Consider the following 134,018-nt stretch of genomic DNA (forward strand, 5'->3'; position numbering starts at 1 on the left):
TACTGTGTCATTGGGGTACACGCGGATTGGGACTGCATCATTGGGTAAACGCGGATTGGGACTGCGTCATTGGGGTACATGCGGATTGGGACTGCGTCATTGGGGTACACGCAGTTTGGGACTGCATTATTGGGGTACACGCGGATTGGGACTGCATCATTGGGGTACATGCAGATTGGGACTGCATCATTGGGGTACACGCAGATTGGGACTGCGTCATTGGGGTACATGCGGATTGGGACTGCGTCATTGGGGTACATGCGGATTGGGACTGCATCATTGGGGTACACGCGGATTGGGACTGCATCATTGGGGTAAACGCGGAGTGGGACTGTATCATTGGAGTACACGTGGATTGGGACTGCATCATTGGGGTACACACAGTTTGGGACTGCATTATTGGGGTACACGCGGATTGGGACTGCATCATTGGGGTACAGGCGGATTCGGACTGCATCATTGGGGTACACGCGGATTTGGACTGCATCATTGGGGTACATGCGGATTGGGACTGCATCATTGGGGTACACGCAGATTGGGACTGTATTATTGGTGTACATGCGGATTGGGACTGCATCATTGGGGTACACGCAGTTTGGGACTGCATTATTGGGGTACATGCGGATTGGGACTGCATCATTTTTTTTTTTTTTTTTTTCATTTTCAGTACAGGCTACTTAGCCCCATGTAATGAGCGTGTTTTCATCTATTTATTCTCTTGGATGCTGTGCATGTGCTTTTATATATGTTGATATTCTCTCTATTACACCAATAAGCCTCAGCATCTTTTGCGCCTATACCCACAGCGAGTGGTCTTGCATGGGTGTTGTGTGGCACATAGCGCAAGCGTTGGTACCTTCTCCATTTTTCTGTGCAGCAATCACCATGTCGGTCAGTTTCATGTTACTGGCATATGACATCCATGTCTATGCGCACAAGCATAAGCTGCTTTCCTTTTTTTTTTTTTTTCCCCATCAATGTTACAAAATTGGGTCATGCTTTGTTTACTTAGTGGGAACTGTGTACATTAATTTTTGCATGTACATTGGCTACTTGGTATGTGCAGAATAATTGTAGCATGTACTGTGATACTTAGGCAGTGCCATGCAGTGTCCATGCGCAGATACTTCCCCCTTGGGTTTGCGCAGCAATGGCTAGACGCTTTATATCTGAGTTTTCGGTGTGCATCGCCTCTATGTATGCCCACTAGCTATGTGATCAAACTTTATTGCTTCATTCAGGATTTTAACACAAACAAGATGGCCGCGACCATGCTGTATTGCATGCATGTGCTCCTTGAGATCTCTCCACACAGGTGAATACCTTTAGTACCATTAGGGATATGTATATATGTTACCACATGGGATGCCTCACACTACATGATATCTTTTCCCTGAGGAAGCCGCTACTCAGGCGGCGATACGTGTGGGAGCCTATCCCACATTCTGCTTCCCCACTTCACAAGATCTTTCTCTATGGCTTTGGACTGTGGGTATGACAAGTTTTTTTTTATTGTCATGGGATTGAGGTTTTGGGCTCTTGCATTGTCTAGTTCCCCCTCTCCCTCCCCCTCCCGCAGGTCCTATGCGTACTATTACTGAGACACTTCATATATTAACATCTCTTATGTTTTTCTACGGTCTCATTCATCACCATTTTTGTTGTACGCCTTTTTTCATCAGTTACATTTTTTCTTTTTGCCATATGACTAAAGTTTCTATATTATTGAAGTATCCTGCACGCATATTATGTGCCTTATTATAGGGATGTATGCCATTGCAATATTAACATCTTTACACCCATTTCATGGAGTGGTCATTTATCCTTGCATTATTTTCGCTTGTGCAGTCAGATTCTTGTGATAACATTATTGTGGGAAGCACATGTTTTGTGGGCTGTCATTTTCCTCATTCTAGGATAATATATATATATATATATATATATATATATATATATATATATATATATATATATATTAGTTTTCTTGCATGTTTGCATTTTTTTAAGTGTTTTTAATGGTTTTTGTGTGTGTACTTATGTGCAGTCTTGAGTTTTTTGCCAATTTAATAATAAAAACTATTTTTGATACTGGATTATATATGGAGGTGTTCCTGTCTCTGTGGGCATGATCTTTTTCTTGCTCTTTCTTCATGCATCACTGGGGTACACGCGGAGTGGGACTGTATCATTGGGGTACACGTGGATTGGGACTGCATCATTGGGGTACACACAGATTGGGACTGAATCATTGGGGTACACGCGGAGTGGGACTGCATCATTGGGGTACACGCGGATTGGGAACTGTATGAATAGGGTTTTGTAACAGTGAGTCAATAGGTGCTGTTGGATTTTACAGGATATAAAGGAAAATGGCAGGAATGGTAATATACATTCTTCAAAAAGTAAAAGTTATGGAAATCACAGGTTAAACTAGTTACTGATAAAGAAAATGAAATAACATTTTCAAAACATCTCCATTTATGTCAAGTACAAGCGACACTTGTAGAAAACGCACAGTTGCACACCTTGGCTTGGTATCTCAATGCTTGCCTTAGGAATGTTCTGCTAAACTGAATGCACTTGGGCAGGTAGATCATCAAGTGTCACTGCTGGCCGTTACCTTTTCAATTGCCAAATCATGACATCCCAGATGTGCTCAATGGGAGACCGCTCCGTAGATGCTACAGGCCATGCAGTCTGCTCACAGCACCAACAACATGCGGCCTGGGGTTGTGTTGAATAAGTTTCCTGAGACTCTTTGGAGAAATGGCCGTACTACCTACCGTTCCACGACCAAATCAATGTAATACCGTTACTGTTAGTGAGTAGGGGATCGGACTACTGTACATTAGGCAAGACCACAATAATCCCAGTGTGACATTCCCTCATGAAGGCCTCTTTTGGTGGCGATGACCCATTGCTGAAGTAGATAGACCTCCATTCCAGCCTCCATTGTCATTTTGCTGCTGTTATGCCAATAGAGCACCCGTAGCTGGATGTCTGGCTTATAGCCCAATATCACGCAAACACTTTCTGAGAATTTGTGTGGACTTTGACACCTTAGGGCTCATACTCACTTGCGTGAAATACGGCCAAGTCTCGCAGCCGTGCGGCCGCACAGCAATACATGGAGCTGCACGCTCCGCTCCCAAGTGCCGGCGACAGAGCCGGGTGTTGCCATGAGAGACTTGGCCGTATTTTACGCAAGTGAGTATGAGCCCTTAGGCTTGATATGTCGCAGAAGACCATTTTTCATTATGGAAAAACCAGGCCACATGGTGCTACTGTGAGCAATAAACATGCTACCATTTATTATGTTTGCTTATATAGCGCCATCATATTCCATAGTGCTTTACAGATATTATCATTACTGTCCCCAATTGGGGCTTACAATCTAAGTTTCCTATCAGCATGTCTCTGGAATGTGGGAGGAAACTGGATTACCCACAGGAAACCCACGCAAACACGGGGAGAACATACAAACTTGTTTCAGATGTTGTCCTTGGTGGTATTTGAACCCAGGACCCCAGCGCTGCAATGCTAACCACTGAGCCACTGTGCTGCCCCACGTTACCGTGGCTTGCAGCATCTCTGGACCTGTCTCCAAGCACATCTGGGACATCATTGGCCAGCAGTTGCAAAGGGAGCTGCCAGCATTGAATCTTGATGATTTGCATGCCAAGCCCATTCAGTGTTGCAGAACATTCCTCAGACAACCATTAATATCCTCATTGATAACATGCCATGTTGTGTAAGTGTGTGTATTTCTGAGCAACTTGTTCATACTCGATACTGAGTAAATAGAGATGTTTTGAAAATTTAGTTTCTATTATTTTATCATTAACTTGTCAATCGATCCTGTAATTTCCATAATTCCATGACTTTTTCATCTTTGTGTTGCAGTTTTCAATTTTGAGTGGATGTGATCACCGTTCATGGACTATAGTAGGCGACTAGGTTGGTGCATCAGCTGCTCGTGGTATATACATTACTGAGCAAAACTTTTAGGCAGGTGTGGTAAAATGCTGTACCCTCCAAAATGGTGTTGTAGTTCAGAATATTTATAAATCCAAAATTTCTCTTGCTCTTATTCTTGTTTTATTATAATATACCCTGAGATCATGTTCAATTAACTTCTGGGAACAACTCTCCATTGGTTTCCAGTTGGTTGTTATTCATCCTGCGGAGATCCAGCCCTCCGTCCCTGCCACTGGTCTCGGCTTTAACAGGCTGCAGCGCTGATGTCACGAGTTCAGTGTCTGTTGTTTCTCTTTTCCATGTCCTTTTTTCCTACGTAATAAGGGTCATTGAACTTCCCCTTTAACTGAACATCTGTGCAAAATAAATACAGCAAAATTATAATACTAATATCATTCTGTTTCAAGAAAAAAATATTTGAAAAAGCTGGTAATTATTTTAAATAATTATTTCTAACTAGATGGTGGCCCGATTCTAACGCATCGGGTATTCTAGAATATGCATGTCCATGTAGTATATTGCCCAGCCCACGTAGTATATTGCCCAGCCCACGTAGTATATTGCCCAGCCCACGTAGTATATTGCCCAGCCCACGTAGTATATTGCCCAGCCCACGTAGTATATTGCCCAGCCCACGTAGTATTTTGCCCAGCCCACGTAGTATATTGCCCAGCCCACGTAGTATACAGCACAGAGCCACGTAGTATATTGCCCAGCCACGTATGTCACAGGTTAAAAAATAAACATATACTCACCTTCCGAGGGCCAGTTGTAGTTCGGTCACATGACCGTGACGTCATTGCAGGTCCTTCTCGCGCAGGACCTGTGAGGACGTCGCGGTCACATGACCGTGACGTCATGGCAGGTCCTTCTCGCGCAGGACCTGTGAGAACGTCGCGGTCACATGACCGTGACGTCATGGCAGGTCCTTCTCGCGCAGGCGCGCAGGACCTGTGATGACGTCGCAGTCACATGACCGTGACGTCATGGCATGTCCTTCTCGCGCAGGGCCTGTGATGATGTCGCGGCCACATGACCGTGACGTCATGGCAGGTCCTTCTCCCATACCATCCTTGGCACCGGAACCTGCCGCTTGCATGGAGCAGTCACCGGAGCGTCACGAAAGGTGAGTATATAATGATTTTTTTTTTTTTTAATTTAACATTAAATGTTTTGCTATTGACGCTGCATAGGCAGCGTCAATAGTAAAAACTTGGTCACACAGGGTTAATAGCGGCGGTAACGGAGTGAGTTACCCGCGGCATAACGCGGTCCGTTACCGCTGGCATTAACCCTGTGTGAGCGGTGACTGCGGGGAGTATGGAGCGGGCGCCGGGCGCTGACTGCGGGGGATGGACTAATCGGACTGTGGCCATCGCTGATTGGTCGCGGCAGCCATGACAGGCAGCTGGCTAGACCAATCAGCGACTTGGATTCCATGACAGACAGAGGCCGCGACCAATGAATATCCGTGACAGACAGAAGGACAGACAGACGGAAGTGACCCTTAGACAATTATATAGTAGATACTTATAAGCCGTCAGTATAAAGTAGCACCAGCGGCGGCCGCAATCCGAAGAAGGTCCCGGTGTAAGGACAGTATATGGGCCTTATACAGTCCAGTAGCTGATCCCAATGCAGCCCTTTATGTGACTGAAGGTGCTTACTGCTTTGGCGGTGGAAGTGCGCCCCTTACCTATCGGGCCCCTGTGCAGCTGCGCAGTCTGCACCATATCGTATGTACGTCCCGGAGTAGCACTGACAGCTAGAACTCGAGCAGATACGTGTTTTTCGGCACATGTTATTGTATTATTATTAATACCATAGTTATTTTTTCTGCTAAATTGATACATTGTTTTGGGCTCTATTATTTTGATGCTAAGTTACTTTGTAGAAACTGACTGGTGTTCTTTTCTGTTCCCGTACTTTGGTACGGCAGTGAAAGCTTTGTGGGCACCTTGTGTATTATCGTTCTCCTGCAATGGTAGTTAGGTACCACTGCTGTATGGTACCTGGGAATCTTGGTGGTCCTAGTGTAGGACACTACATGGTGGCACTTTCTTAGAGATGTGGCTAGTGTGTGGTCATTGCAGCCTGAGAGAAATCCCAGTTGCGTTTTTTTGATGCGTTTTTTTTTTCACGCAAGGTTAAAACGTTTTGCTTTGTTTTTGCTGCCGTTTTATTGCTGCGTTTTTGTCAGGATACATTTGTCTCTTGTGCATGCCGATAACGTTGAGTGCATAAAAAAAAATCTAATTCAACTTCACCACTCCAGGGCAAAGGGGAAGAGCGAGGCTAAGTGCCAGAATTGGAGCATCATATGGATTGTGCCTTTTCTGGGGCAGCTGAGAGCTGATGTTTTTAGTCTGGGAGGGGGCCAAAATCTATGGCCCCTTCCTAGACAATTAATGTCAGCCCGCAGCTGTCTACCTACCTTTGCTGGGTATTACATATAGGGGGACCCTACATCATTTTTTTTGGGGTCCCCCATTTTAATAACTAGGAGAGGCTAAGTATACAGCTGTGAAATGATATTAATAGCCTGGGAAGCTCCCCTTCCCAGCCTATAATCATCTGCCCCCAGCTGTCCGCTTTCCTTCTACTGGTTAATAAAATGTTGGGAGATCCAATGCCATTTTTTTCAGAAAATAATTTGGTAAGTAATAAAATACATGTACGGTAAGCTACACAAGTACTGTACTAATTATATATGTCACTGACGTCTTTCTATTCTATGTGTATATATCTATTCTATTCTGCTGGGTAACGCTGTCTGCTGACTGCACTCGCATGGTCAGAGTGTCGTGTGATTTTTTTTTTTTTTTTTTTTTTTTTTTTTCTCACACATTGGCGAGTCTTGTCTGGGATACGATGACAATCGCAGCATGCTACGATTTTTTTTCTCAGTCTTATTTCAGCTGAGAACAAAAATTGCAGATGAGCAGAGAATCATAGATTAACATTGGTCAGAGTGCCATCTGATTTTTGTATTGGATTGTACTAGTCCTTTACTAGCCCTGTACTAGTCGGTTGTGTGACCCTTCCTTATTGTTTAGTTATTGTGAATGTTATTGTGTATTGCGGTGTCAGTTTGCATTCATATTTCCTGTTCTTTCTTGTTTTGTCATCTTTGTCCGGTTTAAATAAAGTTGTTGGGGAAAAAAAGGCGTCTGCAGCGTGTGGTTCACACCCCCAGCTCTCTGGCAGAAGGATTCCAGCTGCTGTTGGAGTGGACTGTCACCTCCTGGGCTCTGCTGCTGTCCCTGCTGCTGTCGGCTTAGCAAGGAGATGAGCTTCTTGTTGTGAGTGTCACCATGTCACCCTCTGCATTGTCCCCCGGGCCGTGTGTCACTGTCCTCCTGTCTGCACGATCCATCACGTTCTCTCAATTGTCGCAGAGCGATCTGTCCATTGTCACCGGAGTTCAGTGTCTGCCCCTCTGTTTTATGTCCTTTGTCTGTAAGGACTCGGACTTGAATCCGTTTCCACCGGTACACTGTGCCAGGCGTTTCCTAGCGGCGCGTTGGCTTGGGCATTATAGATGGTGGTTTTGTATTTTCCTGTGTAGATGTCATATCCATTAATAATAGCCAGAAGGATCCTATTAGTAAACTTTTCAGCACATCTGGGCCTTGTGCTTCCTTCAGTAGAGCATTCTCCGGTTATCGTAACATATAAGAGAGACCAGATGTGCTTTCTTGTAATCGTAAAGTCCAGGTTTGGTGGTGGTTTAAAGAAATATATTTTGCGGAAATCTATCATGAAAATGTGTTGGCTATCCTAATACGTGAAACTGAAAGGATGCCTGAATGTTTAATCAGTGTGTCCATGATTAATGGAGAAGGACCCCTGTCCCGTATGGAAGAAAAGTGCCAGCTCTAGGTTAATGTTTGGTGGTGTCTACTGTCCCACTAGCCCGGTGACCCACTAGTCTAGCCGTTACTAATAGAGGTTATCCAGTGTAGAGAACCCAGTTGCACATGTACTATTTGGGCATGCTGAGTTATCAGAAAAAGGGTCCTATGTCCAAGATTGTCCTAACTTCTTGGCCAGACTGCATTCTGATTTTAAGAAGCATCACTTTTTCTGGAGGAACTAACCTGTCCTACGTTACAGAGACAACCAATTAATTGAATAAGCACTGCCATAAACGTATAGTACATGCAGATACCACCCACAGGTCTTGCTATCTCTTGAGAACAAGGCTCTGATGCCCTCCGATGCCAGTGGAGAGGTGGTCGGAATTCCCATTCATTTGTATTGAAAAGCTCTCTGATGAAAAGAGCGAGCAGCAAGGCCCTGTTCTCAGGCTCGGACTGGCCCATAGGGGAACAGGGGAATCCCCCGTGGGCCCCTGTGCAGACACGGGCCCCTAACCCCAATATATGGGTAGTACATGTCATAATTCACATGATTTACTCTGTGCAGAAAAAAGCAGCATCCATCATTAATTAACCAAACTGCCCAGTTTATTATTATAGAGAGATATAGGTAAATTTGTGAACAAGGGTAGTGTAATATTTGTATGCAGGTGAAACGTGCCCCCCCCCCTCCCCCAAAGTCATTGTTACTGGTGGTCCCTTGTCACCCCTCTATTCTATACAATTTTATCATATCCTCTGGATATCTCATAGATATGCAGGATGGCACTGCAGGGTAGCTGGCAGTTGGTATAACTGTACATGTGGTGGAAATGCTGTCTATTTTTGGCGATGAGTTGACCGTGGAAAATCTGCAGTGGATTATAATACCAACTACGTGGACAAGATTTATTTCTAGTTTAGGTATGACATAATACATTTAAATACTACTACTAATAAATGGGTAAAATTGCAAAGTTCTTGTAAAAGCAAGCAACTTTTCAATACACCTCATATTAAAAATTCTCAATTCTCTTGTAGTTTACAACTCATTGCAGAAGTTTCCAGATAACTCTGCAGCCTATCAGAGGTAGCCAGTTTTTTAGGCATGGAGCGCGCGCATGCTAGCTGGTTGGTCACTACACTTCACCAGTGCTGCAGAGGTAACGTTGCCTCTGCAAGCAGCAATGGAGAGAGGACAGGTCAGGCAAGTGGGCTCAGCAATACCAGCAGCCCAGTCAGTCATCAAGAGCACACCGCTCTCCGGCAATCGGGGTCCTGAAAGAACCCTTTCACATATCGTAAGTATATAACATAAGGTAGAAATAAGTAGAAGAAACATGACTAAGTAAGTGACAGCTTGATATAAAAGAAGAAGAGACAGCAGGGGAGGATAAACGATTTTCATATCTCGGTTTAAAACAATTTTTTAGGTTCATTTTGAAGGTTTCAGAGATGTGAGAGAGTCTGATCGGCTGAATTAGTAAGGTTCAAGAGGTAGAAAAGCCAAATACAGGTTCTGACTCGGATTGTGTATGCATAGGCTTTTCCCACAATCAGGAATTCATGGGTTGACATTATTCATATCAGATAGGTTTGTCTTCTGAATTTCCTATATACAGGAAGACTCTTAGTTCTCTATGAGAAAACCGCTGCCAGATCCCTCTGGCAGCTGTTTATCTCAGGGAAGAACAAAAGAATCTGCAGTTGAAAACCCAGCAGTCTAAATTCTTCTCTCCCCCAACATCATCTGTCAGGGAGGAATCAGAGGCCTCCATGCACATTAGGCTGTCGGCCGATCCCGGCGATATCAGCAGTTTTGGCCAACGTTATTCTGACGTGTATGGGGGCCTTTTAGGTTATATCTTCTAAGGAAAATAGCACAACGTCTTTGTATTAATTCACATCTGAAAAAAGACTCTCCTGCCACTGTTCTTGTGTAATATAATCTCCAAAGGAAAGGCAGAGAGCTCTCCTAGCATTGAGACTCTGACCACTGACAGACCTGAAGAAGGGCACAAATGAAATGTTTGACTACATTTTCCATTATGGCAGAGAGTTTAATATATTTCTGAAATTCCAAAATCAATCTTATAAAATCAAATAGTGAAATTATTCGTCCAGTCAATTCTGCAAATTGAGAATGTGACTGGGTCCGTGTGCCACTACATCATTGATGGCTGCAGGATGTCTGAGCCATCGTATGCATTATTCTTCTATGTATAACAGATGGGAGTAGTGCATGCCGCCATCACGGTCCATGAAAATCACATTGACGAGCATTTGTCAGTGTGTTGTCTGTGTGCAGTCCGTCATGCACATATTCATCTGACCGAAAATACGCTCATCTAAATGTCGCCTTATGTACTACACAGCATTTATGTTTATCATATTCTAAAATAGATTCGATTTCAGTGCTTACTATATTTGTCTTTTTTTCATGTATTGAAAAAACTGTTCTTCAGTATGGACAGGTGCAGCAAGTTTCCCTGTAAAATTCATCTTATGGAGGTCATTAAAGGGAATCTGTTACCAGGTTTTTGCTACCTCATCTGAGTGCAGCATGATGAAGGCAAAGAGACCTGAATCCAATGATGTATCACTTAGTTTACTGAGTGCAGTAGTTGTGACACAAAGTTTTTAGATTTAGCATGAAACAGAGCTGAGAAGGCTGCCCCCGCCCACAACAGGCTCTCTGTAAGTAGATATAGGCAGTGAGCAGCTTATTTCAGGAGGGGGCAGAGCCGGACTTGCAAGCTAGTCACAGCAATGATAATAACAAGGTGATAAAACCTTCACTGTAAATAAATAACAGCACACAGCTTGATATGTGACACATCATTGAGTTCTGTGTCTCAGTCACTACCTCATGCTGTCCTCAGAATACATGGCAAAAACCTGCTGACAGATTTCCGTTTTAAGATATAAATGTATTAAGATATCCTGCAGGCCATTCATATCTTTTTTTAGCTTCAGACATGTGGTTGGTGACATCTTTTCCATGTCCCAAGTTACAGAAGGTCACTGGCACCCTGTGTAATCTGTGACATTAATGCCCTATACAAGTATGGCCTGAATAGCCTGAAGAGAAAAGCAAAACTGTCTATTCATTAGAATAAGGTCCCCCCCATAAAATCTGAAATAAGAATCAACGGCTGACAGGCCCATATTCATTGTGGGGTCTAAAGCTTATGTCGTAAGTAAGAATGGCACATATATGCTACAAATAGGAGCCAATGGAATCGCAGTTTGTATTCCATGGCGGCTGGATGGGATCTTTGCACAATGCCTCCTACCTGCCGGCATTCCCGTGCCATCTTGGCGCGAAGTCATGGCAAAGCGATATACACATTTATGTATTTATATGTCTGCATATACAGTGATACTGGAGCCCACTGTTCAGTTACATACAATATTACCTTAATCTAATTCACAAACTCGCCTATGCTTTTATATAATAAACGTGGTAGTTTGTTAAAGGGGTTATCCAGGACTCTTTTTATTTACTTATACTATCGTAACCAAGACACAGGTAGTTGCTAACTATCTGCCTGTTGTGCTCGGCGCTGATCTTTTCCGACATAGAGCGGTTGCTCTGCCCTGTTGATGGGGTGTGACTGCCGATGGAACATGCTGATTGACAGCCAGCTCCCCGTTGCCTATCTGCGGGGAGCCAGTTGTCATTCAGCATGATGGCAGTCACACCCCGTCAACAGAGCAAACTGGAAGAGATGAATGATTATTTGAAGCAGCAGAATCGCCAGCAGGAGCGGTCAGTGACCACCCTGAGCTGGGGCCAGGCAGGTAGTTAGTAATTACCAACCTTTTACTTTTTAGGCCCATAGAAAAAAAAATGAAATAATCCTCAACAACCCCTTTAAATGAATGATGAGATGTCTTTAAATACTGGACTAAGCGTACTGCTCCTGTGGGTGCCACTCCTGCCGCGGGGTCCACTAATACAGGTCAGTCTGAGCCTGTGTCTATGTATATTGTCTACTACACCTGCAGCATGTTCATATTGTGTCTCGCATATTCCTGAGGACAGTTCGTGGTAGTCACACAAGTGCATTTATTTCTGTAAAGTGACAATAGTGGCGATTTAGGATAATTCTGTATGCTGGTGAAAAGGCGTACATCAGCTATACCGCGACATCAACATGTTTCACATTCACAGGACAGTCCAGATCGGAGAGGGCGGTATATTCTGCGTTTTACAAATATGACTATTGAATTACTAATATTTTCTGATGTGAATATTTTTGTAGAATTTATGGGGTAATAGATACTGATAATTTGACAAACACAGTCACACTTACCAAAACTCAGGTGTAATGGAATGCAGTGGTCTACGTTGCACTGCATTCTGGGACAGTTTTTTTTCTTTTCGTTAACTATGCATTGCTTGGAGTAAAGCCTGTACCCCTCAGAATCCAGCTTTAACCAATAACCAGTTTTGTGTAGATGTACTAACTCCTTCACAACCTTGAGATTTTCAGTTTTTTTGCACTTTTGTTTTTTGTTCCCCTTCTCAGAGCCATATTTTTTTGTTATTTTATCATCCCTATAGCCGTGTGAGGGCTTTTTTTTGCGGGACGAGTTGTACTTTCGAATGACAGCATTGATTTGACCAAATAGTGTACTGGAAAATGGGGAAAAAAATTGCAAGTGCAGCGAAATTGCTAAAAAAAAGTGCAATTCCACGATTGTTTTTTTATTTTCTTCTTATTTACCATGTTCATTAAATGCTAAAACTGACCTGCCAATATGATTCCCCTGGTCAGTATGAGTTTGCAGATACCAAACATATGTACAGTAGGTTCTTTTTTATTTGAGTGGTGAAAAAAAAGTCTGTAATTTGTAAATTTTTAAAAATTTGTAAAAAAATTGGTGCCTTTTTCTGAGACCCGGCCACAAAAAAAAAAGGTAATTTTGATGTTTGTTTTTTTTCTCGTTACGCTGTTTACTTATCGGATTAATTTAATTTATATTTTGATCAGACATTTCTGAACACAGCAATACCAAATATGTGTGATTTAAACTTTTGTGTTTTATTTTTTTAATAAAGTGTAAAAGTTTTTTTTTATACTTTTTACTGGCTTTAATAGTCCTCTAAGGAGACTTGAAGCTGCGATCATCTGATCACCTGCTCTACACATAGCACTATGTATAGGAAAAATCACGATCTCCTATGAATGCCAGCCACGAGGCGGCATTCATAGGACATTCGCAATGACAGGCATTTCACAATGACAATACTTTTTACTTTTATTTAATAGTCTCCTTAGGAGACTTGAAGCTACGATAGTGTGATCGCCAGTGCTATACATAGCCGCCGGCGTTCTCAGGAGTATTGTAATGACAGGCACGGGGGTCTTCTGCAGACCCCCAGCAGTCACGACAACCCATTGCCCCGCTATCAGGTGACAGGGGTGCCGATTGCTGAGACTTATGATGCGCTTCTGCCCAGCGTGTGTTAAATGGATCCAGACCCCTCTGTTAGAGGCATATGACAGCTGATCAGATCAGCTGTCATGTGCCGGAAAAGATGCAGTTTCAGTGTCAGAGCCCGCATCAAAGGCAGGGACACGACCTTTGACGTACCTGTACGTCAAATGTTGTTAAAAGGTTAATAGAAAAAATGAGCATTAACTCACTATGAAACTTGGGGCCAGTGCAAGATATGTAATGCAATATGTTTAGAAAAATTAGGCAGCTTAATTTAATTACCGTACATCTACACTAAACATTGAAATTACAACACTACGAAGAAAAATTCTTGGTATTAGGTAAATCAGAAAATCAATAGACATTAATGATAGGAAAATGATGAAAAAACAGAACCAAAATGATCAAAACATCTTGATATATTCATTAACCCCTTCATGACCTTGGGATTTTTCGTTTTTCCGTGTTCGTTTTTCACTCCCCTCCTTCCCAGAGCCATAACTTTTTTATTTTTCCGTCAATTTGGCCATGTGAGGGCTTATTTTTTGCGGGACGAGTTGTACTTTTGAACGACATCATTGGTTTTAGCATGTCATGTACTAGAAAACGGGAAAAAAATTCCAAGTGCGGTGAAATTGCAAAAAAAGTGCAATCCCACACTTGTTTTTTGTTTGGCTTTTTTGCTAGGTTCACTAAATGCTAAAACTGACCTGCCATTATGATTCTCCAGGTCAGAACGAGTTCATAGACACCTAACATGACTAGGTTATTTTTTATCTAAGTGGTGAAAAAAAATTCCAAACTTTGCTAAAAAAAAATAAATAAAAAATTGCGCCATTTTCCGATACTCGTAGCGTCTCCATTTTTCGTGATCTGGGGTCGGTTGAGGGCTTATTTTTTGCGTGCCGAGATGACGTTTTAAATGATAGCATTTTGGTGCAGATACGTTCTTTTGATCGCCCGTTATTGCATTTTAATGTAATGTCGCAGCAACCTAAAAAACGTAATTCTGGCGTTTCGAATTTTTTTCTCGCTACGCCGTTTAGCGATCAGGTTAATGCCTTTTTTTAATTGATAGATCGGGCGATTCTGAGCGCGGTGATACCAAATATGTGTAGATTTGATTTTTTTATTGATCTATTTTGATTGGGGCGAAAGGGGGGTGATTTAAACTTTTATATTTTTTTTTATTTTTTTCGCATTTTTTTTAACTTTTTTTTTTACTTTTGCCATGCTTCAATAGCCTCCATGGGAGGCTAGAAGCAGGCACAACGCGATCGGCTCTGCTACATAGCAGCGATCTGCTGATCGCTGCTATGTAGCAGAAATGGAGGTGTGCTGTGAGCGCCGACCACAGGGTGGCGCTCACAGCCACTGGTGATCAAGGACCTCTATGGTTACAATGGAGACGCATCTCCGACCCCCGATCATGTGACGGGGGTCGGCGATGACGTCATTTCCGGCCGCCCGGCCGGATGCGGTAGTTAAATGCCGCTGTCTGCGTTTGACAGCGGCATTTAACTAGTTAATAGGTGCGGGCAGATCGCGATTCTGCTCGCGCCTAATACGGGCACATGTCAGCTGTTCAAAAGAGCTGACATGTCCCGGCTTTGATGCGGGCTCACCGCGGAGCCCTGTATCAAAGCAGGGGATCTGACCTCGGACGTACTATCCCGTTCGAGGTCAGATAGGGGTTAACAGGTCTGAGCACCACATACAGATTTACATACACTTACACGCCTTGTCATGCTATCAATTAGATTATTAATAGTTGTCTGAGGGATGTTCTGCCACACTTGATCCACTGCTGGCAGCTTCCTTTGTAATTGCCAACCAATGACGTCCCATTTAGGCTACGCATGGTGCTCACAGTAGCCCAATCAACATGTGGCTTGGTTTTGTTATGTTGATAAATGGCTCTTGTGACAATTTTACGCTACCTCATGAAGGAATCTTCATGGCGTTGCCTGTGTAGTCTCTAAACCAATTTCCAGCTATCATTATGTCCAGGTCAAGTCATCACTGAATAGACTTCCTTTCAAACCTGCATTGCCATCATGCTCTGCACCACAATAGGCTTCGAGAGTGATGGACTGAGGTCAATACAACACCTGTAGCTCGACGTCTAGCACCCAGTCTAAGTTCCTGCAAGCGTTTTCTGATGGTTGGTGTAGATACTGATTAGAGATAGTCGAACCTGAACAGAAATGTTCGGCATCAATACCAAACACCTACTGTTTGGGCACGGACTTCACCAGGAAGTCTGTGTTACTATTCTTGTTCAGCCCCCATGAATACCAGGTGTATTGGTTATGGGTATGACAGCGTGGTAAACACTGCTTCTGATCAGCAGGAATATAATCAACGCCAGTCACAACTACTGCTCCCATCAGCTGACGCCTGCTGCAGCTAACAACAGTGAGAGCAAGAGCTACTAATGGGAGTATTAATCAGTCAGCACCCGTGCTGTAAATAAATAATTTTTAAAAAATGGCGTGGGTTCCCCTGTATATTTGATAACCAGCCAGGCAAAACTCACAGCTGGGGGCTGCAACCCTCAGCTGTCAGCTTCAGCAAGGCTGGTTATGAAGAATTGAAGGTTCCCCACTCTAATTTTTTTAATTATTTAAATAATTATGAAAAAACAGCGTAGGGTCACCCCATTTTTAACAACCAGCCAATCTAAAGTAGACAGCTGGGGGCTGGTATTCCCGGCTGGTAAGGGGCCATGGATATTGTCACCCTTGGCCCCTCCAACCTGAAAATAGCAGCCCACAGCCACACACAAAAGGCGCATTTAATAGATACGCCAATCCTGTCGATTTGTCCAGCTCTTCCCACTTGCCCTGTAGCGGTGGCAAGTGGGGTTCATATTTGTGGGGTTGATGTCACCTTTGTATTATCCGGTGACATCAAGCTCAGGGCGTAGTAATGGAGAGGTGTTTATAAGACACCTATCCATTACTAATCCTATAGTTGTATGGTAAATAAAGACACAGCCAGAATAAAGTCCTTTCTTTTAAATAAAACACTTCCATTTTTATTTCAAAATAACAAACATGGTTATACTCACCTAAGGCATAATTCCACTAAATCGTTCATCTTCTGTAATAGAACAAAAATGAAAAAACAACAATATCCCTCACCAATCCTTTGTTATGTCCCAAGCCATAATCCATGTCTGGGGAATAAATAGTTTTCAACCTGGACGGTGCCAAGATGCCACCGTCCAGGCTGAGAACCACTGGGGAATGAGCTGCTGTTAGCGTAGCATCAGTGACCAGCGGTGACATCATCGAGGTTTCTGCCAGTCACTGAGGCTGCGTTCCCAGCGGGGCCAATAAACTGCGTTGACATAGATGAGATCTCCGCTAGCATAGTGAGAACACTTGTTTTGGTCCTACAATTATCGTGTGTGGCGGTGTAATTTTACAGTAGCCAGACTCCTCTAGTCTTCATTGCAGGTAAAATAATAGCCGGACATTACATTGATATGGTGAAGTAAGCAGTGGTATGGCCATTTCTCCAAAGTGTTTCAAGAGCCCACCACAACACCAAGCCACATGTTGCTCATAATACTATGAGCAGCTTCTGTTGCCTAAACGTGCTACCGTGGCCAATAGTATCCCTGGACTTGTCTCCTATCATGCACATCTGAGACGTAATTGCTTGACAATAGCAAAAGGAGCTGCCAGCAGCAGATCATGATGGTTTGAGTGCCCAGGTGATTTCAGCATGGCAGAACATTCCTCAGACAATCACTAATGGTCTAATTGATAGCAGCCAAGGGGAGTGAGTGTGTGTATTTCTCCACGTGGTGCTCATATACAACACTGAACAAATTGAGATTTTTAAAATTTGGTTTCCATTTTTTCATCATTTTCACATCATTAACATGTGCATTGACCCTGTGATTTCAATATATGCACAACTTTCCTTCTTGTAGTCACAATTTCAATGTTAAAGGGAACCTATCACCCCCAAAATTGCAGGTGAGGTAAGCCCACTGGCATCAGGGGCTTATCTACAGCATTCTGAAATGCTGTAGATAAGCTCCCGATGTATCCTAAAAGATGAGAAAAAGACGTTAGATTATACTCACCCAGGGGTGGTACCACTTTGGTCCGGGTCCGGCGCCTCTCATCTTCATCAGCCGCGATTTTGGGGGTGACAGGTTCCCTTTGAGGAGTGTACATAATGTCAAATAATGAAACAAACATTAATCTATGTACTGTATTTGCTAAACATAAGTTTAAAGAGAACCTGAGCCTTGGTTTGTAGGCAATAAACTACCAGCGTGTCGTTATGCAGCTGGGGTTTAGCGATCCCAACATGCTCTTGTCAAAACTGGTTGTTTTGACATGCTGAAAGAAACGGTTTGGGCATCCCTTTTAACAAGCTATTAGCAAGGTCACAGTCACATATGTTGGCTTTGTTGAAGATTTCTGTCCAAAAACCACATTGAAAAACCTCAGCTAAGTACAGTGCATTGCCAGAGATGTTTTACAAAATTCGGTTCACAATTCCATTTACTCAAGATTTCACCCTGTGCAATTGCATAGCTAAAATCCACGTAAAAAATATTCATGGCACAGATTTCCTTTGCATTTGTTGCAAATTATTACTAAGAAAGTTTTAGCTATCTTAAAATTACAGTTTTACCATAAATTCTAACATGAATAAATACTTAAAGCGACCCTGTCAGCAGGCTTTTGCTGAGCTAACTACAGTGTCAGGTTGTCACTGTTCAACTGATTAAAATGATACCTGGGGTGAAGAAATCCGTCTTGTGGTTCTTGTGTAATCAGTGTTAGATGTTTTCAGTTAAAGGGAATCTGTAACGCTCGCGCTGAGACTGGTTGGCGCGGGCGTCTGGGGGTGTGGCCCCACTGGACCGCAGACCAAACTTCCCTGGAAGGGGCATAACTAAGTAGCTTCCTAGGTGTTCGCTGGAGCCTCTGATGGTGAGGTCAGACTTGTGCAATAGGAAGCTACCAGGTGCCACTCCAGGGTGGAGTCTGACTGTGGATACTGATCCCACCGGGGACGAGACACAGGCAGGCAGGCACAGCTGTGACACTGGCTGACGGATGCGTACGGCAGAGGCCCTGACGGGCAGACTGGCTTGACTGAGATACAGGCAGACAGATGGGCACGGCTGGCACTCAGGCAGACATGCGGGCACGGCTGGCACTCAGGCAGACAGGGTTGATACTCTGGTAGGAACTGGTATACAGGCGGGTGTATGGAAAAAGGTAAGAACCTGTTCAGACTGGAGAGTATATGGAAACAGGTAGGAACCTGTACAGCAAGTTGCTGAACAGAGGTAGAGCAAGAGCGGATGCAAAGCAGAACCACCGGAGGCGGATTAAGAGCGGGAAGGAGAAGGCGGAACTAAGAGCAGAGAAGGAGAAGGCAGAGCTAAGAGCAGAGATGGAGAAGGCAGAGCTAAGAGCAGAGAAGGAGAAGGCAGAGCTAAGAGCAGAGAAGGAGAAGGCGGAGCTAAGAGCAGAGAAGGAGAAGGCGGAGCTAAGAGCAGAGAAGGAGAAGGCGGAGCTAAGAGCAGAGAAGGAGAAGGCGGAGCTAAGAGCAGAGAAGGAGAAGGTGGAGCTAAGAGCTGGAGGCGGAGCCACATGCAGAAACGCAGGAGGCGGACCCAAGAGCGAGAGACATAGAACTGCAAGGAGCGGAGCCGCAGAGCGAGAGCTGAGCAGAGCAAAGCCGCAGAGTGCAGAGCAAGGTCAGAGTGCGGAGCAAAGTTACAGAGAGCAGAGCTGAGAGCAAAGCCACAGAGTGCAGAGCTGAGCGAAAAGCTGAGAGACACAACCACAGGTTGTGGTAGAACTGAGTAGAGAGAAGCAGAACCACAGACAGTGGCGAACAGAGCAGAAAGATAAGGCAGAGGTACACACAGCAGAGTGGGAAATGACTAATGACAAAGGAGGAGCAGGAACGGACATAGACCTGAGTTCAGACAGGAACAGACATAGAAACAGAAGACAGATTAAGGCCTGCAATTGCAGCCCTCAGAGACAGGAAACAGACACGACCTGGCAGCTAAGTAGCAAGTGCTAACTGAGGGAAATAGTTTGCTCAGGCATCCTCCAATGGGTGAGGATACTTTAAGTATCAGAGGCCTCAAGGCTATCGGCCAGGAGCACCTTAGGGAGGTGCACACAGTCTCAATAAGAATCCGGAGTTGCTGGCACCGCCCCCCTATGCACACAGCCAGGAAGTGTACACAGAGCAAGCGGCCATGGAGCACATGGCATGGAGCCAGCAGCAGACAGATCTCACAGCATGGCACAGGGTGAGTGAGTAGATGTAATAGGCAGGTGGGGAATGGAAGGCCATGCAGTGATGCCGGCTGGGTTGTTACAGAATCTGTCACCCCATTTTAGACCTATAAGCTGCGGCCACCGCCATCAGGGGCTTATCTACAGCATTCTATAATGCTGTAGATAAGCCCCCCATGTAACCTGAAAGAGAAGAAAAACAAGTTATGTTATACTCACCCATGGGCGGTTCTGGTGCAGTGTGGTCCGATGGGTGTCGCGGTCATTAAGAACTATCCTTAGAGCAGAGAAGAACAAGAAGTCCTGGAAGTAATGATATGGCCCTGTCACAACATCATCTAGTCTCTGCGAGATTTCATGAAGAAACAGAAGGTTTTGCACACACCTACATCCACAGAAGATCTATGGTGGGGGGTTCCAAGATATTTGGAGAATTGATGCTGTTCTTTCTAAAGACAAACAGAGGTTACCCCAAGTATTGATTAGACTTAGATTTCTCTTGCGTTTATTCATTCTGCTAAAATTACACTATTAACACTTATATTTGGAAAGTTTTCTTACATATTTTTACACCTGCCTAAACTGTTTTCACAGTTCCATAATAAAAAAAACTCCAAGCTAAACAGAAGAGGATGCTACTGAGGAGAGGAGTTATTTTTGAGGATTCATTTTGTTTCCATACATAATGTAAAACTTACTCCTTTTATATTGATGCACTCTGCAGCTGAGAAGTTTTGTTCTGCTTGTGCCTCCTGAGCTTATATCTGAGCTTAGCTCAATGGCAGATCCCGAGAATTTGCTGAGCTGTTAAGTTGCCAGCTATTCTTGCCTCCTCCGAATTTAGATGAGATTGTATTTGATTGCTCATGCCACAGGGCCATTGTCACGGCTGGTAGTTCTTTGCATTAACTCCCTTGGTAACAGGCCATGAGCTGTAAACATACTTGCAGCGACAAAGGCCTTGTTCTCGGCCTATGCATGTTGAACGTTTCCTGACGTTATGATATTGATTGTTGCTTAGGGATACTTGGATCTTTGCCGTAAGGGAGAACAGCTGGGCCTCTTGCTTTCTTTGTCTTCCCACACGTGCATTGTGTAGATGCTCTGTAAAGGCCATGCATTTCCATTATTCATGATTATCATACAGACTACCAAAGCAAGGAACCTGTGACATACCGTATATAAGGCTCAATCAAACCGTTCATGATCTTATGATCTTCTGTTGTTGCTTTTGTTTTTTCCTCTCCTTATTCCAAGAGCCATAACTTTTTTATTTATTCATCCTCATAGCCTTATGAGGGCTTGTTTTCGGCAGAACGAGTTGTACTTGTTGTGAAGGACACCTTCCGTTTTATCGTGGGATGCACTGGAAAGCGGGAAAAAAATTCAAGTGTGTTGAAACTGGAAAAAATAGTTCCACAATTTTAATTACCATGTTCACTGTATGGTAAACCTGACCAGGCAATGTGATTCTCCAGGTCAGTACGGGTACGCAGATACCAAACATGTATACGTATTATTTTTATTGAAGTGTTGGAAAATAATCTAAAAATTGTAAGAAAAAAAACATTTCATTTGTGTCTATTTTTGAAGACCCGTAACGTCTTCATTTTTCATGATCTGGGGCTGGGTGAGGGCTTATTGTTTGTACCCTGAGCTGACGTTGTTGATACCTTTTTGGGGTAGATACGATGTTTTGATTGCCTTCTATTGTATGCACCACTCCAGCGTTTTTTTATTGCTGTGTAGGAGTGGTGCTACTAATCTAAGTTCCCTGCCCCAAGTCTCATATTTCCAGGCACCGTCTTTCTGTTATCGACGCCACTCCGGTGTGTCCACAGCAGTTTGTGACCAGCGGAATTGCTCCAGTATTTCACGGAGCGATCCGGAAGTCACAACTCAGTGTCAGTCTATCAGACCCAGAATGAGGCTCTCATATGCTTACACTGTGAACTTGTGCCTGACAGTTCTGACTTCCGATCAGTCAGAAGTTGTGGTCACAAAGTGGTGGCATGGGACTGGGGAGAGCTGAAGATGGCAGCTGGTCAAAATGACATTGGGATCAGAGGACGTAGAGTAGTGGCTCCACTCCACAAGGATACATTTCTCCAAAAAGTATCATGTAAGTTAACCACATGTTTCAATGGATCATATATTTGTCTGTTGTCTCCTTTTTTCTTATGTAGAAAAGTGTAGCTTTACATGCCCTGTTATATTGAAAAAAATCCCATGTTTTACAAATGTTTTTAAATGCATATTTGTTTAGAAAGTGCTCTGGATGCAACAGAGGAAGCGGCGGCGCCATTTCGGCTGTCCATAGACATGAGCAGGTGGCTTGTCTGAGGTTTCATGTGTTTTCAACTGAGAAAAAGCCACTTTCAGAGGTGCCTGGCCTCAGCTTATCTCCTCTGAAAGCAAAAGAACCAAAGGACCGATCCTTCTCTCCCCCAACATTATTACAGTGGGGGAAATAAGTATTTGATCCCTCTGCCGATTTTGTAAGTTTGCCCACTGACAAAGACATGAACAGTCTATAACTTTAAGGGTAGGTTAATTTTAACATTGAGAGATAGAATACCAAAAATAAAATCCAGAAAATCACATTGTATAAATTATATAAATTTATTTTCATCTTGCAGTGAGAAATAAGTATTTGATCCCCTACCAATCATTAAGAGTTCTGGCTCCTACAGACCAGTTAGACGCTCCTAATCAACTCACTACCTGCATTAAAGACAGCTGTCTTACATAGTCACCTTTATAAAAGATTCCTGTCCACAGACTAAATTAATCAGTCAGACTCTAACCCCTACAACATGGGCAAGACCAAAGAGCTTTATAAGGATGTCCGGGACAAGATCATAGATCTGCACAAAGCTGGAATGGGCTACAAAACCATAAGTAAGACGCTGGGTGAGAAGGAGACAACTGTTGGTGCAATAGTAAAAAGAAAGCAGCGGACTAAGGATAATAAATCAAAAGGACAAACATATAAAAAATATACTAAAAATAATAAAAGTATGTATTAATGTCCAAGCGAAAAAATATATATATAATATGTTAAAAGGACCACTACTTAAAAGATGAATGGCAGACCATTCGGTAATTTGTAACAACAAAAAGCCCTATGTATGGAAGTAAACACGTATATGAATAAGAAAGTGATAGCCAAATTAAAAACACAATCAATATACTACAAAATGGGTATAATATGATAAAATGCCTTCATTATAAAAATATATATATATACTGGGCAATGAATGGCAACAGCAGAAATGTGCTTGTAACTGGAGGAATATATACAAAACTAAATTTAAAGCAAAATAGCAATAGAAAAGCCGGACGCACAAAGAAGGTAAGGTACGGATAAAAAATAATACATGAAAAATAGTAAATATATATATATATATATATATATATATATATATATATATATATATATATATATATATATATATATATATATATATATAGGACAATTGTCATATGGTGGCTAGAAAAACGCACTCCACATATATAATACGTAAAAAATAGTAATGATAATTATGATAATTTTCAGTTACGCTGCAAAATATACATAGAAAATATATACATATACTTATATGAGTGTAAAAATAAAAAAAATGGACCAGGATACTATGTGTGAGAAGAGAATACTAAAAATAGGCAACTGAATAATAATAATAATAATAATTTTTATTTATATAGCGCCAACATATTCCGCAGCGCTTTACAAATTATAGAGGGGACTTGTACAGACAATAGACATTACAGCATAACAGAAATACAGTTCAAAACAGATACCAGGAGGAATGAGGGCCCTGCTCGCAAGCTTACAAACTATGGGGAAAAGGGGAGACACGAGGTGGATGGTAACAATTGCTTTAGTTGTTCGGACCGGCCATAGTGTAAGGCTCAGGTGTTCATGTAAAGCTGCATGAACCAGTTACCTGCCTAAGTATGTAGCAGTACAGACACAGAGGGCTAATACTGCTAACTGAATAAAAGGTGATAGCAATAAAAGGTGTAATCTGAACAAATACAGTGTATAACTATGTGTAAAAAAACTGTATTAAAAAACAGCTCATGGATATAGAATGAGCTGTGCAATAATTACGTATATAAGAGCAAAAGTGTGCAACAGATACGTGCAGTGCACAACAAAACTAGCAGCGCCTAGATATGGGAAAATATGAATGTGAGAGGAGCTCACAAGCGAAAAGTGCAGTGTGCAAGTACACAAAGCGAATGTGGATGATGCAGCATAAACTGAAGAGTATAGAGACCAATGCAGAGTTACATAAAAAAAAGCCACAATATTACCTCCTCCTAAGTGCCGTCCGATCCTCCAGATACAGAGCACCCCGACGCGCGTTTCGGACTGTGTCCTTCGTCAGGGGGTGATGTACAGGAGGAACCGGAGGTGTATATATATGCGGTAGGATCCTATCAATGAAGGAGCAGAAGTGATAGCGGCGCATGCGCCGCCAGGAGGACCCGCAAGTGCGCGAAAACCACGTCACGTGACCCGGCAGAAGCTGCCATGGCAACAATGACGCGGAACGCGCAACTAAGGGGACACAGGTGGCGCATGCGCAGAGCGACGGTATCCAGTCACCGAATAGGTAACGTATCTGGGTGGCCAATGAAGGGAGCGGGGGCATAGCGGCGCATGCGCATGCGCCTCCAGGGGGGCCCAGAGGTATGCGGAGCCCGCGCCAGGCTACCAGGCAACGAAGAGTCGCCATGGCAACACAGACGTAGGACGCACAACAAAGGGGCCACAGGCAGCGCATGCGCACAGCGACCGTATCCCATCATGGGCAATATATAGGACAAATAAGAAGAATACTGATAAACACTATGGTGCCAAAACAAGGAGGGTAGAGACATCCAAATACAATCATATAATCCAAATACAGTCAGATATATAATCGAAGAAGAACATTAAGTAGGTGCACAAGAAAAAAATATATATGTATAGAAAAAAAGGAGAAAAAATACCCTTATACACACACGTATAGAACATAAGGGAAAACAATCTAAATGATGATGTAAAAGGAGCTGATGGTCAAATAATATAAACGAGGCTGTCCTGCTATGATGGTCCTGGAAGCATTGGATGTGCCACATAGAGGGATTCCACGTAAAATATGTCAGCAAGGGTGCACCAGGAAGTCCAGGATGAATATGCCACATAGAGGGATCGTATTCCACGTAAAATATGACAGCAAGGGTGCACCAGGAAGTCCAGAATGGATATGCCACATAGAGGGATCGTATTCCACGTAAGATATGTCAGCAAGGGTGCACCAGGAAGTCCAGGATGGGCAACATAGTGTCAAGATGAGTAAAATTCAAACAAACACCATAAACTAAGAAAAAATGAAAGAAAACAATGTTATACTTATGGCAATATATGTATGTGACATGGATAGAATAAAAAAAGAGGATAAAAGTAAGACTAATGAGTAAATATAATATAAAGTAATGCAAAAATGGGGGAGGTGTATGCGTACAAAAACTATGAAAAATATGAAAAATATAAATAAGTAAAAATAATAATAATAATGAAATAGCTACATAGAGCATAAAAAAGTATATATATATACACATACATGGGTATATATACATATATACATATGTACATACACACACATGCATGCGCACACATAAAAATAAATATAAATAATAAAAATAATAATAATAATAAATATAAAAATAAATAAAAATAATAAATATCAATAAATATAAATGAATATAAACAAATATAAATTTCCGGACAGCAGCCAAAAATAAAAATAATAATAATACATGATGATAGAAAAATAATAAAAAGATGAAAAATATATATATGAAAAATAAAATAAAAAAATAAAAAATATGAAAAATATATATATGTGACTGTTATAAAATCGTACGCATAAATACACATATAAATACACATACTTAAAAAGGAAAAGAAAAACCGGTTCAATTACAATAGATAAAAAGGATAAAAGAGGTTCACAAAAAAGCGGCAAAATTAAAATTCTCATTGAGGCCTAATGGAGAAACACTGGGTGAGAAGGAGACAACTGTTGGTGCAATAGTAAGAAAATGATCTGGGGTACCATGCAAAATTTCACCTATTCTTGATCATGAGGAAGGTAAGAGATCAGCCTAAAACTACACGGGGGGGAACTTGTTAATGATTTCAAGGCTGCTGGGACCATAGTCACCCCCCAAAAATATTGGTAACACATTATGCTGTAAAGGTTTTAAATCCTGCAGTGCCCACAAGGTCCCCCTGCTCAAGAAGGCACATGTGCCTGAGTGATTCTGTGAGTGATTGGGAGAAGCTGCTGTAGTCAGATGAGACAAAAATTGAGGTCTTTGGCATTAACTCAACTCTCCGTGTTTGGAGGAAAAGAAATACTGCCTATGACCCAAAAAACACCGTCCCCACTGTCAAGCATGGAGGTGGAAACATTATGTTTTGGGGGTGTTTCTAGTAAGGACACAGGACTACTTCACCGCATCAATGAGAGAATAGATGGAGCCATGCACTGTAAAATCCTGAGTGACAACCTCCTTTCCCCCGCCAAGACATTAAAAATGGGTCGTGGCTGGGTCTTCCAACAAGACAATGGCCCAAAACATACAGCCAAGGCAACAAAGGAGTGGCTCAAAAAGAAGCACATTAAGGTCATGGAGTGGCCTAGCCAGTCTTCAGACCTTAATCCCATAGAAAAATAATGGAGGGAGTTGAAGCTCCGAGTTGCCAAGCGACAGCCTCAAAATCTTAATGATTTAGAGATGATCTGCAAAGAGGTTGGACCAAAATTCCTCCTGACAATTGCGCAAACCTCATCAGCAACTACAAAAAATGTCTGACTGCCGTGCCTGCCAACAAGGGTTTTGCCACCAAGTATTAAGTTTTGTTTGCCAGAGGGATCAAATACTTATTTCTCACTGCAAAATGCAAATAAATTTAGGTAATTTATACAATGTGACTTTCTGCATTTTATTTTTGATATTCTCTCAATGTTAAAATTAACAAATTAACCTACCCTTAAAATGATAGAATGTTCATGTCTTTGTCAGTGGGCTAACTTACAGAATCAGCAAGGAATCAAATTACTTATTTCCTCCACTGGAAGCGGTTCCATTAACATAAAAGAAAAGAGAAAAAAATTACAATTTTTTTTTTTTTATCAACCGTGTGGTGAAGGGTTAGACCTATTTCCTAACTGGGTTAAAATAAATGGTGGATTATCTTAGGTTTTCTTCAGATAGTAAAAAAAAAAAAAGAGTTGGAATGTAAAATCATTTTACATACTAAAGGCAAAATAATTCTAAAAAATAAAAGTACAATATGCATAAAAATAGTTTAAAGTTTAACTGTAACAAATATATGTAAAACTTCTTTGATGCTTGCAAAAGTTTCTAAAAGTACAGCAGCGACACGCTGGTCACTGTAAACAACTTGTGCCTCTGCCGGCAATGTCAACATCATAGTCTCTAAGGATTTCCAAGGAAGCCCTGTCCTTCCTATTGCTTTGCAGGCCTCAAGGAACAATTTCCTGACTCCTTATATCATCTCAGTATAATTTCTTGCTCTTTTAAAAAATTTAAGGATCTGTGTTCTCAGATGACCAATAATATAAAGAAATATAATATAATGGAAAATAAAAATAGAAAAAATACTCACCCAATCCAGACCCCTTGTCTCCCACAGGTTTTTCTCTCTGAGTAACAGTGGGATGGTGATTACATATACAGTGGGGCAAAAAAGTATTTAGTCAGTCAGCAATAGTGCAAGTTCTACCACTTAAAAAGATGAGAGGCGTCTGTAATTTACATCATAGGTAGACCTCAACTATGGGAGACAAACTGAGAAAAAAAAATCCAGAAAATCACCTTGTCTGTTTTTTTAACATTTTATTTGCATATTATGGTGGAAAATAAGTATTTGGTCAGAAACAAACAATCAAGATTTCTGGCTCTCACAGACCTGTAACTTCTTCTTTAAGAGTCTCCTCTTTCCTCCACTCATTACCTGTAGTAATGGCACCTGTTTAAACTTGTTATCAGTATACAAAGACACCTGTGCACACCCTCAAACAGTCTGACTCCAAACTCCACTATGGTGAAGACCAAAGAGCTGTCAAAGGACACCAGAAACAAAATTGTAGCCCTGCACCAGGCTGGGAAGACTGAATCTGCAATAGCCAACCAGCTTGGAGTGAAGAAATCAACAGTGGGAGCAATAATTAGAAAATGGAAGACATACAAGACCACTGATAATCTCCCTCGATCTGGGGCTACACGCAAAATCCCACCCCGTGGGGTCAGAATGATCACAAGAACGGTGAGCAAAAATCCCAGAACCACGCGGGGGGACCTAGTGAATGAACTGCAGAGAGCTGGGACCAATGTAACAAGGCCTACCATAAGTAACACACTACGCCACCATGGACTCAGATCCTGCAGTGCCAGACGTGTCCCACTGCTTAAGCCAGTACATGTCCGGGCCCGTCTGAAGTTTGCTAGAGAGCATTTGGATGATCCAGTGGAGTTTTGGGAGAATGTCCTATGGTCTGATGAAACCAAACTGGAACTGTTTGGTAGAAACACAACTTGTCGTGTTTGGAGGAAAAAGAATACTGAGTTGCATCCATCAAACACCATACCTACTGTAAAGCATGGTGGTGGAAACATCATGCTTTGGGGCTGTTTCTCTGCAAAGGGGCCAGGACGACTGATCCGGGTACATGAAAGAATGAATGGGGCCATGTATCGTGAGATTTTGAGTGCAAACCTCCTTCCATCAGCAAGGGCATTGAAGATGAAACGTGGCTGGGTCTTTCAACATGACAATGATCCAAAGCACACCGCCAGGGCAACGAAGGAGTGGCTTCGTAAGAAGCATTTCAAGGTCCTGGAGTGGCCTAGCCAGTCTCCAGATCTCAACCCTATAGAAAACCTTTGGAGGGAGTTGAAAGTCCGTGTTGCCAAGCGACAAGCCAAAAACATCACTGCTCTAGAGGAGATCTGCATGGAGGAATGGGCCAACATACCAACAGTGTGTGGCAACCTTGTGAAGACTTACAGAAAACGTTTGACCTCTGTCATTGCCAACAAAGGATATATTACAAAGTATTGAGATGAAATTTTGTTTCTGACCAAATACTTATTTTCCACCATAATATGCAAATAAAATGTTAAAAAAACAGAATGTGATTTTCTGGATTTTTTTTTCTCAGTTTGTCTCCCATAGTTGAGGTCTACCTATGATGTAAATTACAGACGCCTCTCATCTTTTTAAGTGGTGGAACTTGCACTATTGCTGACTGACTAAATACTTTTTTGCCCCACTGTATCTGGGACTATACTTCTTCATCATGTCAGCATCCACAAAGGTTGTCAGCCAGCCTTTCTAGAGCCCAGAATGCCTATGGGTGAATCAGTTCTGGTAGGGATAGTGGTAAAGATCTGCCTGCATGGCTTTTAGTTGACAGGTTCACTTTAAAATGCGTGGGTGGAAACAATTATGTAGAAAACATTAGTTTGTAGTAGTAGGAAATGAGATATACTGTATTGTTTAGATTAAATGCATGCATTTCTACTATTTGCTGCAGGGGAAACAACAAAATCAATGTCTTCACATGTCAAGTTGTCAGCTTACCTTGTAAAACAGGGAGTAAGAAATTGTGTCTGGAAGGCACACGTATCAGCACCGCTAGTCTCTATCCCTTCAGGTGTACTTTACTTTTTAACAGTATAGTGTAACCTGTTATTGATACTCCTACATTGAAAAAATGTAATTCCAAAAAAAATCTAATATATTCCAAAAGACCGTAATATAAGTCAATGGGATCTGCCAGGGATTACTGGGATCTGTTTCAAAACAGAACAATGAATGCCACCATGACATTATGGCACAGTCATGAAGAAAAATTTACATGCTCTTTTAAATAGAGTGTCACAGCCGACATCATGCAGATTGACAGCCGGTTTCCCGCAGTTGGGTAGCGGGGAGCCAGCTGTCAGTCAGCATGACAATGGCAGTGATGCCCCGCCAACAGAGCAGAGTGGAAGAGAAGCAGCTGCTCTGTTAACGTGACATCGGCGGAAACTGCAGAATCGCCGGCAGTAGCAGTCTGTGATCACTCTGAGCCAGGAGAGGTCAGTAGTGGAGTAAACAGTCGGGAAGTTGGCAGCTATCTGCCTGTTAGTTCTTTGGCCCATAATGAAAAAATTAAATAGTCCCGGATAATCCCTTTAACTTGAATTATTTCCTTACATTGTTTACAGGTAAACAGAAAGGCAGCATGATTTATTGCTACCTCAATTAGATAGGGAGACAGTACTCATTATTATTAAGGCCGTTTATTCTTACAGAATTATTTTTACATAAAAATGTTGTACTTATATGTTGACAATCTGGGTTTTCATGTGATGAATTTCAGCTACCTTTACTCCACTGTCCTCTTGGCAGAACGTTCTAATTGAATGCATCACATACCAGTGGTTTTTCCTTCCATTACATTTTACTTAGCATTCGACTTGCCAACAAACATTTAAAGGGGTATTCTCAAGATGGGAACTTAACTGCTATCCATAGGGTAGGCGAAAACTTCCTGATCACTCAGGGCAAAAGCAGATGCAAACAGAGAGTGCCTCTGCATGAATAGTATATGGGCCCTTTGCAGTCCAATAGCTCATCATAACGCACAATTCCAAACACTTTGGAGATGGAAGTGTTCCCCCTTACCTCTTGGGCCCCTGGGTGGCTGCACAGGTTGCACCAATGATATGTCTGCCCCTGAGCCAGAGTCTGAACACTAGGACCCCCACCGATCCCAAGAACTGAGTCCCGTGTGAGTATAGCGGTGGTTGGTGCCATTCCACTCATTGTCATGGGAGAGCCCAAGACCAGTAGAACGCAGTGCCTGGCTTGCTCTTGCGGTCCCATTAAGAATGGAGCGTCACTGTGCATGATCGACCACCATTCCATTAACATGGGACTCTTCAGTTCCCCTGTTCTTAGGATCGGTGGTTGGTTCCCAGCGATTCAGAAGTTATGCCCTATCCCATGGAAGAACTTCCGAACTTTAGACTACCCCTAAATGGTTATCTGCCTAGGAGGACTACAACTATACTTTGATTTAAAAGATATTCAAACTGTTTTGTCAGAGAAAAAGAAAACTACTTAAGGGTATGTGCACACGGCGACATTTTGAAGCCGCTTCAGGAAAACGCTGGCGGTCTATATTTTCATGTCACTTCTTGTTCACTCTATCGGGCACTTTTGCATATGATTCTGAGAAAAATCAGAAATGGCTCTTAAAAATTCCAGAAAATACATCTCAGGATCAGATGTCTTTCCACTTCAACTACTGTATATGACAGACATGTTACTCACCTGTCCTGATTCCAGCGCCGGTCCGTGCATCTTCCCTCTGTCACGACTGTTTCCATCTGCTCTTGTACACCCACTCAGGCGGCTGTCAGAGCACCCTACCACCACGTGCCTATACCCTACCTAGCCACCCAGCAAACCTAGCTCTGTTATCGCTGGGCTTTGCTACGTAGAGGTACCTGCTGCAAACTCTAGTGCTGGGGAGTTTTTTTAGTTGGTGTCCAGTTTGGTGGAGTTTGAGTCAGAATCGGTATAAAATGGACCAATCCGACTCCTAAAATATATAATAAATTGGGTACAGTAGTACAATGCAGGATGTACATTATTTTCATCAAAATTTGGGAAAGTTATGAAATGTCCTATAAATGTCTGTTCTGCTCCTGATCTAAGGATCTGGGCTTTTAGGTGAGATGAATCTGTGCTGCACTTTATGTACATGCTCAGTAGTGAAGCTTTTCCTCCAGTGCTGTGGAGTCGGAGCGGTTTGGCTTACCCGCTCCGCAGCCCTTGCAAACTCAGCTCAACTTTTCCTGATTGCTCTCTAGCTCAGCTATTCTTTGGTTTTGTATGCACATTTGACTCTGCTGCAAACAGGTGGGTGATTGACTGCCTTCTCAGTTCAGCTGTTCCAGTGTGCTACCAACACATTTAGCACTGCAACTCTAAAGCTGCTGTGCATTAAGATGCCTGTCCTTCAACATGACTCCGCTGTTCCTAAGTGCTATCCGCACGCTCAGTTTGGTTGTATCCAGATGTCTGCTTATATACATGACTACAGTTCCTAGTTACTGTTCACACACTTTGCATCAGGATACTTGTAAGTCTACACGACTCTGCTGTTCCAAAGCGCCTCTTGCGATCCTCAGGTGTTCCATGTGCCATCCAGCAAACCGCTCCAGGTGTTGAAGTCTACACGACTGCTGTTCCAAGGCACCTCTTCTGATCCTCAGGTGTTCCATGTGCCATCCAGCAAACCGCTCCTGGTGTTGAAGTCTATACGACTCTGCTGTTCCAATGCACCTCTTCTGATCCTCAGGTGTTCCATGTGCCATCCAGCAAACCGCTCCAGGTGTTGAAGTCTACACGACTCTGCTGTTCCAAGGCACCTCTTCTGATCCTCAGGTGTTCCATGTGCCATCCAGCAAACCACTCCTGGTGTTGAAGTCTACATGACTCTGCTGTTCCAAGGTGCCTCTTCTGATCCTCAGATGTTCCATGTGCCATCCAGCAAACCACTCCTGGTATTGAAGTCTACACGACTCTGCTGTTCCAAGGTGCCTCTTCTGATACTCAGATGTTCCATGTGCCATCCAGCAAACCGCTCCTGGTGTTGAAGTCTATACGACTCTGCTGTTCCAGTGCACCTCTTCTGATCCTCAGGTGTTCCATGTGCCATCCAGCAAACCGCTCCAGGTGTTGAAGTCTACATGACTCTGCTGTTCCAAGGTGCCTCTTCTGATCCTCAGGTGTTCCATGTGCCATCCAGCAAACCACTCCTGGTGTTGAAGTCTACATGACTCTGCTGTTCCAAGGTGCCTCTTCTGATCCTCAGATGTTCCATGTGCCATCCAGCAAACCACTCCTGGTATTGAAGTCTACACGACTCTGCTGTTCCAAGGTGCCTCTTCTAATCCTCAGGTGTTCCATGTACCATCCAGCAAACTGCTCCTGGTGTTGAAGTCTACACGACTCTGCTGTTCCAAGGCGCCTCTTCTGATCCTCAGGTGTTCCATGTGCCATCCAGCAAACTGCTCCTGGTGTTGACTGTTGATCCAGCTGTGCTGTTCCACTTGTTGTCTGGCCTAGCTAATGTACAGTACTTATGGACGGGGATATGATGGCTATATGTTCAGTGTGTTGACCATGTGCTCAATGAATCAAAAAATATCTGCAAATCCCAGCATGCACTTGTCTGATTCGTTTAACCGACCAGGCTAGTGCATGTAAATGCAGGCAGTTCCTGCACCTGTCTGCTATATGGACGAGGACATGGATCCAGTCACGTGTGCAGTATACCAATAACCGATAATTTAATCCTGGATCGCTTATTTGAGTTTTTTTCTGTTCAATTTATAGAAGGTTTCCTCTGGCTTTTATCTAATTTTGGATCAGCTTTATTATCCATGACTGTACTGTACGATTAGTATTTATGGGAAGCGTTCTCTAGTCCAGCTACGGTAACTTGTTGTTTTCCTGTTACTTCAGGGTGACCAGAGTCCTCCATTTCCTTATTGGCTTTAAACAATGCAATTATGTTTAGACAATTGAAGTATTATTTCTTGTGTAACTTCATCATGATTCTTGTTTTTGTGCTTTGTACAGAGTAGGAGCCGTCAGCGAAGCAATCGTTTACCTATCATCCAGTACAGTATTGGATCCGTAAGAAAAGCTGCAATTACTATGAAATTGTGTTCAGCCTTAGTGCTCTGTAGGGCAGGACGCCAGGTCTAAAATGATGCTTTTTTTCTGCAATTTTTAGGATATGTTAAGAATATATTTAGGATATGTTCTGCATCCAATACCCCATTCACATAGTCCAGGGTAATGAAGGCACTGCTGATTTTATTTTTGCTGTTCATTAGTTGCCTGGATTTTGCTCGGATAAAAGCTACAACTTTTTGTTATGAAATAACATCGGGTTAAATCCAAGTATCAATCTCTGATATCCGCTGCAGATTCTTTGCCTATGGCAACTCCTGAATTTTAATATATACTGGTTAAAGATTTTACCTGCTCATTCATACCATTTTTTCTTTGCAGTATTTAAGTGCGGGTGAAAAATGTAATGAATTTAAGGAATCTTTCATAGAGTTTTCTGCTAATGCTTTTGGTTGTGTTTTTATTTAAAAAAAAATGAATATGCATTTTTTTCTGCTGTTTTATAGCATCATAGTAAAGTGCACAGAATAGACATCAAAAAATAAAATCACATAACAGGCAACTTAAATTTTGAAAAAACAAACAAAAACAATAAACCTTAACCCCTTAGTGCCTGAGCCAATTTTGACCTTAATGACCAGGCCAATTTTTACAATTCTGAACACTGTCACTTTATGAGGTTATAGCTCTGGAACACTTCAACGTATCCCACTGATTCTGAAATTGTTTTTTCATGATATATTGTACTTCATGATAGTGGTAAAATTTTGATAGCCTTGTATTAACTTATGAAAAAAAAAGTAGATTTAGCAAAAATATGGAACATTTTGCAGTTTTCAAACTTTTAATTTTTGTGCCCTTAAATCAGAGAGTGGTGTCACACAAAATAGTTAATAAATCCCACTTCCCACATATCTACTTTACATCAGCACAATTTTGGAAACATATTTTTTTTTTTTGTTTGGAAGTTATAAGGATTAAAAGTTGACCAGCGATTTCTCATTTTTTTTCAACAAAATTTTCAAAACCATGTTTTTAGGGACCACATCACAATTGAAGTGACTTTGGGGGTCTATATGACAGAAAATACCCAAAAGTGACACTATTCTAAAAACTGCACCCCTCAAGGTGCTCAAAACCTAGTTCAAGAAGTTTATTAACCCGTCAGGTGCTTCGCAAGAACTAAAGCAATGTGGAGTAAAAAAATTACTTTTTTCACCAAAAATTTACTTTAGACCCAAACTTTTTTTGTATTTTCACAAGGGTATCAGGAGAAAATGGACCACAAAATTTGTTGAGTACGCCGATACCCCGTATGTGGGGGAAAGCCACTGTTTGGATGCATGGCAGGGCTCAGAAGGGAGGGAGCATCGTTTGACTTTTTGAATGCAAAATTGGCTGGAATCGATGGCGGGCATCATGTTGCGTTTCGAGACCCCCTGATGTGTCTAAGCAGTGGAAAGCCCCAAATTCTAACTCCAACCCTAACTCCAACATTCTCCTAACCACAACCCTAACCCCAACATTCCCCTAATCACAACCCTAACCCCAACACAACCCTAACCCCAACCTTAACCCCGACCCAACCCTAACACCACCCTAACCACAGCTCTAACCCCAGCTCTAACTGCATCCATAACCCCAACCCTAATTGCGAATAATTGAAGAATTATAATTTTTGTATTTTATAATTGTTATGTAACTAAGAGGGTGACAAAGGGGGGTTTGATTTACTATTTTTTCTATCACTGTGATAGGGTCTATTACAGTGATCAAAATTAGTGATGAGCGAGTGTACCGTTGCTCGGGGGGGTCTCCGAGTATTTGTAAGTGCTCGGAGATTTAGTTTTTGTTGACGCAGCTGCATGATTTACGTCTGCTAGCTAGCCTGAGTACATGTGGGGGTTGCCTGGTTGCTAGGGAATCCCCACATGTATTCAAGCTGTCTATCAGCTGTAAATCATGCAGCTGAGGCAACGAAAACGAAATCTCCGAGCATTTGCTTGGGAAAACCCGAGCAACAAGTATACTCGCTCATCACTAATCAAAATGAACCAATAGGAAAATCTCCTATTGTTGCCGGGTAGCGGCCGGCAGATCTCGGCTGGTACACTGTGCATGCGCCTGACATTTTCTTCCAGGAAGATGATGTGGAGGGCCGGGGGATGGAGCAGGAGGATTCGCGGATGGCGGAAGTAGCGGTGGGTGGGGGGTTTCCGGGGATCCCTCCTCTGTTATGCTAGATCATATCAGAGGAGAAAGAAATTAATGGAAATCCATACTTTTTTTTGTGATTGCCGATACAGGGGATGATATAAACCGACACGAATCACCGTCTCTGGAGTCTCATCTGTCCCCGGTAGCTGAAACCCCAGAGATTTTTTGACGCTGGGGGGGGGGGCGCTATACATTTATTTCTCAGCGCCATTAAAAAGCGACGCCGAGGAATAAGGCCCCTTAACTGCCGCCGATAAAAGGCGTATTGGTGGTCGTTAAGGTGTTAAAACACTTCAGCCAAAAAAAAGTGAACATTTGTGTGATTTCAGTCCTAAAGCAACGTTCACATTACTCTTTGGAGTATGACATCAGTCACTACTTTGTAAAATTGTTTAGAAATCTCAAGCAGGGAAAGAAAGAAAGAAAATGTGTAGGTTTGCTTGAGCGTAATGATTTTAATTCCTGTTTTCGAAAAAAAAAAAGCGATGTGCAAAGTTCTTTTGAGTGTGGATGTCTATTTCGGTACTTTTGACAAGAGGAACTATAATATGACTCAATCCCGATTTGATAAATCTTTAGAAAAGGTTTGATGTCAACCACTTTTGAGTAATTGGTTATCAATTTAAATGGAATATGTCAGCAGGTGTTTACTATGTAATCTGACAGCAGCATGAGGTAGAGACAGGGACCCCTATTCCAGCGATGTATCACTTAGTTTACTGGGTGCCGCAGTTGTGATAGGCTCTAAGTTTTCTCTGCTGCAGATCTAGCAGAGCTCAGTTGTTGAGCTGTGTATAACCCGCCGACACTTTCTGTGTACATTGTATGGAGACAGAGAGCTGCTAATAAGTCCTGTAATGATAATCTCCTGCTGATAAAACACTGATTATATTGAAACAGCAAAATATAGCCCAGTTAGTAATACATCCCTGAAATATCTCTGTTCTTACATTATGGGACTCTAAGATTACATAGCAAAAACTTGCAGACAGATTCCCTTTAATACGGCTCTATAGAGACTTATAAGCTTTATTTTTTCTTCAGCTAAAGCATAGTTGTTGACTAAGCAGCAAAAAAAGAAACCTAACAAATCCGAATTTCCCCAAATATAAACCAAAGGCATATGAAGGCATCATGCGTAGATACATGTATAAACACTCACAAGAACACAGCGTGCTTTGTGCGTGAGTAGAACACTTGATGTACAGTATCACGTACAGGTGATCATTGCCACAGGGAAAGATGCTGCGCTCTATGATTTGGCCTTCCCTTGAGATGAATGTCCACATCACCGTGACCACTGCTTGAGCATCACTCATCTAGGGACGCTTCAATCAGTGTCAAACTCCAATATTACAATTTTCCGACTAGACTTGAGCGACATGAAAGCTTACAATTCAGTACATTTTGTTCTGGCGAAGTTCAGGTATTTTACTGCATTCGTTGGAAGTGAACAGGCTTTCTCGAGAACCCAAAGTGATTCTTCATTTAATAGGCGCAACTGTAACCATGTACTGCACTGCTTCATTAATAGAGAACAATCAGATCGTATCGTGCCACCGAAATCAAGATTATAAGTGATCCATGAAACTGTCCTCCTCCTATGACTAAACAATGATTAAACTTGACAGTTTTGCTATGTTTTGCTTTTCCTTGTCCTTGCATGGATACCTTTTACTTTTTGTATGTTATATATGAAAAATATTCAATAAAAACTGTTTAAGGCTATGTGCACACGTTGCGGATTAGGCTTAGGAATTTCTGGTGCGGATTCTGCCTCTCCTGGCAGAAAACGCACCTGCGGATTTGTCGCGTTTTTTGTGCGGTTCCGCAGCGTTTTTTGTGCGTTTTTGCTGCGGTTTTCTTGCGGATTTGCTGTGTTTTTTTACCCCTGCGGTTTTCTATAATGGAATGGGTACAAAAACGCTGCAGATTCACAAAAAAGAAGTGACATATGCTACTTCTTTTAATCCGCTGCGTTTCCACAGGGGATTTTCCGCAATGTGTGCACAGCTTTTTTTTTCTCATTGATTTACATTGTACTGTAAATCAATTGCGGATCTGCAGCGAGCGTTTCTGCACCTCAAAAAACGCTGCGCATCCTCAGAGAATCCGCAACGTGTGCACATACCCTTAGAAAAAAAAAAAAGTACAAGCTCACATATCTCCTTTTTGCCCGCAGTCAGTGCGGGAAGCTGACGGCGAGGGTCGTGACAGACACCGGAATGTAAGTATGTTTTTTTTTTTTTTTTTACATTTACAATGGTAACCAGGGTAAACATCGGGTTACTAAGAGCGGCCCTGCGCTTAGTAACCCGATGTTTACCCTGGTTACCCGGGGACTTCGGCATCGTTGGTCGCTGGAGAGCTGTCTGTGTGACAGCTCTCCAGCGACCACACAAGGACTTTCCAACGATCACGGCCAGGTCGTATCGCTGGTCGTGATCGTTGGAAAGTTGCTGAGTGTGACGGTACCTTTACTTAAGCATGTCTTGATTGGAAGCACTTGTTAATTGCTTTTATTAATGACATTGAGCATATCTCATTTCACTGTTTGTTTCATTTAAATATTTTCAATAAAAAGAACATTGAAAGAAAAAACGAAAACGTCAGTGCAGGGTGTAAAAAATAAGCCCTGGCCCAGCCCCAGATCATGAAAATTTTAAACCTTACGGGTCTCGGAAAATGGCGACAATACAAAAAAAAATTCATACACATTTCAGATTTTTTTATTCACCATATATACTGTACATGTTGGTATCTGCATACTCGTACTGACCTGGAGAATCATCAGCATCAGGTCAGTTTTACCATATAGTGAACATAGTAAATTTAAAAAACAAAATACAATTGTGGAATTTCACTTTTTTCTTAGCAATTTCACAGCACTTCAATTTTTTTCCAGTTTTCCTGTACACTATATGGTAAAAACCAATGGTGCAATTCAAAAGTACAACTCTTCCCGCAAAAAACAAGCCCTCATATGGCTATGTTGATGGAACCGGAATAAAATGATTCCTTGATATTTGTGATCCGATTCTTTCAGAGAAATCTACATTTTTCTTGTATGTAAATGAGCTGTTCAGGACTATGGGCTACAAACTGACCTGCATGAGAATCTGCCTCCAGGGCTTAGCTTAAATGAAAGGGGGAGTTACCATTGTTAGACAAGTTACTAACATAGAACAGTAGAACTGAACTTTATCTTCTTGCATAATAATAATAAATATGCACACTCTTAAACTAATATTTAGTCTTTTTGGGTAGGGGTCTATCAGCATGGCACATCTAGAATTGGCAATCTTTGCCCACTCTATCCTTGCAGTAGCGCTCCAAATCTGTCAGCTTGGCAGCAAGGTCATCTCTTTCTTTAGGTCAAACTGTAGATGTTTTCAATTAGATTCAGGTGTGGACATTGCCTGGGCTGTTCTAAAACTTTGATCTTCCTCTGATGAAACCATTCTTTAATTGATTAGGCTGTAGGCTTAGGGTCGTTGTTGTGATGAAAAGTGAAATTCATCTTCAGATTTTTATCAGGGGACTGAAGATTTTGATGCAAAATTGATTGACTAATATTGCTAACTGTTCATAATTCCGTCCACTTTTACTAAAGCCCCAGTTCCAGCTGCCGAAAAATAGCCCCAAAGCATAATATTGAATCCACCATGCTTCACTGTGTGTGTGGTGTTTTCTTTGGTGATGCATGGTGTTGGCTTTGCGCTAAACATACCTTTAGGTCTTATGGCAAGAAAGTTCTGTCTTGCTCTCATCAGACTATGACACATTTTCCCAAATGCTTTTGGCAGACTTGATGTAGGTTTTGTCAAAATAAAGTCTGGCTTGGGTGTTTTACTAAGTAAAAAATAAATAAAAAGGGAATCCGTCTTGCCACTCTACCCCACAGGCCAGACATGTAAAGAAGACAAGAGATTGTTGTTACATGCAGTACACAACCAGTATTTATCAGAAATTCTGCACTTCCTTTAATGTATCTGTAAGCCTCTTGACAGCCTCCTAGACCAATTTTATTCTTGTCTTTCATCAGTTTTTGAGGGTTGTCTAGTATTATGCAGTGTTCCTGTTGTGCCAAATTTGAGCCACTTAATGCCTATCTTCACAGTGCTCCATGGTATTGTAGCGTTTCACCTACTCCGTGTCTTAGGGAACACTTGCTTGGCACGGGATAATCATAGAGAGGCACTGTTTCTCATAAAACACAGTCTCTTAGGTTTATTTCACATTAGCATAAACCACATCCTCACGAACTTGGTAACAGCTTGAACACCGTCTGTATATATTCAACTTCACCACAGTCCATCACTGACCCCGATCAGCATAACACACGAACCTCGTCCGTTACCTGTTGGCGACCTTCACAGGTTCCTGGACACCTCTTGGCCTCAGAGGTGTCCCATACACGATGTCTCTCTCCTCTGACCCCGGTCAGCATAACACGGATCCCTTTCCGTTACCTGTTGGTGCCGCACAGGTTCTTGGATACCTCTCCTCCACAGAGGTATCCTTCAGACGTTCTCACTGACCCCGGTCAGCATTACCCACGGTTATCAGACCATTCCACAGCACTGGCATCTGCCAAGTCCAAAGCCCCACCACGTGCTCTTCAGGGAGATAACACTCCCAACACATGGGCTCTCCAGGACCTTCAGCACGGACGATTCAGGTCCAAACACTCTCACTCTGTGACCCACACCCTGGTCACATTAACTGGGTGTAACCACTCCCCCAGGTGGGAGTGTGGGTGTGTGGCTAGTTTGACCCTCCCATCTCTCATAACTAGCCCTGCCAGTCTCCCATTAGAACATTTACATGTGGGACTACAGGTCCCAGACCACAACAAAACTTCAGACTGACAGCGCACAGTGTCCTCCTCTGCGACACACATACCGGCCATCTACAATTCTTCTGGACTTTGTCTCATCACAATTATGCCTCCAAGTGCATCTTGAAGTGCACATGCAGCGCCCCCTGGCTGTAACTTTGGTAACTGCACCACAGTATATATAGTGCCTTGAAAAAAATGTTATACCCTTTTTCTGACTGATTAATTTCAACAATGTGTAGCTCCGGCGTTGATCCATGTTGCATCTCTCCCCCAGTCAGGACACCAACTCACCTCTGGAGCCCACATCCTGCTCCTACTTCTCTGCTGCTACCCGAGGAGCGTGCATGGTGCGAAGATTCCCCGGGCACTGTGCTTGGGCTGCGCGCTCCCTCCTTCTTAAAATGGCCACGCGCGCACCTTCTCAAATCATCGCCAGCCAATGGCTGGGAGACACTTACTGTTTAAGGCACCTCCACCTGCATGGAGGTACCTGTGCAGCGTTGTTAGTCTGTTTCTTAAACATGCTTGCTAGTTCTCAGGTCCCAGTATACCTGTCCTGTACATCAGCTGTGGCTGCCTGCCTGTATACCAGTCGTGCCTGCCAGTACCTCCCTGCCTGTGTGCCTGTCATGCCAGTCACTATACCTGCCATGCCAGCCAGTACTTGCCAAGTCTACCATTCCAGGCGGTTCCTACCTCCCGTACCTTGGGGGTCAGCTGCCATCCACCCGAGGTCAGTCCTGGTGTAACACCTAGTCCCATCTCCCTCATCCCTCCTTGGATTGTGGTATCGTCAGCCGCCCTGCATCCGAGGTCGGACATGGTGAGGCACCTAGTCATGCCCCTCCAGGTTCTCCCCAAATCACGGTACAGTGGTTTTACCACCCAGGGTTAATCGAAATAAAATCTTTAAAATGATGGCAGCTGTGTGCAGACTACAATTTAACATGTGTCTAAATGTTATTAGCTAATTCTGAATACAGCCATATCCCCATTTATGAGAGGGTGTTCACAATTATGCAACCACATTATTTTAGTTTTGTTTTTATTTTTCCCTCTTAAAATAATTTTAGCTTGTTTCTCAATGGATTTGTACAGATTATGGGTGACATTATGGGGAAAAAGTTCCAAAATGATTATAATATATATACATATAATATATATATATATATATATATATATATATATATATATATATATATATATATATATATATATATATATATATATATATATATAAATATATATATATAATAACAAAAATTTGGCATTTGTAAACTTTTTATGTCCACTGTATATTCATTTTGGTTAACCACATGGAACAATTTTAATATGTGAGACAGTAAGCGGAATCATTTGCGAGGACCGCTATGTGTCCCCCAAAATGAAGCATAATGTTGGAGTGCATTGTAACTTACAGCAACAGCTGTGGTTACCATGGAAAATAAGTGTGGACTGGGTCAAGTTATTTGACCAAGTCAGTTTAGGAAAACATGTAGCAGAGCTGAATGTGTTGTGAACATATGCCTCGCTGGGTGAAGTTAACACAGACCAGAGCCAGTGACGTGTACAATCACGATAGCACCCATGAACCTTACGGGGGTGCAAGTGCCAGTAGCACTGGACGTTATTTACATGAGCCTGGCTGTGATCCAGAGGTGAGCAATTTCATGTGTGCAGTATTTAAATAATAAAGGACGCTAACTTAACTTGTCTCACTAAATTCACTGGCGGAAATGCCGCTGCCTTAAGAATATCAAGAAAATGTTTTGGTCTCTAAGCTGACCATACTATTGAGGCTTCCCAAATATTTTAACCCCCTCACGCCGCAGCCCTTTTTCGTTTTTGCGTTTTCGTTTTTCGCTCCCCTCCTTCCCAGAGCCATAACTTTTTTTATTTTTCCGTCAATATGGCCATGTGATGGCTTGTTTTTTGCGGGACGAGTTGTACTTTTGAACGACGCCATTGGTTTTACCATGTCTTGTACTAGAAAACGGGAAAATAATTCCAAGTGCGGTGAAATTGCAAAAAAAAGTGCAATCCCACACTTGTTTTATGTTTGGCTTTTTTGCTAGGTTCACTAAATGCTAAAACTGACTTGACATTATGATTCTCCAGGTCATTGCGAGTTCATAGACACCTAACCTGTCTAGGTTATTTTTTATCTAAGTGGTGAAAAAAAATTCAAAATTTTGGTAAAAATTTTTTTTTAAAAAATTGCGCCATTTTCCAATACCCATAGTGTCTCTATTTTTCGTGATCTGTGGTCGGGTGAGGGCTTATTTTTTGCGTGCTGAGCTGGAGTTTTTAATGATACCACTTTTGTGCAGATATGTTCTTTTGATCGCCCGTTATTGCATTTTAGTGCAATGTCACGGCGACCAAAAAAACATAATTCTGGCGTTTCACATTTTTTTCTCGCTACGCTGTCTAGCGATCAGGTTAATGCTTTTTTTTTTTATAGATCGGGCGATTCTGAGCGCAGCGATACCAAATATGTGTATGTTTGATTTTTTTTTTTTATTGTTTTATTTTGGATGGGGCAAAAGGGGGGTGATTTAAACTTTTATATTTTTTTTAATTTTTTTCATATTTTTTAAAACTTTTTTTTAACTTTTGCCATGCTTCAATAGCCTCCGTGGGAGGCTAGAAGCTGGCACAACTGGATCGGTTCTGCTACATAGCAGCGATCATCAGATCGCACCTATGTAGTAGAATTACAGGCTTGCTATGAGCGCCGACCACAGGGTGGCGCTCACAGAAGTCAGGCATCAGTAACCATAGAGGTCTCAATGACCTCTATGGTTACTATCCTGACGCATCGCTGACCTTTGATCATGTGACGGGGGTCAGCGATGCTCTCATTTCCGTCCGCGCAGCCAGAAGCTGTAGTTAAATGCCGCTGTCGGCGTTTGACAGCGGCATTTAACTGGTTAATAGCGGCAGGTGGATCGCGATTTCACCTGCCGCTATTCAACGCACATGTCAGCTGTACATAACAGCTGACATGTCATGACTTTGATGTGGGCTCAAAGCCGGAGCCCACATCAAAGGGGGAGACATGACATGCGCCGTACTAGTACGGGGCATGTCATGAAGGGGTTAAAGTATTTTATAAAATATTATTTAGCCTAAAGCCCACTATATATTTTAATATCTGTAGACCAATGAATCTCCCGAGTCCCCCACAAAGAAATGTGCTTGGCTCGGCGAAATGCTTAGTGTTTTTTTTTCTGTAGATTTATATCTACAAGTGCTTCTCACTAAATTAGAATATCATCAAAAAGTTAATTTATTTCAGTTCTTCAATGAGAGATGAGACACCAGACCCCACAATGCAGACGAGCTGTTGGCTGCTATCAAAGCAACCTTGGCTTCCATAACACCTCCGCAGTGCCACAGGCTGATCGCCTCCATGCCACGCCGCATTGATGCAGTAATTGATGCAAACGGAGACCTGACCAAGTATTCAGAGCATTATTCTAATTTACTGAGATAATGACTTTTTTTTTTTTTTTTTTTATTGGCTGTAAGGCTGGTTTCACATTTGCGGTTGTGTCCGCAGCATTTATGCCGCATACTTCTGCATGCGTCATGTTTTCTTATCTTTAACATTAGGGACGCAGGTGCCTGCGATTGGATGCTGTTTGCCTCGTTTGACGACGCATGCGTCGTTTCATTGTCTGCGGCTTGGCGCGGTAAACGCAACAAGTTGCAATTTTGGAGGCGTGAATTTGCCGCCTAGAAACGTATGCGGTTGTTTGCGGAAGGAATGCATCGAAAAAATGCATTTTAGTGTATGAGAACGCATGCGTTCGCAAGCACACGCATTTGCTTTTGTGAACGCATGCGTTTTTCCACAGCAAACCTGTCTAGACACATTAGCCATCCCCCACATACAAACTGATAAAAAGAGGGAGTGGGCATTTGCAGTCCACAACTCTGCAGACTGGGAAGAAGAAGAAGCTCTGAATCTGTGAGGAATCTCCACTTTGGACATTGTGAGTATAAAAGCAAATGTCTGTCTTTTCTTTTTTCTCTCTTTATATGTACTAATAATTTCTTTCTCTTTTTTCTTGCTGCATTCATCAGAATGTCGTTGTCTTCTTCCGAGGAGCGTCTTGGCCCTGAACATGGTGGAAACGAAAGTGAAGTGAATACTCACCTCTTCAGATTGGTATGTATTCTCTGTTACATCTACACATGTGACAATTTTTTTTTCTATTTCAGAACAGTTCTTCAACTGCAGCAGAGGCCGAGCAGGAGCAGCATGGACAAGTTCGTGTGGCAAGGCTGCGTGTAAGTATACCTGACTGATTGTACTCTGTTTATTGTATCCTGACTGTACTATTCTTGACTGTTTATTTCTTCACTTTGCTTATTTCTTTACCTTTTTGTTCTTGACTTTTTTTTTCTTGACTTTAGTTATTCTTGCCTGTTTTCTGTCTCTGTTGATTTCTTTTCCTTATTTTAATCTCTCCAACATTAATGTCTTTCTTTCTTTTCTAGGTTCCAGAACGGGATGAAGACCTTATTGATAATGATATCCTCATCTCCCTGGTCCATGAGCGAGTCCCGTTGTGGGACACCCGGGTTCCGCAGCACTCGGACAACGTGGTGATACGGCGACTATGGAATGAGGTGGCCCAAGCGATGATGGATGGCTGGGACGACGCCTCGGCTCTGGTCCACAAGGCATTTTGTAAGTATTGCAATGCAGTGTGATGCAGCAGTGACCTTGGCCAGGATCACACAACTGTGTGTGATGAGAGAAACTCCTGAGAGTTTCTCTCATCACACACAGTTGTGTGATCCCAGCAAAAAGTGCGTTGTCTAACCATTTTTTTTTTTTTAAACAGTGCTGAAAGTCAGAACACGTTGGTGTTCGATGAAGGATGGCTTCAACAAGGACCTTTGACAGGAGAGCTGGGTTCCCAGTGGTTCTGGAGCAAGGACCAGAAAATATAAACATCACCGCATACTGGCATTTTTGAGACCGGCTCTTGCCCAGAGAACGTAAGTATTTTTGTGGTGTATTAGATTGTGTTGTATTGCCTAATCTGTATTTTTCTATTCCACAGGAGTTGGCGCTTTTACTATTGTAAATGTTTTGTACTAATGTTTTTCTTTTCTTTTCACAACACCTGGAGCAGCACTCTTGATTCTGATTCTGGAGCGGTCCTTCATCGAGCAGCCACGGACCCGCCTCAGCCTTCCACCAGCGCAGCAGCAGATAGTGGGCCTGTAACACAGACTGGAGACCAGGAAGCTGGTCCATTAGGTGTTCCCCTGTCCCAGTCCTCTGCCTCTTTTTTTGAGGCGGCTCTTCCCACCAGTGGCAGAGGGCCTCTGACAGGTCACTCATGCCCGAGTTTTTGCGCTTGAGCTCGATCTTTCATGATGGACTCAAGACGATGGGAGACAGACTGGATAGTGGCTTCAACCTTATGAATACACTTATCCAGGATGTCACCCGAAGCCTTGACCAAGTGAAAGCCAACCTCCAGAGGCCAGCACATCATTATTTTAATCAAATTGAAAAGGGCATGTCGGAACATCTTACTCCTGATCTCCAGCTAAGTGTCATGCAGGCCTGCAATGCTGCTTACATGCATGCTATGCAGCAGAGTCGGTATTTTCAACAGCCAGCGGTGGCATTTCCACCTGTGCCAACACTGGCACTCTTGACCTCAATGCCGAGCTCTGCTGCATACCACTGCACAGCCACCACCATTCCAAGTACTGCCGGACACCACTACAGCGCCACCATCATGCCGACTGCTGTTGGACAGCCCACCACCACCAGCACCATGCCAAATGCTGCTCCTGCTTGGACATCCTCCACTGCCACCAGCATGCAGCAGCAGTACCCGGACCATGACAGGTCGGCCACCATCACCAGGTCCCAGCTGCAGCAGCAGCAACAGCAGCACCCAGACCCTGGCATGGCCTTCACCACCACCAGCATGCAGCAGCAGCATATGGACCCTGGCATGGCCTTCGCCACCAGCAGCATGCAGCAGCACACGGACCCTGGCATGTCGTTCATCACCAGCATGCAGCAGCACCCGGGCCATGACATGATGGCCACCATCACTGGGCCGCAGGACATTAGCACACCAAGGCTCCCCAGCCCGCAGCGCAGAACACAAAAAGGGAAAAAAAAACGCGGACTATAGCAATCCCTCCCCCCTCACCTCCCAATGTGTCTGTAATGTCAGGTTTGTCTCACCCTTTCAGTGTGTTTCTACCGTCCCATGCCTCCAGTACATCTCGGAACTCCCTGACCCCACTACTTTAATCGCTCCTTCTCCGGCATCCCCTGCTTCGCCTCCAGCCAGCCAGGCCTCACAGCTACACACCCCCCAGTTCCGTCCCTCTACCCCAAGCCGCCCCAGTTAAAAAAAAAATTTTGTTGTTAAAAATAAATGTTTTTTTTTTCCCCAAATACTGTTTGGTTCTTTGTGTATTTTGCCGCTGGCAACACACACCATGCACCAACTAAACACACTTCGCCGTACACTTTGTGGTTTTTGCCACCTCATAGCTCCAGGAGTGAGACACTGCAGCTTTGCTTCTTGTGTTTGGTATGGAGTTATGAGTTGTCACAAACTAATATGACTTATATTTTGCCCATAATGGACAATGGAGGTAATACAAGGTATATCTATGTCCAGTGATAAAAAAAGAAAAAAATACCCGCACTGCTGCCTTACGCGATCATCTATCAGCGTGTCCTATGCTGCTATGCCAGTACCAATACCAACTCCTCCACATACGGATGCTCAGGGTGCATAACCAAAAAAGTGCATGAAATCCAGAAAAAAAAGAAATCTGTGGAAGCGCCGTGTGCGCGAAACAGCTATCATCCTGTGGTCAACATGATCTCCTTGTCCATTTGGCACATGTCCTAATAAAGACTTCATTGTTTTACCGGGCTGGGTGAGTGCAAACCTTTTTTTTTTTCAAGGTATATCTATACTCGCCAGAACAGCTGCCAGAAATAGTGAATTCATGATGCACAAAAACCAGCATCCTGAACTCACAATTTCTGAAAAATGGCATGGTGAGTATAGATATGCCTTGTATTACCTCCATTTTCTCTTCAGTCTACGTAATCTATTTCACACAAATTGAAGAGACAATGGAGGTCATGCAAGGCATATCTATACTCACCAGGACAGGTGTCAGAAATAGTGAATTCATGATGCTGGGTTTTGTGCATCATGAACTCACTATTTATGATACCTGACCTGGTGAGTATAGATCTGCTTTGTATTATACCTCCATCTTCTCCTCTTTTTGCGTTCAATAGATAATGCAGAAGAGATGCAGGATGTAATGACGTCAACTACAATACCACTGATATCATAAGTGGTTTTGAAAGGAAAGACATAGGAGACTTGGTACAGGTATCAAAACACGTTGTTTATTAACAACAAACATTAGGAACATTTAAAACATGACTGGTACAGACCCAACAGAACATTTTACACAATATCATCTTGCCAAGCCACACGTCCGATGTCAGAAACAAAGTAGGCAGCAAATTGGTCCCGCATGTGGGGCAACGTCAACAGTTGACCGCAGAGGGTGATGTTGGTAATCTGGCAATAGGTTGGCAACTGGTTCATCCAGTTCAATGTTGGGTTGCCATTATGTAATTGTGGAGAACCACACAGGCTTTGACAACCTCATCGATTGTCTCCATTTTTAGATTAATGGCTGTCCCAAGAATGCGCCATTTTGAGACAAGAATCCCAAAGGTACACTCAACAGTTCTTCGGGCCCTGGTCAGCCTATCCTTTTAGTGTGGTTCAAGTCCTGACTGGAATATTGGCTTCAGTAGGTTTTCACACATCTGAAAGGCCTCATCCCAACCATAACAAATGGCATCGGTGGGCCTTGAGTGTTGGGGAGAGGTCGTGGCATGGGAAAATTAAAATTTTTGCCATACAAACGTCAGCCCATATTCAAGTTCTTGAAAGTCTGGGAGTCATTGCAATGGCTAAAAGATCCAATGTCCACGAGCACTACAGAAAAATATTTCTTGTAGTTAACCCCTTTCTGCCAGCTGACGGAATAGTATGTCAGCTGGCAGAGGTGCTTTGAGGTGGGCTCCGGCGGTGAGCCCACTTCAAAGCCGCGACATGTCAGCTGTTTTGTACAGCTGACATGTGCGCGCAATGAGCGCGAGCGGAATCGCGATCCGCCCGCGCCCATTAACTAGTTAAATGCCGCCGTCAAGCGCTGACAGCGGCATTTAACTAGCGCTCCCAGCCGCGCGGCCGGAAGTGCTCGCACTGCTGACCCCCGTCACATGATCGGGGGTCAGCGGTGCATTGCCATAACAACCAGAGGTCTCCTTGAGACCTCTATGGTTGTTGATGGCCGATTGCTTTGAGCGCCACCCTGTGGTCGACGTTCAAAGCACACCTGCATTTCTGCTACATAGAGGTGATCTGTACTTCACCTATGGAGGCTATTGAAGCATACCAAAATTTAAAAAAAAGTGTTTAAAAATATAAAAAATATATATAAAAGTTCAAATCACCCCCCTTTCACCCCAATCAAAATAAAACAATTAAAAAAAAATCAAACATACACATATTTGGTATGGCCGCGTTCAGAATCGCCCGATCTATCAATAAAAACAAAGGATTAACCTGACTGCTAAATGGCGTAGCAAGAAAAAAATCAAAACGCCAAAATTACGTTTTTTTGGTCGCCGCGACATTGCATTAAAATGCAATAACGGGCGATCAAAAGAACGTATCTACACCAAAATGGTATCATTAACAATGCCAGCCTCACCTCACCTGACCCCCGATCCAGGAAATTGGAGACGCTACGAGTATCGGAAAATCGCACAATTTTTTTTATTTTTTATTTTTTTTTAGCAAACTTTGGAATTTTTTTCACCACTTAGATAAAAAATAACCTAGACATGTTAGGTGTTAGGTGTCTATGAACTCGTAATGACCTAGAGAATCATAATGGCAGGTTAGTTTTAGCATTTGGGGAATCTAGCAAAAAAGCCAAACAAAAAACAAGTGTGAGATTGCACTTTTTTTGCAATTTCATCACACTTGGAATTTTTTTCCCGTTTTCTGTTACATGGCATGGTAAAACCAATAGTATTTTTCAAATGTACATCTCATCCCGCAAAAAATAAGCCCTCACATGGCCATATTGACGGAAAAATAAAAAAGTTATGGCTCTGGGAAGGAGGGGAGCGAAAAACAAAAATGAAAAAACGGAAAAAGCTCCGGGGGTGAAGGGGTTAAAGTACTCCGATCCAGATCTGGCAGGTTTGGTAATCCATATGTGCTTTCCATCCACTGCTTCCAAAAAGTTGGGGAAATTACACACTATCCAGAATTTGTCGGCAATTTCCAGCCACATTTCCGCGGTGGGTAGGGGGGATAAATTCATCCCGGAGAACGTTCCACAAAGCCCGGCAGGTGTCCGCAACTATTCCAGACAAGGTGGAAATTCCAAGCCGGTACTGAAAATGGAGCGATAATAAGCTCTATCTGGTAGCCAGGAATCTAAAATAAAAAAAAGAAATAAACAAATTACGAACAATTATATTTATGATGGGGTTTTGCTAAACACATAAAGGAAAAAACAAATAATACATGGCAGAACAATAATAATTATGACAGTCATTTGTTTAGAATTATTACGCACCTTAGTGTGACCAGAAGACGTTCCTCTGCAGGAATCGCTCTCCGTAGCTCGATGTCCTGTCTCCGAATGGCTCCTTGGACACGACCAAGCAAATCCCGAAAGGTCTCTTGACACATCCTGGTATATTCCGGGAATTTGTCCAGGTTGGCATTGAGCTCGCTCTATAGGGTGTGGTAGGCTCCACTGCTCTCTGTTGTGAATTCTGTGGCAGAGCTCCCTCCTGTGGTCACAAGTGGTACTTCGGCTGATTCTCTTTGTGAGCTTCTGTTGGTGGAGGAGAGTGGTACTGCGGCTTCTGAGTTTCCTTCCTCAGGTGATGTGGTGAAGTCGTTAGGTGCTGCTCTATTTAACTCCACCTAGTGCTTTGATCCTGGCCTCCAGTCAATGTTCTAGTATTGGACCTGTTTCCTCCTGGATCGTTCCTGTGGCCTGCTGCTCTGCATAGCCAAGTTCCGCTTTGCTATTTTGTTTGCTGTTTTTTCTGTCCAGCTTGTCTATTTGTTTTTTCTTGCTTGCTGGAAGCTCTGGGACGCAGAGGGTGTACCTCCGTGCCGTTAGTTCGGTACGGAGGGTCTTTTTGCCCCCTTTGCGTGGTTTTTGTAGGGTTTTGTGTTGACCGCAAAGTTACCTTTCCTATCCTCGCTCTGTTCAGAAAGTCGGGCCTCACTTTGCTAAATCTATTTCATCTCTACGTTTGTCTTTTCATCTTAACTCACAGTCATTATATGTGGGGGCTGCCTTTTCCTTTGGGGTATTTCTCTGAGGCAAGGTAGGCTTATTTTCTATCTTCAGGCTAGCTAGTTTCTCAGGCTGTGCCGAGTTGCATAGGGAGCGTTAGGCGCAATCCACAGCTGCCTCTAGTTTGGTTGGAGAGGATTAGGGATTGCGGTCAGCAGAGTTCCCACGTCTCAGAGCTCGTTCTATGTTTTTGGATTATTGTCAGGTCACTGTATGTGCTCTGACCTCTATGTCCATTGTGGTACTGAATTACCTTATCATAACAGTACTAGAGGCCCAAAGTACTAATGATTCTCAATAGAGGGAAAAAAGAAGTTCTGAGACCATTTTTTTTTCTCTGCACTGTGTTTTGCCTTTTTTTCCCCCTAGACATTTGGGTGGTTCAGGACACAGGTGTAGCGATGGACATTAAAGGTCTGTCTTCATGTGTGGATCAGCTCACGGCAAGAGTACAAAATATTCAAGACTTTGTGGTTCAGAATTCTATGTTAGAACCGAGAATTCCTATTCCTGATTTGTTTTTTGGAGATAGAACTAAATTTCTGAGTTTCAAAAATAATTGTAAACTATTTCTGGCTTTGAAACCTCGCTCCTCTGGTGACCCAGTTCAACAAGTTAGGATCATTATTTCTTTTTTACTTGGCGACCCTCAGGACTGGGCATTTTCTCTTGCGTCAGGAGATCCTGCATTAAGTAATATCGATGCGTTTTTCCTGGCGCTCGGATTGCTGTACGATGAACCTAATTCAGTGGATCAGGCAGAGAAAAATTTGCTGGCTCTGTGTCAGGGTCAGGATGAGATAGAGGTATATTGTCAGAAATTTAGAAAGTGGTCCGTACTCGCTCAATGGAATGAAGGTGCGCTCGCAGCTATTTTCAGAAAGGGTCTCTCTGAAGCCCTTAAGGATGTCATGGTGGGATTTCCTATGCCTGCTGGTCTGAATGAGTCTATGTCTTTGGCCATTCAGATCGGTCGACGCTTGCGTGAGCGTAAATCTGTGCACCATTTGGCGGTATTACCTGAGCCTAAACCTGAGCCTATGCAGTGCGATAGGACTTTGACCAGAGTTGAACGGCAAGAACACAGACGTCTGAATGGGCTGTGTTTCTACTGTGGTGATTCCACTCATGCTATCTCTGATTGTCCTAAGCGCACTAAGCGGTTCCCTAGGTCTGCCACCATTGGTACGGTACAGTCAAAATTTCTTCTGTCCGTTACCTTGATCTGCTCTTTGTCATCGTATTCTGTCATGGCATTTGTGGATTCAGGCGCTGCCCTGAATTTGATGGACTTGGAGTATGCTAGGCGTTGTGGGTTTTTCTTGGACCCCTTGCAGTGTCCTATTCCATTGAGAGGAATTGATGCTACGCCTTTGGCCAAGAATAAGCCTCAGTACTGGACCCAGTTGACCATGTGCATGGCTCCTGCACATCAGGAGGTTATTCGCTTTCTGGTGTTGCATAATCTGCATGATGTGGTCGTGTTGGGGTTGCCATGGCTACAAGTCCATAATCCAGTATTAGATTGGAAATCCATGTCTGTGTCCAGCTGGGGTTGTCAGCGGGTACATGGTGATGTCCCATTTCTGTCAATTTCGTCATCCACCCCTTCTGAGGTTCCAGAGTTCTTGTCTGATTACCGGGATGTATTTGATGAGCCCAAGTCCGATACCCTACCTCCGCATAGGGATTGTAATTGTGCTATCGATTTGATTCCTGGTAGTAAATTCCCAAAAGGTCGACTGTTTAATTTATCTGTGCCTGAGCATGCCGCTATGCGGAGTTATGTGAAGGAGTCCTTGGAGAAGGGGCATATTCGCCAGTCATCGTCGCCATTAGGAGCAGGGTTCTTTTTTGTAGCCAAGAAGGATGGTTCGCTGAGACCTTGTATAGATTACCACCTTCTAAATAAGATCACGGTTAAATTTCAGTACCCCTTGCCATTGTTATCTGATTTGTTTGCTCGGATTAAGGGGGCTAGTTGGTTCACCAAGATAGATCTTCGTGGTGCGTATAATCTTGTGCGTATTAAGCGAGGCGATGAATGGAAAACTGCATTTAATACGCCCGAGGGCCATTTTGAGTATCTAGTAATGCCATTCGGACTTGCCAATGCTCCATCAGTGTTTCAGTCCTTTATGCATGACATCTTCCGAGAGTACCTGGATAAATTCCTGATTGTGTACTCGGATGACATTTTGATCTTCTCGGATGATTGGGAGTCTCATGTGAAGCAGGTCAGAACTGTGTTTCAGGTCCTGCGTGCTGATTCTTTGTTTGTGAAGGGATCAAAGTGTCTCTTTGGTGTTCAGAAGGTTTCATTTTTGGGGTTCATCTTTTCCCCTTCTACTATCGAGATGGACCCTGTTAAGGTTGAAGCCATCCATGATTGGACTCAGCCGACATCTCTGAAAAGTCTGCAAAAGTTCCTGGGCTTTGCTAATTTTTATCGTCGCTTCATCTGCAATTTTTCTAGTATTGCTAAACCATTGACCGATTTGACCAAGAAGGGTGCTGATGTGGTCAATTGGTCTTCTGCTGCTGTTGAAGCTTTTCAAGAGTTGAAGCGTCGTTTTTCTTCTGCCCCTGTGTTGTGTAAACCAGATGTTTCGCTTCCATTCCAGGTCGAGGTTGATGCTTCTGAGATTGGAGCAGGGGCTGTTTTGTCGCAGAGAAGTTCTGATTGCTCGGTGATGAAACCATGCGCCTTCTTTTCCAGGAAGTTTTCGCCTGCTGAGCGAAATTATGATGTGGGCAATCGAGAGTTGCTGGCCATGAAGTGGGCATTCGAGGAGTGGCGTCATTGGCTTGAAGGAGCTAAGCATCGCGTGGTGGTCTTGACTGATCATAAGAACTTGACTTATCTCGAGTCCGCCAAGCGGTTGAATCCTAGACAAGCTCGTTGGTCGCTGTTTTTTGCCCGTTTTGACTTTGTGATTTCGTACCTTCCGGGCTCTAAAAATGTGAAGGCGGATGCTCTGTCTAGGAGTTTTGTGCCCGATTCTCCGGGTTTATCTGAGTCGGCGGGTATCCTCAAAGAGGGAGTAATTGTGTCTGCCATCTCCCCTGATTTGCGGCTGGTGCTGCAAAAATTTCAGGCTAATAAACCTGATCGTTGCCCAGCGGAGAAACTGTTTGTCCCTGATAGGTGGACGAATAAAGTTATCTCTGAGGTTCATTGTTCGGTGTTGGCTGGTCATCCTGGAATCTTTGGTACCAGAGAGTTAGTGGCTAGATCCTTTTGGTGGCCATCTCTGTCGCGGGATGTGCGTTCTTTTGTGCAGTCCTGTGGGATTTGTGCTCGGGCTAAGCCCTGCTGTTCTCGTGCCAGTGGGTTGCTTTTGCCCTTGCCGATCCCGAAGAGGCCTTGGACACATATCTCTATGGATTTTATTTCAGATCTTCCCGTCTCTCAAAAGATGTCAGTCATTTGGGTGGTCTGTGATCGCTTCTCTAAGATGGTCCATTTGGTACCCTTGTCTAAATTACCTTCCTCCTCTGATTTGGTGCCATTGTTCTTCCAGCATGTGGTTCGTTTACATGGCATTCCAGAGAATATAGTTTCTGACAGAGGTTCCCAGTTTGTTTCGAGGTTTTGGCGAGCCTTTTGTGGTAGGATGGGCATTGACCTATCTTTTTCCTCGGCTTTCCATCCTCAGACTAATGGCCAGACCGAACGAACCAATCAGACCTTGGAAACATATCTGAGATGCTTTGTTTCTGCTGATCAGGATGACTGGGTGTCCTTTTTGCCTTTGGCTGAGTTCGCCCTTAATAATCGGGCCAGCTCGGCTACCTTGGTTTCGCCGTTTTTCTGCAACTCTGGGTTCCATCCTCGTTTCTCTTCAGGGCAGGTTGAGTCTTCGGACTGTCCTGGTGTGGATACTGTGGTGGACAGGTTGCAGCAGATTTGGACTCATGTAGTGGACAATTTGACCTTGTCCCAGGAGAAGGCTCAACGTTTCGCTAATCGCAGACGCTGTGTGGGTCCCCGACTTCGTGTTGGGGATTTGGTTTGGTTATCTTCTCGTCATATTCCTATGAAGGTTTCCTCTCCTAAGTTTAAACCTCGTTTCATTGGTCCGTATAGGATTTCTGAGGTTCTTAATCCTGTGTCTTTTCGTCTGACCCTTCCAGATTCTTTTTCCATACATAACGTATTCCATAGGTCATTGTTGCGGAGATACGTGGCACCTATGGTTCCATCTGTTGATCCTCCTGCCCCGGTTTTGGTGGAAGGGGAGTTGGAGTATATTGTGGAGAAGATTTTGGATTCTCGTGTTTCAAGACGGAAACTCCAGTATCTGGTTAAGTGGAAGGGTTATGCTCAGGAAGATAATTCCTGGGTCTTTGCCTCTGATGTCCATGCTCCCGATCTTGTTCGTGCCTTTCATATGGCTCATCCTGGTCGTCCTGGGGGCTCTGGTGAGGGTTCGGTGACCCCTCCTCAAGGGGGGGTACTGTTGTGAATTCTGTGGCAGAGCTCCCTCCTGTGGTCACAAGTGGTACTTCGGCTGATTCTCTTTGTGAGCTTCTGTTGGTGGAGGAGAGTGGTACTGTGGCTTCTGAGTTTCCTTCCTCAGGTGATGTGGTGAAGTCGTTAGGTGCTGCTCTATTTAACTCCACCTAGTGCTTTGATCCTGGCCTCCAGTCAATGTTCTAATATTGGACCTGTTTCCTCCTGGATCGTTCCTGTGGCCTGCTGCTCTGCATAGCTAAGTTCCGCTTTGCTATTTTGTTTGCTGTTTTTTCTGTCCAGCTTGTCTATTTGTTTTTTCTTGCGTGCTGGAAGCTCTGGGACGCAGAGGGTGTACCTCCGTGCCGTTAGTTCGGTACGGAGGGTCTTTTTGCCCCCTTTGCGTGGTTTTTGTAGGGTTTTGTGTTGACCGCAAAGTTACCTTTCCTATCCTCGCTCTGTTCAGAAAGTCGGGCCTCACTTTGCTAAATCTATTTCTTCTCTACGTTTGTCTTTTCATCTTAACTCACAGTCATTATATGTGGGGGTTGCCTTTTCCTTTGGGGTATTTCTCTGAGGCAAGGTAGGCTTATTTTCTATCTTCAGGCTAGCTAGTTTCTCAGGCTGTGCCGAATTGCATAGGGAGCGTTAGGCGCAATCCACGGCTGCCTCTAGTGTGGTTGGAGAGGATTAGGGATTGCGGTCAGCAGAGTTCCCACGTCTCAGAGCTCGTTCTATGTTTTTGGATTATTGTCAGGTCACTGTATGTGCTCTGACCTCTATGTCCATTGTGGTACTGAATTACCTTATCATAACAGCTCTCCCGGACTTCAATAATGGGGTGTCTCCAATAATGCCGATGCCTTGTTCTTCTCTGTCTTTCTCTATTTCTTTGTTGCTCACAAGCAAAAGCACAGGCAAGAAACAGCTTGATGCTTAAATCCAGGTTGAAATAAAAGCTCCCCATGCGAAGATCCATCATGACCCAGGATACAGTAGCAAACTGTGAAGATTTCAGCAGTCCAAGGGTCTATATAAAGATATCCCATAACACATGCCCACTGTTGTCCCATTGGCGGTGTCTGGTTATCTAGTTTTTTCTCCTGTAAAATTTTTCACCATGAGCACAAAAAAAGCAAACGCATGCAAAACGCATGAAAAAGCATGCAAACGCTGTGGTTTTTTTTTACCGCATGCGTAAACTTATTCGTCTGAAAACAGCTGCGTTTGCATGCGGTTTATCGTGCTTTTCAGGTTGCGGAAAATACGCTGCGGATTCAACCGCAAATGTGAAAATAGCCTAAGCCATAATCATCAACATTAACGGAAATAAACACTTAAAATAGATCACTCTGTTTATAATGATGCTATATAATATGAGTTTCACTTTTTGCATTGAAGAACTGAAATAAATTAACTTTTTGATGATATTCTAATTTAGTGAGAAGCGCTTGTATATATAAACTGCAAAACGCTATTCAATGACGGACATATTCCTTTTATCTCGTGATGTATACTACTAAAACCGCTGGGTTTACATTGTGTTGACCTTTTTTTTTCAACATGTGTTTAGGGAAGTAGCCGACAGTGCGAGGTCTCCAACTAATAACAGACTATACTGCAACTCGGCTCTAAAAATATTCATGAGCAAGAGAGCCAAAATGATTCTGGGGAGCTTAACATTATAGTGTCAAAAAAGGAACAGCTGCTAAATTATAGCTATTTTGGTCTTTCTCTTCATCATGCCCACATACATTTGCCAAGAGGTTTTGGATCGGAGTGAACTTTCTTTGTCTGAAGGAAACAAATGGAGAAATGCATTGTGTCACTCTTCCAGGCTCCCATGTGATGTGTTCCCCAGCAGATGTGGACTGAATGTGCATGGTAAATAATCACTTTTGGTGGGTGGTAAGATTATAGCTGTGCTGTGTCGTTTGTGCTAAGTTACGCAACATTAAAGTGAACTTGTCATTTGAATTTTGCTAAGTAAACTACAGGCATTGTCAGGTTGGCGCTGTTACATTTTTATATATTTTTTGCTCCAACAAAATGGTGCAGTAGCATCTATCGGCAAGTGATACTCTTAAAAAGAACATGTCACCCCCAGGGCCTATTAAGGTAAAAGAGCCACCATCAGCAGCACTAAGGCTGCATTCTGTGAAGGTGGCTCTTATGTTTAGTATCCCTAGCAACGCTGAAATAATGAGTTTTATAAATGTCCCGCCATGCCTGTATTACGTCAGGGAGGTATGATTTCTCCCTGACTCAAGTGCTTCGCAGCCGTCCATCATCCCAGCGGGCGCCGCCTCCTCTCTGTCTTGTGCCGTCACCGGCACCTGCTCTGCAATTATTTCTCGTGCATGCACCGTGCGCGCTGCCCGGGAACTTACATCCGGTGATGTAAGGATATCGCGCCTGCGTGTAGCGGAGGCCCCAGATCCCGCCCCGATCTGTGTTATGATGTATTCACAGAGGCCAGACAGAGTCCAGAGTAACTCTACTGCAACAGGCGAGGAGGGGTTAATTTAAGATGTTCGATTATACAAAACAAGATTTTCGGTGTTAAATCGTTGACAAAACATACTTCTGTGTCTAGACATACTTGTTATAGTGCCAACTAGTGTCTCTTACATATTTCCTCTTGTACAGAGAAGGCTGAGCGATTGCCAATATTTATCGCGCAGTCCCGTTAATAAGAATCTAAAACTAGAAGCATTTTTTTCTCACCAGTATTGTACACTTTCAGTCGCTTTTGTGAAGAACAATCAAAACACCATGGGACGCCATGGCAGGAATGTAACAGTAATTATATATATATATATATATATATATATATATATATATATATATATATATATATACTAGATGGTGGCCCGATTCTAACGCATCGGGTATTCTAGAATATGCATGTCCACGTAGTATATTGCTCAGCCACGTAGTATATTGCCCAGTCACATAGTATATAGCACAGCCCACGTAGTACGGTATATAGCACAGCCACATAGTATATTGCCCAGTCACATAGTATATAGCAGAGCCACGTAGTATATTGTCCAGCCACATAGTATATAGCAGAGCCACGTAGTATATTGCCCAGCCACATAGTATATAGGAGAGCCACGTAGTATATTGCCCAGCCACATAGTATATAGCAGAGCCACGTAGTATATTGCCCAGTCACGTAGTATATTGCCCAGCCACATAGTATATAGCAGAGCCACGTAGTATATTGCCCAGCCACGTAGTATATTGCCCAGCCACATAGTATATAGCAGAGCCACGTAGTATATTGCCCAGCCACATAGTATATAGGAGAGCCACGTAGTATATTGCCCAGCCACATAGTATATAGCAGAGCCACGTAGTATATTGCCCAGTCACGTAGTATATGGCCCAGCCACATAGTATATAGGAGAGCCACGTAGTATATTGCCCAGCCACATAGTATATAGCAGAGCCACGTAGTATATTGCCCAGCCACGTAGTATATTGCCCAGCCACATAGTATATAGCAGAGCCACGTAGTATATTGCCCAGCCACATAGTATATAGGAGAGCCACGTAGTATATTGCCCAGCCACATAGTATATAGCAGAGCCACGTAGTATATTGCCCAGTCACGTAGTATATTGCCCAGCCACATAGTATATAGCAGAGCCACGTAGTATATTGCCCAGCCACGTAGTATATTGCCCAGTGACATAGTATATTGCCCAGCCAAATAGTATATAGCAGAGCCACGTCGTATATTGCCCAGCACAGAGCCACGTAGTATAGAGACTTAAAAAAAACAAAAAACATATACTCCCCTATAGCCCGTTGAAGTCCTGCTATACTTAGCATCCGCCGCCTTTTCCGCTCCTCTCCACGCTCCCAGGACCACTCCATTGCAAGCGGCAGCTTGCGGTCCCGTCCTAGGGCTGGTGTGAGCAGGACCTATGATGACGTCGCGGTCACATGACCGTGACGTCATGGCAGGTCCTTGTCCCACACCAGCCCTGGGACGGGACCTCACCGGAAGCTGCCGCTTGCAATGGAGCGGTCCTGGGAGCGTGGCGAGGAGCGAGAAAGGCGGCGGAGGGTGACTATAGCAGGTTTTTTAAAATTATTTTTAACATGACATATTTTTACTATTGATGCCGCATAGGCAGCATCAATAGTAAATAGTTGGGGGCACACAGGGTTAATAGCAGCGGTAACGGAGTGCGTTACACCGCGGGCCGTTACCGCTGCCATTAACCCTGTGTGAGCGGTGAGTGGAGGGGATTACGGAGCGGGCGCCGGGCAGTGAGTGCAGGGGAGTAGGGGAGGGAGTAATCGGACTGTGGCCGTCGCTGATTGGTCGCGACAGCCATGACAGGCAGCTGCCAAGACCAATCAGCAAACGAATAACCCGTGACAGAAGGACAGACAGACAGACAGAAGTACCCCGTAGACAATTATGTATATAGATATATATATATATATATATAATATATATAAGGGTCGATAGTGACTTGTAGGATCGCTGCTTCCAAAGGGTGGGTGGTGGGATTTCAAATCCCCTTCCTCTCTGAAGAGGCAATTTGCATATTAAATTTCCCAGAGGAGCATTGCACGGCAAATAAGCCTCCTTACATTGTCATGCCAGAGCCGGTATGCTACTCTTCACAAGGAGAAACGTTGGCGCTTAGACCTCAGTAATAGCTACACACTGACGCATTTGTTCAAATGGAAAACTTGTTTTGTTTTACCTGAATTTATAGAAAAATATAATATTTAATCCTTCAATAATCCGTTTAAGGGGGGTGAGAATGTTTTGTTGCTTTTTTTTCAGTTTCTTGTTTCAGAGCCTAGTCTGCATAATGATTACAGGGCAGCTGTAACTTCTATCCTATGGAAACAGTGAGCCGAATGTATAGAGAGGGTTTCTCAAGTATCAAAGAAGGCTCAGTACGGCTTTTCCACAGAGCACCGAGCCAAGCAACTCTGCTGGATCGGGGACAACGTTCATGGCTATTTATATTCGTGCTTAACAATTCGATTTCTATTATTTTAACTACAGCTGTGGTTTGAGAAAAGGACCAGAAAGCAAGAAGGACTTTTGGGATTTTTTTATTGTATTTTTTTAATACTACTGTGTGTGTATGTGTAACCCCTTCTTGCTGTAGCAATTTTCATTTTTTTTAACTTTCATTCTTTTCTACCCATTTTTTTTAATCGTTTTATCTTTCATCCTCACTTTCCAAGACCAATTACCGCTACACTTTTTTGTTGTTGTTGACTTAGAGATGTCACCGCGTGTTTCTTGTCAGATGAGCTGTAGATTTGAATTAAACTATTCACCTTGAAATATGCAGTGATGAAAATTAGGAAAAACAAAATCTGTATGGGTTGAAATAGTGAAAAAAAAATTCCAGCATTTCTGTGTTGGAGTTTAGTTTTTATGGTGTTCCCTGTGCAGTAAAAATGACCCGGTAACCTTGATTTAAGAAGTCAGTAGGGTATATTTTACTGCTTTTAAAAAGATTCTATAATTTAAAACTCTGTTTTGTGTCACCATTTTCTGCCACCCAATTAATGTTAATTTTCATTTGATGGAGCTGTATATTTGCGGGATGGGCTATAGTTTTAAGTGGCACCATTTGGGGCTATTATAATTTTTCTGATTTTTTTTTCATTCTTTTACGTAGACAAGGTGATTCAAAAACTGCAATTCTAACTTTTTGTTTTCAGTTCCTTATATTATGGGGTAAAACTAAATATGCAGGTTTTTACTTTTCAGAGTTGGAAAAAGGAGATTGATTTGAACATTAAAGTTTTCTTTTTAAAGTTTGATGTTGCCTGTTGGAAAGCAGATTTTTTTTTTGCCAGGTTTTTAGATGATCATAGGTGAATTTGGACTGTTGAAATACGTGAAGCTATTTGTTTATCTGTACTAGAAACCTAAATTCATGAGGCCTCGCACAAATGCCATGAGAATCATCTTTCCATGAATAATAATTAAGTTCATGAAAGTAAGCGATGTTTACCTGAAACGTCTTTTCTGACGTGTTTGCCACTGGCATCTTTTTTTTTTTTTTTTACATATATACTGTATAAAATGATGTGGCTTCCAAACAGAAGCCGCCAGGAGAATGGGTAGGTCACTTCTTATAGCCAGTTTTCGAGGTGGTTAAAACTGACAAAAGACTTAACATTATGCACAGCAAGTCATTTGGACATTGCTGTTCATATATTAATTTTTTTTTAAAATTCTTAATACTTTTTCAGGTGGATTCTAAGCGTAATCTGTCTGAAAAAGACATTGCACCGATCTGTGAAGACTGACGATTTTATGATGGGGCGTTGTGGAGTCAGATGCTCCTAATTCATGAAGAGTTTCATGCCTCTCTATGAATCCGGAGCGTCTGGCAAGTGGAGTGTGCCACAACAGAAATCTTGCTCCAGATACTGGAGGGAGATATCTGCCGTAGGAAACGCCATAGCTTGTCATGAATTGGACCATCCTGTACCAGCTGCGCCCATTTTCACAGAGTTGGGGAAACTCCATTTAAAATGCTAAATGTTGCTAAGTTTTGGCACAACTCCAAAATATAACAAAATTTTGAGATTTTTCAAAGCTTTTATACCAGAATTCCAATTAATCGCTTTGATCAAGCCTATTGTGTGCACATACCCTTACTGTGTGGTAACTTAAGTGAATAGCAAGCTACGTCCAATATCGTTAGTGGGTGTCAGAAGAGAGGATCTCAGGTGGGGTCCTGATTGACATTAATAAGCCCTTATACTACATATCGAAGTAATAATTTGTGGTGATAGCTTCTATAAATTGTGGAGCATAATGAAAGTATAGAGTGACAACTCTCTTCTGTTTGTGTTGCTTTTCTTTTCTTCCAGTGGCAATCGATCTTCGAAAACCTTCAAGCCAAAAAAAAGTATTCCTGAGGGCTCCCATCAGTACGAGTTGTTAAAACATGCGGAAGCCACTCTCGGTAGTGGGAACCTCCGCATGGCTGTCATGTTACCAGAGGGAGAAGATCTCAATGAGTGGGTGGCTGTAAACAGTAAGTGCTTACTAATTAGAACAGTTATATTAGGTAAAAAAAAGTTACCTACCTAACTCTTAACTCTTCAGGTCCCTGCACCTCAGGGCTCCATTCCTAAGATGAGTATTTGGTGGTGACTTTTTGAGGTTGCAGATTTTCTGTAGAAATTCTTCACATACAATGCCTTGAAAAAAATATTCATATTCCATGAATTTTTCCACGTTACACCCACAAATGTAAATGTTTTTTATTGGGATTTTATGTGATATACCAACACAAAGAAGCAAGTATTTTTGAAATGTGAAATACATTATTTGAAAAAAATAAATATGAAAATTGTGACATGCATTTGTACTAAGCCCCACTGAGTCAATACTCTGTAGGACCACCTTTCGCTGTAATAACTGATGCAAGTCTTTTGGGGTATGTCTCTACCAACTTTGATCATCTGGAGGCTGACATTTTTGCCCATTATTCTTTGGAAACTGGCTCTAGTTCAGTGAGATTGGATGGAGGGTGTCTATGGACAACAATTTTCAATTCAATTCATAGGGGAGTGTTCTGGTTTTACATTTAAAAGGCCAATAGAAAAGCGGGTATAAGCACTGTGAATGTTCAGCCATCACTGCAGTAGAGGCTGATAACCTAGGCTACGAGCAGTATCTTGGTTGCCTGAATTGAATCTCCAGCCCAACACGTCCGCATTGACACTGCAGGAGCTGAAAAGGCGTGCACACAGTGTCTGTGCCGAGTGTTCTCATCCATCTCTCCTGTCTGCAGCAGATGCCTGCTACTTTGTGAGCCTATGTGCAGGGAGCAGGCACTATAGACAGGAGAATGCACTTACACTCACACTGTGTGTGCATGTATGTTTGGCTCCTGCAGTGTCAGTGTGGTTGTGCAGACCCGGGTATTCAACACTCTTTCTGGGCAAGCAAGCATTGTCGGTCATTCTAAGGGAGGCTGTGCAGTGTGTAGATTCAGAGGGCAGAGTAGAGCACTGAGGTCTTGTGCATGACTATGGTGTATTGCATGTATGTCATTTGCATGTAATGGAAAAGTGTTTTTCTGTGAAATCATAGAAATGAAATCTATTACTGTAGGTATGAGTTTTATAGGGGCTCAGTCTCCAATAGGGGCTCAGTGTGAGGAAACAGACAGTGTGTGCAGTTCATACACACTAGAGAGGGAGAGGACTGTACCGAAGAAGACTGTGCTTACCGTGCGCACACTCCAGAGGGGGAGAGAGTAGCAGGCTGAAGCGGCAGTGTGAAGAGACACAGACAAGGACCTGGCGGGTCATGTGACCAGAGAGGGAAGGTCCTAAAGACAACAGCTACCACCGGAGCGTACTGGGAGGCGCAAGGCTGAAAATAAGAGCCAGCAACATCGGGAGCGGAGTCAGACAAGCCAAGGTCAGTAACAGGAGGACATCGCAGGACAAAAGGAGTGAGACAAAAACGTAGTTAGGTGTCAGGCCGGAGTCAATTACCCATAGAACCAAACAACGCAGTACAGAATCAAGAGGCAATAGCAAAGTGGGGGACAGACCGGATCAGCAACAGGAAATATTCACGCAAAGCAGGCACAAGGCACAAACACACTATAAACCAGGGTCAACTTAACTCAGCCGAGGGCAGGAGTCAGGGCCGGACTGGCCACCTGGCAATTCTGGCAAATGCTAGATGGGCTGGTCCAGTTGTGGGTAGTATTGTCTGCTATGTTGTTAACAGTATCAGCGTCCTCAGGGTGCATGTGAGACAGAGCATCAAGGGGGAGGAACAACATGGGCCTATGTGCTGTCAACGCCCTGTCCGCTCCTGGCAGGAGTATAACTGACAAGGACTTGAGCTAACCAAGGCTATAAAAAGCCCTCCCAGAACCAGAAAGAGGCCACAAATAATTAACCCCTGGCATGTCAATCCGAAAACTACCATAGGATCATGACACTCAGTCTCCTATAGGACTAAACAATCCGTATAAATTGAATTTTTCGGGAGATAGACATCTTGTGCCTCTGCAGAGAATTTGGAACTGTGGACCATAAAATGTGAGCTCAAGCCGCTATAAAATATGTAATGAAATTTTGCAGCCGATTAAAGTTATTATTTTCAAATAGTGAAATTATGTTCACGAGTGGACATACATTTTTACTGCTAGATTTTAACAAAAAGTAGTTTTTCGCTTCAGTTGAAATCTTACATTAGGATAACCATTTCACCAGTGGTCACTATAAAAACACTGGTGAAATGATTCTGACTGGACCTAGTTTGTTGTTTTTATCCCTCCACAGTGTCATTCATGCTTAGATATTGTTCTTGGCCATGACACAAATGTTTTGTATACTTTATTTGCCAATTTCTTTTTATTGTGAAAGCTAACAAGTTTTCTTCACTTTAACAGCTGTGGATTTTTTCAACCAGATCAATATGTTATATGGGACCATCACAGATTTCTGTACAGAGGAAAGTTGTCCAGTAATGTCAGCTGGTCCAAAGTAAGAGAATTATATTTAACATCCAAATTGCTCTAAGATTAAGTGGATTTTAACATGCCTGATTCATATTTTTCCTGCGCTGTAGGCATTCTGCTATATATCTTAGGGGTCACATGAGAGGTGTCGGCATTTTGCCATTTATCTTAACCCCTCTCTGACATTTGTCGTAATAATACGTCCCTGTGCTCTGGGCCTTTCTGACGTATTATTACTGTATGGCAAGCGCCCGTGCACACGGGCTGAGCGTGGGCGATCGCCACCAGGTGTCAGCTGATTCTGACAGCTGACACCCGGCGCTAAGTGCGCAGTGCATGATCAGCTACTTTCCTTGTCTGTGCAGAGCTGACAGTTTCTACAGCATGGGGATGCTGCTGCATCCCAATGATGTACAAGCGAGCAGCCTGCAAAAAATGATAGTCCTATATTGAGACAAAGTAAAAAAGTAAAACATTTTTTTTAAATAATTGTAAAACTATTTTAAAAAATATAAAAAATAATGCTTTATCATCATACTGCCGAACAAAAAGTGGAATAAAATCCGATCAGAAAGATGGATATAAATAAACATGGTATCTCTGAAAACGTCATCTTGTCCCGCAAAAAACAAGCTGCCATACAGCTCCATCAGCGGAAAAATAAAAAAGTTATAGCTCTCAGAATAAAGTGATGCAAAAATAATTATGTTTTCTATAAAATACTGTATTTTCCGGCGTATAAGACGACCCCCCCAACTTTTCCAGTTAAAATATAAAATTTTCTTAAAAGTCAGAGGTATTCTTATATGCCATGTGTCGTCTTATAGGGCCGGTGACTAATGTGCCTTTTGGGGGGGAGTGGTCCCGATGACGAAGAGGGGGCGTCTCACAGGAAAGTGTGAGTGGAGTATCCCCCATTACCTCATTGTAGCTGCAGTGTGGGGTCTCTGTGCTGGGAGCGGCGGCGGCTGCTCCTCTTTGTGCCGCGTGGGTGCTGTGCTGTGGGGCGGCGGCTCCTCTTCGCGCAGCGTCGGGGCTCTGTGCTGTGGGGCGGCGTATCTTCGTGCAATGTCGGGGCTCCTCCGCCATTTCCCAATTCCTCAAAGCCCGGAGGCCCCGGCAGCTCCATTGCTGCGATGCGGTGGCCTCCGGGAAAATGGCCGCTGGGGGCAGCGCATGTTCAGATTCAGATCTCATCTCCCGATCTGATGATCGCTGCTATGTAGCAGAGCCGATCGAGTGGTGCCAGCTTCTGCTTTTGAAGCATGGTAAAAGTAAAAAAAAAAAAAAAGTTTTAAAAATGTGAAAAAAATAAAAAAAATATAAAAGTTTAAATCACCCCCCTTTCGCCCCATTCAAAATAAATCAATTAAAAAAAAATCAAACCTACAAATATTTGGTATCGCTGCCTTCAGAATCGCCCGATCTATCAATAAAAAAAAGGATTAACCTGATCGCTAAACGGCGTAGCGAGAAAAAAATTTGAAACGCCAGAATTACCTTTTTTTGGTCGCCGCGACATTGCATTAAAATGCAATAACGGGCGATCAAAAGAATGTATCTTCACCAAAATGCTATCATTAAAAACGCCAGCTCAGCACGCAAAAAATAAGCCCTCACCCGACCCCAGATCACGAAAAATGGAGACGCTACGGGTATGGCGCATTTTTTTATTTTTTTTTAGCAAAGTTTGGAATTTTTTTTCACCACTTAGATAAAAGAGAACCTAGACATGTTTGGCGTCTATGAACTCGTAATGACCTGGAGAATCATGATGGCAGGTCAGTTTTAGCATTTAGTGAACCTAGTAAAAAAGCCAATCAAAAAACAAGTGTGGGATTGCACTTTGTTTGCAATTTCACTGCACTTGGAATTTTTTTCCCGTTTTCTAGTACATGACATGCTAAAACCAATGATGTCGTTCAAAAGTACAACTTGTTTTGCAAAAAATAAGCCCTCACATGGCCATATTGATGGAAAAATAAAAAAGTTATGGCTCTGGGAAGAAGGGGAGCAAAAAACGAACATGGAAAAATGGAAAATCCCAAGGTCATGAAGGGGTTAAGGGTGCCGAGCCTCCCAGGGAATTTCCAAATCTCAATAATAAAGTTAAAAAATGAAGGTAGAGCACCAGTTAGAATTATGAAAAAATAGGTGATTTAATGGCCCTTTGAGGCAGGGAGGGGGGAACATATGCGAGTGCCGATATGTGACCCCCAGGATGCAGACAGAGTCCTATTAGACCCGCTGGAGGGCCTTGTGGTCACAGCAAGACGCCTGTGAGTCACAAGGCAAAATAAAAGTAAGCATGGACCTGGTCAAGCTATTTGGCCAAGGCATTGTTCAGGAAAACCCATTATGGGCTTTTATTTTTGAAACGGACTACAGGAAGGTAGCGGGGCGGTCCGTTTCCTCCAGGCCGGGTCTTGCAAGTGGCCCATGGCCACAGATTCCAGTATAAAAAAGCCCTGCAGGAAGGGTTTGGGTGTATCAGTTTGGAGTTTGCAACTTGCGGAGCAGATGGCTCTGCAGAAGCTCAGCCTGTGTGAGTTAACACAGAGCCAGCAGAGCGAACTCCTGGCACCCGCAGCGTGATATGGTGGTGCTGTCGCCCTCGGCAACCAGACTCCCACGGACTGTTTGTTTCCCAGCTGTGATCCGGAGGATACCGTGTACTGTACACTGTGTGAGTGCAGACATTAAACACGTTTGCTGGTGGTCACTGTCTGTCACACTGAACCAACCAAAGGTTTTCATTTTTTGAACTGAAATGTCACCATTATTGTGGGGCATTAAATCACCTATTTTTTCATATTTCTAATTGGAGTGTTGCCTCCATTTATTAACTTTCTGATATAAATATAGCGTCAAGACTTGTGGGGCGTTGTTGTTTCCTTCACCACAAACTGCCTGTATCACTTGCTGTTTAAAAAAAAAAAAATCCCATGCGCATCATCTATATTGAATTCTATTAGTTTGGATACATTGCTATGATTAACCTAGAGTGAGAAACTGTATTTGGTCTTTAAACTGTTGACATATGAATATGGATGTTCAACAGACACACGGATGACTATTGGATAATAATATGAATTAAAATCATCTGATTTTTCTGGATGAAAAATGGACGATTTTTTCATACACTTGTCTAAACCTGATCTTGATCATAAATGGCTGTAATCACACAGCTTGTGTCTAACTCTTTCTGTCTATGGTTTCAGCAGCCTGAATTTGACAGGTTCCCTTTAAGGAATATGGACACATGCCTTTAAACGCTGAGTTTTCCCTTGAATGTTGTTCCAAATAACTGTGATAACTTGTTCTTAGCTTTATTTTGGTGGGACATTCTGTTCAGAAGATCTAATATATGAACTAATATCCTTTCATTGCTGCTCAAACCGTATTTAGCTATTATATTCCCATTAATACATTTCAGTGTATTGTCAACAAAAGGCAGCCATGAATTCCAATTGTATATGCCACTGTCAGTTTAGACTTTTATACTATGTTGTCAAAAGCTGCTCTTAATAATCGTTAGTATAGTCATGTCAGTAAAGGAAGTATATGCTATAATTATCACAGTCATGCAGTCCCCAGTGGTCTCAAGTGACATAAGAAATAATCTAACAAATCAAATTACCTATCTGTGAGGAAACGCACTGAAGACAGTTTGTCCGGGGTAATAGCATGTAATATACATTTCCTCCACAGCATAACAATAGCCTAAAACAACAAGGTCTAACGATGGTATAGATTCATAGCTCACAACCTTTTCTGGTACAATAACCATATTCTAGATTGTACTCCTTACAATGCTGCAATTAAAGCAAAAGGAGGTTTCTAAGATTAGAAAAAAAATGCATGGTTAGTACCTAGTAGCACCCCCTTTTGCAAGTATCACAGCTTGTAAACACTTTTTGTATCCAGCCAAGAGTCTTTGAATTCTTGTTTGAGGGATTTTCATTGATTCTTCCTTGGAAAATTCTTCCGGATCTTCCCAGGTATGTCTTGTTTGCACTGCCGTTTTGAGGTCTAGTCACAAATTTTCAATGATGTTCCGATAAGAGGCCTATGAGGGCCATAGTAAAGCCTTCAGCTTTCACCTTTTAAGATAGACTGTTGAGGATTTTGATGTGCGTTTAGAATCATTATCTATTTGTAGAATCCATGAAGAATTTGTTGAAATTTAATTAAATCTATTCTTCCTTCTACCTGTGGAATGTTCAAAGTGCCATTGGCTGCAACACAACCCCAAAGCATGATTGATCCACCCCCATGCTTAATGGTTGGCGAGATGTTCTTTTCCTGATATTCTGTGCCCTTTTTTCTCCACACATACCTTTAATCATTGTGGCCAAAGAGTTGTATTTTAACCTCATTGATCCACAGGACTTGTTCCCAAAATGCATCAGGCTTGATTAGATGTTCTTTTGCATACTAATGGCGCTGAATTTTATGTTGAGGATGCAGGAGAGGTTTTCTTCTGATGACTCTTCCATGGAGGCCATATTTGTGCAGGTGTTTTTGAACAGTAGATCAATGTACCACAATTCCAGAGTCTGGTAAATCTTTCTGAAGGTCTTTTGCAGTCAATCAAGGTTTTTGATTTGCCTATGAATTCTATGAACAGCTCTCGCTGACATTTTGCTTTGTTGTCTAGACATTATCTTGACCTCGACTGTTCCTGTTAACTGACATTTCTTAACTAAATTTTGAACTGAGGAAAGGGCATCTTAAATGCTTTGCTATTTTCTTATAGCTTTTTTTCTGCTTTGTGAGCCTCGATTTTCAATTTCAGAATGCTAGGCAACTGCTTAGAAAAACCCGTGGCTGATGTTTTTTGGCACAAGGTTAGATGAGGCTGGATTTTTATAAATCTGAGGAATTTGCATCATTAAGGTCTGAAATCTCAGTAAAAGGTATCTGAGCACACAAATATCCAAGGGTGCCCAAACTTTTGTATCAGCCCTTTTCCTTGTTGAAACTTTTAAAATGTAGCTGAAAAAGAGCAGCACCGCTTACCTACCGAGGTCTCTGAACAACTGCACTACAGGATGCAGCCAACCCATATAACAAAGATGTTGCAAAACGCAGGTGCAGAATACTAAATAGACAGCCACTCACAACCTACCAGTTCATGGAGGGGGAGACTGCTTAGTAAACAATTGCACAATAGAGGCCTATATAGGGCGCTGTTCACATATAAGTAATGCATAGTGTCTGGTTCTCAACCGACTATTCGATTAGGCGGGCTGCTCAGCACTCTGTCAATGTACAAAACACATATAAATATGTGAGGACCTTTGATGTTTTGTTGCGAGCTTGCATATCCTGGCCAAAATATTGACCAATACCTCACATATTTATATGTGTTTTGTGCACTTAATTTTTCAGGGTGCAGCCAAGACCAGCACATTTGGGTCTTGTATACAGAGGTGTTCACATGGGATGCATTGAGTGAGTGCTGGCCAGCCCGCCTAATCGAATAGTATGGGCATGCATGCCCATGTAGATGGATTAGGAGGGTGGATCCTACTGACTGATTTCATCGACTGCTCCTAAAATCAGAAGAGGATAACTATTTTAGATAAATTCCTTGGAACATTACTTTCAACTCATAATTACAAACATAATTTGAAAAAAAAAAAAAACAAATAAAAAAACTAATACTCACCTAATCGCTCACCTGTCTGGCAGCCCTGCTGTCTACCATCCAGTCCTCTTCTTTCAGTGATAGCAGTTGCAATCGCACCTATTGACTCTAATTCATGAAAAACAGATGCATACACCTAATAAAACATCTCTGGACCCACCCATAGCCTCCTCATTATTCCAACCGTCATGTTCTAGCACAACTCTGCTATTCTATACTCCATGCAAGGGAAGAGCATGATCATGCTCTGGAGATCCAAGAAACCACCAGTGAAATATGGTAGTAATAAATATTGGTCAAATAGTACACTATTAATACACTACATTCAAAACTGCCAATGGTCACCTAACTCATAGAAATAAAAATTGCTCATGTTAACATCTATCAGTCTGTATAAGAAAACACACAGGATAGAAGAACAAGGGGCCTGTAGCACTGAGAAGAAGCTGTGTGCTGCTGGGATACGTAGTTGTAGCAGGTAAAAAGAAGGCTGCCCACTCAGCTATTAGAAGCTGTATGCACAGAGGCGCAGAAGGAGATAAAAAAAGTCACAAAGGTACAAAAAGAAACAGTGTTTGACTTGTACTATAGTCATGCAGATAGAGTGCTTTGTAAAAAAAAAACAATGCCTTTGTGTAAATAACCCTTACCTTGGAAATGTAAGTTAAAAAAAAAGGAAAAAAGCTATAACAACGTAATTTTTATTTCTAGGTATGAATACCACTGGGCAGATGGAACAAATATAAAGAAACCAATTAAGTGCTCTGCTCCTAAATATATTGATTATCTAATGACCTGGGTACAAGACCAGCTTGATGACGAAACACTTTTCCCCTCAAAAATAGGTAAGAATATTTTCACAAACTATTGAATAGTATTTTCTTCTTATTTAATCATGATAGCATCTTCATTACTTAATACATATTTTTGTACCTGGCCAAAAGTTTTGAGGCTGAAACAAATTTTATTTTTTTTAAAGTTTGCTGCTTCTGTGTTTTTCGACCTTTTAGCCAGATGTTTCTATGGTTACCGAAGTGCAATTAGACGTTTATGCAAAAACTCACTATTTACAGTGGTAACCCTTATTTTGCAAGACTTCTACAATTCGCCACGACATGCTGGACATCAGTTTCTGGGCCAAGCTGTGACTCAAGACAACCCAATCTTATCTTACCCATCAGTTACAACTTCTGTCACTTAATTTGTCCTCCCACTTTTTAAGGATCGACAACAGTTTCTCAATGGGATTGAGATATGGGGACTTAACTCGCCATGGACCCAAAATGTCAACGTTCTGTACACTGAGCCATTTAGTTATCACTTTTGTGACATGATCTCCATCAGGCTGCAAAAAGCCTCATACAAAATCAAGTGTTGGAGGAAGTTTCTCGGGAAAAATATTTAAATACATTTCTTTATTGATGGAAGTGTGTGCGCCCACTCCCCTGGATGAACAATATACCCACACACAAATGGCCTCAGTATACTTTATTGTTGGCATGACACAGGACTCATGGTAGCACTTTCATTTTCTTCTCCAAACATTCTTCCAGATGTCCAAAACAGTCTGAATGGGGGCTTCATCGTAAAAAATAACTTTGCAGGTAATACAGGGTTTGGACTGCAGAGTACTTCGGTGCATTTATATGAAGTTATGATGAAGCCCCCCTTCAGACTGTTTACGACACTGGAAGAATGACTGTAGAAGAAAAGTTGAGCGGTAGGTGAAAAAATATTTCCGCATCATGCTCAAATTCCACATACGGTACATGGATCCATATGTCACCTGCAGATTGTTGCATTAAATAAATAGTACAATTACCTTTTGCAATGGCATCATTCTGAGTACTGTGTCCCCCACTGTATTTGTAACATAATGTCACGTGACAGCTGCAGCCAATGATCAAGCCCCTAAACTCAGTGATTAACTGGAGAGATATGGCTCATTTAGGTAAACATATAATCAGTCCATAAACTGTTTGTGCTATCGGCAGCACAAGGGCCCATTACAGTCAGTGTACGTGGCTGTTTTTCCACACTGACTGATGGGCTCCATGGAATGAATCTCAGCATGTACTTTTGGAGTTCAATTTATGAACTATGAAAATGTATGCAAATGTAACTGTGCCCAGGGTGGTAGCCGCAGGCGAGTGTTATGTGTTCGACACCCTGGCACATTACAGACAATTGAGGGTCCTGGCCGGGTGCTAGTGTTGGGAGGGCCTTGTGCCCATGCAGGCCACCGTTTGCCGATGGTATTGGCTGGCCAGGACCACGAGTTCCGCAGATTAGTAAAGGAGACTTCTGTTCCAACATGGGAACTTTCCTGAACTTGATGAGGGTTATGCACAAGGAATAGCGAGTACACAGTCTTAAGCACGCTTTATTTACAGCAAGAAGCCTTGTCACAGACATCGTCCTTCCACTGTAGTCTACTCCATGGCCGATATAACACACCGTTTTGCCCTACTTCATCACAGCCTAGCTTGTTGCCACAGTACAGTTCAGCTAGTTCCTCTACACCCGCTCAGCGGCTCCGTGTTCTATAGCTATCGACGCCCTGGGTCTACTCTTCAGGAATCACTAGTCCGACAGTCTCAGTCCTCTTTAGGTCTTCAACGTTTATCAAGCTCAGGAGTTCTCGTGACACATCATTCTAAGGAGCCCTTTAAGGTATAAGGTCACTCTGTTGCTTCTGTAAGTTCCTAGTCTCATTACCTCATTGTCCCGTTGTCTCCTTTGCTGTAGTTTACCCAAATGGCTGCACTGCACACTTGTCACTTGTTCAGACTCTAACTCCTCTCTGACTAAGGAAGCAGGTCACTTGTCTTAGCACTATGCCCCCCCTGTGGACTAGTCCCAACGTTAACTCTCTCCCTGACCCTTAGTCTGTTGCTGGGGAAAAGTAACCTTTCACCTACATTCTATGCAAACACTACTTTAAGTCCTAAGTCCTAATCTAAGTCTTTCATGCATCACATCACTATACATTATAATACCTGACAGTCACTGGTGAAGTGATGGAGGGGAGATACATGTCACTGCACATGATGGCGTCAGTGATGTGAAACCAGAATAGTTTCCTCCAGCACTCTATGTGTTGGGACAGTTTATTGAAAGTTTTATTATGAGCTAGTTTTAGTGGACATTCATAGACCGGGAGGGAGAATGTCCACGTATCTCCACCTGCAGTGTCCTGACAGAACCTTGGTGATGAGACAGTCATGTGATCAGTCACGTGGTTGAGGAGTCACATGGTCTCGCCTTAAATAGCTGAACTCCAGGATTAGTCTGGGCTGTTGAGGACCCGGAGAGGAAGACTCCAGGAGAGTATGTATGTACATAGTGCTTGTGCAAGGACATTGTTAACCCTGACTGGGCTGACCCCCACTAGTGCAAGGACTGCACGAAGTGCTACCGGTTTGTGTTGCTGTGTTGCCCAGAGGGCTGTGTTTATTTTTGTGTATAAAACCTTGGTTTATGCTGTACTAAATAAACCAAGTGCACCCTTAAAGGCGCAGTGTTCCATTGACTACCTCCATGTGCAGCCGAGTGAGCCGATCTACCACATTTGTCACATTACATAGGCAAACATTTTACACTTCACATGACACAAGAAGTACTCAAGGCACACGACATTATTCAGACTACACATCACATTATACACAGCGGTAATGTTTTCAAGGGGGAGCAGAGCAATACCGTATGTCCATCTCCTTACGCATGATAAAGGAAGCTCTGGCATCCGTCCGCAAACAGGCATAGAAAGCCAGCAATTTGCAGCCACAAAAGGACAAATTTTCAATTCTTCTTTAATCAAACAATTCAGATTTTCTTCTGGAAAGTTACTTTTAGCTAAAACACTTGATAGTATGTGCTAGATTTAGATGATTATCTGAACCTGGCCTAAAGTTCATTCCCTTCGTTCAGCCCACCACAGCAGTTCCAGTTTTTCATGTTTCCCCTTGGGAACCTCCCACTCCTTATCTAAATTCATACCAAATATATACCAAACTTTTTTTAGGATAGACCTGTTGAATGGAGTTTAAATAACAAGCTGTTGACAATTAAACGGACATGCTGAACCTTCCATACATTATATACTTTTGAAGCTGTGCTATCTTCAGAAGCCACTGGGCTAATGTTTACTGACTTTTGTTGAATAATTCTCTTATTTTCTAGGTGTTCCATTTCCGAAAAACTTTATGTCTGTAGCGAAAATTATTTTAAAGCGACTTTTCCGAGTCTATGCCCACATCTATCATCAGCACTTTGATTCTGTGATCCAGTTGCAGGAAGAGGCACATCTCAACACGTCATTTAAGCACTTTATATTTTTTGTCCAGGTAATGACGTCCACATCTTTACATTTTGACTTATTTCTGTTGGTTGTGAGAGTAAAAGAATAATACCTTATATTGTCTAATATCACTTTAAAACTTACATTTTCTAATATCTTATATTACAACTAATACAGAGGAGGAAATCTGCATTACAACACAAAACAATTTAAGTCTTACCAGAAGAGATTTATCAAAAGCCCTTTACTGCTACTGTTTATATTGAGATGGTAAATGTTACAGAGTGAAATCACCTACCATATTAATGTTCACGTAACTATAAGCCAGTTAGGATGTACATATTGATGTACAGTGCCTTGCTAAAGTATTCACCCCCTTGGGTTTTTTCCTTTTTTGTTACATTACAACCTGTGTTTAAATATTTTTGCAATCTGATTTGTGTGTGATGCATCAGCACTAAATAGTGTAAGTTGTTGCTGAACTGAAATGAGAAAAATATAGGCATAAATTACATTTGTGGGATTAAAATAACTAAAAACTGTCTTGTGCGTATGTATTCATCCCTTTTGCTATGAAGCCCCTAAACATTTCTGGTGCAAGCAATTACCTTCATAAGTCACATGCTTAGTGAGAGGAAGCCCACCTATGTGCAACCTAAGCGTCAAATGGTCTGTCAGTATACACACTTTTCTGAAAGGCCACAGGGGCTGCAGCACCATACAAGAGGCACCACTAACCAAACAACACGAAGACCAAGAAGCTCTCCAAACAAGTCAGGGACAAAGTTTCTGAGAAGTCAGGGTTGGGTTATAAAAAAATATCCCTATCTCTGATGATCGCATGGAGCACCATCAAATCAGTTATCATCAAATGGAAAGAACATGTTACCACAACTAACCTGCCAAGAGAGGGCCGCCCACCAAAACTCTCAGCCTGGGCAAGAAGGGCATTAATCAGAGAGGCAGCACAGAGACCAAAAGGTAACCCTGAAGGAGCTGCAGAGTTCCCAAGCAGAGACTGGAGTATCTGGCCTTACGACCACAATAAGCCATAGATGGTGCAAAATGTAGGAATATTCTTGAGAAAAACCTGTTTCAGTCTGTCAAAGATTTGAGACTGGGACAGAAGTTCTCATTCCAAGAAGACAATGACCAAAAGCATACTGCTAAAGCAACACTCGAGTGGATTAAGGAGAAACGTCTGAATGTTTTAGAGTGGCCCAGTCAATGCCCAAATTGAGATAATGTGATCAGACTCGAAGCTTGCTATTCACCATAGGAGACCATCTAACTTGAAGGAGCTGGAGCAATTTTGCCTTGAGGTATGGGCAAAGATCCCAACGGCAAAGCTCATAGAGACTTATCCAAAACAACTTGCAGCTGTAAGTGGAGGCTCTACAAAGTACTGACTTTAAGGGGGTGAATGGTTATGCACTCAAGTTTTCAGCCATTTTGTCCTATTTGTTGTTTGCTTCATGCAAAAATGGACAATCAAATGTTCACAGTTGTAAGCGTGTTCTTTACCTAAGCTAATGTAAACCCTCAAGGAAAAAAACATTGAAATTTCAGGTTGTGAGGTAGCAAAACACGGAAAATGCCAAGGTAGGTGAATGCTTCTGCAAGTCACTGTAGATGCTAATTTGAATCAATGAAAGGTCACCATGAGTGTTGGATGCCGATACAGTTGAATGTGGCGCACCCCCTGACTTACGGGCCCCATAGAGGCCGCGTGGCATGCCGCTATTAGTGGGGGGGTCTCTGAGGGAGCTGTGGCCCTAGTCTGCCTGATCCTAGCACCAGCCCTAATAGCAGACAGCTGCTGCAGGAACAGGTGGCTGCGGCTAACACTGCTCGCTATTGAATTGAAATGACTATTCACTGCTCTCCACGCCCATGGGCATGGGCAGTAGTCAATAATCATTCCTCTATAGCAGCGGGCACAGGCTTTAGCCACAGCAGCCAGCCCCTGCTTTCTTTCACTGATGCTTGCTGGTGCCGGGCGGGCCCCCCTGACTCATAGGCCCCATAGCAGCGCTGTGGTGTGCCGCTGTTACACCACTGGCTGTGGGCCCTTGGGGTGGCGAGGGACCTAGGCAGCCGTCTGCCCTGTATGCCAGCAGATGTCAGTGCCTGGGCCCAACGGTGAATCCTCCGATTCTCTGGTGGGCCAGTGGACAGGAATTGAAGACCGTTCCATGCTGTTGTCAGAATCTTTTAGGAATGCGATCTCAATCTGAAATTGGGGCATGTCCATCTTATAATGTGAATAGCGTGATATATCGTGAAAGGATGCTAAAGAAAGACTGTCTTGATGTTAGTAAAAAAATAGTTTTACACCTTTAAATATTGATGAAAATAGTATATGAGCAGTTAATGTGACCCAAATAGACAAGCGGATTGAAATGACAAAGAAGTGAAAAGTCTGTCTGAACAACATATTGTTAGATATGCTATCACTTTATGATCAGTAAGGGTCTGACCGTTGAGACCCCTATCGATCCTGAGAATAAAGGGGTTGCAACGGTGGTTGAGTACTGAACTGCGGCACTCCAGGTGAGCAGTCTGTGCAAGGAACTGCAGTTAGTTCTATTCACATGAATGGAAACTTGCTGCAATTCGATGAACAGCAGGTGACTTGGATAAACATGGATGTGAGTGCGGCTCTAATTTCTTGCAATGTGCAATCACGTTATTCAATCTGATAATTCCTTTAATTTAAGCAATTATATCTCAGCATAGAAAGAAAATATTTTTCACATTACAGTTGTGCTCAAAAGTTTACATACCCGACACAATTTTTGCTTTCTTGGCCTTTTTTCTGAGAATATGAATGATTAACACCAAAACGTTTTCTCCACTTATGATTAGTGCTTGGGTGAAGCCATTTATGGTGAAACTACTGTGTTTTCTCTTTTTAAATCATAATGACAACCCAAAACATCCAAATGACCCTGATCAAAAGTTCACATACCCCATTCCTTAATACCGTGTATTGCCCCCTCGAACATCAATGACAGCTTGAAGTCTTTTGTGGTAGTTGTGGATGAGGTTCTTTATTTTCTCAAATGATAAAGCTTCCTAACCTTCTTTGCAAAAAGCCTCCAGTTCCTATAAATTGCTTAGCTGTCTAGCATGAACTGCGCGCTTGAGATCTCCCCAGAGGGGCTCAACGATATTGAGGTCAGGAGACTGAGAGGGACACTCCAGAACCTTCACTTTGTTCTGCTGCAGCCAATGACAGGTCGACTTGGCTTTATGTTTTGGATCCTTGTCATGGTGGTACATCCCATACTCAGCTTCCAGACTGATGATTGCAAATTTGCCTCCAGTATTTCCTGATAACATGCTGCATTCATCTTTCCTAAAACTTTGACCAAGTCTCCTGTGCCTTTGTAGCTCACACATCTCCAAAACATTAGCGATCCATCTCCATGCTATATGTGCTGTTTTGCGTATTGTATGTGAGATACTTTGTGGCATTTGCGCAGAAATGGCTTTCGTCGGGCGACTCGACCATGCAGCCCATTTTTCTTCAAGAGCCTCCTTATTGTGCATCTTGAAACAGCCACACCGCTAGTTTTAAGAGAGTCCTGTATTTCAGCTGATGTTATTTGTGGGTTTTTCTTTGCATCCCGAAAAATTTTCCTGACAGTTGTGGATTAAATTCTTGTTGGTCTACCTGACCGTGGTTTTTTTTTTTTACAGAGCCCCTGATTTTTCATTTGTTAATCAATTCCTTGGATATATTTTTGTATTCCTTTCCTGTTTTCTACAGTTCAACTACCTTTTCCCATAGATCCATTGGCAATTCTTTTGCTTTCATCATGACTCACAATCCAGAAACATCAGTGGCTGGATGAAAGATGCAAGAGTCTATCTGGATCCCAGAAACTCACTCAGCTTTTATGCACACACACTGATTACAAGCAAACAGGTCACAGATTACCTTTAGTAGCCATTCAAACCCATTTGTGTCAACTTCTGTGCATGTTATCAGGCCAAAATCTCTAGGATATGTAAACTTTTGTTCAGGGTCATTGAGATGTTTTGGGTTGTCATTATGATTTAAAAAGATAAACCACAGTAGTTTGAGAATAAATGGGTTCACCCAACCACTAACCATGAGTGGAGAAAAACGTTTTGGTGTTATCATTCATATTCTCTGAAAAAAGGCCAAGAAAGCAAAAATTCTGCCGGGGTATGTAAACTTTTGAACAGAACAGTATTTCTACACTTAAGAGACTTTCATATATTTAGTTTGGCCTTCTTGAAAGGGATTTTCCAGGATTTTAATATTGAACATCTGTTAGCAAGTCTGGCCAGAAGTACACAATGTACAGAGCCAGAACGTGACAGTTCCATAGCAGAACTGTAGCTAGTTTTTCCTTCATCCAGGGCAAAAGGTACAATTTACTGCATTCATAATGTGTCAAAATACCTCTGTTCAGAGGCTTGTTTGGTTCCCCCAGACACCCAGCTCCCAGGGAAAATTTCCCGGTTGTGCCTCCCTAGGTACAACTCTTCTTAAAAGTGACCATTCTTGGTATTGCAAATCAGAAGTAAACGAGAGCTGAGCTGCAAGCAGGGCCAGTTCCAGGTTTTCGTGGATCTCGGGCAAAAGAGTCTCAATGGGCCTCTTTAACACATTCATGATGCAGCGATACAGCAGAGAAATATCGGTATAGCACAATGCCAAAGATTTCAATTACTACTTAAATTACATGAGTGATATCAATAGCTCAGAAACCAGACAGTATAGTCCTCTATACAGTATTACGGGCACCACATAGTGCTCCGTACAGAATAATGGCCCCCATATATTGCTCCATACAGTATTATAGGCCACATATATTGCTCCATACAGAATAATGAACCCCATATATTGCTCCATGAAATATTATGGGCATCATATAGTGCTCTATATGGAATAATGAGCCCCATACAGTATTATGGGTACCACTTAGTGCTCCATACAGAATAATGGCCACCATATATTGCTCCATACAGAATAATGAGACCCATGTATTGCTCCATACAATATTATGGGCACCACATAGTGCTTCAAACAGAATAATGAGCCCCATATATTGCTCCATACAGAATAATGGTCCCCATATATTGCTCCATACAGAATAATTAGCCCCATATATTGCTCCATACAGTATTAATGGCACCACATAGCGCTCCATACAGAATAATGAGTCCCATATATTGCTCCATACAGTATGAGCCCCATATATTGCTCCATACAGAATAATGGACCCCATATAATACTCCATACAGTATAATGAGCACCATACTGTATATTGCTCCATACAATATAATGGGCCCCATATAATACTCCTTATATAATGGGCCCTATATAATGCTCCATATATAACGAGCTACATATGATGCTCCAGTGTATGATGGGCTCCATATATGATGCTCCAGTGTATGATGGGCTCATATATGATGCTCCAGTGCATGATGGGCCCATATATGATGCTCCAGTGCATAATGGGTCCCATATATGATGCTCCAGTGTATGATGGGCCCATATATAATGCTCAAGTGTATAATGGGCCCCATATAGGATACTGCAGTGTATAATGGGCTCCATATATTGCTGCAAACATAAAAAATAAATACTCACCTTTCCTCGCTGGCCACTGCTCTGCTCCAGACTCCTCAGCGTCGGCGTCTTCCGGCTTTCAGCACAGACGTGACGTCATCGTGCCCTCTGACATGAAACGTCACAGTTAGAGGACGCGGAAAACGCCAGAGCGGAGGAACAGAGAGAGGTAAGTATCGCAAGTGTCGGGGCCCTGAGCAAGCGGCGGGGGGCCCACTCGCAGGAGCTGGCTCAGACACCGGGCCTCCATAGTACATCGGTGTCCTCGACGGCGAGTGGGTTCCCCGCCTGCTCAGGACCTCGGCACTTGCCCGGGTGCACTGTGTGCTGATGCCGGCCCTGGCTGCAAGGGTATCAGATCTGCAGCAAATTGATAATGATGACCTACCCTGAAGATTGGTCATCGATTTGCTTTAAAGGAAATATCTAATCATAAAATTATCTACTGTTGTGATCATGTTTTGATGTTTAAATGCATTTTTAAAAACTTTTGGTACTTTTTTTATATCACAAACTATATAACAAATGTCAGGCTGTGTGCGCACGTTCAGGATTTTTCGAGTTTTTTTGGCGGTTTTCCGCTATAAAAACGCGATAAAACTGCTAAAAAAACCACTTACATTAAGCATCCTATTATTAGAATGCATTCCGCATTGTGCACATGCTGCATTTTTATCCGGAGCGGAATTGCATTCCGGAAAAAAACGCAGCATGTTCATTAATTTTGCGGAATTGCGGCGATTCCGCACACATAGGAATGCATTGATCCGCTTACTTTCCGCATGGGGCTATGCCCACCATGCGGGAAGTAAGTGGATCATGTGCGGTTGGTACCCAAGGTGGAGGAGAGAAGACTCTCCTCCATGGACTTGGCACCATATCCCTGTTAAAAAAAAAAGAATTAAAATAAAAAATAGTGATATACTTACCTTCCTATGGCCCCCGGAGTCCTCCCGTCTCTCAGCGGTGAACTTTCCCAGGGATGCATTGCACGAAGGACCTGGGATGACGTTGCGGTCACGTGACTGTGATGTCACAAAGGTCCTTCGCGCAAAGCATCCCTGGGTACGGAAGCCGCCACGTGCACCGCTGAGGAGATTGGGGGCCGTCGGAAGGTGAGAATAACCATTTTTTTTATTTTTAACATTCTATCTTTTACTCTTGATGCTGCATGGGCAGCATCAATAGTAAAAGTTGGTCACACTTGTCAAACACTATGTTTGACAAGTGTGACCAAGCTGTCAAACAATTTTCCAAGCGATGCTACCACAGATCGCTTGGAAAACGCTAGCATTCTGCTAGCTAATTACACTTGCATAACGCTAGTGGTAAGCAGGAATACGCATGCCAATTCCGTATGCGTATTTCCCGTGGCAGGGAGTTCCGGAATTGCCGCGGAAATTTCCGCGGCAATTCCGGACGTGTGCACATAGCCTTAATCTTTACATTTTCACACTTGCCATTCTATTAGGAAATTCAAATGTACACTAGCAGCAATAGATTGACTCTGACACTATTTTTTCTATTGATCATGTGCAAAGATTATTTTGAAAGGAAAGGCGGATTTCACCAATTGTGATTGTTGGACACTTTGTTTTGTATATAAAGGTGTTATTGTAATCCTAAATGTGAAGATATTGAGACTTCTGAAAATGAAGTATTTCTCCAATAAAATTATTGCAGTTACACATGTTTTGTTATACACATGTTTATTTGTTTTTTTTTGTGTGTATTGGAACAACACAAAAAAACTGAGAAAAAAAGGCAAACTGTACACAATTTCACATAAAACCCCCAAACTGGTCTAGACAAAATTGTTGGTACCTTTCCAAAATTGTGGATAATGAACTTTTGTTTCAAGCATGTGACGCTCATTCAAATTCACCTGTGGCAAGTAACAGGTGCAGGCAATATGAAAATCACACCTTAAACCAGATAAAAAGGGAAGAAGTTGACTCAATATTTGCATTGTGTGTCTGTGTGTGCCACACTAAGCATTGAGAACAGAAAGAGGAGAAGAGAAGTGTCCGAAGACTTAAGAACCCAAATTGTTGAACAATATCAAGAATCTGAAATTTAAAAGACCATCTCCAGAGATCTTGATGATCCTTTTTCCACAGTATGCAACATAAATCAGGATGTTTACAACCCATGGTAGCTAGTCTCCCTGGATGGCAAAAAAAATTGATGAAAGGTTGCAAAGGAAGGGTAGTCTGGATGGTGGATAAGCAGCCCCAATCAAATTCCTGCAGGCTCAAAGTGCATCAGTATTATCGCAAAGTATCCATCAACATTTGAATGAAATAGGGCATAAGACCCATTAGGACCCCACTGCTAAAAAACCTAGACTGAAGTTTGCCAAAATCCTTCTGGGAAAGCATCTTGTGAACAGATGAGGCCACGATAGAACTTTTTGATAAAGCACATCATTTTATTGTTTATCGAAAATGGAATAAAGCTTACAAAGAAAAGAACAGAGTACCTACAGTAAAATATGGTGGAGATTTCAAGATGTTTTGGGGTGGTTTTGCTGCCTTTGGCACTGGGTGCCTTGACTGTGTGCAAGGCATCATGAAATCTGAAAATTACCAAAGGATTTTGCGTCACAATGTAGTGCTCAGTGTCAGAAAGCTGGGTTTGCATTCTAGGTCATGGATCTTCCAGCAGGACAATGACCCCAAACATACTTCAAGAAGCATCCAGAAATGGATGGAAACTTAGCGCTGAAGAGTTCTGAGGGGCCAGCAATAGGTTTGGATTTAAACTTCATTGAACACTTGTGGAGAGATCTTAAAATTGATGTTGGGAGAATGCCCTCTTTAAATATGAGAGACCCGGAGCAGTTTGCAGAAGAACAGTGGACAAAAATTCTAGTTCAGAGGTGTAAGAAGCTTGTTGATGGTTATAGGAAGTGATTGATTGCAGTCATTATTCCAAAGGGTGTGCAACCAAATATTAGGTTGAGTGTGCCAACAATTTTATCCAATTTTGAGGTTTTATGTGAAATTCTGTCACATTTTGTCTTTTTTTAGTGTTGTTCAAATGCAAACAAAGGAAATACACATATTTTGTTATACACACACGTTTATTTGCAAACATTTTCTGGGAGAAATATTTTATTTTCTGGAACAATTTAAAGGTTGCAAACACTTTCGGCCATGACTCTAAGTTCAGACTGTGATCTGAAAAAAAAACCAAAAACATTTTCTGTTCCGTTAAAATAAGAAATAAAAGAGGAAATGTGAGGGGCATCATATTTGGCTTCACAGATGGAAGTTGAGTAAAGGTACCGTCACACTGAACGATATTGCTAGCGATCCGTGACGTTGCAGCGTCCTGGCTAGTGATATCGTTCAGTTTGACACGCAGCAGCGATCAGGATCCTGCTGTGATGTCGTTGGTCGCTGCAGAAAGTCCAGAACTTTATTTCGTCGCTGGACCTCCTGCAGACATCGCTGAATCGGCGTGTGTGATGCTGATTCAGTGATGTCTTCACTGGTAACCAGGGTAAACATAGGGTTACTAAGCGCAGGGGCGTGCTTAGTAACCTGATGTTTACCCTGGTTACCAGCGTAAAAGTAAAAAAAAACAAACACTACATACCTACCTTCCGCTGTCTGTCCCCCGCTGTGCTTCTCTGTACTGGCTGTGAGCACAGCGGCCGGAAAGCAGAGCGGTGACGTCACCGCTCTGCTTTCTGGCCGCTGTGCTCACAGTCAGTGCAGAGAAGCACAGCGCCGGGGACAGACAGTGGAAGGTAAGTATGTAGTGTTTGGTTTTTTTTACTTTTACGCTGGTAACCAGGGTAAACATCGGGTTACTAAGCGCGGCCCTGCGCTTAGTAACCTGATGTTTACCCTGGTTACCGGCATCGTTGGTCACTGGAGAGCTGTCTGTGTGACAGCTCTCCAGCGACCAAACAGCGACGCTGCAGCGATCGACATCGTTGTCGGTATCGCTGCAGCGTCGCTTAGTGTGACGGTACCTTAAGAGCTACCAAACATCTTGCCTTTCTGTAAACTCCAAAAATGACATACACTAATAGTAAAACTGTTCTGTCGATTCACAGGAGTTCAACCTAATTGACAGAAGAGAACAAGCTCCTCTGCAGGAACTAATTGAAAAGCTGACATCCAAGGATAGATAAGATCCAAGCCACAAGTGCACAGATGCCTTTTGTTCGAGCAAGCTTTATCATTTATGTTTCATTTATAACGGCCAAAACCGATTTGATTTTTGTTCCTTTAATGCGTGTGTGCTTACAGAGGGAATGTGATGTATCTATTTTCTTGCCTTCTAGTGATTCCAGTTGATTGTATTTTACATAAGACGTGTCAGAGGAGAAGGAATCAGACCTACCCTTGTAATACTTTGCACACCATTTACTGCACTGAGGAGGTTGTTATGTAAAATGTGCCTAATTTAAATACGCCTCAATTTCTACTCAACCACTAAAGATGCTGTAATTACATGAATGCTTGCTGATTTCCTAGCTAGTGTAGTAAGCAGCCAAATGGAACCAGACCTGATGTGTGCTTTGCCCACAGAAATCAGTGTAAACTAGACACTGTGAATAACTTTTCATCCAAAATAGACTCTTAAAAATGAGACGTAGCATAAAAGTGAAGATTTTGTTTATTTAGTTTCTAATTTATCGGCGGTAGAGGTAATGTAAGGATATTTCTGACCTAAGGCAGCATATTCACATAGATCTTGTTACTTGCACAGGTTTCATAATGTATGCCTTAATCTAATGCTGTTATTACACCTAATAAGCAGTTGAGAGTTGACAAAATCCTGCATTGTTCTGTGGTTTGGCTTGGCCAAGAGAAGCAGGTAATCAGTAATAGGAATATGACACATTAGTGCACATAGAACAAATACTTTCAATTGCATAGCAATATTCGGGAAGTTTAAGTTAATGAGAGTGGATTTATAATAGATAAACTGTTCACTAGTGATGAGCGAATGTGCTCTCTTTTTATTCGAGTATCTTCAGTGTGCTCGAATAATATGTTCGAGTCTCCGTGGCTGCATTTTTTGCTGCTGTTAGATAGCTGGAACACATGCCAGGATTGCCTAACAGCCGGAAAACATGCAGCTGCAGGGACTTGACCATATTATCCGAGCATGCCCAAGAGCATGCCCAAGATACTCGGATAACACCTGAGCAGGCTCGCTCCTCACTACTGTTAACCCATGATAGAGCTGGTCGGTGCCAGGAAACAAAGTCTACTGCAACATGTCAAGGAAAGGCCAATATGTGGACAATACTATCAGGGGCTTCTGTATATTACTCAACACTTGTCTAATCAACTTGCACAGATACAGACTCACAGGGAATTTTTACTATAAAGCTAAAAGATACTCAAACTTGTACATGGCATGAAAGACCAGGAATGAGCTTGGCCATATCTCCACTTCTGTGCATCATCTCTTTCCTCTAAAACACAATAACAATAAATTCTTTAGCACTTGTAGAGTCAATGGCATATCCAACAACCTATACGGTTTGTTTACATTGACCGAGGGGCAGCACGATACGACCAACAATCGGTAAACATTTACCCAACGGAGGGCATTTGAATGGCTGTGTAAGCCAACAATCGGTAAACTTTTACCCAACGGAGGGCATTTGAATGCCTGTGTAAGCCAACAATCGGTAAACTTTTACCTAACGGAGGGCATTTGAATGCCTGTGTAAGCCAACAATCGGTAAACTTTTACCCAACGGAGGGCATTTGAATGCCTGTGTAAGCCAACAATCGGTAAACTTTTACCTAACGGAGGGCATTTGAATGCCTGTGTAAGCAGACCAAAGTAAACCGCAAACACTGTGGGATCTATATTAGATCGTTCAGTGCACATAGGCTGCCACTGCTCTTGTCAGTGAGAGTCCTGTTTACACAGGATGATGCACTGCTGAGAATGATGAGCTTGTATGCTGCATAAAAGATTATTTCATCCAAGTGAGTATTTTGCTCATTCATTGAGTGATCAGTAGACTGTGCTTTCATGGAGGGCGTTGGAGCAGGGCAGCTGAATCAAATTGCTCATCCTTACTATGAAGTCTACAGATGTTAGACCAGTTGTATGTCAACCATGGCTGCTGATGCACATTGTTTTTAGGTGATGATATTGACATTAAAGTCAGTAACCAGACAGTCCGCAGAAGTTTGTAGTTTTACGATCTGAATTTTTGAAGGGTAGATGACCAGCCAATAATGTGAAAATCATGTGCTAAAGGGATTGTTCTTTTTCAAATATAATTAGTAACTCACTGCATTTTGTTTAAAAATAAAATACACTGTGAGTCTTTGTCTCTGCTCCCAGTGTCTGGCATTGGTTGCAACGCTGACATCACCTTGACGGTGCGGTAGCCAATCAGTAAGCTAATAATCAGTAATCCGTGTAGACGGAATGCCCAACACTGATCCTCTGAGCTCACGGATTGGCTGCCGACATGACATCAGCACTCCAGCCAATGTAAGGCATGGAGGGCAGTGGTGGAAGCTCGATGGTGGACACAGGAAGGTGAGTAGATTGTTGTTTAATAATATAATGATGAAAGAATTACCTGTGAAAGGGAACAACCCAATTAACATAAATTGTGTTCACATACATCAGTATACAACAAACAATCCTTTTAATATTTGCAAAGAAGCCTGAGACTTTGCGTCATTCCAATTTCTGATATTAAACATTGTGGACAAGTACTTATATCTGGAAGTAATAATGCTAGAAGTGCAGAGAGTTCTTTTATGAATATGGTGGAGTCATAGGCAAAACAGCATAACCTATAAATATCGTTAATACCGCTGCTGATCAATATCAACTAGAAGCCATATTTCCAGTTAGCCAACTCTAAAGATACAGCTTTTATATATCCCGATGCTGCTGTGGTTATAAGGTGAGTAACACTCAGGAGTCATATGTCAATCAATGAACAAGATATACTGCTCCATTGTACTGGCTAGTCCTAGGTAGATATTTGTTATACATTTACATTGACTTATCCAATGTACTTAAAGTGGAACTAAACCCAACAGACTGAAACATGATGTCACCTCTTATGGACAGCAAAGACCCTATATGTAAATCAGTGAAAAAAAGCAATTTTTATTGTGTATCTTGTCTCTGCTAGGAGCCAATCTACTGCATAGGAATACAGAATGGAAATTCTTATGTGTTGCTTGGGCATCTGTAGAGCTTTTCCTGTATTCGATGATGAACATGCCAGCTCAGTTCACAACCTTTTCTTATAGGTTTAGTTCCAATTTAAGGAATCAACGTATATTTTTTTATTCTCTGAAATAACCGATATAGCACTTACTGGTAAAGATATGTCCATTATATAAAACATTACTTCAAATGCAATATATGTTTTGCAGAACTTTTATTGTTGAATAAACCAAGAGAACTCCTGTGTCTACGAATGATTTATTTGTTGGTTATTGTGTGATACATAGGTGCAATACCTATAGCCAAATGGTGGGAGCTGCAATTACAGAATCTTAAAGGGTGTGTGCATTAAATATGTCAAATGATTTGGGAATGGGATCTGAAAAGGCAGTATTGATTGTTACAGCACTACGTCTCCTTTATTGACTTCAGCATATTGCCCCCAGTGTGTCCAGCATATTGCCCCAGTGTGTCCAGCATATTGCCCCCAGTGTGTCCAGCATATTGCCCCAGTGTGTTCAGCATATTGCCCCCAGTGTCTCCAGCATATTGCCCCCAGTGTGTCCAGCATATTGCCCCCAGTGTGTCCAGCATATTGCCCCCAGTGTCTCCAGCATATTGCCCCCAGTGTGTCCAGCATATTGCCCCCAGTGTGTCCAGCATCCTGCCCCCAGTGTCTCCAGCATATTGCCCCCAGTGTCTCCAGCATATTGCCCCCAGTATGTCCAGCATATTGCCCCCAGTGTCTCCAGCATATTGCCCCAGTGTGTCCAGCATATTGCCCCCAGTGTGTCCAGCATATTGCCCCAGTGTGTTCAGCATATTGCCCCCAGTGTCTCCAGCATATTGCCCCCAGTGTGTCCAGCATATTGCCCCAGTGTGTCCAGCATCCTGCCCCCAGTGTCTCCAGCATATTGCCCCGTGTGTCCAGCATATTGCCCCAGTGTGTCCAGCATATTGCCCCCAGTGTGTCCAGCATCCTGCCCCCAGTGTCTCCAGCATATTGCCCCCAGTGTGTCCAGCATATTGCCCCAGTGTGTCCAGCATATTGCCCCCAGTGTGTCCAGCATATTGCCCCCAGTGTGTCCAGCATATTGCCCCCAGTGTGTCCAGCATATTGCCCCCAGTGTCTCCAGCATATTGCCCCCAGTGTGTCCAGCATATTGCCCCAGTGTGTCCAGCATCCTGCCCCCAGTGTCTCCAGCATATTGCCCCCAGTGTGTCCAGCATATTGCCCCAGTTTGTCCAGCATATTGCCCCCAGTGTGTCCAGCATCCTGCCCCCAGTGTCTCCAGCATATTGCCCCCAGTGTGTCCAACATATTGCCCCCAGTGTGCCATTCTGGCCCGGGCCCCCCGGATTGCCGTTCGCAATAAAAAATAAAAAAAAGTTCTCATCTGTCCGTGCTCCAGCGGCGAAGCTCCCTCCAGCAGTGTGCACTCGCCGGCGACTGACAATGACATCAGACGCCGGCGATGTGCGCGCTGCGGCTGATGTCAGCTGCCAGCCTCCGATTGGCTGTCGGCTGTTAACTATTGACGTGCGGGTGCGCGCCCGCACATCAATAGCGTTTAACTGCCGCAGCGCCGGTAGGGGCCCCCTCTGCCCACCGGGCCCCTACGCCAGTCAGGGCAGTAATGCCCTGATGGCGTCAGGCAATCTGAGCGGTAGCCCAGGGCCCCCCCACACCACTGGGCCCAGGGCTACCGCCCAGATTGACCCTATTATAATCTGCCCCTGAGGGCACCTGTCAGATGGGAGGTTAGTAATGGAGTAAGTCTGTGTACAAAGGTTATAAAAATGCCTCTTTTGTAGACAATTGATCGACAGTTGCAGAGAAATCACACATTGACTTCATATGCTAATTAGACCGCAAGTTCAATAAAGGTGCATGGATGCACTTCCTTAGCCTTATCCCTTCAAAGTACTCCCTGGCCTGCTGCACCCTCCTCTTTCTGACATCTCTTCTCCCATTCCTTTATCCCTCTGGCCATCTAAGGCTGGGTTCACACTTGTGTTGGGCAGCCCTGCGCAGGGCTGCGTATTTCCCTTAAACTCCGCCTACTACCGCATGCGTCCTGCGTACCTATCTTTAACATTGGGAACGCAGAGACATGCGGTTGTATGCAGATGCGTCCGCATGCAGCGTTTTGACGTGCCGCCGAGCGTAACATGTTGCATTTTCTTGCGTTCGTCCGCATGTCAAAACACAGCATTCGTACGCATCCGCCTGTCCTTGCGTACCCAATGTTAAAGATAGGTAAGCAGGACGACACAGGACGCATGCGGAAGTAGGCGGAGCTTAAGGGAAAAAGTACGCAGTCCCTACGCAGGGCTGCCAAACGCAAGTGTGAACTTAGCCTAAAGTCTATGAAAACCTCCACATTGGGAACATACTGCATATGTGCCAGGACAAGCAGCAACTAAAGATGCATAAGATTTCACATGACTGGAGGAAATAGATGTAAATAAGTATCTCTTTAATCTTCGATTAAAAACCTTATACAGCCATTGTATTAATTGTATTACTGAGAGCCTGCTCACAGGTTCACTGTAAAGTGTCCATTCAAGACTAATAAGTATAACCCCTTTCTGACATCCGACGTACTATCCCGTATATGTGGGCTGGGCCAGTCTGACCATGGACAGGATAGTACGTCGAAGCCGATCGGCCGCGCACACTGGTGGTGTGTGGCCGATCAGGGCCGGGTGTCAGCTGATTCTCACAGCTGACACCCGGCACTAAGAGCCCGGAGTGGTCACGGACTGCTCCCGACACTTTAACCCCCGAAACACTGCGATCAAATAAGATTGCAGCGCTCTGGTGCCGGCAGAAGCATCGCGTTGTCCTGAGGGTTTCCATGGAGACCCCTGGCACCAAGATGGCCGTGGGGTTCTTCCAGGTCCTGCAGGGAGGTGGCTTGTGAGCGCCTGCTAAGAGCAGGTGCCTGCAAGCCTCCTTCACTGCCTGTCAGATCGCTGATCTGATACAGTGCAGTGCAAAGTGTCAGGTCAGCGATCTGACTTTATATAGTGATGTCCCATCCTGGGACAATGTAAAAAAGTTAAAAAAATATATATATATTAGCATGTGTAAAAATATTTTTAAGAAAATACATTTCTTTATGTAAATAAAATTAAAACAAATCATAAAAGTGCACATATTTAGTATCGCCGCGTCCGTAACAACCCAACCTATAAAACTGTCCTACTAGTTTACCCCTTTAATGAACCCCATAAAAAAAGCAAAACAAGGCAGAATAACAATGCTTTATCATGATACCACAAAACAAAAAGTGGAATAATACGCGATGAAAATGACAGATATAAATAAACATGGTACCGCTGAAAACATCATCTTGTCCCGCAAAAAATGAGCCACCATACAGTGTCTTTAGCAAAAAATAAAAAAAGTTATAGCTCTCAGAATAAAGCGATCCAAAAATAATTATTTTTTATATAAAATAGTTTTTATTGTATAAAAGCACCAGAACATTAAAAAAAGATATAAATGAGGTATCGCTGTAATTGTACTAACCCGAAGAATAAAACTGATTTATCGATTTTACCACACGCAGAACGGTATAAACAAGCCCCCCAAAAGAAATTCATGAATTGCTGGTTTTTGTTCATTCTGCCTCCCAAAAATCATAATAAAAAAGCGTTAAAAAAAAATGTTACGTGCCCGAAAATGGTACCAATAAAAACGTCAACTCGTCCAGCAAAAAACAAGACCTAACATGACTCTGTGGGCCAAAATATGGAAAAATTATAGCTCTCAAAATGTGGTGATGCAAAAACTATTTTTTTGCAATAAAAAGCGTTTCTTTTAGTGTGTGACGACTGCCAATCATAAAAATCCACACAAAAAATGCGCTAAAAGTAAATCAAACCCCCCTTCATCACCCCCTTAGTTAGGGAAAAATAATAAAATTAAAAAAATGTATTTATTTCCATTTTCCCATTAGGGTTAGGGTTGGGGTTAGGGCTAAAGTTAGGGTTGGGGCTAAAGTTGGGGTTAGGGTGGGGGCTAAAGTTAGGGTTTGGATTACATTTACGGTTGGGATTAGGGTTAGGGGTGTGGTTAGGGTTGGGATTAGGGTTAGGGGTGTGGTTAGGGTTATGGTTGGGATGAGGGTTAGGGGTGTGTTTGGATTAGGGTTTCAGTTAGAATTGGGGGGTTTCCACTGTTTAGGCACATCAGGGGCTCTTCAAACGCGACATGGCGTCCAATCTCAATTCCAGCCAATTCTGCGTTGAAAAACTAAAACAGTGCTCCTTCCCTTCCGAGCTCTCCCGTGTGCCCAAACAGGGGTTTACCCCAACATATGGAGTATCAGCGTACTCAGGACAAATTGGACAACAAATTTTGGGGTCCAATTTCTCCTGTTACCCTTGGGAAAATACAAAACTGGGGGCTAACGAATAATTTTTGTGGAAAAAAAAATATTTTGTATTTTTGCGGCTCTGCATTATAAACTGTAGCGAAACACTTGGGCGTTCAAATTTCTCACAACACATCTAGATAAGTTCCTTGGGGGATCTAGTTTCCAATATGGGGTACTTGTGGGGGGGTTTCTACTGTTTAGGTACATCAGTGGCTGCAAATGCAATGTGACGCCTGCAGACCAATCCATCTAAGTCTGCATTCCAAACGGTGTTCCTTCCCTTTCGAGCTCTGCCGTGCGCCCAAACAGTGGTTCCCCCCACATATGGGGTATCAGCGTACTCAGGACAAATTGGACAACAACTTTTGGGGTCCAATTTGTCCTGTTACCCTTGTGAAAATAAAAATTTGGGGGCTAAAATATCATTTTTGTGGAAAAAAATATATTTTTTATTTTCAAGGCTCTGCGTTATAAACTTTAGCGAAACACTTGGGGGGTCAAAGTTCTCACAACACATCTAGATAAGTTCCTTGGGGGTCTAGTTTCCAATACGGGGTCACTTGTGGGGTTTCTACTGTTTAGGTACATCAGGGGCTCTGCAAATGCAACGTGACGCCTGCAGACCAATCCATCTAAGTCTGCATTCCAAACGTCGCTCCTTCCCTTCCGAGCTCTGCCGTGCGCCCAAACGGTGGTTCCCCTCCACATATGGGGTATCAGCGTGCTCAGGACAAATTGGACAACAACTTTTGGGGTCCAATTTCTCCTGTTACCCTTGGGAAAAAAAAATTGTGGGCTAAAAGATCATTTTGTGGAAAGAAAAAATGATTTTTTTAATTTTCACGGCTCTACATTCTGAACTTTAGTGAAAAAATTGGGAGTTTAACGTGCTCACCACACATCTAGATAAGTTCCCTAGGGGGTCTACTTTCCAAAATAGTATCACTTGTTGGGGGTTTCCACTGTTTAGGCACATCAGGGGCTCTCCAAATGCGACATGGTGTCCGATCTCAATTCCAGCCAATTTTGCATTGAAAAGTCAAACGGCGCATCTTCCTTTCCGAGCTCTGCCATGCGCCCAAATAGTGGTTTACCCCCACACACGGGGTATCAGCGTACTCAGGACAAATTGCACAACAACTTTTGGGTTCCAATTTGTCCTGGTACCCTTGGGAAAATAAACAATTGGGGGCGAAAATATCATTTTTTGTGTAAAAAATATGATTTTTTTTTTACGGCTCTACATTATAAACTTCTGTGAAGCACCTGGAGGTTCAAAGTGCTCACCACACATCTAGATTAGTTCCTTAGGGTGTCTACTTTCCAAAATGGTGTCACTTTTGGGGGGTTTCCACTGTTTAGGCACATCAGAAGCTCTCCAAACGTGACATGGTGTCCGATCCAGCAAATTTTACATTGAAAAGTCAAACGGCGCTCCTTCCCTTCCGAGCTCTGCCATGCGCTCAAACAGTGGTTTACCCCCAAATATTGGGTATCGGCGTACTCAGGACAAATTGTACAACGACTTTTGTGGTCCAATTTCTCCTGTTACCCTTGGTAAAATAAAACAAATTGGATCTGAAGTAAAAAAAAATTGTGAAAAAAGTTCAATGTTCAATTTTTTTTAAACATTCTAAAAATTCCTGTGAAGCACCTGAAGGGTTAATAAACTTTTAAGTGTGGTTTTGAGCACCTTGAGGGGTGCAGTTTTTAGAAAGGTGTCACTTTTTGGCATTTTTTGTCATATAGACCCCTCAAAGTCACTTCGTGTGAGGTGGTCCCTAAAAAAAAATGGTTTTGCAAATTTTGTTGTAAAAATTGAAATTGCTGGTCAATTTTTAACCCTTATAACTTCCTAACAAAAAAAATTATGTTTCCAAAATTGTGCTAATGTAAAGCAGACATGTGGGTCATGTTATTTATTAACTATTTTGTATGACATGACTGTCTAATTTAAGGGCATAAAAACTAAAATTAAAAAATTGCTAAATTTTCGCCAAATTTCCATTTTTTTCACAAATAAACGCAGGTCAAATCGAAGAAATTTTTCCACTATCATAAAGTACAATATATCACGAGAAAGCAATCTCAGAATTACCAGGATCTGTTGAAACGTTTCAGAGTTATGACCTCATAATGTGACAGTGGTCAGAATTGAAAAAAATGGCCTGGTCAGGAAGTTGAAAACAGGCTTTGGGGCGAAGGGGTTAAAGACCTTTCCCTTTTACATGGGCGCCCTGGGCCACGGACTGGGTCGCAGCCACTGTGACATCCCTCTGTGAAGTACCAGACCCGGTACCGAGTAACGCCTGGCCCATGGGGCGACTACAAAAAACAAAAAGCACAGTGGAAACTAAACACTTTGCTGGAACTGTAGGACACTGCGTTCTTGATGCAGCAAAAATACGCAGCGTGAAAAACGCATTAAAAACTCATCGCAGCCTTATTGTACAGCAGAGGAAACGCCTGAAGAATGGTCGGATCACTTCATGTAAACAGTTGCCGATTTTGGAAAACCTGAAACTAAAAACAATAAAGTTATGTGCACACTCTGCAGATCTGCAGCAGTTTTCCATGCGTTGTACAGTACCATGTAAACCTATGGAAAACAAAATCCGCAGTGCACATGGTGGGGAAAATAACACGCGGACACGTAGCGGTTCACATTCTGCAGCATCTCACTTCTTTGTGCGGATTCCGCAGCAGTTTACACCTGCTCCATAATAGGAATCCGCAGGTGGAATCCGCACAAAAACCGCAGGAAATCTGCAGTCCAATTTACCTGCAGATTTACCAAAATCGGTGTGGAAAAATCCGCACACTATTCCGCAGCGTGTGCACATACCCTAAAGAGACGGCCTGTTAGAGCAGCAATGTCGGCCTCAATAGAGGTGTTTTGTCAGTGATCTTACAAGGTTTTTGGAACAAACCTGATCACACAGGCCACCTTCTGTATTTTACCTCGGTATGTGTGAGCCAAAAATCAGGAGTGGGACAGTCAGAGGAAAATAGACAAAATACAGACCGCGTGAACATGAGGACATAATTGGTTACTTCCATGAGGGGTTAATAAGGGCGTGTGCATTATATCGTGGGCGGGATTATACATGGAGAATTCCCGCGCAACACCACAAGTCTCTGGTAGACCCAGTGGCGTAGGAATGGGGCAGAATGCTGGACACACTGGGGCAATACTGGAGACCATGGGGCAGAATGCTGGACACACTGGGGCAATACAGGAGACCATGGGGCAGAATGCTGGACACACCGGGGCAATACTGGAGACCATGGGGCAGAATGCTGGACACACCGGGGCAATACTGGAGACCCTGGGGCAGACTTCTGGACACACTGGGCAATGCTGGACACTGGGGCAGATTGCTGGACACACTGGGGGTAATATGCTGGACACACTGGGGCAATGCTGGACACTGGGGGTAATATGCTGGACACACTGGGGCAGACTGCTGGACACACTGGGGAAAGGCTGGACACTGGGGCAGATTGCTGGACACACTGGGGGTAATATGCTGGACACACTGGGGCAGATTGCTGGACAACATGGGGGTAATATGCTGGACACACTGGGGCAGATTGCTGGACAACATTGGGGTAATATGCTGGACACACTGGGGGCATGATTGGAGACACGGGGCATGATTGGAGACACGGGGCAGGATTGGATCATGGGGCAGGATGGATACGATGGAGGCTGGTGGGGCAGGATGGGGAGATCATATGGGGTAGAATGGATACTCATGAGGGCAGGATGCGAGAACATATGGCTGGAGCCAGGAATGAGATAAACGGGGCCAGGGTGGGGAATAGTGTTACCATAGGGGATAATTAAGGGATATTATTACTGCAGTGATGTATTTATTTTATTTTTTGAGTATACTGTTTTAAATGGGGGGGGCGGTCCTGTTACTGTGCAGAGTGACACTATATCGCCTTTTTTTCTTCATGTGATGTAATGTAGAAGTTGTGAAAAATTAAGTAATGTGTTCTGCAAGCGGAGCTCGAGATAACTGTGTTATTTCCTGCAGAAACGAGTCCTGGCTGGAAGGAATGATGGCGGTCTGTGCTGGATGAAAGATGAAGGACTTCACCTAGAGACGTCACTGGTGAGTCAGTGTTACCTATACACTGACACTATACACTGTATACTATATAGAGGTCCTGTGTATAATGTCACCAGTGATCTCTGTATTACCTCTACACAGACACTGCATACTAAGTACAGATCTCCTGTGAATACTTGCACTTATGGTGATAGTATTGTGGTTATTTTTTTTTATTACTGATCAGTATTGTAGTATTCAGTCACTATGTGGTGGTAATATGTGGTCTGGAAATGGTGTTGTGGTATTTGTCCCTTGTATGTAGTATTATTCGGTCACTATGTGGCCTGGTCATGGTGTGGTGGTATTAAGTCACAGGTGTGGCATGTGGGGGTGACACCATTAGGCCCAGTTTAAGTTCTACAAAACAGGAAAACCATTTTTGGTAACCTTTGTGTGTATTGAGCCGGGGGGGGGGGGGGGGGGAACAGCCCCGGGCGGCAAAAGCTCTAACTACGCCTCTGGGTAGACCGGGCTCTGTGCAGATGTATGGAGTTGGCGGCGCAATGACACGGCTCCTCCCTGCTCGGGCTGGCTCCTCCCTGCTCCCTGCTCGGGCTGGCTCCTCCCTGCTCCGGCTGGCTCCTCCCTGCTCTCTGTACGGGCTGGCTCCTCCCTGCTCTCTGTACGGGCTGGCTCCTCCCTGCTCTCTGTACGGGCTGGCTCCTCCCTGCTTGGGCTGGCTCCTCCCTGCTCGGGCTGGCTCCACCCTGCGTACGGGCTGGCTCCTCCCTGCTCACTGTACGGGCTGGCTCCTCCCTGCTCCCTGCACGGGCTGGCTCCTCCCTGCTCGGGCTGGCTCCTCCCTGCTCTCTGTACGGGCTGGCTCCTCCCTGCTCTCTGTACGGGCTGGCTCCTCCCTGCTCGGGCTGGCTCCTCCCTGCTCTCTGTACGGGCTGGCTCCTCCCTGCTCTCTGTACGGGCTGGCTCCTCCCTGCTCTCTGTACGGGCTGGCTCCTCCCTGCTTGGGCTGGCTCCTCCCTGCTCGGGCTGGCTCCACCCTGCGTACGGGCTGGCTCCTCCCTGCTCACTGTACGGGCTGGCTCCTCCCTGCTCCCTGCACGGGCTGGCTCCTCCCTGCTCGGGCTGGCTCCTCCCTGCTCTCTGTACGGGCTGGCTCCTCCCTGCTCTCTGTACGGGCTGGCTCCTCCCTGCTCGGGCTGGCTCCTCCCTGCTCTCTGTACGGGCTGGCTCCTCCCTGCTCTCTGTACGGGCTGGCTCTTCCCTGCTCTCTGTACGGGCTGGCTCCTCCCTGCTTGGGCTGGCTCCTCCCTGCTCGGGCTGGCTCCACCCTGCGTACGGTACGGGCTGGCTCCTCCCTGCTCACTGTACGGGCTGGCTCCTCCCTGCTCCCTGCACGGGCTGGCTCCTCCCTGCTCGGGCTGGCTCCTCCCTGCTCTCTGTACGGGCTGGCTCCTCCCTGCTCTCTGTACGGGCTGGCTCCTCCCTGCTCGGGCTGGCTCCTCCCTGCTCTCTGTACGGGCTGGCTCCTCCCTGCTCTCTGTACGGGCTGGCTCCTCCCTGCTCCCTGCACGGGCTGGCTCCTCCCTGCTCCCTGCACGGGCTGGCTCCTCCCTGCTCGGGCTGGCTCCACCCTGCGTACGGGCTGGCTCCTCCCTGCTCTCTGTACGGGTTGGCTCCTCCCTGTTCGGGCTGGCTCCTCCCTGCTCCCTGCACGGGCTGGCTCCTCCCTGCTCGGGCTGGCTCCACCCTGCGTACGGGCTGGCTCCTCCCTGCTCTCTGTACGGGTTGGCTCCTCCCTGTTCGGGCTGGCTCCTCCCTGCTCCCTGCACGGGCTGGCTCCGCTCTGCTCCAAGCCATTATCCCCGCCCGCACTAGTGACCTGACAGGTCTCCTCGCTGCCCCCGTCCATCCCCAAGCAATTACTGAAATCCCCGCCCCCTGACTGACTATTGGTTCTGCGCTTTCTATTCGGTGCCCACCTTCATTGGTCCCGGTAAACCGCAGTCGCTGATTGGTCTAGACTAGAGCTTCGAAAAGTCAGTGTCCAATCATGTCTCCAGCTCCGCCCACTCATCCTGCGGGCGCCCAAACTCAAAGGCAGAACGAGCGGGAGATTCAGCGTCATTTTTCCTGTCCGTGTAGCGTGAGTCCCGCCATGGCCACCCCGCCGAAGAGAAGCTGCTCCGAGCTCCCTCCGTCACCCTCCTCCGCCGCGTCATCCCCGGGCAACAGGAGCAAGGTGAAGCGGATCTCTATCGAGGGGAACATCGGTAAGCAGTGTGCCTGGGGCGGACACCTGCAGCAGGTGCTGGGCTGGGTGAGCTGCTCTATGGTGATGCCGAATTATTGGGCCGCCGGCACCTAGCTCTGGACTATAGGGCTGGAGGTCAGGTCAGAGGGACACTCTCATCTGCGGTATAAGGGGCAGGTCCTTATCCGCCCGCTGCCCCTTGTGGCGCTCTGTCGGCCGTTGTTATTGGCATTTCTGGAATGCTGGGACTTGTAGTTCGCACCCCTTTGTCTGATCACACGGTCACTACAGCCTGTGATTGGCCCTCTGGGTACCCCCAATGAACCTGTCTGAATGTAATGGGGCACAGCTGTGGACATGCAGGTCAGGTATTACATGGCTGTATACAGCTGGGGCCCATTGGCTCCTGCTCCTCAGTGGGACCTTCATTCAGGGAGTCACTTACTGGTTTCCGGACTCCACAAGCCCCCAGTGTATTGTACCGGCTCAGGATGATGCGTCTGGGTTTGGCCCTCACAGTAGCCTAAGGCCGTATTCACACATCCGTTTGTCACAGCCAGAGCGCGGACTGGCGCTGGATCTCCTGGCCTGATCGTAAAGGGAACCTGTCATGTCAAAAATGCTATTAACCTGCTGAAATAAGGCCAAGCTGGCATTCTAAAGCTGTCTGGGTTCACATTGCGTTAGTGGATGTCCGTTGACGGAATCCGTTACATGGCGCAATTAACGCTATGTAACGGATCCGTTAGCACACCCATTGACCGCAATGTATCTAACGAATCGCTAACGCGTGCCATTTTTGGCATGCGTTAGCGATGTCCTGTTATTTTCTGACGGACCTGCTGCTTGCAGCGTTCGAGGTCCGTTCCTCGCTAGCACAGATCGGGTATCTGCGCTAGCGGGATCGGCAAACGCAATCCCTTTTGGGACATTGCGTTAACGCAGTCCGTAGCGTATGCGCTAAACGGACTGCACTAACGCAATGTGAACCTAGCATAGGCACCGCAGTGACGCCTGGCTACTGGGAGAAAATGTGCGGTCTTCCCACCCTGCAGCCTCGGCCTTTCAGTCACTGATCAGTAAGGCTTCTTTCACGCTTCTGTCTAGAGACGGCCGTCATGATGCGTATCGACGGACGTCTTAGAGATCGGCAAACATGTAACGCATCCAGTAACCTGACGGATGCGTCGAATTTACCGGAATTTCAATGCATAAAATTCGAGAGAGATTTTCCGAAGTGCAGAAAAAAACGTTCCTCTGAATGTTTTTTCCGCACGACTGACAGCTATTTTCCGACGGATCCAGTGCACGACTGATGGCCATCCGTCACAATCCGTCGCTAATACAAGTCTATGGGAAAAAACAGGATCCTGCAGAAAAATTTGCTGGATTCTGTTTTTTCAAAACTCGACGGATTTCGACGGGAGGAAAAAGATGGAAGTGTGAAAGAGGCCTAACTTGTTCTGTAACCACAGCCCCGCACTGACTGACAGCCGGCTGTAGTGTAGCTGCGTGTTCTGTATGAAATCTGAATCCAGTGAGGGGGCACTATGGCCACAATGACGTCTATAGCTTTGCACAACTTGCCCTCATCTGCTGGGTGTTGTTCTGTGATTGTGATCACACACCGCACCCTGAGCTGTCACCTGCCTTTTGATCAATGTGAGATGTGCAGCCAGGCAGATAGCTTCAAGTCATACAGGACACAGATGTCAGCGCTTACCAGATATAGCACATCTGACAGTTTATTAAACGCGGCCTGTTTACGCTGCCCTAACCAGACGATATGATTTAGCGACAGGACTTGGTGCCATACGGTATCAGGGAGATGAACCTTTGGATGTAAGGAACATGGTTGGCACAGTCGACTATAGCTGGGTGCTCTATGGAAGGGATAGTCCCACACAATCTGGATTAAAAAAAAAAATCAAGGCTCTCCAAAACTGTAGGTATAGTGGATTACTTTTGAGTCTTCAGCCCTTGTAGATCCAGAGGCATAAAATTGTCAGTTTTGGTCCACATCAGACCTTGATCACGGGCTATGAATTATGTACATGTAGAAGAAAACAGACATAAAGGTCCTGATTTGTCTAAACATTGAACAGTTACTAGGCTGCTCCCAAATTTTGCAACTTTCTTCCAGCCTGAACATAAGCAGAACAGGACGTGACCTCCCCTCGTTAAATTCGTTTTGTTTAAGCCACAAATGTTACTCCAGTCTATAACTGGAATAAGATTAGTCACTCATCATGACCAGCATGAAAAATGCTGGTCTTGGTGAATCGGGGCCACAGAATCAAATATATAGGGAAATGGAGCAAGGCATGCGTCTATATTATATAACAAGACATATTATAGCTGCAACATGAACAACTAAAAACAAAAGTTCATATAAATGGGACAAGATGAAGAGGTGAGAACTGAGGGAATCACTAGGCAGCCATCAGACGAGGATAATGTGTACTTTACTGAAATAGATGTTGCAAAAGGAGTATGTCGGAGATGGTTCAAGAATCTCGGATTGTAAAGTCGGCAAATTGGAATGTGAGGTAGGTTAATAGTTTTAGTATGTACCCCAATATCTGTTGGTGTACATTCATGCATACTATGGCAGGAGTCTGAGGCTTATCCAATTTAATGCTCCGATCCATATTTCCCTGTGGAAATGCTGCAAAGTGTGCGTGGAAGGTGGAATTCATGCCGATTCTAGTTTGGAAAATGCATCAAAATTCAATGTGGGGAAAAAAGGTCTACCTTTCTATTAGTGTTTTGTCATTGCCTCCTTTTAACAGCGGCCGGCAAGTCCACTTTTGTCAACATCCTCAAGAAATGTAATGAAGACTGGGAAGTTGTTCCTGAACCTATAGCAAGATGGTGCAATGTCCAGAGCAATCAGGATGAATTTCAGGTAGGAGACTATTGAAGCAAGTTAAAAAGCAGAAAAAAAAACAACTTTCAACAATGTCAAAAAAATCCAAACGTTCAAATCAACCCCCTTTTGCCCCCTCAAATAAAACTATATGCATGTATTTGGTATCGCAAAGTTCAGGAAATGCCCGAGCTATCAAAATATAAAAATAATGAATCTGATTAACAGCGTAACGAGATGTAAAAAAAACCTCGAGTCGTGTTTTTTTTTTTTTTTTTTTTTGCCACAAGGTTGCAGTAAGAGAGGATCTAGATGAGCTTGAGCAATGGCCAGTAACTAATAAAATGGTGTTTATAAGGGAGAAATGGAAGATTGTGCATCTGGGCAAGAAAAACGAAAATTAAATCTACAGAATGGGAAGAATAGAACTAAGCAACAGCATGTGTGAAAAAGACTTGGTTATACTAAGAGATCAGACTGCACATGAGTCAACAGTGTGATGCAGCAGCAAAAAAAAAGCAAACACCATTCTAGGATTTATTAAGAGAAGCATAGTCAAGATCCCATTAAGAAATTATTCCCCTCTATTCCTCCTTGGTCAGGCCTCAATCTGGAGTACTGTGTCCAGTTCTGGGACTGCAAAGTATGTCCTACGAGGAACGGTTAAAGCATCTGGGAATGTTTAGCTTGCAAAAAAGGCTAAGAGGATACTTACCGTAATAGGGCTGTCAGTGTGGAGGGATCATCCTTATTCTCATTTGCACATGGAAACAGGAAAAGCAATGGAAAGGGAGAAGATACAGATTGGTTATTATAAGAAAAAAATCAAAACACAACTTTTTGACAGTGAGGACGATCAATGGGTGGAACGTCTGAGATGCTTTAGTGAATCCTGCATTGAACAGGGTGTTGGGCACTATGACCCTTGAGGTCCCTTCAAACTGTAACATTCTATGATAAAATACATTAACGGGCGATCAATAGATCGTATCTACCCAAAATGGTGTCAATAAAAATGTCAGCTCAGTGCGCAAAAAATAAGCTCTCACACAGCCTCTGATCCGCTACGGGTCTAGTAAAAATTATTTTTTAAATTATCCCTACCACACCAGCTTCCTCTGCGTCTTGTACAGGTCACGGATTATTCAGTGACCTGTAGTGATGAGCGAGTGTACTCGTTGCTCGGGTGACCTCCGAGTATTTATTGCTCAGATTGTTTTCATCGCCTCAGCTGCATGATTTACGGCTGCTAGCCAGGCTGAGTACATGTGGGAATTCCCTAAGGGTACCGTCACACAGTGAAATTTTGATCGCTACAACGGTACGATCCGTGACGCTCCAGCGTCGTAACAATATCGCTCCAGCGTCGTAGACTGCTGTCACACTTTGCAATGTACGACGCTGGAGCGATAATTTCATGACGTATGTGCGATGTAGAAGCCGTTGGTTACTATGCGCACATCGTATACGATATATGTTACACCATGCGATCATGCCGCCACAGCGGGACACTAGACGACGAAAGAAAGTTTCAAACGATCTGCTACGACGTACGATTCTCAGCGGGGTCCCTGATCGCAGGAGCGTTTCAGACATTGCGATATCGCTCGAACGTCACAGATATATCGCTCGAACGTCACGAATCGTGCCGTCGTAGCGATCAAAATTTCACTGTGTGACGGTACCCTAACAGTCAATCCTCACATGTATTCAGCCTGTCTAGCAGCTGTAAATCATGCAGCTGAGGTGATGAAAACTAAATCTCCGAGCACTAACAAATACTCGGAGGTCACCTGAGCGTGCTCTGGAAAACTGAGTATACTCGCTCATCACTAGTGACCTGCCTTTTTACAATTTTGCATTGCCATCATTGTGTACAGCTCTGCATATACATGTATTTTGGACCTCCATTTCCCCTTCATTGAGTGTCTGTACACATATAGAGCCCAATTTATTGTGCTCACAACTCTTGTTGAATTAAGTGTATTTCGCTCCTGCACGCCCATCACGAAGAGGTGTGCACCACTTAATGACACAAGGATCAAATGACCTCTGTGCATAATGCCTCACTGGGTGAATCTTCTGCATATAGGGCACCTACTTGGCAGCTACTGTATTTTTTGGGCTATAAGACACATCCCAAATTTTCAGAAGGGAAATGGGTAACAAATTAAGGCATGAAAAGGGGGTCCAAATTCAGCTTACTGGGGATGAAGGGGATCAGCATTGCTAGTGGAACGGGGTCACAGGAGGTGTTTGGTGGTCCAGTGATGATCTGACCTCATTCCAGGCTGGTGCGGCAGGTTCGGTGGTGCGGGGCCTCTGCTGACATTTTGTGAAAGCCAGCCATCCCCCAACACTTCCATTGCTGCAGTGCGGTGACCTCCAGGACAATAGCCTTTGGAGGCCACTGCATTGCAGCAGTGAATGTGCGGGGGGCTCCGGGATGTCACAACGTGTCGGTGGAGCACCTGCACCAATGAATAAGCCTGGGATGGGAGTCAGATCATCGCCCTGGCGCATCTGACCACCAAACACCCCCTCTTGCCAGGGCAGGCAGAATCACCTGACTCCTTTTTTTTTTTTTTTTTACTTGCTTTTCAGTGCTCATTCACTTGTATTTCACTGCGCTGTAACCGCATCCCATAGCACAGTGTTCCCCAACTCCGGTCCTCGAGAGCGACCAACAGGTCATGGTTTCAGGATTTCCTTAGTATTGCACAGGTGATTGAATGCTTGCCTGTCCAGGGGATGCAATTATCACCTGTGCAATACTAAGGAAATCCTGAAAACATGACCTGTTGGTGGCTCTCGAGGACTGGAGTTGGGGAACACTGCCCTAGCATATAGCCCCATGGTAAGATTTACATTTCTAGGCATAGTAACGGGACCAGCACAATCTAGAGGCTTTGTTCTCATAGCCTTATGTTGTTCCCCCCTCATCTTCTGCTAGATGATCACCAAAACATCTTTTTTTTTCTTGTCTTCCACGTACTTTACAGGAACTCACAACATCCCAGAAGAGTGGTGGCAATCTTCTTCAGATGATGTATGAAAAGCCTGAGCGCTGGTCCTTCACCTTTCAGTCCTATGCTTGTCTCAGTCGTATTCGGGCTCAGGTGAAGGCTTTTGGAGGAAAGCTGAGGGAAGCGGAAAAACCTGTACTCTTCTTTGAGCGTTCAGTTTATAGTGATAGGTAATGGCCTTACTAGTAAAACTTTCTCTACCAAGTAATTGGCATTTAATAACTACTGTTAGGCATAATACATGGATAAATTTGGACACTGATCCTGCACTTAAAAGCCATGAGTTTGATATGTGGAAGTCTTCACTCCAGTTTTCAGTCTCAGTTTTTCCTATGTAAATTTACATTGCAACTTCCTGGGGATGTTAATTAGTTAATAAGGGTAGATGATGTGTACATGTAAGCCTGCATTTACTACATTTTGATACCTGACCTGTGGATGTGCCCCAAGTCTCTGCTCTCGGCAATACTCATGATTTCCCTTTCTTCCAGATATATTTTTGCCTCTAATCTGTATGAGGCGGAGTGTATGAATGAAACAGAATGGACCGTTTATCAAGACTGGCATGAGTGGATGAATTCTCAGTTTGGCGCTGATCTTGAGCTGGATGGCATTGTATATCTCCGTGCGGCACCTGAGGTAAATTCATTTAATATGGTTCTGATGCTTAGACAGTTTTTTTTTTTTAATCTGAGTTTAAAACTTCAATACCAATGAGCTGACTTTGTGACTACTTCTATAATGGTGAGCCCTTTTTCATATAGAAATTCTGATTCTTGCCTAGTGCAGCGTAGAATGTGAGAATTCTAAAATGCCGTATAAAACCCTGCACTAAGTCATAAAGGGTGACTCCTAATATGTCAGATGTGCATTACTGTGATTGACAGTGTCACTTGTTATTAAAGGGACTGTCGGCACAGATTGGCTGTTCAAATAACTTATAGGCAGAAGGCGGAGATAAAAGAAAAGCAAGTAGGTGGCTGTGCCGTGAAGCTCCAAGCACCTGTCCTTGGTTTAGTCCCTTTTAGTTTCTAAATGCACGTACGTTTTACCGTGAAACCAGCATCATGCAAGTGTTTTAAACGGGTTCCCTTTAACCCTGCTGTTCTGTTTGCATTTGCTATACACTTGTACTGTTCCCGGGTCAATATGACCCGACCTATTAATTCTTGATTTTTAGCTACTGTAAGTGTTTTATTTGAATACTTTTTTCATTATTATACTGTATGTGAACATGGTTGATCATAAACAAATGAAAAATTTAAATTTAAACTTAATTTTTTATTTTTTTTTCATAAAAAGGTTACACAGGCTTTTTACAATTATCAAATCAAAGGTTACAGCAGGGTTAAATTATTTTCCGGCCTGTATTTTAGGCCCCTTCACATGCCTGTGATTGCAGTACGTGTGGAATCTTTTTTTTAAATTTCCTTCCAAATACCACTCGTGCCCATTAGAACATATGGTGCTGCACACGTCTGTATATTTGCAGACCACACATACATGTCAGGTTTTTTTTTTTTTTTTTATTACTAAATATCTGATATTTTTGTGCACAAAATATGAAGTCTCCTGAAAAACAATTACGGTATATTAGCCTACAAAAAAAACTTGAGCTCTTAAAAAAAAAAATAAAAAATAAAAAAAATCAACAATTCTTTATTAAACATAAATATTAAAACATATAGATTATAAGTTAGCACATGATTGGACAATACATGGTACGCTCAAGTAAGAAGTGGCATTGATATCAGACAATTCTTAAAAATACATGATTGTTCTCTAAAAAGCCGTCCTGATCTGGGAATATGGAACACTATTCACTATACAGCCATATGGATTTACTTATCATAATAGTCTCATAACCGAAAAAGAAAGACTAGTCACAGATCTCCAAGTTTCTTTATATAAAATTAAGGATAATAATGCATAGGCTAGTTATACATATTTTATTATACTGTCCTCTAGTGGGATGGAAAGAATTGCATCCTATTGGTGATTTAACTCCTTTCTGACCTTGGATGGGATAGTACTGTCTGAGGACAGAACCCCCGCTTTGATGTGGGCTCCGGCGGTGAGCCCACATCAAAGCTGGGATATGTCAGCTGTTTTGAATAACTGACTTGTGTCCGCAATAGCGGCAGGTGGAATCGCGATTCACCTGCCGCTATTGACTAGTTAAATGCCGCTGTCAGACGCTGACAGCAGTGTTTAACTACCGCTTCCGGCCATTAGGCCGGAAATGAGCACATCGCTGACCCCGTCACATGATCGGGGGTCATCAATGCGTCTGCATAACAACCAGAGGTCTCCTTGAGACCTCTGTGGTTGTTGATGCCAGATTGCTATGAGCGCTACCCTATGGTCGGCGCTCATAGCAATGCAGGAATTCAGCTACATAGCGTTCTGAGCATCGCTTCTATGTAGCTGAGCCGATCGAGTTGTGCCAGCTTCTAGCCTCCCATACCCCCCCCCCCTAATTTTGACACAAAAAACTGGGAAAACTTAATGACTCGAGTATAAGCCTAAGGTGGGAAATGCAGCACCTACCTGTAAATGTCAAAAGTAAAAATAGATGCCAATAAAAGTAAAATTGAGACATCGGTAGGTTAAGCGTTTTTGAATATCCATATTGAATCAGGAGCCCCATATAATGCTCCATACAGTTTATGATGGGCCCCATAAGATGCTTCATATTAAAATATGCCCCATATAATACTGCATAAAGGTTCATAATGGCCCCATAAGATGTTCCATAGACATATTTGCCCCATATAATGCTGCACAAATGCTGATTATGGCCCCATAAGATGCTCCATACAGACTCTTGTCCCATATACCGTAATGCTCCACAAATGTTAATTATGACCCCATACAGACACTTGCCCCATATAGTGCTGCACAAATGTTATGGCCCCATATAGTGCTGTACAAACGTTATGGCCCCATAGATGCTCCATACAAACACTTGCCCCATATAGTGCTGCACAAACGTTATGGCCCCATATAGTGCTGCACAAACCTTATGGCCCCATAGATGCTCCATACAAAACACTTGCCCCATATAGTGCTGCACAAACCTTATGGCCCCATAGATGCTCCATACAGACACTTGCCCCATTTGCTGTTGCTGCGATAAAAAATAAATAAATCACATAATCCCCTCTCTGTCGCTCAGACCCCCGGCACTTTCAATAGTCACCTGCTCCTCGTTCCGTCGCCGCTCCATGTTCAGCACTGACGTTCAGGCAGAGGGTGCGCACTAACCACGTCACCGCGCCCTCTGACCTGAGCGTCACAGCTGAAGACAGAGCAGCGCCCGGAACGAGGAAAGGTGACTATCGCGCAGCGCTCCTCTCCCGAAATACTCACCTGGTCCTGGCGCTGTGCAGGTCCCTGCTTCCCCGACATCGCAGCTTCATCCTGTACTGAGCGGTACCATGTGACCGCTCAGTACAGGAAGAAGGTGCCGGGCAAGCCAGGGACCTGCAGGGACCGTGCCTTGAGTAGGAGAGTATTATTAGACAGCCCCCGCTCCCCCCTCCCGACCCCTGGGTATGACTCGAGTATAAGCCGAGAGGGGGACTTTCAGCCCAAAAAAGTGGGCTGAAAATCTCAGCTTATACTCGAGTATATACAGTAAGTTTGGATTTTTTTTTTTCTCACCACTTATAAAATATAACCTAGACATGTTTGGGGTCTATGAACTTGTGATGACCTGGAGAATCATAATGGCAGGGCAGTTTTAGCATTTAATGAACCTAGCAAAAAAGCCAAACAAACAAGTGTGAGATTGCACTTTTTTGCAATTTTGCTGCACTTGGAATTTTTTTCCCTGTCTTCTAGTACACGACATGCTAAAACCAATGGTATTGTTCAAAAGTACAACTCGTCCCGCAAAAAATAAGCCCTCACATGGCCATATTGATGGAGAAATAAGTTATGGCTCTGGGAAAGAGGGGAATGAAAAACAAATACCCTGGGTCATGACGGGCTTAAACATCCCACTGCAGTCTTCCCTATAGTTCCCTTATATGTATTTTTGCAGAGTATACAAAGCACCAATCAATAGTTATATATACGTTTCTTTATAAATCCGTATCATAGTAGCAAATGTGCAGACAGATAATTTTCTAAAGTGCAGAGTGCATTATAGCAGTGAAACATTGGTGCTAGGAAAACCTCATAACAAATATGCATATAACCCTTTAGAGCGACATACCATAAAATCAAACTGAAGGGCCACGTGTGGGAACCCCCTAACGCGCGTTTCGTGTTGCTGTTTCTTCCAAATGGGTGTGTCTGTACTATGATAGATTTCTAAAGAGCGGTGTGTATATATAACTATTGATTGGTGTACTCTGCCAAAATACATATAAGGAACTATAGGGAAGACTCCCACTAGAGAGCAGTATAATAATAAAATATGTACAGTATAACTATCCTATGCATTATTTTCCTTAATTTTATATAAAGAAATTGTGGAGATCTGCAACTGTAGCCTCTTCTTTTTTGGTTATGAGATTATTATAAGTAAATCCATGTGTATGTATAGTGAATATGGTTCCATATTCCCAGATAATGAGGACTGCTTTTTTTTTTCTTTTTTTTTTTTTAGAGCAATCATGTATTTTTCAAAGAATGGTCTATCAATGCCACTTCTTACTTGAGCGTACCATGTATTGTACATGAAAAAAACAAAACTAACAATTGCTGTTTTTGGTTTATTCTGTCTCCCAAAAATCAGAATAGAAAGTGATCCAAAAAAGTCAGCATCTTAGTCTGGATGTACATGCTTAGGCTATGGTGAGGAGGTGGGGCAGCGGCATGTCACAGGAAGCTGCAGCTAAAGCCTGTGCCCGCTGCTAAAGAGAAATAAACACTGCATTCCACACCCATGGGCGTGGATGACAATGAATTTTAATTTCTATTTAATAGCATCCTGGTATGCATGATCCCATCAGAAAAACATTAAAAAAAAATTTATTTTCTGCGTTCCCTCTCAGCATCTTGTTCCAGTGCCAGCAGCTGCTTTTTGCTTGTAAGCAGCACATGGCAGGGACTTCATGCTCTGCTTACAAGCCGCAGACAGCTGCCGGAATACTAATTGCTCTCCACCTTGGGACTATGTGTGAAGGGCACTGAATGATTGCCTTTAATAACGGGTGCAGTGTCAGCCACCAGCTTCCTTCAGCTGCTGGGTGGTCATGTGTGCCCGCTACTTATGAGAATTGATTATTCACTGCATTCCACACCCCATGGGAGTGGAGCAGGGTGAATATTCATTTATCTTAAGTAGAGGACACAGGTGACCCCCAGCAGCTGCCGGAATCATACCAGGATAAGGATGGGGCCCTGCACGCCAGGGTGGGGATGAGGGAGGCCATGTATACCAGGGCAGGGGATATTGAGTAAAAATTTTACTTTTTTTTTTTTTTTCTCTAATCTCCTCCTCTAAAACCTAGGTGCATCTTATGGTCCAGTGCATCTTATAGTCCGAAAAATACGGTACATCATGAAGTGCCTTAACACTGGTCATGTTTGTACATTAATGGCCAAGCCTCATTTTCAAAGTGGCTTGGTCCTTAAGGGGTTAAAACCATCTTCACACCTGCTTATTTTCCCTCAATTTGTACTGTTCCCCCTCTTTGACAGACAAGGGTGGAGATAGATGGAAACCAAGCTCGTGAGAAGGTGTATATAAATTCTTGTGCCTCTCCTTATTGTACTGCGTGATTCTTATATATACTTGTGCACTTTTCTACCCTAAAACTCCAAGAAAGCAAGTGTGTAAATTTTTTTTTCACTTTTTGATTTATATTTTTTTTTCTTCATTTTAAAAGGTCTATCTTTATTTTTCAGAGATGCCTAAACAGAATTTACTCACGTGGGAGAGAGGAAGAACAGGGGATTCCTATGGAATATTTGGAGAAACTTCATTACAAGCATGAGAGCTGGCTCCATCACAGAAACATGAGGTTAGCTACTTATTTACCTCTTCTAGTAACTGGCATTTTACTAACAATTCTCAAGTCTCGGTGGGTTGGCACCATTTTTCTAAGTTAACTAAACCTTAGTTGCCTAATTCATTGGATAATGTGCAACTTGCTGTGAATAACTTTGATTTTTTAGTGGTAAGACCATATCCAAGAGCGACCTATTCTCCCCTTGTGAATGACCGCCCACATTTCCCCAATTGCCATAGATTATTTTAAGGGGTTTTCCTGGAATAGGGGAGAAAAGACTCCGTATAGACAGTAAGCAGTGATGTGGGTGGCAGATGGCTTGAGCAGCATGGCATTACTGTTTCACCCCTCCCTGATGGGGTTCTTTCTTTTTCCATAGCCATATGAGGGCTTGATTTTTAGTGGGACAAGTTGTCATTTTAAATGACCTCATTAATTTTATCATGCCATGCATTGAAAAGCAGGACAAAAAAATTACATGTGCATTGAAATTGCAATTTCAAATGTTAATTCCACAATTGTGATTACCGTAACTTGCCATGTTCACTATACAGTAAGACTGACCTGGAAATAGGATTACACAGATGCCAAACACTTGTGCGTGTGGTTGTTCAATTTTCAGGAAATGGAGCCGTGTGAGGGCTTATATTTTTGTTCCCTTAGCTTATTTTTATTTTTCTCTTATACCATCTACGTGTAGGGGCAATTTTTTGTTGTTGTTGTTTTTTTTGACTGCCTTGTATGTTAATGTTAAGGCGGCAAAATTCTCATTCCACAATTTACCAATTGGACTAATTTATCTAGTTTTGATCACTTTCTTGAGCGCAGTGATACCAAATGTGTTTTTTTTTTTTTTTTTTTTTTTTTTTACTGGGTTAAAAGGCGTGATCTTAATGTTTTTTTTTGTTTTGTTTTTCTTGTTTTTTTTGCTACGTATTTAAACATTGAAGCTGCAATCGTCTGACTTGTGCTTACATAGCAGTGCATCAGTTTTGTGTAGCTGAAATCATGATCGTGCATGAATGCCATCTAAATGCTTGTGTTCACAGAACTATTAGAATGAGACACAGGGTCTTCAGATCCCTGGTTGTCATAGCAACCCATTGGCGCCTCATGATCACCCCACGTGCGTAGAATGACTTGCCTGCGCGTGTTGAATGCTGCAGAGATGGACAGCAGTATTTAGCAGCTAGGAAAATATAAAAAATTGGAGTCCGGCTCAACAGGACTGGAATTTCCTTTTTAATTTATCAAAAGAAATTATAGTGCATGCAAAAGAACTATACATGGTTGACATGACCCAGTCGACACGTTTCGACTGCACTAGGCAGTCTTACTCATGACAGCTGTTGGAGGTCTGCTGCAGTTGTTAATGCACATGATGGCTAATTTAATCAGCCACCTTCCTCTGGGAAAAATGCTGTCTGAGGGAGTCGGCGTATGTTGAAAGGGGGTCAATCTTCTGCCTGCAGCTCCCGAACAACCCATCTTAACCTACCGTAACAATTTTTTTTTTTCTCACTAGTTTAGTTTGCATTTCTGGGGTGGCAGACTATCCTTAAGTTTACAAAAAGCATTTTTTTAGGTTTTGTTTTTACAGCTTCACTGTTGGGTAAAAATGCAATTTAACTTTATTTTGCAGATCTGTGCTGTCACAGCTATGCCAAATTTTATATAGACTGTTTCACTACTTTTGCACAAACACATAAAAAAAACCCTGCAATGATTTGCCTTTCCATATACCGAGTTTTAATTTTTAGTCAATGGAACTTGCAAGATGGTGTCAGCTGCCTAGCATGCTGTGTAGAGGCCTCTCCATACAACTGCTTTCAACTTCACCATAGATGTTGTAGGGGTTAAAATTGTGACACTGCAAATAACCGAATTCTGAAAACTTGCTTGTATGGCATCAAGACTGATTCCTTTTACATGAAAGCGAGATTTGTGGTAATGTTACTTTCAAAAAATGTTAATAATGCTATTTTATACAATGTCATGGCCAAGTGCCTCAGGCTGGTGAAATAAGACATCCTACTCAAATAAATAGGTTGTCAACGACTAGAACAACCACTTCTTGATCAAAATATTTGGCCCCCTATTAAATAATAAAGCCTATACTCTGCCCCCGCCTTCGGACAAATCGAACATGAAGTGGAAGTCGGGGCTGCAACTGATCTCGGACTACCTTTTCCTGCTCAATTCGACAGGAGGCGCGGACAGTGATGCCAGGGTTGATTGGTCGCCGGTGTCTCATCACCATGGGAGTCGGAGTGGTGACACCGGCGCAGGCACGGGAGGAGAGTATAAGCTTTAGATTTGGTGGCCAAGCAAGAGTATGACAAGAAGTCTAAGTAGTAGACCACTTTAAACCATTTTTAACTAGGTAAATGAGAATCTAACTTTGATTTTTGCAGTCTGGATTTTGCCTATTTGCAAGATATCCCCATTTTGACCCTTGATGTTAATGATGATTTTAAAGACGATAAACAGAAGCAAGAGTGCCTTATAGAAAAGGTAAAGTGGAACCACACTAATTTTACTGTTGGAAATAAAACCATAACTAATCTCCCCCACCCTCATTATTGAAAGCTTGTAATTGCCTTCACTAAAGCAACTTCACTTTTTTCCTGTTCAAAAAATGGGATGTCTTGAGACTTGCTTTATAAAAAAAAAAAAAAAAAAACACTTGTTAAATACCTTGTAAAAATCTTTGAGCTCCCCTGATCTTGTTTCTCTCTTCCATTTTGTGCGATGTCACTCCATTGCAGAGATATTCGTGGTTGTTTCTTAAAGCCCAGTTGGCCTTCAAGGCTGAATCTTCTCTGGTGCCCACTTTCTCCTCTCCCAGAAGCAAGCAGATTTTACAGTGCACTCAAAGAAGCAAATGTGAAGATCTCTGCATTGGAGTGTTGCAGCACAGAAAGGAATAGATGGAGGCTTTTTTTTTTTTTTGGCAAGTGACTAGTTCTCTGTAAGAAGTGGTTTAAAGGGAACCTGTCACCCCCAAAATCGAGGGTGAGCTAAGCCCACCAGCATCAGGGGCTTATCTACAGCATTCTGTAATGCTGTAGATAAGCCCCCCGATATATCCTAAAAGATGAAAAAAAGAAGTTAGATTATACTCACCTGGGTGGGCGGTCCTATCCGGTGGGCGTCACGACCTGGTCCGGCGCCTCCCATCTTCATAGGTTGACTTCCTCTTCGGGTCTTCACCCTCCGGCATACTTTGTCTGCCCTGTTGAGGGCAGAGCAAAGTACTGCAGTGTGTCGGGAAAGGTTAGAGAGGCCCTGCGCACTGCAGTACTTTGCTCTGCCCTCAACAGGGCAGACAAAGTACGCCTGCGCCAGAGCCGCAGCGTGAAGACCAGAAGAGGACGTCATCCTATGAAGATGGGAGGCGCCGGACTGAGACACCCATCGGACCGGGACCACCCCTGGTAAGTTTAACCTTTTTCTTATCTTTTAGGATACATCGGGGACTTATCTTACAGAATGCCGTAGATAAGCCCCTGATGCTGGTGGGCTTAGCTCACCCTCGATTTTGGGGGTGACAGGTTCCCTTTAATGAGCTTGTGTATTAACTGTTGGACAAAGGGGGTTGTGGAAGGGTTTGCCACAGCGCTAATGTATGGAGTCGGTGTGGCTGTTCTCAATAAAACTCCTTTTCTTTTTACAGGTTAAAGAATTCCTCACTACGTTATAACATCCAGAAGACTGTAATAAGCACTTAGTTGAAGAAGCATTGATTTTATTTTTTTTTGTTTGTTTGGAGTGACAATATGTATCATTGTGCAGCTAATGCTTTGTGTTTTTGAGGGAGTGTTTTTTTTGTTTTTGTTTTTATAAATTTTCTATGGCAAAATTGAGTAGCTTAGATATTTCAATTGAGCTATGACTGTCAGCACTTAAAATCTTAACAGGTTGTTATGGATTATGTATATGTACATATATTTAAAAATGACTCCTGAATTGTTACTTGCGATGTGTTTTTGTTGTGTTTAAGGCTACTGTTAATGCACATTTTATAATCTGCAGCTTTATGTCCATGAGATTTTTTAAAATTTTGTTATATTTACTAAACATATTGGATAAAAGCCCGAGTATTGAGTCTTCCTCGCAGGCACTGCATGCATGATTATGATAGACTTTACATGCTTGTTAGCCCATCTAAAGGCTATTCTTACAATTTCTTGTGATTCATGGAAACCTGAATTCAGCTAGGGAACACTAAAGGTACCGTTACACTAAACGACTTACCAACGATCACGACCAGCGATACGACCTGGCCATGATCGTTGGTAAGTTGTTGTGTGGTCGCTGGGGAGCTGCGCTTAGTAACCCGATATTTACCCTGGTTACAAGTGAACACATCGCTGGATCGGCGTCACACAGCGGGTGATCAGCGACCAAAAAAAGGTCCTGATCATTCCCCAACGACCAACGATCTCCCAGCAGGGGCCTGATCGTTGGTCGCTGTCACACATAAGGAGATCGTTAGCGAGATCGTTCCTACGTCACAAAAAGCGCGACGTTGCAACAATATCGTTAACGATATTGTTATGTTTGAAGGTACCTTTAGTTTATGGCCACAGTCAAATGTTTACCCCTCCCCCACCCTCCCATCTACTGCATAGTATGAGTTGGGGTCTAACTCTATAGAAGAGCTCATTCTGCTGTTTACTATAGTTGAACAAACTGTATACAGATGCATACCAGCCAACACATTTTTGGATGCCATGTTTTCTAGGTTTGTCTTTATTGATGCTCCCAGCATTTCTGCACAAATTAGACAAATTTGGTTGGAAGCATTTTGTTTTCATTGTATCTTGAGTTTATTTATTTAAAACCTGACTTTCTAAAAAATTCCAATTGTTTTGGAAATATAGTACACTAATAATTTTTTTTTTTTTTGTGCCGCATGAAGAGTGCACCAGATGGTCACTGTGGGATCTTTGCATTAACAAACAGTTAATTTTAATCAACAGATGCTGAAATATTTTTCACAATTGATGTGATAAAAATAAAAAAAAGTTCCTGTGCTGAGCTAATCTTAGAAATGTGCCCCTGGTTTGGGATTTTATCCTAAGTCATATGGCAAGGCTCGATAGCCGATATTGACTGTTATGATTGCCACTTCCTATAGGTGTCAGACAATTTGCATATTTCACGGAGGAGCATTGCTGCTCAAGTCTCCTCACCTTGGCATGTCACTCGCCGCAAGGAGAAATGTTGCTCCTTGGAACCCAGACACCTCTCACCCAGCCAAACCAAACCTCACACTTTGCACTCACAAGGGTGCAATACCCCAAAACTGTCTGCAAACTGAGATTTTGGCTTTAATCCCAAGTCATGTGACAAGGCTCATAGAAGTTTATATTGACTTTTAGGATTGCTACTTCCTATAGGTGACACTACAGTTTTAGTCCTCTTCCTCCATGAGACAATTTTCTGTGTACTGTGTAATGGCTGTGTCTGACCCTGCAGGCACACAGTCTGATCATACCATGATCTGATACATCTCCTAGGCAGGGGAGGAAGCAAAAAAGTACCGTATATACTTGTGTATAAGCCGAAAGCTGGTGGGGGAGGAGGACCAGGGGGTCAGAGGCAGGAGCCGGAAGCTGCAGCTAAAGCCTGTGCCTGCTGCTAAAGAGAAATTAATATTCACTGCGCTGGTAGTGAATATTCATTTCTTTATAGCGCGCACAGTTACAGCGACAGCTGGGCTATAACGGGTACCTGCTCATTAAGTTAATGAATATTCACCTCTCCACTCCCATAGGCGTGGAGTGAATATTTGTGGTATCCCAGGAGTTCGGGTACCACAGTGGTGCTGCCTTCCTCTTGGGGAGGGTAGTGCCATGCCTGGAGACAGGAGGGATCCCTTTGGCAGGTAATCTTACATGCAACACTCTGACTCCAGGCTAGAAGGGGGAGCTCTAAACCTGATTTAAGGGGAACTTCCCTATATACATCCTGGTCTGGAGGAGGAGTCAGTCTGGTGCAGACAGTTGGTAGCAGACCGTGAAGGAGCACAGAAAGACTTGGGAGCTAGAGGAGGCCTGCGACAGGGTCTCTCTAAGCTGAGCGCAGAAACCAGGAGCCTGAGGTCGTGAGGAACTACAGGTCCCACGGCTGAACCAGAGGGCAGGAAACTAAAAGGGACTTGCCCACATAATACCTGAGGTACAGCGGCAATCAGAGCCCGAAGTCACTGTGGACAGAGGCCCCAAAGAGATGGCTCAAGTTGCCTACCATGCAGGTACTGTCCCTGGACAGGGAAGAAAGGACCTTGTTAGACAACTACAGGCAGCAAGGGACCACATACCAGCACATAGTGGAAGGCTCCCAAACTGACCTGTCAATGGGATTTCCACTTGTCTACAGGCTGCCTGGACTCAATCTACACCTGTTGCCGGTACCCTGGACTGAGGCTGCTTAACACCAGTAAACCAGGTAAAGACTGCAACCCTGTGTCCTCCATTTATTTGCCAGCATTCACCATCCCTGCCAAACACATCGGGAGTCCTGGGGATCCTGCTTCACCTGTGGGAAGGCACACCATCTTTGCTGCAGCACCATTGCCCCCAGAGGACCCCTTTAAGCAGCATCGGTCACCTCTGACTGAGAACCACAGGTGGTGTCACGAACTTCCATTATGTCTACAACCCCTTTAAACTGTGTGTTTTACTTGGGCCACAGACCGGGTCGCTGTCAGTGACACCCCCCCCCCCCCCCCCCCCCCCTTTAATTGCGGCTGGACCCGGTACCGAGTATCCCCACTGCCCTGACAGGCGACTCATATCCATTAACTTAATGAGCAGTGACACATGATCGCTCGGCTGGAAGAGCTGCTGGCCGGAACTAGATGCAGCGAGGGAGCGCAGGGAAGGTAAGCAGGATTTGTTGTGGAGTGTTTTTTTTTTTTTTTTTAAACATATGAACCATGCATACAAGGACCGGGATGGGAAGCCATGCATACATAGGATGGGGGATAAGGGGACAATGCATACCTGTCTTATTCTCGAGTCAATAAGTTTTCCCAGTTTTTTGTGGCAAAACTAGGTACCTCAGCTTATGCTCGGGTCGACTTGAACACAGGTATGTAAGGTATACAGGCTGGACAGTAGGGGATTGTGAGGTAAAAAATTACTTAACCCCTTCCCGACCTTTGACGCCATGTAGGCGTCATGAAAGTCTGTGCCATTCTGACCCATGACGCCTATGTGGCGTCAAAAGATCGCGTCCCTGCAGATCGGGTGGCTACGATTGCTCTGATTGGCTGTTGAAAGTGAAACTGCCAATTAGAGCGATTTGTAATATTTCACCTACTAAAACTGGTGAAATATTACATTCCAGCCATGGCCGATGCTGCAATATCATCGGCCATGGCTGGAAACACTGGTCTGCGCCCCCAAGCCCCCCCCCCCCCCCCAGTCCTCCGATCAGTCCTGTACACTGCTCCGCTCCCCCCTGTCCTCTTGTCCGCTCCCCCCGTGCTCCAATCCCACCCCCGTGCTCCAATCCAACCCCCCTGCACTCCGATCCACCCTCCCCCCCCATGCTCCAATCCCCCCCGCACTCCGATCCGCCCCCCTGTGCTCCCCCCCCACCCCATCATACTTACAGAGCCTCCTGGGGTCCGTCCGTCTACTCCATGGGCGCCGCCATCTTCCACAATGGTGGGCGCATGTGCAGTGTGCCCGCCGAATCTGCCGGCAGGGAGATTCGTTCCAGTGTGCATTTTGATCACTGTGATAGGTTTTATCACAGTGATCAAAAAAAAATAGTAAATGACCCCCCCCCCCCCCCCCTCCTTTGTCACCCCCATAGGTAGGGACAATAATAAAATAAGGAAAAAATTTTTTCCACCAAGGTTGGGGTTAGAACTAGGGTTGGGGTTTCAGTATGTGCACACGTATTCTGGTCCTCTGCGTATTATTCCGCAGCGGATTTAATAAATCCGCAGTGCTAAACCGCTGCGGATTTATGGCGTATTTACCGTGGTTTTTCTCTTCACCATGACAGCGCCGCACGTGAGAGATGGCATCCGCCCCCATGAACAGGAAACCTGTAGCAGAGATATAAGAATGGGGCGGCCCCTCTCTCCTCAGTTTGGTTTCCTGTTCCTGCAGGTGGACGCCTGTCGCAGAGCTCCTACCTCCGGAGGGATCTCCCTCTGATGATTCCGGTCCGGAGGCCGAGGTCCGCGGGGGGGCCAGCCGTAGTCTGCGGCATCGCGTGCGGTGCTGTCCGGTGTCGGGCTGCTGTGTCCGCGCCATCCCTTTCCCTCGCTGGACTCCCCGGCGACCGCTCTGTGCAGGAGGCCGGTCCGGGGATATGGGGGCGTGTCCTTCACTGACGCTGGCGCCGAAGTGAAGGATGTCTACTTCCGGTCGCAGGAAGTGACGTCACACGCCGAGGGAGCCGGTGTGCTGGACACTTCCGGGCGGAAGCTGATCCAGTGGCGCGCACACCGCTCCTCTATAAAATACAGCAGCAAAGAGGAGTCGCTGGTCCTGCTCTTCAGACGGAGCTGACCGAACCAGCGGTAGATCCGGAGCTGCTGATGCCTGCGCCCAGAATGTCGAAAGACACTCAAGCTGCAGCGGTACCCAGGGTCCTGGAGGGGTGAGTGCCTTTGTAAGGCAAGCTACACACACACTGATACCCTGTGCACTATGTTTTATAGGAAGGAACAGTTGAAACATCACACAAAGGAGACCACCCCTCCCCCAACAAGTGAACAAGGGTCGGACATAGATTTAGGGGATGAGCCGGGAGCCTTAACCCCCTCTGATGCCTCAGATTTAGACTCCTCAGATGAGGCGTATGGCCACCCATGTTTTCAGTCGGAGGACATTGGGAAGCTGCTCAAACTTGTCAGAACGACTATGGGGGTAGAGACCCCTAGAGAACCACGGACAATCCAAGACACCATGTTTAGCAACTTGGAGGAGAAGAAGCGAAATTTTTTTCCCTTCCATGATAACATAATCAAATTAATAAAACGTGAGTGGAAAAAGCCTAATAAAAAGATGTCCGACCCTCAGGCATTAAAACGCAAATACCCCTTTGATGAGGAAGTCTGTGAAAAGTGGGATAAGGCTCCTAAACTAGATGCAGCCATCGCTAGCACCTCTAAAGGGGTTGCGTTACCATTTGAAGACATGGGAGCCCTAAGGGACCCCCTCGACAAAAAAGCAGATGCTTTTCTAAAGTCGGCTTGGGAAGCAGCGACATGGTCATTTAAACCCGGGGTTGCTGCCACTTGCACGGCACGTGCTATGGTCAAGTGGTTAGAGGAGTTAAGTGACCAAATCAAAAACAAATGCCCGAGAGAGAGGCTTCTGGAAGCATTGCCCTCTCTGCAAGGCGCCGCAAGATTCCTAGCAGACGCCTCAATAGATTCGGTTAGAAGTGCCGCACGTGTGTGTGCGTTATCCAATTCAGGAAGGAGAACATTATGGCTGAAAAATTGGACGGCTGACTTCCAATCAAAGGTCAAACTCTGTGGAGTACCCTGTGAAGGGCAATACCTTTTTGGCAAAGCTCTAGACGAGATCCTTGAGAAAGCGTCGGACAAAAAGAAGCGGTTTCCACCTCCTTCCTTTCCCAGGCGCCGATGGGATACCTCTCGTTCGTCCTTTCGTGGTGGATATAGAGGGACCCGCGGCCGATCAGATGACAGGTCTAGTCGAGGCAGACCCTGGAGAGAGCGAAAGGAAAGGGGATTCCTTTTCAACAAACCTCCCCCCAAGCCTGATCCCAAAAGTCAGTGACGCCAGGGGAAAAAATCAGGCCATATTAGAAAGAGAAATTTATCTCCTCGTGCAAAAAGAGGTGTTAGTAGAAGTACCCCATCAAGAGATAGGGAAAGGGTTCTACAGCACTTTATTTCTAACACCAAAACCAGACGGCTCGCTGAGAGTAATATTCAACCTAAAGGCCCTAAACCATTACATTCAAATAGACAAATTCAAGATGGAAACTTTAAAGACTGCAGTAAAAGTACTTGACCCAAACTGTTACATGGTGGTGATCGATCTTACAGACGCTTACTACCATGTGCCAATCGCTGTCCAACACCAACAATATCTAAGATTAGTGGTAAATCTGGGGAAAACCCCTGTTCATCTACAATATCAATGTCTTCCTTTTGGGGTAGCCATAGCGCCCCGTATATTCACAAAAATTTTTTCCGAAGTAGCATCTTTCGTCAGAAATGAAGACATAATGTTGGTACCCTATTTGGACGATTTTTTGATAATAGCAAAAAACAAAAAGTTGCGAAAAAGCGGCCGCAAGAGTACTGGAGGTGCTGACCAGTTTAGGATGGATGATAAACCTGAAAAAATCAAGGCTTGTCCCAACTCAAACTCAAGAATTCCTCGGAATCGTGTTAGATTCAGTCAAGCAGGAGTGTGTCCTCCCACAGAGGAAAGTTCAATCTATTCAACAGAGAGTACAGTCATTCCAACTACAACAGACTATCTCTCTGAGGAATGCAAAGTCACTCTTAGGAGTCCTAACGGCAACAATTCCAGCAACGCGATGGGCACAAAGCCACACACGAGAGTTACAATGGCAGATACTAGCCGAACAAGAAAGAAATCCATACAATCTGAATCGGAAGATTCTTCTATCACCAAAGGTTCAAAACTCACTAGAGTGGTGGCTGAAAACAGAAAATCTAACCAACGCAGTGCCATGGTCAGTACGAGGCAAGGAAGGACCTACCGACAATCTGCAAGGACTTTGAAGAGTTGGGGAAGAAAGTAAAGGAACTGGATGCACAGGTAGTTTTTTCTTCTATCCTTCCAGTAGACGGGCATGGCACCAGGAGATGGAACAGGATCCTTGATGCAAACAACTGGCTAAGACGATGGTGCAGACAACAAGGATTTGGATTCCTGGACCACGGTGTGAATTACTGGTATGATGGACTCCTCGCCAGAGACGGACTACACCTCAACAAACCTGGGAAACACACATTCGCCAGAAGACTCGCTACACTCATCAGGAGGGCGTTAAACTAGAAGAAGAGGGGACGGGAAGAAAAACATTAGACTCGAACAAAGACGACCCAGGAAAACATACTCAGAAGGGAGGTAAGTAAGAACATTTCTAAAACAATCCACAGTGAGGAGATTGGAACAAAACAAAATCCTCTAAACTGCATGCTCGCAAACGCCAGAAGCCTGACAAACAAGATGGAAGAACTAGAAGCAGAAATATCTACAGGTAACTTTGACATAGTGGGAATAACCGAGACATGGTTAGATGAAAGCTATGACTGGGCAGTTAACTTACAGGGTTACAGTCTGTTTAGAAAGGATCGTAAAAATCGGAGAGGAGGAGGGGTTTGTCTCTATGTAAAGTCTTGTCTAAAGTCCACTTTAAGGGAGGATATTAGCGAAGGGAATGAGGATGTCGAGTCCATATGGGTTGAAATTCATGGAGGGAAAAATGGTAACAAAATTCTCATTGGGGTCTGTTACAAACCCCCAAATATAACAGAAACCATGGAAAGTCTACTTCTAAAGCAGATAGATGAAGCTGCAACCCATAATGAGGTCCTGGTTATGGGGGACTTTAACTACCCGGATATTAACTGGGAAACAGAAACCTGTGAAACCCATAAAGGCAACAGGTTTCTGCTAATAACCAAGAAAAATTATCTTTCACAATTGGTGCAGAATCCAACCAGAGGAGCAGCACTTTTAGACTTAATACTATCTAATAGACCTGACAGAATAACAAATCTGCAGGTGGTTGGGCATTTAGGAAATAGCGACCACAATATTGTGCAGTTTCACCTGTCTTTCACTAGGGGGACTTGTCAGGGAGTCACAAAAACATTGAACTTTAGGAAGGCAAAGTTTGAACAGCTTAGAGATGCCCTTAATCTGGTAGACTGGGACAATATCCTCAGAAATGAGAATACAGATAATAAATGGGAAATGTTTAAGAACATCCTAAATAGGCAGTGTAAGCGGTTTATACCTTGTGGGAATAAAAGGACTAGAAATAGGAAAAACCCAATGTGGCTAAACAAAGAAGTAAGACAGGCAATTAACAGTAAAAAGAAAGCATTTGCACTACTAAAGCAGGATGGCACCATTGAAGCTCTAAAAAACTATAGGGAGAAAAATACTTTATCTAAAAAACTAATTAAAGCTGCCAAAAAGGAAACAGAGAAGCACATTGCTAAGGAGAGTAAAACTAATCCCAAACTGTTCTTCAACTATATCAATAGTAAAAGAATAAAAACTGAAAATGTAGGCCCCTTAAAAAATAGTGAGGAAAGAATGGTTGTAGATGACGAGGAAAAAGCTAACATATTAAACACCTTCTTCTCCACGGTATTCACGGTGGAAAATGAAATGCTAGGTGAAATCCCAAGAAACAATGAAAACCCTATATTAAGGGTCACCAATCTAACCCAAGAAGAGGTGCGAAACCGGCTAAATAAGATTAAAATAGATAAATCTCCGGGTCCGGATGGCATACACCCACGAGTACTAAGAGAACTAAGTAATGTAATAGATAAACCATTATTTCTTATTTTTAGTGACTCTATAGCGACAGGGTCTGTTCCGCAGGACTGGCGCATAGCAAATGTGGTGCCAATATTCAAAAAGGGCTCTAAAAGTGAACCTGGAAATTATAGGCCAGTAAGTCTAACCTCTATTGTTGGTAAAATATTTGAAGGGTTTCTGAGGGATGTTATTCTGGATTATCTCAATGAGAATAACTGTTTAACTCCATATCAGCATGGGTTTATGAGAAATCGCTCCTGTCAAACCAATCTAATCAGTTTTTGTGAAGAGGTAAGCTATAGGCTGGACCACGGTGAGTCATTGGACGTGGTATATCTCGATTTTTCCAAAGCGTTTGATACCGTGCCGCACAAGAGGTTGGTACACAAAATGAGAATGCTTGGTCTGGGGGAAAATGTGTGTAAATGGGTTAGTAACTGGCTTAGTGATAGAAAGCAGAGGGTGGTTATAAATGGTATAGTCTCTAACTGGGTCGCTGTGACCAGTGGGGTACCGCAGGGGTCAGTATTGGGACCTGTTCTCTTCAACATATTCATTAATGATCTGGTAGAAGGTTTACACAGTAAAATATCGATATTTGCAGATGATACAAAACTATGTAAAGCAGTTAATACAAGAGAAGATAGTATTCTGCTACAGATGGATCTGGATAAGTTGGAAACTTGGGCTGAAAGGTGGCAGATGAGGTTTAACAATGATAAATGTAAGGTTATACACATGGGAAGAGGGAATCAATATCACCTTTGCACACTGAACGGGAAACCACTGGGTAAATCTGACAGGGAGAAGGACTTGGGGATCCTAGTTAATGATAAACTTACCTGGAGCAGCCTGTGCCAGGCAGCAGCTGCCAAGGCAAACAGGATCATGGGGTGCATTAAAAGAGGTCTGGATACACATGATGAGAGCATTATACTGCCTCTGTACAAATCCCTAGTTAGACCGCACATGGAGTACTGTGTCCAGTTTTGGGCACCGGTGCTCAGGAAGGATATAATGGAACTAGAGAGAGTACAAAGGAGGGCAACAAAATTAATAAAGGGGATGGGAGAACTACAATACCCTGATAGATTAGCGAAATTAGGATTATTTAGTCTAGAAAAAAGACGACTGAGGGGCGATCTAATAACCATGTATAAGTATATAAGGGGACAATACAAATATCTCGCTGAGGATCTGTTTATACCAAGGAAGGTGACGGGCACAAGGGGGCATTCTTTGCGTCTGGAGGAGAGAAGGTTTTTCCACCAACATAGAAGAGGATTCTTTACTGTTAGGGCAGTGAGAATCTGGAATTGCTTGCCTGAGGAGGTGGTGATGGCGAACTCAGTCGAGGGGTTCAAGAGAGGCCTGGATGTGTTCCTGGAGCAGAACAATATTGTATCATACAATTATTAGGTTCTGTAGAAGGACGGAGATCTGGGTATTTATTATAATGGAATATAGGCTGAACTGGATGGACAAATGTCTTTTTTCGGCCTTACTAACTATGTTACTATGAGATCCAGTAGTCATTACTACCGATGCGAGTCCGTGGGGTTGGGGGGCACACTTAGGAGATCAGGTCCTACAGGGTCAATGGGGGAGCCCAATGACAACAGCGTCCTCCAATCTAAAAGAATTGTCTGCGGTAAGACTAGCACTTCTTCATATAGGAAAAAGGATTCTGGGAAGACGTGGTGGTGTTGTCCGACAACAACACAACGATAGCTTATATAAACCGCCAAGGGGGCACAAGATCAACATCCCTTATGGCAGAGGCCAAAGAACTTTTTATATGTGCCGAAAACAACCTTCTTTCACTAACCGGAACATACTTGAAAGGATCAGAGAATCAAGTAGCCGACTACTTAAGCCGTCACATGTTACATCAGGGGGAGTGGTCCCTGAACCAGCGAGTATTTGGGAAAATATGTGCCAGCTGGGGCGTTCCAGACATAGACCTGTTCGCCACAAAACAAAATCGGAAGGTGAAGAGGTTCTATTCTCTGAACCCAAGAGAACACCCGGAGGGGGTAGACGCGTTCCTATATCGGTGGAACTTCCATCTAGCATACGCATTCCCCCCAATACCATTAATCCCGACAGTCCTCAGGAAAATTCGGGAAGACAAAGCACGAGTGATCCTCATAGCTCCCTTTTGGCCAGAAAAGAGCATGGTTCACGTGGCTCAGGCGCATGTCTATCTCGGACCTGTGGATCTTTCCGGATGCCCCGGATCTCCTATACCAAGGGCCAGTTCAACATCCCCAAGTTCACAGGTTGCATCTCACCGCCTGGAACTTGAAAGGGGACTTCTGTTAGCAAAAGGATTCTCAAGCCCTTTGGTGACCACATTGCTCGCTAGCAGGAAAAAGGTCACCTCAGACAAATACCAGAAAATCTGGCAAAAATTCCTAGATTTTTCGGGGCGACAGTTGTCTAACTCTGGTCAACAGGTCCCGGTAAAGGAAATTCTTGAATTTCTCCAAAAAGGGTTGGAAAAAGGTCTGTCTACTAGCACCTTAAAGGTGCAAGTCTCTGCCCTTGGTGCACTGTTTGATCATAAACTTGCTGACCACCCTTGGGTCTATAGGTTCATTCGAGCCTCCTTTACTTCCAGACCCTCAAAATTAATACCTAAGGTAGCTCCCTGGGATTTGAATTTAGTTTTAAAGGCTCTAACCGTTTCCCCCTTTGAACCTCTTGATTCTATATCAATAAAATCCTTGACTCTAAAAACGGTCTGCCCGCTGTACTTGTGAGTTACAAGCTATGTCGGTGAACCCTCCTTACACTACTTTCCATGATGACAAAGTAGTTATTAAAACCGACCCTGCCTTTCTTCCGAAGGTCAATTCTAAATTTCATAGAGACCAGGAAATTATTCTGCCCTCTTTTTGTTCCCAACCAAAATCCCAGGGGGAGAAAAGCTTCCATTGTCTCGATGTCAGACGCTGCCTCCTTCAATACTTAGAGGCCACAAAATCTTGGCGTCAGTCATCGGCCCTTTTTGTCACCTTTCAGGGGACAAACGGGAAAAAAGGCCTCAAAGGCAACTATTGCACGGTGGTTGCGTACGGCTATTTCACTTTCGTATTCTTTTTCTGGTCAAGTTCCCCCACAGGGTGTTACGGCTCACTCCACGCGTGCTATAGCCACTTCCTGGGCGGAAAGGGCTAACGCCTCGATAGAACAGATTTGTAAAGCGGCAGTATGGTCATCACCCTCTACCTTCTTCCGACATTATAGGTTAGACTTAGGTCAATCAGACTTGTCTTTTGGGAGAAAGGTGTTGTCTGCTGTCGTCCCACCCTAGGAATCTTCTATTTCTTCCTCTCATGTGCGGCGCTGTCATGGTGAAGGGAAAAATGATAATTACTTACGGGTAATTTGATTTTCCAGAACCATGACAGCGCCGCATTAATTCCCGCCCTATCTTGGTGATGGTTGTGTGATTCACAAAAAAAAAAAAAAAAACTTATTGTATATAAGTAAATGTATATATGCAAAACATGTGTGTAGACATAAGCTAACGAAAGATTATACAAATGTAAATATGATACATAACTGTGTACTAACAAAGCGGTCATCTTCCATACTCTGGAAACAAACTGAGGAGAGAGGGGCCGCCCCATTCTTATATCTCTGCTACAGATTTCCTGTTCCTGGGGGCGGATGCCATCTCTCACGTGCGGCGCTGTCATGGTTCTGGAAAATCAAATTACCCGTAAGTAATTATCATTTTTTTGCGCATTTCACTGCGGTTTTACAACTGCGATTTTCTATTGGAGCAGTTGTAAAACCGCTGCGGAATCCGCAGAAAGTGACATGCTGCGGAATGTAAACCGCTGCGTTTCTGTGCAGTTTTTCTGCAGCATGTGTACAGCGATTTTTGTTTCCCATAGGTTTACGTAGAACTGTAAACTCATGGGAAACTGCTGCGGATCCGCAGCGTTTTCCGCAGCGTGTGCACATACCTTTACACTTAGGCTATGTGCACACGGTGCGGATTTGGCTGCGGATCCGCAGCAGTGTTCCATCAGGTTTAGAGTTCCATGTAAACCTATTCAAAACCAAATTCGCTGTGCCCATGGTGCGGAAAATACCGCGCGGAAACACTGCGTTGTATTTTCCGCAGCATGTCAATTCTTTGTGCGGATTCCGCAGCGTTTTACACCTGTTCCTCAATAGGAATTCGTAGGTGAAATCCGCACAAAAAACACTGGAAATCTGCGGTAAATCCGCAGGTAAAACACAGTGCCTTCTACCCGCGGATTTTTCAAAAATGGTGCTGAAAAATCTCTCACACGAATCCGCAACGTGGGCACATAGCGTTAGGGTTGTGATTAGGGTTATGGCTACAGTTGGGATTAGGGTTAGGGGTGTGTTGGGGTTAGTGTTGGAGGTAGAATTGAGGGGTTTCCACTGTTTAGGCACATCAGGGGTCTCCAAACACAACATGGCGCCACCATTGATTCCAGCCAATCTTGTATTCAAAAAGTCAAATGGTGCTCCCTCACTTCCGAGCCCCGACGTGTGCCCAAACAGTGGTTTACCCCCACATATGGGGTACCAGCATACTCAGGACAATCTGCGCGACAATTACTGGGGTCCAATTTCTCCTGTTACCCTTGTGAAAATAAAAAATTGCTTGCTAAAACATCATTTTTGAGGAAAGAAAAATGAAATGTTTTTATTTTCACGGCTCTGCGTTGTAAACGTCTGTGAAGCATTTGGGGGTTCAAAGTGCTCACCACATATCTAGATAAGTTCCTTGGGGGGTCTAGTTTCCAAAATGGGGTCATTTGTGGGGGATCTTAAATGTTTAGGCACACGGGCTCTCCAAACGTGACATGGTGTCCGCTAATGATTGGAGCTAATTTTCCATTTAAAAAGCCAAATGGCGTGCCTTCTCTTCCGAGCCCTGCCGTGTGCCCAAACAGTGGTTTACCCCCACATAAGGGGTATCGGCGTATTCAGGACAAACTGGACAACAACATTTGGCATCTAATTTCTCCTATTACCCTTGGCAAAATAGGAAATTCCAGGCTAAAAAATCATTTTTGAGGAAAGAAGGAAAGAAAAATTATTTTTTATTTTCATGGCTCTGCGTTAAACTTCTGTGAAGCACCTGGGGGTTTAAAGTGCTCAATATGCATCTAGATTAGTTCCTTGTGGGGTTTAGGTTCCAAAATGGGGTCACTTGTGGGAGAGCTCCAATGTTTAGGCACACAGGGGCTCTCCAAACGCGACATGGTGTCCGCTAACGATGAACATTTTTCCTAATGTGTGCATGTTTTATTAACCCTTTCTTACTATTGGATTAATAATGGATAGGCGTCTTATTGACGCCTCTCCGTTATTAACCCGGCTTAATGTCACCTTACAATAGCAAGGTGACGTTAACCCCTTATTACCCCATATCCCACCGCTACACGGGAGTGGAGAGGGGCTAAGTGCCGGAATTGGCGCCATTTCTGGGGCGGCTGCGGACTGGTATTTGTAGCCGAGGGTTGGGGGGGGGGAGGTTGGGACAATATCCACGGCCCCTCTCTAGGCTATGAATATCAGCCCGCTGTCTGCGTAGCCTTTCTGGCTATAAAATATAGGGGGACCCCACGTCATTTTTTTGGGGGGGGACCTCTATTTTAATAGCCAGTAAAGGCTACGCAGACCGCTGCGGGCTGGTATTCATAGCAGGAGCAGGCTACAAATATTGGCCGTCGGCTTTCCCCCTCTGGCGCAGAAAACTGCGCGGGAGCCCATGCAATTTTTTTCCTTTTTTTTTTTTTTTGTAAATTCAACGCCCATTAAGGCCTCTTTCACTCTTGCGTCGGTACGGGTCCGTCGCTATGCGTCGTTGTGAAATTTTTGCACGACGTGGGCAGCGGATGCAGTTTTCCAATGCATCCGCTGCCCATTCTGAAGTCCGGGGAGGAGGGGGCCATGGATATTTCCCCCCCCCCCGGGCTACAAATGCCAGTCCGCAGCCGCCCCAGAAATGGCGCATCTGTAAGATGCGCCAATTCCGGCACTTAGCCCCTCTCTTCCCACTCCCGTGTAGCGGTGGGATGACATTGGGTGATGTCACTGCTCTGTAGGACCCTTAGTGACACACTGACAGGAGACAATGGCTCCTGCAGTGTATCACTGAGGTTACTAAAGTTCAAAGTCTTACTTTATGGCAATTGCTGCGTGGGAAAATTTCTCACCCAGCAATGCCATAAGTGAGGCTAGGGACTATTTTTTTCACAGCAGCGGAGGAATCCCTTCCTCCCGTCATTGTGTTTCTGGGGTCCCTGGAGAGCGGTTGCAACAGCTGTTGCTGCTGTTCTCCACGGGAGATCGTCGTGGGACACTCGTGGATTTCTGCGGACAGGGAGTATATTGGTTGTTTTGTTTTTTTTCACCTTTTTTACAGATGACACTGGCTTCGGGGATCAAAATGACAAGTAATGGTGAGTATGAACGCTATGTTTAATGTACTGTATGTCATGTATGTACCGTATGGAGTATGTATGGAGTATTTTTTTTTTTTTTCATTCAACACATTAGCCGGATGATGGGACTACTACTGTCCCATCATTGGCTAATGTGTCAATCACTGTCAGTGTAGTAGGCATCGTCCGATGGGACTTATAGTCCCATCGGACGATGCCCGCAGAGAGACCACGCCTGCCACACAGACACCCCGCCCACCACAGAGACCCTGCACGCCGCATAGAGCACCGACACACACGCAAAGAGCCCCACGGTCACGCACAGACACCGACCGCACACACCCAGTCTCCATCAACGCACCGCCCGCCGCGCAGAGACCACGCCCGCCACACAGACACCCCGCCCACCACAGAGACCCTGCACGCCGCATAGAGCACGACACACACGCAAAGAGCCCCACGGTCACGCACAGACACCGACCGCACACACACACCCAGTCTCCGCCAACGCACCGCCCACACTTCATTATACTGCATAATTGCACTATAGGAACTTCCGATATTGCAAAAATATCGGAATTTCGCTACAGTGAATATCAGCCGATACCCGATATTTGCAGTATCGGAATGCTCAACACTAGTGATGACACAACAATCTGAAGCAGCAGTACACAAGCCTCCCGAAGAAGCAAATATTGCGAAACGTGCGTTGGAGCTACATACTCAGCGGGCACCATACCCACATGAGTAAGCACTATATGTATCACCTTATTAGCACTATGCACTTTATCACAGCATTAACACATGTTTCTGCCTAGTATTTTGCCATTTTGTTTTCAACTGGGAGCGTGAATAAGATTTACTAGATGTTGGCCAGATTGTAACGCATCAAGTACTCTAGAATATGTATGTAGTATATAATACAGCCCACTTAGTATATAACAAAGCCCACGTAGTATATTGCAATGTGGGCACCATATCCCTGTTAAAAAAAAAAAAAAAAAAAGTTATATACTCACCTTCCGGCGTCCCCCGCATCCAGGCCATGTCGTGACGTTCTGTTGCCAGTGATGCCTTGCGGCCATAACACGTGATGATGTAGCGGTCTCGCGAGAACGCTACGTCATGTTCGGGCATTGCCGCAATGCATTATTTGGACCGGATCCTCGCGAGTAGTGTGAAATGCTGGCGTGGAAGGCGAGAATATAATGTAATTTTTTTTTGTATGACTTTTAACATCATATGTTTTTATTATTGATGCTCCATAGGCAGCATCAATAGTAAAAAATTGACACACTTAGACAGGGCTGTGGAGTCGGTAAGCCACAGTTATGACTCCGACTCCTGGATTTTATCACGTTCTGACTCCGACTCCGGCTCAGACTCCTTCATAAATGGCCAATTCGTAACAATAAATTTCCTGTTGTCAAATATTAACATCGTGCTTATTCAGTTTCTCACCATCATATAAGTAATCAGACCACTTAGAGCAAAAACTATATTTATTAGAATACAATTAGAATATAGCAAATAACTTTTATAAACTTTTCTAAACTCTTGTAAGTAAATATGCAGTAAACACTGTTATGCAGTTAATAAGAAGAAATGATAAATTTGTCCTCAGAAAAAGTATTGCCTCTGTCAGATCCTCCTTCATGGATGCCCTCAAATCTGATCTAATTATTTTGAGAGCAGAGAACAACCTCTCTACACTAACTTGGGTTGGTGGCAACGCAGTGACCACTCGGGCAACATCTCTGACAATGTCCGGATACAGAGGAATCGCTTGTTGCAGTTATTTTTGATGAACGGTCAAATTTCTCAATTTCTTTTAGTGCACATGAAACATTCTGCTGAAATGTACTGGCTGTGTTCTTTGATTTTTATTTTCAGTTTCATACATTGTAAGTAGTGGGGTTGGGGCAGCATGAGGTTAAATCTAAACATACAAAAAAGAATATAAGCAACTAGGGAAAAAGACTCAATTATGTAACATATAATCCCTTAAAAACATCAATTTATTAATATATATCTTAAAAAACCAATTCCCAGTGAAGAACAACAAAAAATAAACAACAGGATCCAAATGTGCACCTACCCTGTCAAACAGCCCTGCACTCAGCTACTATCCCTACCTACCAGTGGAGGTTGGCACCCTAATAGAACGATTTGGCGCCCCCACTCAACGCCGGCTGACCCAGACTCACCCTGATAAATGTCTAGCGAGCTACAGGTGGGAAAACAATAAGCTATTAAAAGAAATGAAGGAAGGGCTGAAGAGATAAACTAAGGTGCACAAAAAAACAAATAATGAATAAATAGCCCCAGTATTACTATAGCATCCAGTCACAAAAGCTCCTTATGTGTGCTGCATACAAGCATAGATCCTATCACACAGGAGCTATACTAATAGTGGGCTGGCTAAGAAGACTGAAATACATAAATCCAGCCAACACTAAAGAGGTTACACGCTACAAAAAATAATCCTGATAACTGGGGTAGGAAAAATAACCTAACAATAGCCTGATTCAGTGTATGTCAGCAGACTGTTACCAACAGACCCTTTTAGACCAGCCTGAGATAGTATGTGCCAATAGTGCCATGGTAGATGACAGATAGTATGACATAGCAATCATATGTAGCTGACATGAAAAACACTACCATTGTCAAATAGAAAAGTCTATTCATTGTTTAGGCACCAGACTGAAAACAGATCATTATATTAACAATTCACAGCCTCAGCATATTGGTATACTCAGATATATAGTACAGCTAGAGAAGGACATAGGCCAGATCAACTTAGCTGCCAGTTAGTCGCCCCGACGCGTTTCCCCGCAAAACGGTTCCTCAGGAGGCAGAGATATCAGGAGGCATATAGGATGGATGCAGGCGCCATGATGCTTGGGCAGGCCTGAGTAAATCCCAAAGGGGGAGGGATTTATAGTAAAGAATCAAATCCACCGGCCAGTAGAAACCCGCCGGTGGAGACCCGCCCCCAATTGACAAAAACAACAACACCGGGTAGAAATGATACGATCCATAAATTGGATCGATAGCTCAAGATCTGTCCATAAGAGCATGTGGTTCCCTCACCCACAGCTCTACCGGATCATAATGAAAGTAAACAGTACATACCATGTCTAATCTGTATGGCATCATCCATATAGGCGTGAGGATACACGTGGCGCGATGGAAGCCGCCATCGTGAAAAATCACCGTGCGTAGCCCGCATGCGCAGACCACGCGCATAAGGAAGCGCCGACACACCGTGGAACGCATACTTGGAGCGCATAGCGGCGATAGTGCGTATCCATCAGATAAATGAATGGAGTCGCACCTGTGCAGTGACATAGCCAGAAGGCGCCTGCGCAATGGAATAGAAACAGTCAAGGCAGCACAATGCGCACGCGTATGGACCCCACATTGCCTACAGCCCGAATAGATGTGCATAGTAAGGGACATAACCTCAAGGGCCACAATGTAATGGCAGTGCATATTAGATATAGACAATCACGGGTAGCATTTGCACCTCTTGCCAATTTCAAAAAGAGGGCACAACAAATTGCTAAAATGACCAGAAGAACCCCAGACGTAAAAATAGAAAAACTAATATATAAACAGCTGCCAAAACTAATACGATAGACATATAATCACACGCAGCGGAAAGATGAGATTCTATCTAGCGTCCCATGATAAACACACCTGAGCAATAAATAGAGGGCCATGTTAACGCAATAATATGGTTAAATATACATGTCCATATAGAACTGGTATGAAAGACGAATAGAAAAATTAGATAAATAAAGGGAGTTGAACAATAATAGAAAGATAGTGTAGAGTCAAAATTGACTACTGCATCAAACACAATATGCAGTATATATGGCGGTTCCGACTACGGTTCCCAATATCTTGATTTGCTTAAGTTGCTTAAAACACAGTGCAAAACCAGGACTAGACCAAATACCAGAGTTACATACTTTATAGGAAACAGGTAAACGTAAGAGATTCGTTTAGGCCTCTCGGGGAGACTGACTGCATGCGAAAAATCCACTCCGATTCACGTTTAAGGAGGGCTTTATCAAAATCCCCCCCTCTTATCCTAGGTTGTAAGAGTTCTATCATACAAAAGGTAATCCCATCCAATTTCCCTCCATGTACTAGGTTAACATGGCGAGCAACTGGAGTGTCCCTCCCATGCCTGATGTCCCCCAGATGTTCACCAAACCTAGTTCTAAGTTCCCTAGTGGTCTTTCCAATATAATCTAGGGGGCAGGGGCAAGTGATCTTATACACGACTCCAGTGGACTTACAATTGCCAAAGTCCCTAATATCAAAGGTTCTACCAGTGGCAGCACTGGCAAACTGTCTTGTTTGCTTGACATATTGACATTTGGAGCAATTACCACACCTAAAGAAACCCAGAGGTTTTCTCTCCAGCCATGTTCCTGTGCCCTGTGGTTTTTGATAGAGCCTATGCACTAGCCTATCCCCAATTGACCTCCCTCTCCTGTAGGTGATACTGGGTGTAGATGGAACAACATCCCTCAAGTATGGGTCCGCTCGAAGTATCCCCCAGTGTCTTCTCATAATTTGAAATATTCTTTCCGATTGACTATCAAATGTCCCTATGAGTCTAACGGGGTCAGGAGATGCTCTAGAGGTCTCCCTCGTTCTCAACAACAGGGATCTATCCCTCCCAAGTGCCTCATTATAGGACCGGGCCAAGATGTCCGTGGGGTATCCCCTCTCTCTAAACCTCTGATGTAGTTCACTGGCTTGGTGTTTAAACGTATCTATATCAGAGCAGTTTCTTCTGATTCGAAGAAACTGCCCCCTCGGTATACCACGTTTAAGAGGGGTAGGATGATGACTCTGCCACTGCAA

At 43.6% G+C, this 134,018-nt stretch overlaps 2 protein-coding genes across 3 annotated transcripts; both read left to right on the plus strand.

The window, feature by feature from the left end:
- Positions 1 to 7,168: 7,168 nt before the first annotated feature.
- On the plus strand, positions 7,169 to 87,818 carry MOB1B (MOB kinase activator 1B). Of its 2 annotated transcripts, none has more exons than XM_069743411.1 (6): positions 7,169 to 7,280; positions 62,195 to 62,361; positions 64,747 to 64,840; positions 71,180 to 71,313; positions 74,651 to 74,814; positions 84,452 to 87,818. In XM_069743411.1, the coding sequence occupies exons 1-6, from the start codon at positions 7,267 to 7,269 to the stop codon at positions 84,527 to 84,529; spliced, it is 651 nt and encodes a 216-aa protein (XP_069599512.1). In that variant the 5' UTR covers positions 7,169 to 7,266; the 3' UTR covers positions 84,530 to 87,818. The 2 variants fall into 2 exon arrangements, with proteins under 2 accessions (XP_069599512.1, XP_069599513.1); XM_069743412.1 differs by lacking the exon at positions 7,169 to 7,280 and adding an exon at positions 11,676 to 11,803.
- A 10,292-nt stretch (positions 87,819 to 98,110) lies between these two features.
- Positions 98,111 to 114,124, plus strand: DCK (deoxycytidine kinase). The gene is made up of 7 exons (XM_069743413.1): positions 98,111 to 98,307; positions 101,081 to 101,196; positions 104,160 to 104,353; positions 104,675 to 104,822; positions 110,046 to 110,161; positions 112,564 to 112,663; positions 113,826 to 114,124. The coding sequence occupies exons 1-7, from the start codon at positions 98,193 to 98,195 to the stop codon at positions 113,850 to 113,852; spliced, it is 816 nt and encodes a 271-aa protein (XP_069599514.1). The 5' UTR covers positions 98,111 to 98,192; the 3' UTR covers positions 113,853 to 114,124.
- The last annotated feature ends 19,894 nt before the right edge of the window (positions 114,125 to 134,018 follow it).

The sequence above is a fragment of the Ranitomeya imitator genome, chromosome 1 (genome assembly GCF_032444005.1).
Source record: "Ranitomeya imitator isolate aRanImi1 chromosome 1, aRanImi1.pri, whole genome shotgun sequence".
Taxonomy (NCBI): domain Eukaryota; kingdom Metazoa; phylum Chordata; class Amphibia; order Anura; family Dendrobatidae; genus Ranitomeya; species Ranitomeya imitator.

Excerpts from the sequence above, each read along its gene's own strand:
- MOB1B (XM_069743411.1), top strand. Across the intron at positions 62,362-64,746 it reads TGAGTGGGTGGCTGTAAACA|CTGTGGATTTTTTCAACCAG; the intron begins GTAAGTGCTTAC and ends TCACTTTAACAG. Across the intron at positions 71,314-74,650 it reads ACTTTTCCCCTCAAAAATAG|GTGTTCCATTTCCGAAAAAC; the intron begins GTAAGAATATTT and ends CTTATTTTCTAG.
- DCK (XM_069743413.1), top strand. The coding sequence starts at position 98,193 with ATGGCCACCCCGCCGAAGAGAAGCTGCTCCGAGCTCCCTCCGTCACCC. Across the intron at positions 101,197-104,159 it reads GCAATCAGGATGAATTTCAG|GAACTCACAACATCCCAGAA; the intron begins GTAGGAGACTAT and ends CGTACTTTACAG. Across the intron at positions 104,354-104,674 it reads CGTTCAGTTTATAGTGATAG|ATATATTTTTGCCTCTAATC; the intron begins GTAATGGCCTTA and ends CCTTTCTTCCAG.